Genomic DNA, 104,081 nt, shown 5'->3' on the forward strand with positions numbered 1-104,081 from the left:
TGCGCTTGGTGATATGAGGCTTGCTTGCAGCTGCTCGGCCATGGAAGCCCATTCCATGAAGCTCCCAGTGCAGTTGTTGGGGTTAATGCCAGAGGAAGTTTGGAACTCTGCAGTTATTGAGTCATCAGAGTTTTGGCGACTTTTACACACTATGCGCCTCAGCACTCGGTGACCCGCTCTGTTACTTTACACGGGCTGCCACTTTCTGGCTGAATTTCCGTTATTCCTACTGTATACTCTTCCACTTTGCAATAATACCACCTACAATTGTCCGTGGAATATCTCTCAGGGAAGCAATTTCACAAACTGATTGCAAAAGTGACATCCTAAGACAGTGCCATGCTTGAATTCACTGAGCTCTTCAGAATGACCCATTCTGTCACAAATGTTTGTAAACCTGACTGTATGACTTAGTGCTTGATATTATTCACCTGTTGCAATGGATCTGAATGAACCACCTGAATTCAATGATTACCAGGTGTGTCCCAATATTTTTGTCCATATAATACATCACTGGATTGGCTATTTGGAGGTGCATGTTGTTTGCATAACCAAGCAGGTGTATATAATAAACTGGCCACTGATTGTGTGTTTACAAATTAGAGGCCTGCCTCTAAAATCATGACTAAAGAGACAGCACCACTCCATTTAAATCAGAGACATGATAGCATACAGTGACTCTATATTTACACTTATGAGTGTCCATTTGACCCCCATGAGCAATATGCAGCACAGTAATTTTGCCTAATTAGCAACCGTTTGCGTGTGAGCCATGCTGAGGCAGAATCCGCAAATCTCACCGCAAAGGAAGACGCCCCGAAGCCACAGTACTGGCAAGGTGACGATACCCGTGTCATGTTAAAAAGGCCACCAGGTAGTTCAGAGAGGATAAAGGCTCCTGGCAGATGACCTTTGCATCCCGGCCTGGACGTGAAAGATGACCTATCGGCTTTGGTCGCTGCTGTTGCACTGAACTTTGAATATTTTATTATATAGCTGTGGGACATCTGGGCAAACTCAGACATGGACTAAAAACAAGAATGCTAGGCTTTAGACAGATCTCATCATTATTATGTTTTCTGCTTCAGTTTTGGCCCAAATGCACCAAATTATTTTCCTTACGGACAAGAGTTTAAATTGAATTCCCAAATGCACTCCATTGCTACAATGATTTCTATTACATACACAGTCCATTAGCTACATAGCTTTATTTATTTGGGTAGATAGTAACAGGCTAACATATGACTTCAAATTAATATAATTGACTTCAAACACTATTGCTTCCAGGAATAATGTAGTATGCTCCCCTAAAATAGCATTTTCAGCAAAGTGTTTTCCAGAAATGGAAGGAAGTGGGGAGGTCATGTGACCGTTGGGGTGATTTTACTGGTGACGTGTGCGATATCCATGTTGCTCATGTGCAGTGACATTTTGATCCTCTGAGGCCTTCCACAGCTTTTTACAATCCCAATATCAGCAGGTCAAAGGTGCGAGCAGAGTTAAATCTTGCATACATGACCATTTGCATGCCATCATAAAATCTAAGATGTTGTAGACACATAATATCTTATGGCATTCAAATGTACAAATGGGAGGACTGGATATTAGGAAGGGCATAGGCAAGAGGAAGGTACAACATCAATGACTGGATTGAGGACCACAGCACTGGGAAGCACATATATACGAGACTAATGAGGGAGCTGACGAGAGGCAGCTGGGAGTGATTAACACGAGGGTTAGGAATGAGAGGCAAGACAAATGAGTAACAGGCATGGCTTATTAGGGTCACGCTAGGGAGGAGACAGGAGGATCAGCTGAACGTGGCAGGCAGGATGTGATATCTAGTGCTGGGTGCACAGCACATTCAAGCCTTTGGAACGTTCTTCATTTTTTATTTTTTTGGTTGAGTCTAGGATGGTTGAATCTGCACATGCAGAAGCTGCAGATACGGAGGACAGACTGTACCTATAAATATGCTTGGGATTTGCATATTCTTTTTAAACAGCAAGTTGTCATGGACTTTGTACTTCATGAAAGATAACGGAATGATTCCTTTCAGAAATGCAGCAATGTTTTTATATCTTTATCTGACAAGACTGTAAACCTAGTTCTTCGATGTTCCCATTTAACAGTAACAGTCACTATAAAATCAATGACTGAAACCATTATAACTATCCTGGGAAACAATTCTGAGGCCTTTGTTTTGCTGAAAAGGGTATAAAAGGTACTTGATGTTCCATCATTCTTTCATCTTTTCAATGCTCCATTAAATATTCCTATTCTGACACCTGAAAAGCTTCCCAATTACAGAAACACATGTCGACAGCTCGGATATTTCAGTTGCTTTCACAGCAGTCCCTGATGGCCGTTCTTCTCAGGCTAGACTATGCCTGCTGAACCACAACGTCTATAAAACCGAGACAGGCAAATGGTTACACGTAGCTGTCACGATGACCGTGGCCGTTTCTAACATTGATTTTCTTTTCTGCAGCTGTGAGATTTGAAGCTTTCGTGGTCCGATACCTGATCCTGCTTCGGAGGACAAGTACCTGTTATTGTTCCCCAGAAATGTTGGCCTTCTAATAGAGAGAGAGGACACAGTAACCTGTTCAGAAGGGACAGTGGGGGGGCTTTGTTTTGGCATCGTGTTGATTTACAATCACAGAGCCACACTAGAACAACATACGCTATGCTAATCCCAAGATAACACAACAAGGGCAAGTAGGGAACTTTATGAAAATTCCCTTAGTTTCAGGGAAACCGAAATTACGAGCAAATATTGAATATGGTTCCAATACGAAGCTTAGAAAAGATTGAAAGATCAATAATTTAACGTAACTTGCACATGCAACTGTAACCTTTATTTCCTCTGCCATTGGTGGACATTATTTTCCAGTCTAGAGTATGTCCTTAGACAATGACAGCGTCACATTTTAATGTGTTACTTAAATAATGTAATACGTCCCTCTCTAGGCACTGTCCTCTGGAATGCATTAAAGTGAAAAATTGGTTCTTTAATAAAAGGAGGTAGATCGCAGTCATTTTGTCCCTTGCAGTGTCGCCGTATAGCTGCCCCCTGGGGGACAATACTGGTGCAGCAATATTGATATTGTGTTGTTTTGTAAACATGACCTTGAGCTCCCTGGATTGCTGTCTCTCCTCAGCTATGCTGTGACACAAAATAAATATCAGTAAACCTCAAACAAAAGCAGGGTTCCATTCCTTTTCGAGACCAGCTGGTGGAAAGTTAGACGCTGGACCCCAGAAACCATAAAAGGTGTGGATTTGGGCATCATGGGCGTTGCTAGACCCCTTTTACTGGGACACGTGTTCCAGTATTTATGGGCTGTGCCCCAGTAAAGTATCATGTTCAAATAATATGGGTAATGGAGGGGGGGGGGGGGGCTTGAGCCCCAGTAGGGCTTTATGTCTAATAACGCCCCTGTTGGGCGTTAAATCAAACAAACAAAAAAAATTCACCATCTACCCTGATAAATAAACCTATGTGGCTTAAGTTCCAGGTGGAGTTCTGATGCTCTTATTTTCAGGCAGGTACTTCAGCGGAACCTGCTCTGTACAAATGGAGGACAAAACCTCACATTATCTCAACCATGGATCAAAGTGTGAGGCGCGTATAGAAGAAAGTGCCAGGTAATCGAAAATTCGCGCACTGAATTACGTTACGTACCGCGGCTGACAGGCAGACTAGCAGAGCTGTCTGCCTCTGTAACGGGCAGGTGGGGGTGTTTTTTTTTTTTTTGTTCCTGCAGCGTAATCCCGCGCCGCAGTTGTGACATCTCCTCCGGGGGGGGGGGGGGGGGGCGCTGAGGTGGAGAGGCGGTGAAGAGGCGAGGGCTTGGGGGGGGAGGGGGGGCGTGTTGGTGCTCACAGGGTCATTCCAACCTCTCCGACACGAACCCCGCACTCAGCCACGTCACGACCGCCCCCCCCCCCCAGCAAGGTTTGTGTGTGTCGGGGGGGGGGGGGCACATGTCAATTTCCTGCTGGCTCATTATAAAAAATTATAGGAACAGAGGGACTGGCTGAGTGACATTGGATGCAGCTCGGATTTCACTGTAGTGATGAGAGGGAGCTCTTACTAAAGTCACATCAAAGCTTCACCAGCTACCAACCTTATCTTCAGCCCCGAAACATTCATATTGTAGGATCACCAGTTCATGATCCCCTACCTGGAACATTCTAGTTAGTCATATTTCGATATAAGTGACAGAAAACAGCAATGTGATTAAAATCTGTGCGATTTAGCTCATTACCTTAACAAAAATCACTGCGCTGTAGATAAAACTGCATAAGATCTCTTGTAGACATCCAACTCAACTTACAATCAGCTATTAAGCACAGCAACCAATGGTAGTAGGAAAAATTCATAGATTTTTCAGATAAAAAGCACAATTTTACACTACTGTATGTGACAAAACGACCCATGCCAGCAGCCTAATTAACAGTGCAATTGAATATAGTGAGTAATACTTGGAAACTGGCAATTCAGAGTTTCTGGTATTAATGAGCAAACAATGTGTCTGTTAGGGTCAATATTTGTGTAAAGTGAAGAATGACGAAGAAGGTGATTTGGAGGGGGGGTTGCCATAAATGCCAGTTTTAGCAACCTGTTTTATGAAGGATCAAAGATTTTTATTTATTATTGTGTAAGTGGGTTACACAGGTACACCGAAATTTAGTAGCTGCCTCAGTAATGACATAATACTAAATACCTATATGATACAACATTAAATGACTATTGTACACAGGAATATCTATTTGTGGGAGTTCACAGAGAAAAATGCTCAGTAAATATGCCCTGTACATATTGCACTGTGGTGAAGTAACTGTACACTTGTGGCCAAAATTGTGGAAACAGTTCCAGGTTTTAGAGATCGCAGAACTTTATTCCAGTTACTCTAGTTACTTATTTAATCATCCGATGTACATTTGTAACATTCTTTCATTGTTTATAAACATTACCGCCAATGTTCCTGTATTTTTAAAGCGTAATGCCAAAAAATGGTAGGTGTTTCCCCAAGTTTGGCCACTAGGGGTAAATGTATTTAAATGAATATAGAAACGTTTGCAGAATATTTCCTCGATTCGATAATCGATTTTCTCTTTTCTCTTATACTGAGCCCATTAATTCAACCGCAAATCAAAATGACTTCAACCACTTGTATCAAAGTCTTGAGGCAGATGGGTCAGGTCCCTCAGCAAGACGGCTGAAAGTAAGCTGAGACACGATGAGTTTATAGCAAGCGTGGGGGCGGCATGCGGCTCAGGATGCAGTGCCTGAGATCGGAAGGCCACCGGTTCAAAGTCTAGGGTCATTGGAGCGATTTCACCGCTGGGCCCAACACCCCCATTGCTCCGGGGGCTGCTTGACCCCTCTGTCTCAACTGTATGCAGCTTTGGATAAAAGTCTCGGCTAATTAAATAAAACGAAAGTGTAAATCAGTGATGTGCGCATTTTATTTAACTTTGATCTAAAAAGCCCATTCATTCAAATTCATTAAAGCTGGTGGTTTTTGGGTCATTGGTGTGTTTATTACCTGTTTGATGCAGCTAAATATGAACGGCTTTGGGTTAATTACAGAAAGGTAAGGAACTGGGGGGTGTGCGTGGGGGGGTGGATGCTGGGAACATTTGATGCGTGGCAGCCTGGTGGGTCCCCTTGAGGTGGGGGTGGGGTGGGGTGGGGGGGGGAGAGGTACCGTACGTCTTCCTCTCTCCTGCTGGCCGGGACAAAAGCCATCTGGAGCAGATGCCCTTCAGGGGCGCTCCGCTGGTGGCCTTCCTCTCAGCAAATACCCCCTTAAAATATTAATGAGCAGCCCCACGTCCACCACTGCCCCTCTGACAGACACTCCGGTCTGCACTGCTCCTCCGCACACAACAGGAGAAGCTGACGGCTAACCGCTAAATGAGCAGCTAGCAGAGACTCCAACCTATTTCCCAATAATAATAATAATAGTAATAATAATAATAATAGTAGTAGTAGTGAACAAAATGGCGTGTGTCCTGTGATGAGTTAACGCCACATCCTGGGTTATTCCCTGCCTTGCGCCCAGAGCTTCTGAGATAGGCTCTAGACCCCCATGATCCCACATAGGACAAGTGGGTATGGAAAATGGATGGATGGATGGATGGATTGATGGAAATATGAACAAATTACTCCTAAGTCACCACAGTATTTACTGATACCATATCATATACACAAACATTTCTTTCAACTGAACCACTAGTAACTCGATTGGTTAATCATTCCCAAATAAGTTAAATAACTGATTAAGTTAATTGAATGAGCTGGTGGCAAAATTAATAGAGTGAGCGGGCTTCCCTCAAGCAGAGATGTGCAAACAGAGATGTGTCCTTTCATCTATTAAGGTACTCTACTAACTTTTTGGAAAACAATAATTGTTACTTTAGCTATTATTTTGTTATGTATCGTTTATATTTCAGTGCATTCTATTGTTAAATAATGCTTTAATCTGAGCCAATCTACACTTACTGCCATCGTAAACAGCTTTGGCGATGTAAGGCTTTTGCAGTGCTGTAACTCTATAGATCTAAAAGCGGTTTCCTTCGTACAGCTATTTTTATCCGTTAATTAGCCGCACTTGTTGAACGAACAAGAAAAATGATTCTTGTGCGCATGACTTTTTAAGGACTATCCTGCCAAGGACAATACTTCTTAAATCCCTGCGTGTATTCCTAATGACCTTTGAAGCATCATTTTCTCTTTATTTTATACATATATATTTTTTAAAAGCCATTTAGCTCTTTTTTACAGCCAATATCATAGATTTCAATGTTCAAAACAGTATTGTGACGTGAATTGCTTTGAAGTTGATGATTTAACTGATATCAAGCTTAATAGGAATCTGACATGCAGCTACACGGAGGTTCTGCGATTATAGCTGCTGATTAAACATATTGTTATAATAACCAATACTGGGTGTTCGCTGAATGCTACATTGTATCACTATGAATAGGTACCTTTATTCAAGTCCGAGAGTCTTCCCCGACACAAGAAGACGTTATTGTTCTCCCGGGTATTACTGCGAAACTAAGAATATTGTATTGGATTGCAATGTCCTCTAATAATAATAATAATAAATATGGCAAGTTTGCTTGTATTATTTTAGAAGCAAACTAAATGCATACCTTTCCAGTGAAAACCATTTATTAAATTGTCTCATTACATAAACTTACATAAAATAATATATTGTAACATAATTCTTAAACACGGGAAAAAAAAAATTGGTTTTACAGGAAGTGTATAAATGGGCCTATATAAAGTCGGTTCAACTTGCAAGCCTGAGTTTATTATTGCTCTACATTTCCAGCACATAATCAAGTTGTATCGTATATACCAGGCGGCCTTTCCCTCCAGTCATCTTGCAAACGCAGCTGACCGAGATCAAAGATTGTGCAAAGGTGTGCTTACGACCCTAATATATTTCCAGGGATAAAAAGGCAACAACAGAGCGCTTTTTATTTATATGTTAATGTGTAAGCGTTTTATTTCTTTGGTTTATTTCTGTCTGACCGAAGGTGCCCTAGTTCCCATGAACACAATCCCCATGGCTCCGTACAGCCATCTCCGCTCCACCACATCACAACGTCCGCACCAAAGTATTCCACTTTTCACGCTCCTTATCCTCCACGAATGCCAAGATAACGTACTAAGAATGCCGTTTCTTATCGTCTGCAGCAACCCATCCGTCCCTTTGGATAGATAGCCTATTTCGAAAAAAAGTTGCGGCGTAAATACAGACAGGTGTCTCTAGTTCGTAAATGCAACATATAGCTTATTTCATCACACACTAAAATAATAATTCACTATGCAAGGATGTTTTATATGGAGAGCAGTGGGCGCGTCCGCCCGTCCGCGCCACCTTTTGCCTGTGACCAGCCCCCAAGCCCACGCGCCGGGGGGGGGGAAGCCCAGCTCATGTGGAATGATAGTAATGTTTTCTTTCTTCACTTCTGAAAGTGGAGTACTCGGCAGATACGGAATAAGAGACTATCGGCGATCGCTTTTGCTTTTTCCATCAAGGAATAACTTGCACAGAAGAGTTGTCAAGCTGGATGAAGATTCCCCCCCTGCCCAACCGTCTCCATTTTCTCCTTTTAATTATTTGCATTGCATTATTGTTCGTGTCTACTAATGTTGACTGATTTATGAGAATAGTTTTGTGTTTGGATCTGACTCCGGTACCATAAAGTCTTCCGGCTTATCGGCTGTTATATACCGTCGGAGCTTTTCAATTGTTGCCGAGAGATTAAATTCACATTATCAGTCATAAAATGAACAGCAACGCGATCGAAAAGGAGAACGACACTAATGAATTTACCACCCACGAAGAAGAGGTAATTGCAGTTTTGTTTTTATTAACTTTTGAATATTTTGTATTTTTCTTCACGTCTTGTAGTTGGTGGGTGCAGGTCAGAGCCTTTGTAGAGGCTGGAAACGCTCCGTGTGCTTATTAAGTCAAAAATCCCATTCAATCTGCAGATTTACGATGCTTTAATACTCGATCATGCTTTACTTGTACTTTCCAAATTGTGTAATAATCCACTGTCCATTTATTTTGACTGTATGTTACCTGGAACGTGTTTTGCTTTAGATGATCGTTCTTTCGAATTGCCGGCTTTTCCCTGATTGATTTAATTTGGAATTTTGGATTCATTAATCACTGTATGATAATGCAGGAAAAAAACAATGGTTCATCTCGTCTGTTTTCAGTCATATAACTACAAAATTCAGTGCTTGTCGAATAGTATATTGAAGCAGCTTTAAAAAGAAAGTTTAACTCAGATCTATTTGTTATCATTTAAACGACTTCAACCTATTATTTGCATCATGCATGTGTTATAGGCTGTATGTGTGTAAACATAAATAATTAGAGATTTTTTTGAGAAGTTGCTTATGCATGATATTGTGTGTTATTTACCTTCCTTAATCTAACACAGAATATCTTCAGCGATGTTGTCCCCAAAGCAAGGGCATGGGCCAGTGTTTTTAAAGAGGGTTTCTGGGTAGTTGTATGCGTGTGATGCGTGCATTAGGCAGCATGTCTCGCGTGTGTGTGTGTGCGCGCGCGCGTGTGTGTGTGTCCGTCCGTCCGTCCTTTTGGATCCAAGTTATGGGTAATAATTGAATTTAACATTAAAACCTACAGTTCACTGGAGAAGTAAATACTACAAGCCGCAAATAAATTCCCAGTATATGACAATTTTTGCGTGCGCGCGCACCTGTGTAAATCATACAGATATACTGTTTGCAGCTAAAGAAAAAAATAATAATTCAGCACAGTTGTCGACCTGCTTCTCAGCACCAAACACAAGACCATTTCCTATACCTTTTTAGCACGAAATTCCCTATGTACGGTAGTGCAATTAGTCTGGTGTTTTTCAATATATATACAGTATGTGGGTTATTCAGCACCGAGTTACGCAATGTGCTCAGAATCAGGCGTAGCTCCAGTTCATTCGGAGGGTGAGAGATGTATCTTTTCACTAATCCCTCATAGCCATGTGATGTAAAAGGGGTCAAATACTCTGATTCCGTTTTAATGTTGTTCTTTTGTTTGACAACTTGCACCGAAAAAGAGGCCTAGCATATGATGGATGGATTTATTAGGGTTTGGTGTTTTGAAAAAGAAGCAAACTAATAATTGGGGGCTACTATAGTGCTCTAACGATAATGGCTGATTTGGTGCTGGAAAGACAGCTGAGCTGAAATGGCTATTAATTGTTTCAGTCCCAATTTCTGTAAACACGAATGGCTAATTTAAACAGTATTCCAATTGTATTCCTACTGTTGTTTTTACTGTCTAGCCAAGCAAATGTTGGGATCTTGCATTATGTTCATTTCAAAGTAAACAATGGCCATCTTACTACATAATCCTTTTCATACGGTATTATAAAATATTTTAATTAGTCATTCAGGGCCTCGGAGAATATTATAGCCAACCAGACAGTTGGTCTAATTACTTTTGGTTCATTATATGATCTTAAATAGCCTATTCCCGTCTCAGATGGAGATTTTCTTATACAGGTGGACCGATGTCATTTGGCTTCTCCCAGCGAATCGTTCACATCCGCTAGTCACTAATAGTCAGGAGTTGAGGATGATCAGACATGAACAAGACTAGTGAAGTTAATAGCTTCGGTGCCGAGCCAGAAATTCCCGCTGTATTAATAGAAACATTCTTGTTGTTTTAAGTGATTATATCATCTTAAGAACACTGAAAAACATTTACGGAGAATTACCATCAATAATTAATATTGGTTTGTGTTTAGACCAGCTGTGGGGGACTATGTCTTATGCTGGTTGCCACCAGCCCCTTAATTAGCAAGACTTAATTATTATAAATCCCAGTAATTATAAGATACTTATAATTTACGGAAAGTGAACGGTACAGTCGTGCAAATTGCTTGTAATTGCTGCTGTGTCATGACACTAACAATAGCTGCATCATTTTAACATTCTTACCAATACAAATACCGCCTCCTACTAATTCACTTTGTTTCCCCCCAAGATTATTTGACTAGATGTATATGTGTCACTTGCAGCTGAAGTGTAAACTCCTTATCAGGAGGAATACAAGTCGACACTGGTTATGCAATGAGTTTTGCTGTGTTTTCCATAAGTAATTTTGCATACTGTTATTAGTCCATAATTTGTCCACAAAAGGCAGTCCAACAAATCGTAACTGCACGTGACTTTAAGACACCGTGCTTTTCACCTTTATTTGGAACCTAATTGCAAATGCAGCCCTGGTCCTGTATGCAATGGTAGCGGTAACTGCAGAAATGCATGCACAGTGTGTCCAAACTTGCCTTTAAACCTTAACTTAATCTTTCACCATGAAAACAGATCATTTGGACGATCTGTTCTTTTCCCCTGCCATGCTAATACATTGTTGCTAATACAATCGTTTTAATTGACTGAAATGTTGATAGTTGCATAATGAAAGGTATAATCCCTAATGTTGCATGCAAAATGAGTTCCATGAGCATCTAACTGAACTAGTGTCCTTTGAAACACCATGACTGCTGTTGGGTGTTTTTGTATTAGAAAACATTGGATGGACTGAATGAAAAGGTTCTGCCCTGTTCCTTTTTGAGTCGATTTTATCGGTGGTATCTTAGCATCTTGGATAGCAGGGCACGAATTACCCAAAAAAATCACTGGTGTTAAACCCTAGCCTTAGTCAACCATATGCATTCTGGGTAATATTCCAGCTCATTCCCCAGGTTTAATTGGTTCATCGTGTAATTCACATGCAAAATTTCTGCCATCATTTTTCCCTAAATGAAGTGTAAAAACAGGCATTTCCTGAGTACGTGATGAAATAGATCATGAAACATCCTTAAATCTCAAAAACGGCTGAAAGATTAACTAAATGAGAATAAATATAGTGTCCTGAATAACTGATTATTTTTCACTATGTACTTAACAGTGGCTCTACACGGCAGTTAAAAAAATATATATATATGAAATTTGCAAGCTGTAGAACTTTCTGGATTGACAGTCCGTGGTGCAGCCTTATGCTGGATATCTGCTGCACGTCCCTGGAGTGGGAGTATGGTAAGGAAGTGGAGGAAACAGAGCCGTTGCCATGATCTGCCCCCCACCCACAACATGGCCGGGATTATTTATAAAACCGTTGGGGACATGTCATCTTATCTTGGCCGGTTGTCACCCGTAAGACAAGGAGTGTTTTCAGGCAACAAACCATGTGATTAAAAAAACACCCGGAACACTGAACTGAGGGAGGTTAGGTGTTAATTATTGACCAGTGGGATGAGAGCTATGCTGCAGGCTGAAAGATGGCTGCCATACGCACCAGCGTTCCACCTTGTGGCACCAAGAAGTTTGCTCCTAGGGCTTTGCTGTCAGGTCAGTGTCGCTTTGTCGTTCCCCAAAAGAGAATGAATCTTGTTGTTGTTAGGGGATGAACGAGCATTAGGTGATGATGCACATGAAAGCGAAGTGGTCAGGTCTGCGGGGGGGTCTAGTCCCGACGTTTCCTGCAGTCTAGGTCACATCGCTGACACCGGCTGCCGCTCTCGTGAGACGTCTTGTATTTATGAGCCCTGTTTTCTTGTTGGAGTTTGTCTCTTGCCCGGTCTCACTGGGAGACCACTATTATCGTGCGTCTGCGAAGTGTGACCCCGCCCCCAAACCCAAAAACTGCCCATTTATGGGCAGGACAATCTAAACACTATGTAGCAAGGCTGCCAGAGGTCTGATGTAGTTTGGGCTGGTCCTGTGCAGTCCCCGGCCGTGAGGAGTCGTGCCAGGAGAGTCTTCAGCTACTCGTTAATTCTCCTTCCCTCCAGCAAACGAGGCCTGCGGCCTGAGCATTGACTCGGGACACCTGGACCTCCTTCAGCAGCTCCTCAGTGACGAGGAGAAGACCAGAAGCAGAGATTCCGCTTATGTCGACGAGTGTAATGCAACTGCTCGTTCTGTGATTCTTTGGAGCTGGATAAACTATGTTTATTGAGCGCTGTCATGCTCTGTGTGCGTTTTATCCGGAAACTTCCACTGTGTTTTTTTTCCAAGCGATTCAGGAGCTTGATGTTTCACAGACTTCACCAACATAATACTGAGAATGACAAATTTAAATTAAGAATCACTCCTAGGACATTGTTGAGGTTCTAATGAGCTTTGTAATGGTGCACTAACATGAAATCAAAATGCATGTGTTTGGATTGAGATTATTTGTTTTCTTGCACTTTTTGAGCATCATCCGCTATGAAAATCGACAGAAAGTGCTGCAACATAATTGCTGCTTTCCCATTAATCATCCAAGGACTTAAACTGAGAAATAAATATTAATGTTTTTTCTAACATCCTGTCCAGAAAACCGATACCAAGGAATTTATCACGTGTGTCTCTAAACATAACATTACATAACTTCGAACTGCTAGCTAAGCTCATTTGTCGTCCACCAAACCACTGCATCACTAAACAAAACATCACATCCATCCACATTCAATTCTTAATTTGTATTGGAAGTCTGAAGACAGGCCACACCCACTAAAAGCATGAACTTTTTCTCCTTAATGATACTGGACACGGAGTCCCTGTGTTGTGATTTTCATTAACCCCTTACGTGTTTTTGTGCATCCATGGTAACGAGAGAAGGCAAAGAGCCTTGTGCCAATCAAATTTCATGTGGCACCTTAGGGAAGGTTTGCTGCTGGTTCCCCGTCTGAGACAAAGCGAAATTAGCATGCTATGTCACCACCCCCCCACCCCCTCAGAAGATGGAGCCCTAGGTGGCCGCTTGTGTCACCTAACGGGTTGACCGGGACTGTCATTCTCTTCAAAGATAAATAGTAATTAGGGAATTCTACGGGTGGTGAGGCGAAAATACTTATTTGGTTGTTAAAAAGTACAAAGCGTGCATTGTTTTCTGAAGGCGATTCATGTAGTTGCCCTGAGAAACAACTTATGATGGTGTCAAATTTCACTGGTTTTCTCTTAGTACGGGTTGCAGTGATCGATACCGGCGTCATGGTTTGGGTATTTTCCAGTGGTGGATCTGCTTGCGGATTCCTGCAAATTTTGTGTGCCAAGATGCTGGTGTTATTTTGATGTTCCCCTCCGTTTGATTGCCCATGCTTTGCCCCTGTTCCTGCCACACTCATAGCCCCTACACTGAAGTCGCACAGATGAACCCCCCTCCCCAAGTCTGCAAATATCCCCATTTTTACCTCGCACTGTGGCGTTGGACAGCACAGCGGACCTACAGTTCTGCAACACTAGCCGCCGTTGCTTTGAGTCCTCTGGGTCCGAGACATACTCGAGGTCGCCCGCTTTTCGCGAGTGTGTGAGATCACGCATCACTGAGACGATACCTGCAGTCTCGGGCGATGGCGTCATACGCGGCTGACTGAACCAGCCCGTGGCAGGAGCACTGGAAAGTTTTTCCTTAATAGGATTTCAGAACTCTTAACTCGCAGCGCTGAAAGTTTGCGGACTGTTGCCAGGTAACTGTGCTGTGGATCTTGAAACTTTCAGCTGACTCGTGAGGTGCCTGTTTAGCACCGATTCCTCAGAGACCGAGGCCATAACAGGGCCATAAATGGTAAATGATTAATAGAGGCTTGTAGAAGCAGGTAACTAGAAGGAGAAAATGTGTATTTATTCTGATTTTTATGTGACCACGTATTTTTGCAATGTTAATTTGATAATAGGCAATAATGTCTTTACTTTGGTCTTTTGCTTCATTTTCTTTTTTGTAGCTTTTGGTTTATAATGTTTACATTGCAATTATGTTTCTGCATCATGCCACTGAAACGTAATTTATTCATCATACGAAGTCTTTCCATTGGATGTTAGGTTCAGCGTATAGGCCGAGATTTGACTAAGCAATCCGACATTGGAAGCCACAACGGTCTTTACAGGGTGCAGTTTGTGTTTTTATTTACTTTCATGACCATTTACATATGTTCTTCTGTGTCTGGAATTTACCCTCTTAATCGCAAACCAAATGACATCCAAGGTTTCCATTCTCCCCCCAGGGACGAGACGGCAGCCTCGCCTTGGTGTTTGAGGAGCCGTGGCGTCAGAGTTCATGTAGCAAAGACGTAGATCATCGTGTAGCCGAAGAACAGGCTCTAAGTACCAAAGCTCATTCTGAGGAAGAGTGGGAGAATACTTCATCTTTGACGACGATCCGCTTATTTCAACACTTGTAATTGTGTCCATGAGTGTATTTGTAACCCTTTCAGTCTCGCAGTGAACAGTTGCTGACTGAATAATAGAGAAGCCTAGTGTAGCTAGATAAATAATGCTCTGTGATGTGCAGTAAGTATCTGTGAGCGCACGCCCAGTGCTGTCACCCATACTGTATATCTCACAGATACAATAAATCTCCAGTATTTAAACACGCCATTTACCCAAGTCTGTTCATGGTGGATTTTTCTTATACCTGGCTTTTTGTCAGTGGTATGGAATGAACTCTCAACATTTACCAGAATATCAGCATCACTCGGATGTTTACGAGTCGGATGGTGCGCTGCTGTTTGTATTTCTTCTTTAAGATGCACTTGTTGGTGATTAGCAGACCTCTGCGAGCTATTATGCTGGTGCATTGACATGCGATGAAGGAGACGTCTTTAGGCTTACTGGGGGTGACAATTACAGTGAAGCAGCTCTTCATCACTTCCTGCTCCTGAGTTTCAGGTTCAGTCAAAAAAGCTGTTGCAATACAATACTCAGGTGTGAAAATGGCCAGATCTCCAATACTACTCTGTCTGGTGCATAGTAAGGCAAGTCTTAAGTGGTGAGGTGCCTGTGATTTTATCCTTGTTTTATTTTTTGAGGGAATGAATGTGGAGGAACATATTCCAGAAAACAGAGAAGCAACATTGTTTTCCAGAGTTGCAAAAGGATGTCACCGCAACTCTAATTGGATAAATGTTTATGGGAAATGGATGAATGCTTATTGTGAACAAGAAACCCATGCAAGTGCTCACAGATTTGTGTAAGCGATAGAAGTACAGCTTTTGTGTTAGTGCTGTTTACTGAGATTGAGGCCTCGCAGTACTGTTGTCTCCCCCAGTCAAAGTATCACTGACGTGCTGAGTACTCTGCTGAGTACCAACTGAGTACTGATGGATTACCTTTGTGGGTAACTTCCCCAACACAGCTGACGTGCTGGGATGTAGATGACGATACTGAGGTGAGCTGAGGCCCTAATAGGGAACCTATACCATAGAAAGGTCCATTGTTCTGGGGTAGTTAACAGTATCAGTTACGTTGGCATTCCATTGCTATTGAATAATATTTCTCTGAATACTCTCTGAGATCACTCGGCGCTCGCATGAAGAAGGGATCTTGGAGATGAAAATGAAACATGACGACTTGTCTGTTCAGTCACCACCGCAGGATTACACTCTTTTGCGCAGAATGTTTTTTTCCAGTGTCCACCCTGGCATACCGATACCTTTCAGTACTATTGAGCTGTCTAGACCTCTAAGATAGTGGCTTATGGTGTTTCCATAGGATCTCCATCCCATAGGATCTTGGTATCTCCATCCCATGTTTCAAAACACTCTTTTTGTTTTCTCCTTCTAGGTCAAAACGCTGTTTGTCAGTGGCTTGCCACTTGACATCAAACCTCGAGAGCTTTATCTCCTCTTCCGACCATTTAAGGTAGGCCTTCCGTCTGCAGGACTCATCCACACACCGTCGTCTTTTTATTTTTGGAGTTGGACCAGGTCGGTCACATTGAAGCGATCAGAGGTGGACACATCAGGTCCACAAAGTACAAGCCCAGACCAAGATTTTGTTTCAACCAATCACTTGAGTTCTCTGTGACTCTGACACTTTATACTCAACTGGTCACAGTTGCAGAGAACTCAAATGGTTGGTTGAAATAAAATCTCGGACTGGATTTTTACTTTCTGGACCTGAACTATCCACCTCTGGAAGCAATTAAAAGATTCAGCGCTGCGGCCCTAATGAATTGCAGAACTAGATCAATATAAAAATTCCTATGTTTTAAAAGTGAAGTAAAGTTTTTTTAATTGCATATTCGGTTAGTACAGCCAAGTATTTGTTATAAATGTCTTTCATTAGTGCTAGTTGGCTGTGCAAGTAAATGTAACTGCTAGTGAAATGGTGAATACAGGAACAGTATTGCTTCTGGCAATGAGTATGCCTCATTTAGAACCTTGGGTTGCTTTCTGGACACATAGTAACAGTTTTCTATTATTATCCCTTATAAATGAACAATAAATGTTTTCAGTTTACAGATGGCACTGGGACTTATGAAAATCAGAGTTGACAGCTTGCTTAATTTTATTTAGATAAGTCTTCCTATCTGCTACTGAATTCTGTCACTGAACTCTGTGTTTACTGCTGAATCTCCTCCAGGGATATGAAGGTTCCCTGATCAAACTCACTTCTAAGCAGGTAAGCACAATACCATGGGTGTTGTCTGTCCTGACCACAATGTCAAAGGAGCACGCAGAGGACCTACAACTGAGAGCTACTTCTTGCCGTCACACAGCAAACGAATTAATCTGCGCGATCCTGAGATGCTTAAACAATCGATAACCAGACAGGAGTGTAGTTAATCAATTCTTGTAATTTGAGGAAAAGAAATGATAGGTGGGATGTAACGGGTCGACAAGAAACTGACCAAAAATAGACGACAGACGAATGCGCTGACAGACCTGATATGTCAGTGAAGCTAATGAGAAGGTAAGATGAGCCAACACTCCCGAAACGGATTGTTCTGGAAAACGAAGGCACAGGCTGCGTAATTCAAATAATGTCCTACCTTCATGCGTTAAAGTAAATATTTTTGTAAAAGAAAATGTTTGTTGCACAATTTCTGTGCCGGACTAGATTGCAACGTTTTATAAGTAACAGTTAAAGTCCGTTTGTGACACAGATGGCGAAACCCAGCAGTAATTAGACAAGGCGACTCCACAGCGTACTTATGAAGGAGGGATTTGGCGTTTCCGTGGCCTTTAGTGTACTGACGGCCAGAGCTACTCCACCCCCCCCCCCAGCCACCGTGTCCCCCTTGAGTGTGACACGTGCTGCTCTGAGGAGAAGCGTAACCATGAAGGTCAGGAGATGACCGGGTGAATGAACCACACAGACCTGCCCCGTGGGAACTGGACCTCAATGTTCCTCCAAGTTATGCAGGTTCTGGAAGGGAGCTGGAGCCTGAGCTGTCAAGAATGCATCCATAGGGATGTTTTATGTTACTTAAAAAAAAAAAAAATATATATATATATATATATATATATACATGTAAATTTATGAATCATAAATGTAATATTTACATTTATTTCACAGATGGTTTTATATAGCGAGTTTAGGGTCAGCCAGTCCCTGTATATGTAATATTTAATATATTTTCCTGCATAGTTTTATGATGAACGTTGCTCTTCTGATTGGATCTGTGTATCAAACGTTGCAGCTGCTGCTGTGAGAGTCGAGTTAGGTCTCCTAATTAACGCAGCCTCTCGGAGGGAATTCGGCAGTGAAATCCTCCCTCGACGGCACACCGGGGTCGTCCAGGGGTAATGAGATTAGCTCCAGAGAAGAGGCGGTTCACTTGGGTGCCTCTCTCCCGTGCAGATTTGGGCCGCAGCCCTCGGATAGTTTTCTAGAAGATACCACAATACAGTACATGAAACACAAAAGTTAAGTTACGCAGAAGGAAACTAGATGCGTTCCGGCTGCTATCATTCTGAGTTATACAAATCCGGCATAGCACTAATTAAACTGCATTCGATTTCGGAAAGGATTTTTTAACCGTGTTTAACCATGTTTTTAACCTTTATGAATTCCAGAGATTCTTCCTTTGGCACTTCCTGATCATTTCCAGCCAGCTAACCCTCTCTTCACGTGGATCATTTGTTTTCCTTCTGAAATTGCTTTCATGCCACAAATGCCTCCTGTCGGCATGTAGGGTCATCTTGGGGGGGGGCTGTATCCCAGCCTGTATCCCTGGGAACCACACACAACAAGGGGGCGTCTACAGTAATTTTCTGGTCGCTCATATCTACACCCTACCAGTAAGTGCTCACCCCCTGTAATGCCCAGAATGGTCGTAGAGTCACTGTGTGCCCTAACATTGCGTAATCGTCATTGCCTCATACATTTTCTCTGACGTGGATCTTTTTTTGCTCAGTTCTCTCAAAATTTTATATTTTCAAATGTTTCAGGGGTTTTTTTTCCATGTTATTAAACCCCATTCCTTGTCACTATTTTCTATTTTTGAACAATGGAACCAGTGACTCCTCACAGTTGTTAAAAATAAAATGAAACCCAACACTGCTTGTTCTGGTCAGGGTCACAAGGGGTCTGGAGAATATCCCAGAATGCACAGGGTGCAAAGCTGAGATGCACCTGGGCCCACACCACAGGCAACTGAGAGATGTAAATTAGTGTAACTGCATGTCTTTGAGAACCAGAGTACCCACAGGAAACCGGCATGACATGAGGAAAACGTGCAAACTCCGCACACCTTGAGGGGATTTGGGATTCGAACCCCCACTACTTTAATTTTGTTCTCTCCCTCCCTCTCTCTAGCCTGTTGGATTCGTCAGCTTTGACAGCCGATCCGAGGCCGAAGCGGCGAAGAATGCTCTGAACGTGAGTCCGCTCTCCTCCATCGCTGTCACGAAGCCCGCTGGGGTGCTCAGCTCCGACAGCCCGGGGGGGGGGGGGACGGTGTTTGTCTGGCTGCAAAGGACGTCATTGAACATGTGGGGGGGGCTCATGTCAGCTGACACGACATCACTAAGAGCGTCAAACCCAGTAAATGGAAAAATATGATTTTAAAACACTGCCCAGCAGGAATCTAAACAACTGCGTCACAGACGCGATTTTGTTCCGCTGTGTTTGTGAGATGCCATTGTCACGTCGCACTGGGGAGACCGAAAGAGTTTGTATTTGCCGTCACCTGGGCCGGCTGTTGGCTCATCAGCCCTCCGCATCACTGAAGCGCTTCGCTTAGCGTCGCGGTATGTCCAGCGCAGGCTCGGGCAGGAACGGGAGCTGCCAGGCACTGGCGTAGTGCGGTACAGACGTACCCACATCCCCCGATCGTGTTTAAATATATTACTGTCATACACAAAAGGCATGTTCCTTGATGGACAGCCCCTGTTTAATGCAATGCAGCTTTTAATAACCCGCAATGCTGATTAACCAACAATCAAGAATTCTGCTACTTTAAGAAGGTTATCCACCAGAAAGTGACTCTCTCTTAAATCTAAAGGCAGACTTTTTTTTTTATTATTTATTTAAAACTACATAATTCTACATAAGGTGAGAAATGGCTTTGTTTTACTGTGCAGCTTTAGATGTTATTTTTAAGCACTTATTTTTGGCATATCAAATATCCTAGTTCAAAAACGAACATTTAAGGTTTATTGTAGGATATTGATAGCAACTGCCTTTAACACGAGTAGCTGTTTATTTTCCACGTTCATCCTTCACGTACTGTTCGCGGCGAGTAAATCCAGTGCATTTGAGTTATCTTCATAATGCCGTTGTTGTCCATCACTAAAGGCGACAGACCCTGCATTCATTTAGCATGGATTTGAAAAGCATTCTTTCCGAGGAGTCGAGGCTGAGATGCTAATCAGCACTTCCACCGCACGTAACTGGCACAAACCGCACCTCCCCAGGGAGGGTTCTAGACAGATTATTACCTATGCCTGGGATGACATTTTGGATACGAAACATTGCAAAAATGATATGCTTACCTAAACTGTGGTTTGTGTTTATCTGTGGGCAAACTCTTTGGCACCGTGTCCTTCAGTACCGGGGGGGGGGGGGGGGGGGGGGGAAGTGAATTCTTGGGGCAAATCTGTTTGGTGAGCATCAAATGCTGAACGTCGATTGTCCTTATTATTGAACCGGCTCGTCTATTATGGTATTTTTCCCAGCTAATTTCGGTTTGAGGTTCTTGATGGTTATCACCATAGATGCTTTTGGCTGAATGGGCATTTTAAGATGTTCTAAAGCTCGTAGATTCAGAGAAACACGGCCTTTCAGGACTGGTCTGAGGTCCCTGTGAGTTCTAGCACTCCAGGTGAGAAGGAACTCCACACCCATAGATCTGCGGAAGGATTCATGGGCCCAGCCCCAAAAGCATTTGGTGGGAATGGCATGCTGTCATCCTGATGTGATCAAAGTGAGCTCTGAAGTTCAGTCCCCGGTTGAGATTCCCAGTCCCGCCTCTTGTTTAGGAGTCAGTCGGCCCTTTTGGGTTGACCCTTCAGTGACCTCCAGCGGTACATCAGTGCGCCGTTTTTTTTGTTTGAGGGCATGAGTGTCATATTACACCCAAGTGCAGGGAGGAAATGCTCAGGGATTGCCTGATCTGAAGAGCTGCAAGATGTTGAGACCTAACCTCCTCCCCCCCCACCCCCCAAAAGCAAAGCTCCAGTTTTTGCCCCTCCCAGATCCACACTCGCTGCTGCCATTTCCCGCTTCACGAAATCTCTCAGGTTCTTGAGTGATAATGTTCAAATGGGTTTAACATGAATTCCTATTCATGTACGACAATTGGGTGACGGGAATCGCCTTTTCAAAACTCCTAACTTCCCCACACAGCAGCCAGCTTTTGTGCTTGCCTCCAGATCCACTTTCCTGGCTACGATTTTCGAAAAGGGAAGTAGGACAAGTTGTTGTTCACTGGGCTTGATCAGAAGAGCGATATAGTTCAGTAAAGAATATCATTTTTATAGCATCTTTGTATACTACACCTGTGACATGTTTTGTACAAATCTCATACAGTCGACACACTTCATCTTTGAATCTGTATAGAGATATTTATATTATAAACATGTATATATTAATTACATATGGATTTTCAGGAAGGTGTTTTTTTAAAGTAATACAGCGGTATTTTGGTTGACTTTGTAGATAGAAGTATTTTCTGATTTTGTGTTGCTCTTAAATCACTCTGGGGATGTGTGTGTGTGTGGGGGGTCCCTTAGACCTAAATAGGGAGTTGGGGAGATACTCTCCAAGCTGTGTTGACAGGGGTACATTTCCTGTTAAAATTAAAAAGGGGCATCTTGCGTAATCATGACAAATGTTTTTGGGATTCTGTTGCATTTCCATGTTTGCAAACAAGTGGTAGGATGCTTCCACTCCAGACAAGCACGTCAAAATGTAAATAAATCGAGAGGCTGCATTCCAGCAGCGGATCGCTCGTGTAGAAGCACAAGGAAGAACCCCGGAGATCTTAGGGAAACAGCCCCTGCCAGCCGCCGACAGATAATGTAAACCAACGGAAAGAGACGCAGCTGTTTCGCTAAGCCCTGGCTGCTCTCTATTCATTTGCTTGCCCAAGCTTTTAACGGCTAATAAGTAACTTATATCAGCCTGAAGTGTCATAAGCAAAGGCTTATATCACGTGATTAATTAAGGAAAGGAAATTTAGCCTGGAAAATATAGTAGCGTTTGTTTATTTCTCTTAATATTCCATAATCTGTTTTTCAGGTTTATATTTATTTACTGTGTACTTTATTTGTACTATGTATAATGTCTTTGCACTTTATATTGCGTCATTTTCACGCTCGTCTGTGCTATGCGTATCCTTCCTGCTGTATGCGCAAGAATATACCCCTATGCTCAAATCTCATTTATTATTTGTACATTTGTGGGGTTATGGTTTGTGGAGTTGTGGTTTAACATCTACCAGTGTGTTATAGCAGGATACATTGTGGCCTGTTGGCCCTAAGATATGGATTAAAGTCTAACCTAAGGGTATCTTTGCGTAAATTTAGCGTGTGGAGTTTGCGCGCTGTTGGCTTTTTCCGGGTTATTCTCGCAATCTTGAGAAATGCCATTCATGTGAATCAGGGACTGAGTTGCCCCTGGAGACAGCGTGCCGGGAATGATCCACCTAATCCCATGCACTTTGGAGATAAGGTCACCCTGACCGCGAATGATTATCAAAGAAGGGCAGAGTCATACGGCTGACTGCCGCTGCCTTCATCTATCCCTCTTGCCTGCAGGGTGTCCGGTTCGACCCAGAAATCCCCCAGACCTTGAGGCTGGAGTTTGCTAAGGCCAACACCAAGATGGCCAAGAACAAGTTGGTGGGCACGCCCAATCCCCCCCTGTCCCAGCAGAGCACTGGGCCCCCGTTCATCAGCAGAGACCCCTGTGAGTACCAGCATCAAGGTTCCAGAACCACCTCTGCTGGTGGGGTGACCCTTCTCTTCGGGGGGTGGGATGGGGTGAGATGGGGTGAGCTGTTGGATCCTAGAAAGTCTTAAGCGTGCAGGTGTTTGATGAAGGTGAATTAAATTTGATGTGAATGGAATGCTTGGTAAATAGCTGAAACTGAAATGTCTCTGCCCACATTAACATCAATTTATAAAATACACCTGAAACATATATAAAAAAAAAAAGGCTTGTGGGAGTTTTACGTTCACAAAAATGTTCTGAGGGCAGAACGAAAAAAGAGAGAACCAATTAGATTGTAGAGGTGGTGGGTCCAAGCAACTAGAAGAGGCAGGATCAAGACATCTGATTGGTTGGTCCGGCCTCCTCTAGATGCTTGGACCCACTTGCTCTACAATCTAATTGGTTCTCTCTCAGAACCACTATTTCATTCTGCCCTCAGAATATTTTTGTGCAAGTAAAACTCCCACGAGCATAGAAAGGACATAGATCATTTCTAGAGGATCAACATGGTTTAAATCTTAATCTGGCAAATATGTAGCAAATCCCCAATGTTATAAAAGAATTAAAAACTGCTGGAAGTTCTAATTTGTTATTCAATATGGAGAAAAATACCTTAGGATATGGCAAAATCATAGCTTCCTGCAGATATACTGAGGCAGCACATGTAACTTTGTTACTCAGCTACTACTCAAGTGCATGATGGATGATGAGCAAAGTACAGGGTGCATGATGAGCAAACATTAATGTAAATAACACATAGCTTCTGGATAATTAATGCTTTAAGTAAGAGTGTACTGCTACATTTTGTACCCCCCTCTAGTAAAGTATTACCTGTGATTTTTATTTATTTATTTTTGTAGCAGATATTTACTTACCTAAACCAAAAAGAAATGTTGTCATTTCGGGGTTGAGAGAATTGATTTAGCTTGGTTAGGAAAGAGTGAATATAATGGTAAACGCTATTATGCTTCTGATTTTACACCGATGTTCATTTCAGCCTGTTCAAGCCAGGAGTAATCCTTCTTTTCGGCAGGGTATTAAATGTCTCTGATTAGGCTCTTTCTCTCATTATCATACATTTGATCCTTTGATATTTGATAAAGGAAGATTGTGTGTATGCTTCTATTTATGGAGCCCTGCCACAGTTAGTGAGTAAGGCCTTGACTTTATCCAACGCCGTACTGTAGCCAAGGCATGTAAAAACAGATGAAGTTATTATTAAACAGAAAATAGTGAAATTAAATACAGGGAGTGCCCAGGCTAAAAACACCCAACTTACTGTTAACGAACTGACTGCCGTAAATCACGTTATATTAAAAATTCTGATGAAATACGATAGTTCGTAATAACGAACACTAACACGACATTGTGACACTCGGCTCCAGCTGTTCAGTACAGTACCGTATGTACTTACTTTTATTATAATTACATTATTATTGTTATTATTATGTATTGTGTTATTGTTCTGACTGATCTACGAATTTGCATTAAGACAGACTTAAGGAAACGGATCTTGTTCGTAACCTGGGGACAACCTGTATGAGAAATGATTTTAACAACTTTCAAACCTTTCAAACATTTATTGATTAAGAAGAAGCTTTAATTTTTAGTGACCCTGGTAGTTTTTTAACATTAGTTTTAGTGGATTTGTATTGACATGAAATCAATGTTGACTACAGAAAAACAAAAGCAATAAATTACAAATTGCTTCTGTCCTATAGCAGCTGGTTTTATGAAATATCTGTTTGGGTAGCATTTTGAGGGTGCAAATAATATAGTAGTACACTATTACTTAATGTATTAATTAACATGTAACTAAGTGTTAGTTATGTACTGATCCCTCATTTGTTCATTATTAATTAATAATGTATTTCATGCAGGATCTATGTTAGTTCATGATTTGTTCTTGAGTAGTAACTGAGTAACTATGTTATTTGTGTCCCCTTAAGTGAAGTGTTACCATTGTTTGTCTCTACCGATGAATATCACTGGATGTCAGGAGAAACATCTGGAAGTTATTTTGGGCTAAAATATTTTATTCCCAGGAGAAGACAGCTTGGTTTTTTAAATATAGATGCACTTTTCCCCAGGAAATTCTCTTCCAGCTCGCTGAGCCGCCGGTGTGACATCCAGTTTCAGGGGGCAAAAGCCACGTTCATGTGCTTGTATATTATTCATATTATTCACGATTTTCCTGCGAACTGAGGCTTGGATTTCATTACATTTTCTCTTTGCTTTTCACGAACATCCCAATTTTAATGCAAAAATCAGTTTTAAATGTATTCTTGTTCCTGATACCGATTGTTAGTGATTGTAAACCCAGCTTAACAATACCTTAATTAACTGTGGTATCCTAATTAACAGTTTTGGCACTTTTATTTCATAAAATAGACATGAAAGTTGTAAGAGTAAAATGATGATTTTCTGAGAATGGCCCTGTGTGAGGAGTGACCATATTTACTGGGCTGTTTTCTCAAAGTTTCTCTGCACTGACTCTGTTTCCCAAAATGTCGAGTAAATCAAGTATTTATTTCAGTATGTTTATGAGACAAACCTGGAGCGTGTTAGTATGGGATCTGCCTGCCCCACACTGTGCCATGTTTACCTTGCAGATAAATATTATAGTAAGTGTTGAGTAAACAGTGTAAAGCTGATTATAGATAGGCACAGGATATTCTGCGGTGGAAGCACATAGTTGTGTACTTGTGCGCTACGTAATGAGCTTCTGGCAGGAGGCTCTCACCAAGCTCAGGACCTTCTTCAGATGGATGTAAGGAAGTAATTAACCAGAGCCATGATGACATGATGGCAGCTTCGCGTCGAGGAATGGCAATTTTCTGATAGCGCGGCTGTTCAAACGTAATAAAATGCTTGTCCCTGATAAGCATAATGCATAATCCCGATGCTGGTAGCATGCTATCCTGTTCCTTTCTGGGTACTACATGTTTTGGTGATGTGTTACAGGCCTGGTGATAGTGGGCCATATGGTCACATGCATTTGGCTAACGCTAGCATTCGATTCATTCTTGGTGTAGCCGTGATTGGACTGTAGGCGGTAACCCCAACCAAAATGGTGTACCTGGGCAGGAAGTGGAGATCCCGGGCAGGAAGTTAGCATGAGATAGCAGCCATGCTATGGGGCACGTTAATGGAGAACGCGGACACAGCACAGATGCCCCCCTTTCGCATCTGGTGTCGAGATGCGTCCATCTGCTGCTTTTCTGAAGGTTATTTCGACGATGTCGAGTTGTCGATGAAAAGCACCGGGAAGGGGATGTGACAAAAGGCAGCCAGCGGGCGTCGGGGGGCTCACATCTCCACTCACGCCTCGGCTCGCCCTAGCGTGCCTCCTTCCCCGGAGGTCTCAGTCGGCCTCCAGCTCTCAGATCACGCTTTTCCGCCGAGCCGTAACGGGAGTGGATAATTGGGAAATGTGCGGATTCCTAATTAAGCGGCTCGCCGGTGCGTCGAGACGTCGGCTGCGCGTTTTATACGAACGAGCCCCGGGACGGTTGGCCGTCCGTCAGCGTGCCGTGAGGGAACCCCCATGGAGACGTTTGTCCCGATAATTAATTTCTTCACTGGCTTCTTGAAGACTTCAGAGCCTCTTCAGCTGCTTTATGCCCATCTACTCTGTTCACCGAGAATCTTACATTTCTTACATGGCAATTTTATCCAAAGCGACAGGGTCAGATAGTAATTGCATGTTAAGGCCCTCGCTCAAGGGCCCAACAGTGAAATCACTACGCCAACCTGGGATTCGAACCAGTGACCCTCTGATTTACGGCCCAGCGTCCTAACCCACTGAGCGACACGCCATTCCCATGAGGAAGGTCTCTCTCCATTCAGGCCTCTGAAGTGCTGGCCTGACTGTCCCCAGGCGAGCAGAAAGGTGACGCTGTCCCGGGGTCCTGCCCCCTCCTCTACTTGTTTTGCAGACGAACTCACGGTCCCTGCGCTTTACCCCGGCAGCCCTGACGTGTGGACCCCCTACCCCCTGTACCCCGGAGAGCTGTCACCCGCCCTTCCTCCTGCTTTCACCTACCCCTCTTCTCTGCACGCTCAGGTAACCCCCCCCCCACGCCCTGCCAAACACCCACCGGCACCCCAACAGGTCCTCTCCGCCATGCCCTGCTGCCACCTCCTTCCCTGTCAGCTCCACCACGCCACCTGTAGGATGTCCTGTGACTAGCACCTAGATCCCCCCCCTCTTTTTTGGGTGTTTACAGAAATTACATGTTAAAATATGTCTCCCCTTTTCATAAGACACTTCATAGAAAACTCGGCTTTCTCTGAGACAAACTTTCGTGGACTGAAGCCATGTTCTCTTCTGTAAGCCCCACGAGTCTCTGAAGCTCCTCGTTCGGCATTCTGCTAAGGTCAGACGAAGGCTGCTTCACCAGGCCCGTCTCCCCGAAGGGGGAGGGGCTGGGTCAGCCGGACCCACCCAATCAAAAGCTTAGCTCACCCTAAGGCTTTTTTATTTAACTTTTTTTTTTGTTGTAAATGGGCCAAATAGGACAGATTTTTTTTTTTTGAACATTTACAGTTAAAGCCCCATCCTTCAGGGAATGTTGAGGCCCAACTCCGTATCACAGCACTGGACCCCATCTGTGCTGCCAAATTCAAATTTTTTCCTGGTCCGTGCGTCACGGCTGGTGTAAGCTACGCACGTTTAGCCGCCAGCCCTAGAGCAGCACACCGCCAGACCCACCGCGTTTGCTGCTACAGGGCCGTTTCGTCTTTAGTCACCGTTTATTCAGGTGCTTCGGGTTCATTTTAACGCTAAGCCACACACGCCGAGGATTCTGGGTAAAGCACTGCCCGTCACGTACAGTTATGCTCTTAAGTTAATTTAATGTGACACTTCCACAGGGGGAATCAGTGGCAAACTTGATAAGATGGCAGAGGTTTTGCCTTTAAATGGAAGCGTGATTTGTGTTAGCCCCTGGACTACCATTGAATAAACAGTGTGTGGATCGACACAGGTGACTGAATGTCCCTTTGTTCACTTGTGTAGTGCGGGGTGGGGGCAAGCCTCTTGTTTGACTGTGTGGGTTGTTTCAAGAGGTGTTTTGGCTTGCTGGGCACCCCCCCCCCCCTTCCCAGACACAGCTGGGGGGACAGGACCACAAGGATCACTGGTCCTCAGCCAGGTGACTCAGTGGCTGTTTCCCCCCCCCACCACCTTCTGTTTGTGTCTTTCCGCGCTCGTGTAGATTCGCTGGATCCCTCCCGCCGATGCCGCCCCCCAGGGATGGAAATCGAGGCAGTTCTGCTGAAATTGGGGTGAGTGTTCGGTGCCAGATCGCTCCGCAGAAAATAAACACTCCGCTTGTCAATTCTGCGCCCTTAACAAGCCGACACTTTCTAAAACACCCCTTACCATTTTGTCCTTTTTTTTTTACGTAGTTTTACTGTGGTTCGTACAACAACACTGAACAGGTTTCTAACAAAACAAGCAACAATAAATATAATGTGATTGTACGTCGTTAGCTTCTTGCTAATACTCTAACTCCAGCCAACAAACGTGACACATTTTACATTTGTTAAACTCTTTCACAATTTTTGCTGTTACTAGACATGTGCTAGATGGTGCAGAGCTTTTCAAGTGTCTCTCCCAATTACAAACCCGATTTCTCACGTGTAGGCCTGCACAAGCTAGCTTTTTATTATTTTGTTATATTTCTTGTATAGAGAGACAGCTATCTGTTGGACTGGATAACGGGAATCTTGAATTAGATTTTTTAGGCATATACCCTCATTAGCAGTTCAGCTTGACGCGGTCCTTGCATGGTGTTTGCATTTTAGCTACCTTTGCTCCTTTGCCCACACTCTGCCTTATCCATTTGTTGACCCTGTATCACAGAATATCTCTTCTCCATGATCAGGGCTTTGCTGGTAATTTCTGCAGCTCTCTGAGTGTCATAGCGTCAAGGATTGGCGGGACTGGGATTCCACGGGCGAGCATCCCAGATGGGGAAGATTAGCCAAATTGTTAAGAGTTCCTCTGTAGCTCTGGGACGGGCTATTCTCATCAGGGAAGGAGTGAAGGAAATGGACATTAAGGGTTAACAACAAATGGGTCTCCGTTTCGGTCTGATTAAAAGTCCCACGGGGGCGGCAAGGAAGCCGTTTTTGGATGAGAGCAGAAAGCTGTGGAGGCTTTACCAAATAATCACATTTCTTTCAAGAATGCGGGGGTCTTTCCTGTGGTCATCCTCGCCCCTCCCCGCCCCACTACCATCTCATGATCAAAGCTGTTTTTCATGCATCTCTCCTGAGAGATAACAGCACATTACCACATGGTCGGACCAATTGTTTAGGGCCGCCGCGCTCTTCGGTTAAGTCACGGCAAACGAGGGTGCCAAGTCGGCAGTGAACGTGGTGCGATAGCAGGCTCGTCTTCGCTGACCATCGTTATTGGTATTTCTTTTTTGCCATCAATCATTGCACTTTAAAGCCCATAAGCCTCAGCTAGCTAACTTAACCAACAGAAGTAGACTTTATTAGCACTGACAGATGTACAGATGTACTGACGATGGCTGCGCCATGAGCTTTTGTCATCGGCTAGCTAAAACTTGGAGATACCCGTTAACGAGATGAGGGGATATTCGGCCGGGGGTTTGTGGCTGGCTTCGGTGACACATCGAGTGCCCGCGAGGTGCGACTCCATTACAGGGTGTGAATTGCAGTTATAGCAACTGTTGTTTGCATCCCGGCAGGCAGGCAGATGTGCATTGTGGAAAGATTCATCCGCTACCTAGCTTATTGCAGCTAACGCAGGAATGATTTATTTTCTCAGCGCATTATTTTTTACTAAAACTGTTAAAAAGAAAGTACAGATTCATCGTTTTTTGTAATTAACATAACTGGATGTTTTGCGGTTAATGTCGGGTAATTTGTTTGAATAAACAATTTTAGCTGTTCTCTTCAGATGTTAATATTTCCCTGGTTCTGTTATCTTCAATTCCGTCATTTACCTACAAAACTCTACTGGGCAGCACGTGCTGAAACTTAATAGCCTCAAAGCATTGTTTGCCAGTAGCTGTTTTTCACCTCTTGTGTCCTGGGCTGCTTTTCTGACCAAGTGACATACGCCAAGGGACTCCCCACACTCACAATCTCCCAGGATCCCTGTCCCTTCCAAAATTAAGAATTGAGAATGGAAGGCGTGACCTCATAGTTATGAGGCATATCTACATTTGTGATGCCTCGTCCTTTATTAAAGGAACATTCTGTTGAGGGTATGAATGACCATATTGCTATTGATCTCAAAAAGAGGAACGACTGGTCGGATTTATCCTGCAGAAGACGCCAGGTCATCAAAATGGTTAGAGATGAGATTTAAGTATCTTAGTTATATTAAATGTTAAATTAATTTATAAAAATTATGTGCATAATGATGGTACCTCTATGACTGATTATAGTAATATTATTTACTATATATATTAGTACCTGCTGCTGGAATTAATTCATCCCCAAAGTAACCACCGTTTCTGACCATAGAGCTGCACACTGTCAGTTGGGATGAAATCTCCTAATGTTCTGGCAGCGAGAGAATCTCTTGTGGGGGTGAATATTGAACAGGAGAAGCCTACCCAGCATGCTCTGGCTTGCCCCTCCCTGAGAGGCCCTCTGGGCTCCACCGAAATCCCTCACCGCCATCGATAACCACTGATGTTGTGAAATCGGACACGTCGGTAGCGGTTGGGCCGACCCCGGAGGGGAGCAGGGGGTGTGGCCGGCTTCTGAGCGTATCGCCCCACGGCTACTCTCTAGGGTCCTGATGTGTGATGGTGACAGCAGCTGGTCTTGATGGTGTTGATCTGAAGCCAAACTGGGAGGATATCTGACCCAGCTGACAATACTGTTGGTAAGTTTGCGCGTCTGGCATCTCGTTCTTTTGGTTCCAGTACGAGGCTACGGTTTTTAGTCTGATCAGTCTGTCACTACAGGACCTGAGTCAACCATGGATGAGAGTCACGCATGCGTCAGCGTTGAAAGCCGAATTCAAAAACAAACTAAAAACTTATTGACAAGTAAAAAAATAAACTGAAGGCTAACTAAAAGCAAGCTGAGTACAAAAAAAAGTATATGTTCAGTTCTTTTTATAAATACATGAGATGAGACTTTACTGTCTATAATTAAGGGTACAGGGTTAGAAGATGCTTTAAAGTCCTTTGTTAACTGAATCATGTAATACTTTAATAGGTTAACACAGTTGGCTCAAATTCATGGTTGATCCTGTAGTGACACTGTAATAGTCATTGCTGTCCAATATATGACACTCATAACTGAGTTATGTATCCAGATGCATGATTCTGAATTTTTATAATCATTCTAACTGAAAAACAAGTACCAGATAACAGGAAGAATGTGCTCGTGTCACATTCGATCTCGTAAACTGGGTTCTTACATGCCTTTGCTGAGCCACGGAAAGAGGCAAAGGCAGGCAGCCACCAGCCGACTCGAAGCGCGCAGCCGTCTGCGGCTGCAGAACCTGTTACCTCGTGCCCCCGGCGTGTCGATTAGCTGCGACAGGGCCCAGGTGCGGTTTCCATGGTAACCTCTCTGCATGGTTCTTGCAGGCAACGGGTCGCTCTCTGGAGTTCAGGACCTTCAAGACCTCTATCACACATCTCCCCCCCCTCCCCCTCCCCCTCCCCCAGAGAATGCCTGTACCCCCTGCCCCTTTTATACCGTTACATGCTGAAAGATCATTATTGTTATTATAACTATTGTTGTTGTTATTAGAACTACTATTAAAATATCACTCGAAGCATAATTTTGCCAAAACAATGCTGTACATTTTAGGACATTTTGAAGAGAACAAACAAAAGCAAAAGGTATTTTTGTATGAAACTGAGATTTTCGTCGTGTTGTAATCGACCCCATATTTAAACGTCCCCTACAACGGGAGAGCAGTTACTGAGTCACGTTAACGTCAGTGGAAAGGGGATCGACTCGCACGCACGAGACTGACGGGCATCCTGATCCAGCGTTATTCAGCTACGCCCGGGTGCGGATCCCGTACCGCAAACCTGGAAATGACTACCCAGGGTGTCCAGGGGTCGCTTGGGAAGCCAGCAGGCAAATGGCAGGAGGTACGTTTCCAGAAGAACGGACTGGGACGACGTTCGGGAACATGTCTGCGAGATGGGAGCCACGGCCAGTGACCACCTGTACAATTTTACGATACGGGACTTTCATTGTGTTATTGGAGGATCGAGGACCCCATCTTGGGCGGGCGAGGACCGGACAGGACTGGGTCCACAACCTGTCAACTCACAAGCCATTTAAACTGTTCCCCCCCAAGAGTAACCTGATTTGGAAACATCAAGTCATTGGCATGGTGGATCTCCTTTTGGCTGACAGATTTATGGATGCCGGAATTATCCATCTTATCTGCAGGTGGTTAGTTGAGGCGGTCTGCGCCTGTGGAGGTTTTGGCCGGCCCCGGTGAGCATGTGGCCCGGTGCGGTCCTTCTGGTCAAACGGGCATCACCAGACGAAAGCCTTGCAGTCTCTACACAGCCAGATAGCCCTTTAGTGGAAATCATTGTTTTACCATCACGGGGGGCAAAATATTCAATTCCTTCATGAGGCGTGCCTTTCCCATCTCTCTTAAGTCGCTGTACCTCACACGTCGGTGTGCGCAGACCTTAAAATAACTTGTGTATTTTTAGACTTGAACTCCCAAGCAAATCTTCATTTTATTTGTTCCATAATTAATAAGGACTCAGATCAGCTGCCAAAACAAACTCCCGTGAAGCTGCTCTGACTCCTCACACGGACTCGAGGCAGTCGCAGCACATGCGTTTCGTGGAGCGCCATCAAACAACTTTGCCGGAATAAGAAAGCTATTATAAACTGCATATGAATTAGATCTGCCAACTTAAAACCTTTTACTACAGCTATAATGATCAAGTCAAGAAATCTGTACATAGAGCTGTTAGAACTGAATCCTAATTTGTTACTGATGGGGCTCATTGGGGCTGTGACCAAAAGGTGGATGGATGGAACAGTTTCCTGTAAATTAAGAGACGATCGTTTGTCATGTGTATGTCCAGATTTTTTTTTTAAGCAGTAAAGTTTCCAGCTACTCAAAGCAGCCAAATTAGAGAGGTCATGATTGGGTCTGTATAACATGGGCGTGTTTTTTAATCATCTAAACCAAATAAAGATGCCAGTTGCAGTAGCTTATAAGGGGTCGTCGTGGTTACTGGTGTCCTTTGGCCTCGAGTGTTTTCTTCTTCCTGAGGAAAGGGGACTGTTCTGGCAATCAGGCTTGGCCCTCCATAGCTGGGGATGGAGGACATATTGTAACAGGTTCGATTGAAAACTATCTCAGAGGGAAGGTGCTTCAAAAATCACTCCAGTTTAATTGCAGATGAATTTTCTCTTTTTTTGGGGTCATGTATGCCCCCCCCCAAAGGGCGTTGGCCCACCCAGCGACAGCTGCCTATGCGGATGACCCTAGGGCGCATATCCAGGGTTTCCTGTAGCTTCTCTCTCCAAAGAGCCCACCCACTACGTGCTGTAGGAGAGTAAATCTGATCTGATGCACTTCTCCCAGCCCACCCCTGGAGGCACAGAAAGCTGCCATCTTAATTTGGTGCACTGGACTCTGCTAGTCGCAGTGACATCAGCTGTCCACTAGGGGCAGCGCCAGACGATCAGAAAAGTCTCGCCCTATATTAAGGCTTCTCCGTGCGTTCTGTTGTTCCGTCTCATCTGGGGACTGCAAGCCCTCGTTATATTCCAAGGATGTAGCTACTGTCATGTCATGGAATCAGGACTCACAGAGGTGCAAAAAAAAAAAAAAAAAACCACTGATTTCTGTCCGGCACAGTAAAACCCCGCCAGGCACGTTTTATTGATCGTCATGGCGACCTTGCAGGGAATCGAGGTCATGGCAACTGCCCTGACAACTGGGGCACCGGCGTGCATTCAGCCAGCCGTATCGTGTGACCGCGACCCCAGGGTCTGGGGCTTTCAGCGCCAACGCACCGTGGGTGGGGGGAGCGGATCATGTTGCACAGAGGCTCCTCTGGTCATTATCTGGATGGGACTTACAGCAGGCCCCGCCCCATCTCTCCCCCCCCCCTCCCCATCCTGTAAATTGTGCTGGGGTGTTCCCAAATCGCCACGGCAACCGGCTTGTCGGAGAAAGGTACGTATCACGGACCTCCCGCCTTCGTACGTATCACGGAGCCTCCCTGCTCGTCTGGGCAGGGAGAAAAGAGTGGAGCAGCAAGCGGTGGGAGAGGCCAAGATCGGACGGAGGAAGGCACACCGGACACCAGCACAGCAGGCCAGCGGGAAAATCCACTCACCGACTACTGCTATCGGCCACAGACGCAGGGATAAGAAGGGCACAGTGTGTCCAATCAGAGATTAAAGCTTTACCCCTTTGCTGTTTTTTAACCTCTCGCTAGGACCTCAAGGACACTGAGGATTTATGTATCTAGAAATCAATAATATTTGCTTCTGAATCCCAGGTAAATTCAGAGGTCAGGAATTTTATTTATGAAAAGCTAAAAAAAAAAAAAAAAAAAATCAATTCACCATATTCCTGATCTTTATCTTTAAAAGATGATCAAACAGTCCAGCTTGCATTTATACTCCTGAACTAAAAGCTCAAAAGCTGTTGCAAAAAAATTAACCTTGACGCCTCTATAAAAGCCTGGCGTCTAAGGAACACGCATGAAGGAAAAAATACATTTACACGTATAAACATTCTGTGTGTCTGATAATTGGCACTGCCGGTTTACTGTGTGGAAATAATAAATTCCTGGATAAATTTCGCTTAGACAAACTGTCCTTGGCTCTGTTAAAGACAAGTCCATTATTGAGACACAGCGCCCCCTGCTGCTTGTCGTTGGCTCTGCAGGGTCATTTCTTGGGCACCCCTTCAGAGTAGTCCTCCAGCACCCCGGAGAGGTGGTCGTTGTGCGTCTTGAAGCGCCTCTTCTGACTGCCTGGCTTCTTTCTTTTCTGTATCGGCATCTGCGATGAGGAATCGGGGTGTTTACAAGTCGCTCGAAGGGAGCAGATCTGGGGCAATCGCATTTAATACTCATGAATCCTTTTGTGCCAGAGAGCCCAGTCGTTGCACAAACCGGTTTCTTTGGTCCAGTGTCCTGCATGGAGGAGATGCCCTGTCTCTTCAGGTAATCCTCGATGTTCTCCTCGTCCATGCAGTCCACGGGAATGCTACGCCACAGTTTCTGGAATTCTGTCAGGGAAAATGCAGCTCCGCCGTGAATCTACACCCTGCACACCACACCAAGGGCTCTTCCGGCAGACAAACATGCATCAGGCACCTGAGCAGACCTATCCTGCTCCTCACAACCGAGACCGCCTTGCTTTACAGATAGGCCGCCTTGCTTTACAGAGAGGCCGCCTTGCTTTACAGATAGGCCGCCTTGCTTTACAGATAGGCCGCCTTGCTTTACAGATAGGCCGCCTTGCTTTACAGATAGGCCGCCTTGCTTTACAGATAGGCCGCCTTGCTTTGCAATACCAGAAGCTTTTAATTTTTTTACAGCCTAATCCTTACAACAGACACCTATAGTCCGGCACTCTTACAAGAGAAATTGTTCTGTAGAAAGTATTATTCTTCTGTTATGCTGCATCTGGGGTCAGAAGGTCGCCGGTTCAAATCCCAGGGTTTGCAGAATGATGTCACCATTGTGCCCTTGAGGAAGACCTTTAACCCCTATGTCTCCAGTGACTTGTCTGACCCCGCTTTGGATAAAAGCGTATGTAAAATAAGTTTAATGCCGGCCGCTCACCTTCATCCACGACAAACTGGCAGTGCTTGTCATTGTAGAACAGGATCTTCTTTTTGTCGGGCCGCGTCACAAATATGATCTGGTCACCGAGGGCCTGGGGGGGGGACCGAAAGCACGGCCTTAGCTCAGGGCAGCGGGAGGGGCGCGGCCCCGGCCGCCGTCAATCGCGCACGCACCTTGATGGCCTTGTGCGCATTGGGCAGCCCCTCCTCCACGTCCTCCAGCAGCAGCCCCCCCAGGCCCAGCTGGTCGTGCTTGTCCAGCAGACGCAGCAGCGCCTTCTTGTCCTTCAGCGGGTGCTTGGGCTTGAAGCCGTACTTCCCATCACGCACCTCGATCTTGGGGTTGCAGGCCAGGGCCTGCGTCGAGAAGCAGACACGGAGGGCCGGGGGGGGGGGGGGGGGGAAAGGGGGTGAACTAACCAGCTGTCTCCGCACTGAGAGACACTGCTAACTTAGCTCGGTTAGCACAATAACTGGGCCTAATGCACCTTGAATAAAAGCATCTTTGAATAAAATGCAATTTCCCGTTCATTTCCTTGACGTTTGAACAACACGAAACTAACTTGTGGCAAAGTAAACAAAAAAAACCTTCTCAGGAAAAAAAAAATCCGCATTAACGACTCTAAAATAAAAAGCAGTGAATTCAGCCATGCCCCCCCCCCCATTGCAGTGACATGGATCACAAACAAAGCATTTTAGCCCCCCCTAGTGGAGATATCATGCATTTAAAAATATGCTAGATTTACATTCCCTTGCTCAGATCGGGCCAGTGTTTCAAAGCAGTTGTTATCCATGCATATGGTTGGATATGATAATGAAGAAATTTAGGTCAAGCGCTTGGAAGAGGGCCCTTCCATCAGCACCAATAACCTCTGGGGTACGAGTTCCACATTTGGATACTATCCTATTAGCATGGACACTGACAGCCGCATACAGAATGTTTACAAGCTAAGTGTCTTTGGTATACAGCCTACGAGAAAAAAAAAAGAAAGAAAGCATTACGGCCAAACAATCAATTGCTTGGATTACGCATCAGCTACACATGCGTCATTGGAAGGCAGCACTGGGGGGGGGGCGGCGCGGGGGGGGGGGGTGGGGGGGTTAAATTTAGGCCAGCCCACCTCGATCACGAGCCACTGTTTCTGCTTCACACTGATATCCAGCAGCTTAGTCTCGTCCAGTATCTCCTCCAGGGTCAGATGGTGCGTGTCGCCGTGCTGGTGCCGTGTCTGTGCAGGTGGCAGGCGGGGGTGTTAGGAGGGCCAGCCGGGGGTCGGGGCCCAAGGTGGGGGGGGAGAAAATCACACTTGCTGCCAAATACGATTTTTACTTTCAGGCAAATTTGCAGGCCGGGCCAGCGATGGTCACAGTGTGACCTACCAATAAGATTGGAACTCCAAGGTTTGACAGCCGAAAGGACCACAGATACACAAATGGGACCCGGCCTTTCACTGACCTTCATGTAGTTGACGATTTTTGCCAGCACTCCGAATTTGTACCCCGAACTCCCAGATAAGGCTTTCAGGTTGAATGATCCATTGCTCTTGTCTGAAATAAAAGCACAAGCCAAAAACGCAGTTCGGTGACTTATGCAGCGAATGGTAATTATTAATGCAATACAGGCATACAAAACAGATTTTGGGGTTGGAAGAGCAATCTGTGGAAATTCAATATCGAAATAATTCGGGGATTTGAAATGGCTGGATTTCAAGCAAAGCCCATTTTATGAGTTGTGACCCCCCAGTGCAGGGGCGGGGCAAGGGTTCGACTGAAGGTACCGGCGTATTGATGCTGTGTGACTGATAGGGGCTGTCATACACCAGTCGCCATCAGAGCCGGGCTCATCCAGTCAGGCCTTTTCCGCATCAAACAGCCCGCTGGCTCGCAGACGAGCAGCAGACCGCGATAGCGCTCGCAGACGAGCGGCGGACCGCTATAGCGCTCGCAGACGAGCGGCGGACCGCGACAGCGCTCGCAGACACCTCCACGTTTGTTTATGAGGGCCTTTCCGGAGAGGTAACTGCTGAGTCCATGTGATCCGGCCCTTTAAGGCAGAGGAGGAGCTGGGGGGGGGGGGGAGGTGTCGTGGCGCTGTCAGAGTGCAGCACACTCTCAGAGCCCCCAGCTGAACCCAGGAGCAGACTGCACACCACAAGTTGAATCTGTCTGCCTGCCTGTACCCTCCCCCACCTCACAGCAGTCTACTCCTCACCAATGCTCCCCCACTCCACCTACCCCAACCCCCGCCCCACTCCGTGCAGAAAACAGATGCGCGTAGAGCGGTTTATTCCTCAAGCCAGTCCCTCCAGGACCACCAGACGATAGGGAGCTGGGAGGGAGCAAAGACGTGGGCCGTCTGGGAGTCCCCACGGACCGGGCTGAGAGACACCGATGTAAAGGATGGGCTGTAAAAATGGCTCAGCGAGGGAAAGCTAATCACAGGTAGGGGAGCCGCTGGATGTAACTGTGTCGCTCACTGCCAGGGCGGATCGGCACTTAACTATGGATAAGCAGGAACGTACTGAGACGGCAATGTCCGCGGATCCAGTCCTCAGAGGCTACGTCTGATTCGCGGGTTGCTGAGGGAGGTACACCACAGCATGGTCCCCCAGCCGACCCCCACCACCAGCGAGAACAACGCACACAGCCAGTGAACTCATGAATTATTCAGGTTGTGGGAGGGTGCTGCTGTTTTATGCTGATGAGCGCGGAGGGGGGGGGGGGGCGGGGGGTTGGGGGAGGTTCAGCAGAGGATGGGCGGTCCGTCTGTTGCGCGTGAGGTGGGCCAATCGCGGCTCTGTGCCGTCTGAGAGGAGCCCGACATCCAGGCCGCTGGGGAGGGGGGAAGAGAGACAGCCTTCTTTTCCTCCAGCATCCCGGCCGACGAAGACACAGGTACGTCTGCACGCTCCCTCCTGAGGTTGGCCAGTCGCTGCACGCCGCCGTCCGCCACGTCGCTCACACACGGAGCCGCGCTCGCTCGCTCGCCCCTGCTGTTTATTTACTCCTTTGTTTATTTATTTATTTATCGCAGAAGGCATGACGTCATAGTTTCATACTAGTTACCCTGGAAGTTTGTCTTGCTTGTCACACCACCAGTCTATATCGCTGCTTATTTTAATAATATTTACTGAAGGGAGGATAAAGAAAGAATATAAGCCGAAGCATATAGCTGGGTAGGAAAGAGGCTGGTATGTAGAATAGTCAGGTGCAGGCGAGCGTCGGAGGCGTGGCGAAAGTCAGACGGGGACAGCAGCGTCCTGAGGGGCGCGTCCGTGTAGAAATGAGCGAGCTGCCGTGGCCAGGCAAGGCGATGCGGCGTTTGGGGGAGGGGGACTCCTACTGCCATCTGCCCACGTGTGGCAGGCAAAGTGGGTGGGGGGTGGTTCTGAGAACCGGAGCCGGAAGGCGTGGCTAGCCAGGGATGCGGCGGCACGCGTCTAAGACGTCCCGGTCGGAGGCTCGCGGGCACTGAAGGCCTTTCCCAGAATGCCCGTCCGTGACTCACATCCGCTTGTTTACCAGGGTGTCCTGGCACCGGGCTGCATGTTCAGCCTGCCGCCCCTCCCCGCTTCGTGCTCCTCGCACGGACATCCCCGGCTTTCCGGTGGGGATGCCATGCCAGGCCGGTCCGGATCACGTTTCCGAGGCGCGACCGCCGCAGTGCCAGACCGGAATCCCGATAGGGGGTCCAGATGGAGAGGTGAATCGTGAAGCCGTGCGCCCATCGGAGCGTGTGCACGCGCGCGACGCTTGGCGTGATCGCTTCATTAACGGTTGATGGTTTCGGGCCGCGGTCAGCAGATTAAGGGAAACACAAAAAGCCCGACTCTCACTGCGCCTCCGTGAGGGTGCCAGAGCCAGGACACCAAGAAGATCCCAAAGCAGAGCTGAACCCACATGTAAGCTGAAAACTGCTAAACAGACACTTATTTATGCATCCCTTCGTTGTTGAAACTAATGACGATGCCTCCGAAATGCTTTGTAAAATTCGTAAACATTGGACTGTTTATTTTCACATATAAATCCAAAATGCTCATCCTAAATGCAGTGGGGAAAAAAATTACAATTCCTGTACCATTGCAACATTCTAGTTCAGGGGTCACTGACATGGCGCCCGCGGGCACCAGGACGCCCCCTAGGACCACAAGTCGCCCGCGGACCTGTTCTAAAAATAGCACAACTCACCAGCGAGCAGCATCTAAAATTTAATTGTATCCTGTTGCTATTCTTCTTTAATCATAATTTGCATTTATATAGATTTGAAAATTACAATATCTAAAAAAAAAAAAAAGCATCTAAAACATGTTTATTATACATGAAGTATAGAAGAGCGTTTCAAACTGGCAGCCCTTCGTATGGCTCAGTACCCGTGACGTAGCTCTCAGTTTCAAAAAAGTTGGTGACCCCTGTTCTAGTTGGTATCTAGAGCGTTGCCCGTCATGTGGTGCCGCCCGTCATGTGGTGCCCGTCACGTGGTGCCTCATTACGAAGCTGTCCCAGTAAGGGACGGGGACACCACCAACAGAATCCAGATTACACCCACAAATGGCTATTCTCATTACAGTCAAGCTACTATACTTTACAATTTTCATTCTACTCCTTAAAAAGCATGAACAGAAGGCCGTGTTAACTGGAAAAAAAAAAATCAGGTGAGGTGCCTCAGGTAGCAAACACTTGATGAGAATTTAATTTACACAGATCATTTTAACAAGGCGCTGTACAGAACAATTAGGGAGCAAAAAACAGCCAAAACCCAAATCGCAGAGTTTAATTCCAGGCTGCTTCTTTAGGATCTAAACACTTATAACAATATGATACAAGGAGCGTATATCACCGTCAGTAACCTACTGTAAGTGGTTAATTCATCTGTCCACCCCCACACCCCAGGGACACCAAGGAGACCCTAGAAGCGATGACTGGTCACAACGCCAGCCAAGCCTTGCACCCAGCAGTGCCCCCTGCTGGCGCAGCACTGCAGGTGCAGGAGGCGTACCCCTTCCATGACAGCTGGAACGTAGCCTGCTTCGTCATCCTGCTGCTCTTCGCATTAACAGTCGTGTCACTGGCGGTCCTGGCCGCACTCTATGAGCTGCTGGACTGCGGCTGCTGTGCAAAGGGCAAGACGGCACGCCAGCTACGGGAAGAGCCCGGCCCCTTCCGCACCGTGGTGGAGAGTATGCACAAGCGCCATGTGGAGGTAGTCTAAAGGTTGGGTCCTCCCACCAGCAGGGGGAGCCCTCCTGTGCAGACTGTTCCCCTCCCACACGTGGCTGGAGTCGCGGTCATTTCTGTTAAAAGCACATCTCTCAATGAGGAATCTGTGTGGATGGAATACAGAACATTCCCTCCTGTGGACCAGGGTCTCCTTCTGGGATAATCGACACAGACTGCATAAATCATCATCTACCAAAAGCGAATTACCATCCCCTCTAATCTCCCAAAGATGAAATAACACTAATTATTATATTTTTGCGATGAACTAAACCGTCATGCAGATTTGAAGCCTGGATACCTAAAAACAAAACAATTACAGTCTTGCATGTTCCTTCCTCACCATCCAGCCTTAAATGCTGCATTTACATAAAGGCATGATGCCCGAAAAAATTTAACATTCACCTGCGAGAGGATGCTGTCACAGCGGCCCAGAAATCAGAGACACCACCCCATGCCTCAGATTTTCAGCATTTTGTCATAAAAACGAGGGTTACACAGCTATCATTTATGTCTACATTTCAAAGGACATTTCAGAGAGGCAACTGCAATGAAAAGATGAATATCACGGATGATCATCATTACATTTACCGGACCTAGATTGTTGCTGAAACATTTAAGCCTAAACCATTACTGGTACCATCTGTTGTAGAACTGATTACACATTCTATTTGCTATTTTGCCTTTGTAGATACCAAACTTCACTTTATTTGTTTAATTTTTTTTTTTTACACAAAACAGAAAAATTTCCCCGCCCCTGTTGTGGTACATATCTGCATTTAATTTAGTCTTAAAGTATAGTACGACATTCTTATATTTGCCTTAATACCTTGTAAACGTCATTAAAATACCAACAGTGTTGACTTGCGACTCAAATCGTGCCTGATCATTTGAATCTATGACTAAAGTTACACTGCAGTCCTTCAGCTTTAAATCATTCTTTCAGTACCTGAGAACAAATAAACAAAGAATCCACTTCAAAACACTCAGCACTTGACACGTCTATCATGCCAAGCTGGCTTACAGTACTAAAGATGCACTTAAGTGGCATTCGTATCCGGGAGGATGTTGTTATTGTGGATACACTGGGTCAGGAATACATCTGTCACATGCTTCTCAGAGGATGTTTGTGAGGAAATGCATGGCTCTATTTGAAATAAATTAGATTATTCATTTTCTGCAGGACAAAATTCAGAAATCACAAAGCCCATAACAGCATGAAACATTAAGAATCATTACTGATGCTTGACTGGTGTTACGTCGTTCTTCTATATAGACCTGAGTCAGTCATGGTCTAATTATGTTACAATGCACTGCACTGATTCATTCCATGGTACAGTCAGTGGTCTATTCTCCGTCAAAACAAAAAAAGTGTGTGTCATTCCTTCCAAATTCTTTTATCTAAAAGTGCGGGGAAACTGTCTTGTATCGCCCCAAGTGGCCTTCTAAAGGACTTACCGGTTATCAGAATGAATACGTTTTAGAAATACATTGTCAATCAGTATTCCATAACGGCTTATGTAATGGAAAAATGTGACATATGAGAGGGTAACATTTGGACAGACATCAGATGGACGCAATAATCCCATAATGAATATCAAACATATCTGTACAACACAGCACGAGTGAAGCAATTAAGCATCAAAACTCATAAGACAGCATTCAGCATCATCAAGCTGGACCAGGACAAGGGGGTATACTTATACACGGCAAACCATACACCTATATCATCATCAGACATCCCAACTTAGGAAACTAATTTCAGGGAGGTAGCGGAGGGACAAACGGGTGGGCTGCTGGCTAAGCTTGGGCCCTATGACGGTAATATTTTCGGTCGAAATTACCGCAACACTCCCATCGAACTTTACTGGGAAATACTGGAACAGCTGTGCTTCTTAAAATATCACGAAAATACTGTATAGTGTAGTATAGTGTCTGGATGGTATTAAAAAGTTGATACTGCCCAACCCTAGTGCTGGCGGGGGCCATGGGGGGGTGCCAGCAGGAAAACATGCCAACCGGATGGTGTGGGTTTGTGGCGATACTATTTATTGCAGGGTAGTTTTAGTGCTGCTGAATAGCGGAGCGATAGATTTCCAGGACACTGGTCGTCATTTGAGGGTGTCAGGGAGCAGCTGTGAATTTCTGGGTGTCCCGGAACTTCCAGAAGAGGCAGGGTCATCATACACATACATTCCAGTAGTTAGAATAATAACATAAAGGAAATTCATCCAAGCTATTTCATGATCATTACGATTTGTCAAACTCAAGGGAGCTGCATTTCTCAAGAGTTACCAGAAAGGACGAGGAATGTGTTGCCTTTCATGATAGCAGTGATTCAATGGTACAACAGTTGGAACACTATCCAGGTATAAGGGGTAATTACCATGCAGCGACTAACCTGAACTGTGCTTAGACCCCGTGGACCCCTCGCGGTCTACTTTGGCCTTCTTCTTCTTCGAGGACGAGGACTCAGAAGAAGCCGGCCTCTTCTCCACCGTGGGTGTGGATAAGGCTTTCTTCTTGAAGAGCTCTCGCTCTCTCAGTAGGGCTGGATCCATTCTGCCCACCAGAAAGTCAATACTTTACATTCCGGTACACTTCATAGAGGAACTCTGTCCTGAACAAGAATACTTACTACTACTTCTTCTTTTCACTAGACAACAAAATGTTTTGGCCTGGGTTCTACATCTCAGTCCATAGAAGTCTGAGTATTATTTTAACCCATTCATCTGGCCCAACCAAAGCACCGTTAATTGTCAATGTGTGTCTTTTAAAGTCATGCTTGGATGCATTTTAAAATGCTTAAAGCTGCGGACACTGGGCCCGAATATACATCTATTTACAACTGATTAAAATTTAACTTTAAGATTATTACAGTTAGGTGTAACTAAACAGAAGTTGTAAAAAAGTTACATCGGCACCAACAATGAAAAGCGCTTAATTAGACGTTACAATGTATGGAAAGAACGGAGGATATTTATTATTATTATTTATTGCATAGTTTCATAGCTTAACATAAAGCAGTAATTTGCAGAGTGCCAGTTTAAAGGTGTGGGGACTTCACGTCTGACCATGCGGGTAGACACCCTCACTACAACCAGACAGAAACTTTTAAACTACGTCCATCTTATTTCATTTAGTCCTTCCAGCTGCACGTTTTCGCCCCCATCACTTCGACTCGGACGTGCGCTTCCCCCGAGGCTGGAATACAGTCTCAGCCTGGCCGGCCGCGGGCCAGACACTGCTCCACACCCATGTACCTTGTTTTTCGTTCGTGGGAGAGAAACAGCTTCTCTGTCTTCCAGCAAACTTAGTTTTCACGAACAGGACCGCTCGGCTTCGCTTCGCCCCGCCGCTCCGTCGCCCAACTCATCCTTAACCCGCGTTAGCTTCGTTAGCCACTCAGCTAACGATGACCCATAATCCACCGCTCTCACTTCCGCCGCTAGGCGAGTGCCTCGAACCTGACTTTTTCTTTGAGTGTCATGATTAGAGCTGGCATTTGCTAATTTTGGTTAATTCGCTTTTGTGTCAGAAAAACCCGCTAGCCTGCAGCGCTATATGGATGTAAATAACTATCTGCACGCCAGTAACTCCAGCTTACATTGCCCGTTAGTAGCTCCGTGTGGACCGTGTTGTTTAGCTAACTAGCCAACCACATTTGCTAGGTGTCAATGGGGTGTTATAAAACATTTGTCACTGCTCACATCTATCAGGAATCCAAAAGCTCTATAAGGGATACAGTCCCCTGTAATGTCTTGTCTGTCAGAAAATAGCGTTCATAAGGTGAAAATGCTCTGTTTTGATCAGTGTTTGAAGTGGGAAAAAATAAGTGCAGGAACTCTAATTTTCCGACATTTGACATTTGTGCGATGAAAAAAAAATAAAGTCTTTAGGATGTGTTGGTTCAAAAACTACTTTAATTTAATCATTCTTCCAAGCAATAACCTATAGGCATAGGCTACTTTTTTCTAATTCACAAATGGAATACTGAAAAACCATTAAAACAACATGAACCAGACCAGTGTGATACTTGTAGGCCTAAAAATAGACTAGGGCTAAAGCTGATGCGATTGGTTGGGACTCAGTGGATGCATATGATAGGGCACTGTCGTGGCTTGTGGGTAATGTAGTCTTTTATCGGTCTTGTGATATTGTCTATTCTCGGGCCACTGTCGCTGCGTCAGATCAGTTTCAGTAAGTACCGGAACGCAGAAAAAAGTGGCGGAACCCAAAAGACAAAAATACAGAAGTTCCGGAACTGCGTTCCGCTGCTAACACCTGTTAACTTCAAGCACTGGTTTTGACTGAATATCCTGTTAAAACTATTCCAGCCAATTAGTGTCGTGGTCTCATAAATATTAACTAGCTTCATTATCATATTCGTTTTGGTTTTTCTAAGTAGAGAAGGGTAATTAGAATCGATCGCCAGGTCTTGTGTGCTATATACAGAATCTTACACAAATGTTGACATTTGCATCAGGTTGTGATTGTTCACACCATCCGTCAAATGACATACAGTTAAACCACATCTGCTTTGGGATCCAAACGCGGGAAAGCGGCGCGTGTCCGCGTGGAGGCCTCGGGTCCGCGCCGCTTCCACGTACTTTGTCCCTTCTCTCTCTCCCTCGCGTGTCAAAACAGAAAGGAGGGGTCGGAAGTCTCCGTCATGAGGAGAGAGAAAGGAAAAAGGAAAGGCGAGCGCAGAGCCGACGCTGGCGACAGCAAGGGGAAGGGGGACTCGGCGGAGATGCGCGGGTGTGAGGGGCGGCATGCGGCGGCTTTGCGGGCGCTGATCGCGGCCGTGCTCGCAGTCTGCGCGCTGCCCTTGGCAGCTCAGATGTCCGGTAAGCAGCACACGAGGCAATCCAGGCTGCGATCCGCCGCGAAGCTTATAGTACATGGCAACAGTGATGTCGGGTCGTGTATGAGCTAAGCGACGGTATGACTCTCTGTTTATAGACGTTTTAATAAAGTCAAATTAAAACAAGGTCCCTTGTGACCGCGCCTCATCGGGGATTTTTGTATAGGTAGATGGGGAAATGTTGTAATCTTGGTGTTTATTTGCGCTGTGCTGTGTTGTATACATGAAACTTCATCATTTGTGCTGCAGTATTTTACTCACTTTAAAGCTGTAAAAAATACAGTTTCATTCGGCTGTTTTTCAGTACGTGTGACTGGAGGGAGGAACTAACAGCGGAATCCCCCGTACTTTCAGTTTCTCAATCTAATAGGTTTTTATAATATGATAGTGGTGGGTTACTTTCGTTGGTGTTGGTTAAATCTATTTTTAATTTGCTCACTCTGAACGATGATATTAAAAGGAAACAGGGAGGAGATTTAATTTGAGCTGCTACATATTTGCATAAATATGACGTCGGTTACTTTTTGACAAGCAGATACAAATAAAACCGATTGCTACTCGAAGAAATACGGCACTCCAGTCGATGTGGTCAGATCAGCCGGCTACCTGGGCAGACCCCAGGCTCTGGTCTGGTTTAAACTTCCCTCCAAAAGCTCCACAGCTGAGCTTGCTGAAATGAGATTTGACCCAGTCTGGCAAGTGAGAGTGTGGCATGTGACAACAGTGTGAGCGATCAGTCTTTCCCCTGCTGGTCCAGTGCGCTTCCCACAGGGGTGGAATAGTGATTCTCGGGCTGAGAGACAGCCGATCTCATTACGAGAGAAGCACATAGATTTTTGTTCTGAAAAAGGGAATTGCCTGAAGTACACAGTTTAATATTCGCTCAGATGACTTTTTCATTCAATTTGATGCCCCTCCCCAGTTTCTCACCCTGGCCGAAAGTCTACGGCGCTCAAGATGGATGAGGCTTCTCTGATCGTTAACAGCGAGCTACAGCAAGACGTCCTGGTGTCTTGGCTGTCAGATCACTGCTTTCAGGTGAGCAGGCGGACGGGAGACTGCGTTGCAGAGTAAGCTGACTGGTTTTATGTTGATTTCATCTGGTTTTTAGGGAAGTTTTCTGTTTGTGTGTGTGTGTGTGTGTGTGTTTGTAATTATTACATTGTGGGGACCAGTGTGATATAAATCTGTACTTTGTACCTTTTGGGGACATTTTTTTCAGATCCCACAACGATAACCTGAGTTTTATAAAAATCTGTGAATGCAATTAAAAAGTAAAAATGCTATTTAGCTTGGTTACTTATGTTTAACGTTAGGGCTGGATAGGGGTTAAGGTCGTTATATTGGGATTAGAGTTTTCCCCATAGAAATCAATGGAGAGTCCCTATAAAGATATAATTACAATCCTGTGTATGTGTGTGTGTGTGTGTGTGTGTGTGTGCGTGCGTGCGTGCAGGGCCACAGCTAGAAATTCTGGGTCTCCTGAAAAGCCGCTCACTTTCAATCTGGAGAAATATGGGACGATTTAAGGGGGGGAAGTCCCCACGATTAAAACATGAATCTCGTGTTTTATGAGTGCTGGGCCCCCTGAATCTGCCAGGGTAACCACGCCCCCCACTTCACCACAGTGAGTGTCATAGGGTTAGAGAGACTGTGACTGAGGTGAGGTCACCATCCTTGGCATGTCTACAGTGCTGTACCAATGACGCACTGATTCTCCCGTCTCTCAGTGCCTGTTCCAGCCCCTTGGATTGGTCCCTGCACAGCCAATCCCTGGGACTCCCAGTTCGGCAGCGTTCGTTCTCAGTTCCCAGCATCCTCTAACCCTGCAGCTCAATAGCAGCACAGGCAACCAGGAGCTATGCAGGTAAACACACCTCTATGACACATTCCTCACCGTAAAGCTGTCCAGCTGCCCCGTTCTATACTATCTGTCCATCTTCTTCCATTGTTACAAGTAAATTTCTGTTAAATATTGTAATCCATTCACTCAAGAGGGTAGGCGTGTATTTTTGCAAGTATCGGCATTAAACTGTGCCAAACATTGTGAAAAGACGTTTACTCTTGTCCTCTAGGGTTGCCTTCCACTTTGGAGAGCAGGGTAACTACTCTCTGTGGGTGAAGAATGACAACGAGTCCGTGAGAGCCAGCTGCAGCATAGTCACCGACAAGGAGCCTGTCAACAGTTACCTGCGTGAGCTACCTGTCCGATTTCGCTCCCTGTCCGATTTCGCTCCCTCTGATTGCATTCTGCGTGGATGGTTCTACGCTCGATTACCGCTTGATTGGCACAGCGTGTGGCTCAGCGGGCTCAGTCTTCCTGTGATCGGAAGGTCGCCAGTTCGAGCCCAGCCTCGGCAGAATAGTCGCTATGGGCCCTTCAACGAGACCCTTAACCCCCAGCTCCATGGGCTCCACTGCAGGTGGCTGCCCTTCACTGCCCTTCACTGCCAAACTTGGTCTCACCTATATATGTGGCATAGGGAGCCAGATGGGGCTTATTCAACCAGTAGCTGAATCTCATCTCCCTATCTGTGCGCTGCATGCATTCCACTGCAGGCAGATGATTGGCTGTTTGGGGGAGCAGGCCGTTAGCATTAAAGAGCAGGTGTAGCTAATGAACTGGCCACTGAGTGCATTTTGCAGTGAGTTCTGTGCTTTCCCTCTTCTAGCCATCCTGGTCGCTGTACTGGTGTATGCCGGATTGTGCATTCTGGTCGCTGCTGGACGAACTGTCATGGGGTGAGGTTTTTTTTCTCCTTTCCCCCTTGATAACCCCCCACACTTAAAGTCTTCATGACGCAGTTGATTCGCTAAGCGAGTAGAAGCCGCCTACATCCACTTCACTCCCTTCCCAACTAATTTGTTCTTATTTCCAGGTTGGATGTGGTAAGAAATCTGTGTTGCCTGGGAAACACCATGGAAATGGACAGGCTCGTAAATTCAGTGAGTTTATTTTTTTTTATTATTAGTATTATTGCAGTCCTTCCACTTTTATCATATTAAAAATACTCCCCCACACATGAATTTCTCTGTTCGCCTACTGCCCACGCCCACACTGCAGGTGCTTAGCAGCACATCTGTACTGATCAGCAGGCCCCTAGAGGTCGTCCGCAGAGATGCCTGTCTGACATGGTTTAACCACCCTTCTGTTACTGTACTGATCAGCAGGCCCCTAGAGGTCGTCCGCAGAGATGCCTGTCTGACATGGTTTAACCACCCTTCTGTTACTGTACTGACCAGCAGGCCCCCAGAGGTCGTCCAGAGAGATGCCTGTCTGACATGGTTTAACCACCCTTCTGTTACTGTACTGATCAGCAGGCCCCTAGAGGTCGTCCGCAGAGATGCCTGTCTGACATGGTTTAACCACCCTTCTGTTACTGTACTGACCAGCAGGCCCCCAGAGGTCGTCCAGAGAGATGCCTGTCTGACATGGTTTAACCACCCTTCTGTTACTGTACTGACCAGCAGGCCCCCAGAGGTCGTCCAGAGAGATGCCTGTCTGACATGGTTTAACCACCCTTCTGTTACTGTACTGACCAGCAGGCCCCCAGAGGTCATCCAGAGAGATGCCTGTCTGACATGGTTTAACCACCCTTCTGTTACTGTACTGATAAGCAGGCCCCTAGAGGTCGTCCAGAGAGATGCCTGTCTGACATGGTTTAACCACCCTTCTGTTACAGGAGCTCGGCTCCCCCAGCAGAACCGTGGACTCCTCCTATGAGTTGCCCGCCACCCCCCCGACCCCCAGCACCCGGTTGCGTTCTCTGGACACCTTTCGAGGGTAAACTCCCCCACTGTCTCCCGTCTCCCGGATGGTGCTTACAGCGTATTTAATATCGCAGTCTAGATACTCACATTATCCAGATGCTCTGCAAGAACCGCATTCAGCTGTTCTGCCATTTAACCTTGTAGACGTTACTATCTCCTTGCACTTGGGGGTGAGATATTCCTACAGTGTCCACACGTGTATCTCTTATGCTGAAAGAGCTTACAGGACATGATGCTAATGTAGCGTTTGGAAGCTCTTAAATGCTAATGTGCGTAGAAATATCCCAGGAAGAGATGCGTATAGTGACAGTCTGTTTTCACATGCGAGGGGGGGGGGCTTCTCTTCTGCATCCACATGAAGGGAAACTGCTGACTCTGCCCCCGCAGGCTGGCTCTTGTCATAATGATCTTTGTGAACTACGGAGGAGGGAGATACTGGTTCTTCAGACACGAGAGCTGGAACGGTGAGCCCATCTCCCGGCAACCGTGACACATAGGTGGCTGGATTGATACGCTTTATTCCTGCACGGAGGGTTGGTAAAAGGTTCGAACAGCAATAGCACTGGGCACACTGCACACTTTAATGCAGCTGGGGGGCCAGAGGTTGGGCCGGAATGGAAGGAATTACACCTAATGTCGAAAGGGGAAGAAAAGGTGTACTTGGTGTACATATGAGAATTTACATTCCCACCGAGGGGCGGCGCAGTGGTGCAGTGGTTCGCACTGTCGCCTCACACCTCTGGGTTGGAGTCTCCGCCATATTCCTCCAGGCACTCCAGTTCCCCCCCCCCCCCCCCAGTTCAAAAACATGCTGAGATTAATTAGAGTTACGAAATGGTCCATATGTGTGAGCGAATGGTGTGTGAGCGAATGGTGTGTGAGCGAATGGTGTGTGAGCGTGCTGCGTGATGGGTTGGCGCCCCCTCCTGGCCTGCCTCCTGGATAGGCTCCGGACCCCACACGACAAGTGGTTACAGATGATGGATGGATGGATGGATCGAAATTCTCACGGGGGTTTCTATTCTTGTTCTTTAGTTTGTTTGATTGTTTGAACCGCATCTCTAATATACTGTATATCATCCTCAGTTAGAATTTTACTATTTAATAAATAGTTCAGGAAATGCTGACCTATAAAGATAGAATTTGATCCTGTTTTTGCCAGGCGAGTGTGGTTGTGGGTGTCCTGGGGTTAAAGTACATCTACGCTCTTGGTGTCTAATCATTAACCCATTAAATGGCCAAGTTTAGATAGATGTGGTTTGTACTTTGCAGTGTATTTAATTCAGTATCAGTATCCATAAGTACAGAAAAGCCGGCCGTGTATCTTGACATTTTCTCAGGCGAACGTGGTCATTTAAAACCAGAGGAAGTAACATGTTTGACTTCTTGTCTTTACAGGACTCACAGTGGCTGATCTGGTCTTCCCCTGGTAAGTTCACACGCATCCACGGAATGTGCAGTGAGGCGCGTGCATGTTTTGATTGGCGTCTGCCCTGCCTCGGACTCTGCCCTCAACAATCCCTCAGGCTGCTCTACACCTCTGTCGCAGGTTCGTCTTCATCATGGGAACGTCTATCGCGCTGTCGCTGAACTCTGCCCTGCGGCGGGGGTCAAGGCGCTCTGGGATTTTGGGCAAGGCCCTGTGGAGGAGCGTACAGCTGTTCGTACTGGGAGTGCTGGTCATCAACCCCAACTACTGCCAAGGACCCCGTGAGTGGCGTTGTGTAGAGTTACATCATCCGCACTATGCAAATTTCATACTCGTAGCCCCGCCCCCAATGTGATCATGTGTCCCACAGTGTCCTGGGACACCCTGCGAATCCCTGGAGTCCTACAGCGCCTGTCCATCTCCTACTTGGCCGTGGTTGCCCTCCACCTCATGAGATTTGGCACCAGGACAGACGGCCAGGACTCGGTGAGAATCCGGCCCGACCCCCTCAACCGACAGAAAACAGCCCAACGGACTTAGACCCTCAGACATAAGTGTGATGTGACATTGGCAGATGGGTCATGGCACATTGTCACCCCTCCCAGGATGGCCGCTGGTCCTCGCTGCAGGACATCCTGCCCTACTGGCCTGCGTGGCTTTGCGTGGTTGTCCTGGAAACCATCTGGCTGTGTCTCACCTTCCTGCTCCCTGTCCCCGATTGCCCGCTGTGAGTGACCCCGAGCCTGCCGGACCCTGGAGGCTCGTGTGCCGCATGTTACTGCATTGCATTAAGCGGAGGAAGGACACTGGCTTGTACCTGGAAGGGTGCCTGGTCAAGTCACCCAAAGGGTCCTGTGACAGTAGCCTTGAGTGCAATACTTGAATTTCCACAATTCAATATACAGCAATATAAATGGGTAAAATTATGCTTATTCGGGTGAAGACATCGGCTGTAAATGATTACTCAAATGATGATTAATAACCGTTTAATGCCTTATTTGGAAATCTTGCCAATAACATCAAGAGTACCCGAACACCAATGAATGTATCCATGGCAACTAGGGGTGTAACAGTTCATCAATTCTAATTGATACATTGATTGTCAATGGACTCTTAACAAAAATACATTCATATCATTAAACTTTGACAATATACCAAAACGCTGCTGCTGAGGAAAACATCTCTCAAACAAAGCAATCAAGAGACTCACCATGGGAGAGAACAGGGACCAATAGATTACAGTACATTTGATGTAGTTTAGTTCACCTGTGTTCCTCAGTTTTCAGAGAGTAAGCTATACATATCCAGAAATAGGTTTTCAGTTGTTCAAGTACAGATACGATACAGAATGTTTCTTTTGCAGACATTTTTTTTGTATTTTTGAGTAGGGTTGCAAAGGGACAGAAAACTTCCAGAAACTTTCCATGGGAAGATAAGCTAGGGAATTTTGGGAACATTCCAAATTGGAAACTTTCCAGGGGAGTTAACAGGAATATATAGGAAGTAACAGAAAACATTCCAAGGTTTTTGCAACCCTGTTTTTGAGACATGTATAGCTTTTTCAACAAATTCTGTTGTTAAAAATACAAAGTAGACATTTATTGATAAGTCTTTTTGAATTCAAAATCCACTAAAATCAGTTTGTTTAACTGTATTGAACATATGCATATTGATCGTGTATTACTGAATCGAATGCAGTACCATTTCAAATATTGCCAGATTTCAAATTGCTTTGCAAAAACCGAAATCAAATCGTATCGTGGCATAGCTTCCGAATTATACCCCTACTGGCAACCATATATAAATCAAATATAAATGTTGTTTAAATGCTGTTGTTCTGTCCCACCAGTGGTTACCTGGGCCCAGGGGGAATCGGTGACTTTGGCCAGTACCCAAACTGCACCGGAGGAGCGGCTGGTCTTATTGACCGCTGGCTTTTGGGGGAGAAGCATATCTACCAGACCCCATCGTCTCGGGTACGTGTCGGAGGGCAGGGGAGAGCAGGGAGACCCGCCCCCTCTTAGAAGCTCCTTCATTCCATACTCAGACATCATCTACCTATGTATAAGTGTCGTTAGAAATTAAAATTAAATGTTTTCAAAGGTTCTTTTATCGTCTCTAATAGCAGTCTGTCCATTGTTCTGCCTCTGACTGGAGGTGGACATTCCAGAATGAGGAAGTAGAAATCCAGACCAAGATTTTGTTTCAACCAACCAGTTGAGGATAAAGACTCACAATCCCAGAGAACTCAGTTGGTTGGTTGAAACAAAAAAAAATAAAAATCATGGTCTGGACTTTTCCTTTACGGAACTGGAATGTCCACCTCTGCCTCTGACAGCTTCCATCTCCTCTCCAGGTTCTGTACCAGTCCCAGATGCCGTACGACCCAGAGGGGGTGCTCGGAAGCATCAATTCTGTCGTGATGGCTTTCCTGGGCTTGCAGGTCCGTTCCGTGAACCTCGTCCCCGTCCTCAGCGAATGGGGACCTACGTCAAACAAGCATTTGCTTACTTTTGCATGGCTCAGTGAGTCGGGAACTTAGCATTTTCGGTGAATTCCCTCTTTTACTTCACTGCTAGGCTGGAAAGATCATTTTTCACTTCAAGGACCAGCACTCAAAAATCATGTCCAGGTTTGCCATATGGGGATTCATACTGGTATGTAAAACCGAGTGACGTTCTGGTCATCATGGGGTTTTGCCCCACATTGCAGTAGTCAGAAATAACCTCCACCCTCTCCCCCCCCCCCTTACAGGGAATCATTTCAGCCATTTTGACAAAGTGCTCAAAAGAATATGGATTCATTCCCGTCAATAAGAATCTATGGTAACATCAATTGTGTTATATTTGTTCATTGCTCTATTATTTATAACGCATTATTATTTATTTGTATTACCTTTTAAGAGATTGTATATGTAGCTATAAAGGACAAGTTAACCTAGTTAAAATCCCCATTGCACTGTGTATATTTACTGGTTGAAATTTTACCCAGAATGACATCAGTCTATATCAAGACCATTAAGTTGAATGACATCTTATCTCCCAAATTGCATGTTTTTGCTTAAGTGGTAATAACACTAATTATTTTAACCCCCCTTCCAAGTTTTGCATATAAAGTATAAAATCCTGTTAGTGATGGATTCTGGCGTTATCTGAACAGGCCTGTTGCTAGGCTACCGGAGAGCAAACACTTTGTACCGTGTTCCACTGTGTTCTGTCTTCCAGGTCTCTATCTTACATCACCACGCTCAGCTGCTTTGCCTTCGTGATTCTGTTCTTCGTCTATTACACGGTGGACGTGGTAAAGTTCTGGTCTGGGGCGCCCTTCTTTTACCCCGGTGAGGTCCGTTGCAGATCACATGTGATCTAAATCAGTGTTTCTCAACCGAATCATCAGGGATGCCCAGTCAGTCCACATTTTTGCTCCATCCCAGTTCCCTGCCAGACAGTGCACATTTTTGCTCCCTCCCAGTTCCCAACACACCTCAACCAAGTAATCAAGAACACTGGTACAGGTTTGCCAGGACCTAGGAGGGAGCAAAAATGTGCACTGTCTGAGGATGCCAGAGGACCGGGTTGAGGAACACTGATTGGATGTTTGAGCCACGGGGTCGTCTTTGTGCAGTTGCGGACTTGAGCAGTTGGTCTGTCCATTTGCAGGGATGAACTCCATCCTGGTGTATGTGGGCCACGAAGTCTTCCAGAGCTACTTCCCCTTCAGATGGAAAATGTGGAACAGTCAGTCACATGCAGAACATCTGACGCAGAACCTGGTGGCAACCTCCATATGGGTACTAATATCCTACCTGCTCTACAGGAAGAAAATCTTCTGGAAGATCTAGTCCACCATCCTGTGGAGTGGTAAAGGGGTGGGCCATGGGGTGAGTGGGTGTGACTTGGGCGGGGCTGTGAGGTGACTGGGGGCGGGGCTTGACCAAACTGCCAATGGTGCTGGCACTCAGAGCCAGCTATTGATCTTGGACACGTGGACATTTTGGATTATCTGGTTTAGTCATGGATTCCTACTGCATGCTATACATCTCAGCGGGACTGTTATTCCCACTGTGTTGTATTGCCTTATTGAGTTCCCCCTTAAGTGCTCTGTCAATAAGGGTTCACCACTGAGGTCCAGCCAGCCTTGTCACCTGTGGATCGCTTTACCACACGAATACGGACTGCTGCGATCTGTTTTGCAGTTTCTGAGAGGGTCCTGTTCTTCAGCTGGTTCACTGGAGAAGCAGAGGGGTTTGCCAAGGACCAAACCGACACATTTAAGTGCCTTTTTCCTTTGCTGTTGGAAGAGTTTAGGGCAGCTGTGAAAAATGTAATTACTGGTGCGCTGCCAAAATGGACTTTTCATAAGAAAATGCAGTCATCCCACGTGCATGGTTTACATAAGGGAAAAAAGAACAGTTTAATGTTAAAAAAAAAAAAAACGTCTGCTTGAACCGTCTAAAAATATTTCCTTGTGTACCAGCCTGGAACTGTATATTTGGCGGTATTGGGTGGAATTGTTTTCTTTTTAGGACTTTTCAATGTTATGCATAGTAATCATCTCGTTTGTCTCAGTCCTTCATAAAACCAATGAAATTTCGTGTCCTACAGATGCCAAAAAGGAGCGAATGTCCAGATGAGTCACGGTTTCATTACAAATGTATTTAATTGTAACTATACAGAAACGTTGTAATCATGTGGCTAGAAACTGTAGACGCTACATTTTAGTAATGTTCGTGTAAATAACTTGTATTGTTTTAACACTACACGTGCGTTTTCATGGATGAAACGCAATGATTAATTTTCTAGGGTCTCTTGAAATTTGGTATAATATAAAAATGTATTTCTGATGTTCTGTCGCATTATTTTGAATAATAAAATGTATTTCAAATTAGAAATGTAACTTTGGAATGACTGATGTCAGAGTCATTGTCATTGTATTTTTCGTCTTTTTATTCAAGATTATATAACATTTTTTGAAAGGTGGTTTTGAAAAATATCAGCAGGGTTGTAAAATGCGGTAAACTTGAGTGAGATTTTCTATTCCAGAGTATGCACACACATGCACATGCATCTACATATATGTAACAGTTTTATTACCTTGTAAAAAAGTCAGTGGGGTTCGCAAAGTACACCAACGTTTTGATATAGCCTAGCTGATTTTAGGTTTTTAACAGATTTGCCGTAAGATGTCTTGCGTGAATGTTAGTCTAAAAGCGCGAGTGTCACACCAGATGCGTGAAAGCTGGCAACCCCGTGTCTATAAGTTACAGAAAATAGACCACCTGTGACCACTTGCAAACCGAATTATGGAAGAAGTGTCCTCAATCAAATACTTAATCAGCAAGTGTAAATATATTACGTCGCCATATTCCACTTTTAATGTCATATTTAAAAAAATCATAACTAACCTTGAAAATGTTTGTGAAACTACACGTGAATGGGAATGAAATCTTGGGCCGATTTGGGGGCAAAGACCCCAGCTTTCGAGATTTGCTGTGATCTGGGAGAAAGGTGTTACGCTCCTTTTAAATTTGCCTAGCCCCCTAATCTGCGCGTGCGTGACAGAAAGCGGAAGTCGACTGTCACTAAAGGCACGCCTGCACACGTAACACTTCTACGGTGCTCTTGTGGACCGGGTCCGAAACGCAGGTGGTTAAAGTGATGGCGACGTGAAAGGGGGTGCGTTAGTGCGAGCACAGGACGTCGGAGCGCAACCAACCGCCCGCAGACATGATGGCAGAGTGCGATCCCAGCGAGAGCGGCTCGGGGGACAAGCCCAGCCCCAGCACCAGTCCGGGTCACATCCAGCCGGCGCTCTCTGACAGGACGGGGACCGGGGCCGTGCAGGCACCGAGGGGGAACCCGGGATGCGCCGTTCGTGTGTCGGACTCTACCGAGAGCGTCCTCGTCGAGCTGGATGGCGAAGGATCCGGCGAGGAGGAATTGCTGCTGCCTGGACCGGCGGGCAGCTTGTCGCCCAGGAGCGGCAAAGAGAAACGAGTGCGGCGCAGCCGCCGGAGCTCCTCCTCCGATAAGGACACTTTGGCTTCGCCAGGTAAGAACCTGAGAGATCGGCTTAAACACAGTGCGTGCCACGCCATTACTAATCTGCTGCTGTCTTTGTGCAGTAATCAGCATGCAGTTGTCACACTGGGAAAAGGTGCAAGCTTCCTAAAACGACCACATTGCTTCACCACCAGCTGTGCGGTTACTACTGAGTAGATGCTGTCCTAACTTTACATCTCAGTCAGCCCGGAGTCTCTCTGAAAAGCGAAATGTTTCGTACAGTAAAAGGGAGACGGCTGATGGTCTCTGTTGGTACCGCATGCAACCTCCCCCCCCCCCTCTCCAGTCCGCAGGCGATTTTAATGCTTCATGCAGAAAAATGCAGCGCGCGCCATGCATGCACACTGACGGAAGCTGACAGAAAGTTATTCCACATATCCGTAGGTAAACATAAGCTGTTCCCAGTTTGCACTGGCATAATACCACACACGTTATTAAATAACAATGTCAGGTTGCCCAACCAGTTTTTCAGGACCTATAAGGGGTCCACTCTTCAAATAACTTGATGCCTCTGTAACCTCAATGGCAATGCCTAGATGCCTTTAAGAGAGATTTCAAGGGCCACATAAACAAATCAGGCTTTCGTTACTTTATTGTGGGCTACAGGTAGACAAATCCTTTGGTCTTTCCCCCATGAACCATTCATAAATGCCAACTGAGCACCTGTGGTTCAATAGAGGTCCTATATAATTGTTATAATTTTATAGGAGTGGGGTGGTTTGACTTGTCTTTGCAAATGTGAGCATGAATCCTCTGAGAATTTTAAAATGATGCCTTCTGTTTAGTAGAAAATGGATTCTGCATCTCCTTAACAGTATTTTGGCCCATGTGATTCAAACTGTTAGCCAAGCTCTGTCCTTACTTTTGGTCTAATTTTATAAGTATGTAAATTACTCTTTGTGTGTGTCCTGTGATAGATGATGCCCCATCCAGGGTGTCCCCTACTTTGCCCTCTGTGCTACCTGTGATCCAGGCTTACTGTGACCCTGGATAAGTGGATGGAGATTGGATTGGATGTAGTTCACTTGAAATCCCCCCCCCCCTCAAACCCCCTTCTCATTTCTTCTCGGGTGCATTGTGAGATGTGGGGGTATTGAACTTTTTTTTCTGTTTTTGGGTTTTGAGGTCACCTACTTAAAAGGTGTGTGTCTGCAGATCGATGTGCTGTGAAAAACAGTGAATGTATGAGCCTTTAGGTGACTGCATAGCAGAGACGAGGAGGGGGAAAAGCATTAAAACATTGTTAAATGCAAACCTTGGAAAAGACTGGTGAAGGGACTGGCAGTACTGGGAGCTCTGGTACTGTCAGCCGGCACAGCTTTGTAAACGCGGTGTTCCTGGTGAGGCGTCGGTGGACAATCTCCGAGAGCCCGTCTCGCATGTGTTCCCGAACCGCGGCGCTTTCCAGAAACTGCTGTCGATTGAACCCGATCCGTTTGCCTGTTTATGTAACGCTCTCTCCTTTTCACGGAAGCGCCCAGTTTGAATTTCCGCCGCCGTGATCGGAGCCCGTCTCACTGGCCGGGATTTTTCCTCATCGCTGTTCTTTTAAGATCTGGGATTAAAGATTTAAGATTTGTAATCTGCCCGAGATCGTATTTCCGCTCTCGTAGCTACGCCTAATGTTGCCGGATGTTCAGTCATTGACCGCCGTGATGGACTGGTTACAAATCGGCCCCTGAACTGATATTAATGTTTAATGTCCATCTGATAAGGTCTCTCCTGCTAAAGTGCTAATGCACGGTCTGGCACCAGAGGCAGGATGAGGTTCTCCTGGCAAGAGAAGGTTCACGTTAGGTGTGGCAGCGATCACGTTGCGTTATGTGCGTAAGCTGTTTTGTATCGTCACCCAGGGATAGACATGTTCGTGTTTGTCATGCGGGTGTGAGCACAGCTTGCGCCTCAGGCCACTGTCTCCGGTAACCAGGGTTGCTTGTTGCTACTTGAAACACTGCAGTGCATTTCCTCTGCTCCCCCCCCCTCCCCCTTAATGTATGCCAGGCTCCCCAGTTCGTCCACAAACGTCAGGCCAGTCCGGCATTTTGTTTGTTTCCGTGAACCCAGAACATTTCCATTCTATCGCCTGTTCTGTTTGCCCTCCTCCTGAGGGACTTTGAGAAGCCTGACGCGTGAACTGTCGTGATCAGCATGGTGGCCTTGGCCCTAACCCCTGATAAATACCCTGGAAAACAAACACGGTGAACGCATTGTGTTCTTTCACCCGGCGGTAACGTTAAATGATTGAATCTCATTTTAATCTCTTAATCGTCGCAGAAGAACTTTGGTCGTCTGACGACTAATCGAGGTTGCTTGGTTTGAAAACAACGCTTTGTGCCGTCTCACGAAGTGACGCAATAAGTGCAGAGCGCACGGCCGCCGTAATCCAATCTAAAATCTCGCCGACGCAGGCAGCAGCACGGGAGAGTTCAACTTCTTTCCGGAGGACCCCGAGTTTGCGGCGATCGTGCAGAGGGCGGAGCAGGCCGTCGAGAATGGCGTCTTCCCCGAGAGGATCTCGCAGGGTTCCAGCGGCAGCTACTTTGTGAAGGATCCTAAAGGGGTGAGGAGATTTACAGGCCCGCACCGAATCCCTTATAGGTGCACGAGAACACACACACACACACAGGTCTGTGTGCTTCATCAATCAAAAGTTTGTTGATCCACTGGAACTTGAGATGATTCTTGTTCTTTTTATCCCAACATCTTCCTTGGTATCATTTGTAGTAGCTTTCCAACTCTCTCTACACCATAAGGCATCATATCTTCACCTTCCTTGGACTAATTATGAAGTAAAGCCATCTGTCCTGTTCCTGCTTGATTCGAAACAGGGAGCCAACGCATCTATCAGATGGGATCTGCCTGGGGAAATTAGTCATAAACATCTGCTAGATGGCTGCATCTCTTGTGATGTGTTCCATTTCGAAGCTCTTGTAATGACTTTACACCCTCCTGTGTTCACACAGAAGATAATCGGCGTGTTTAAACCAAAATCCGAAGAACCTTACGGACACCTGAACCCCAAATGGACCAAATATTTCCACAAGGTGTGCTGCCCTTGCTGTTTCGGGCGAGGCTGCCTCGTCCCCAATCAGGGCTACCTCTCTGAGGCCGCTGCCTCGCTGGTCGACCAAAAGCTGGGCTTGGACATCGTGCCCAAAACGAAGGTGAGTACCGCTGAGTGACAAGGTCACCGCAAGGCCACGGAATGGAAAACATTAGCTCACTCGCGATTAAAATAAACAGCGCTCTTTCAGATTTGGTACATTAAACACTTCCTCATTAAATTTGCAAGAGGTCTTTTGGTGTGTGTCATTCTGGCATTGAATTTTTGAAATATATATGTCCGCTTGGCCGTTTAGGTGGTGTCTCTCGTCAGTGAGACGTTTCACTACTCGGCGATCGACCGAGCAAAGTCCAGGGGGAAGAAATATGCTTTAGAGAAGGTTCCCAAAGTCGGCAAACGATTTCACAGGGTTGGTCTGCCTCCTAAGGTGAGGAAGTGGTGCTCAGCTGTTCCGCTATTTTTGGCTTCTGCGTTTTCTTTCGGAAGTAAAGGTGGTGGCAGTGTGTGGTTCAGTAGGATTGCAGTTTCCTCCTGTGATTTAAAAGGTTCCCAGGGTCAAATCCTAGGGTCAGCGGAATGGGGACCTTGAGCAAAGGCCTTTAGCCCCAAGTGACTGTCTGCTTTCTCCAGAAATGTATGTGTTTTTGGGTAAAACCATCTGTATCTCAATATAAAGAGAATAATTCTCAGCTGTACCCCTGCAGGTGGGCTCCTTCCAGCTGTTTGTGGAGGGCTACCAGGAAGCCGATTACTGGTTGAGGAAGTTTGAGGCAGACCCTCTACCTGAGAACATTAGGAAGCAGCTGCAGTCCCAGTTCGAGAGGCTGGTGGTCCTGGATTATGTCATACGGAACACCGGTATGTTGTGAGATCCGACCCCGACAGAGTAACCTGACACAACATCCCCAGCTCATCACTATTTTTATAGCCTCAATTTATCTGATGCTTCTTATCTCGTAATAGTTTATAGCAGTGTTCCCCAATCCGGTCCTCGGGGACCCACAGTCGGTCCACATTTTTGCTCCCTCCCAGCTCCCGGTAGCAAAAATGTGGACTGTCTGTGGGTCACTGAGGACAAAACAGATAAGTAGTATTATCATACTTTAATAGTGGTTTGGGAAGGGTGTGTGTTTTCAGGAGGTCAAATGATACTAAGTTGAAAATGCTTTTTTTTCTAGACAGAGGAAATGACAATTGGTTGATCAAGTACGAAAAGCCAGGTGATGAAGCTTCAGAGAAGGTGAGAGATTGCTATTATTTTTCTGTTACATATGTCTGCATATGTCCCACGGAGGTGTGCTGGAAGGGCATGGATACCCTGGCAGTTACAAGAGGCCAAGCACTATGAGAGAATTAAAGTCCCATCGGACAAATCGGCCGTTCAGCAGGTGTCGTGCCATTCTCACAGAGCTTGCTCATTGCGGCGATGCAAGACAAAACCATCTCTGCACGGAAGTCACTCGCCCAGCAGCGGGAAGAGGAAGACGCTGCTCGTCTGGCTGGAGGGGTGGTACAGCGACGGGTGTGTGAAGCTACTCTGACAGTGATTACCTATGATGCATTGCTGCAGCCCGCGGCCCGGGGAGCAGTGAGGTGAAACCTGCTATCAGAAGTGCCTCATACCTGTCGATACGCAGACTCTGGATTGTAATACAATTTCCGGAACATTCTCCTCAGACAGCCTTATTACACAGGATAAGGCTTCAGTAATTATTTTTGTAATGGAAGATCTGGACTGATGCCATATCTTAGAAATTACCGGATAGACTCATGAAGATGTAGTGATGGGAACAGAAGACGCTGGGGTCCCAGCGGGGTGTAAAGAGCAGGACGACCGACTACAGGAAAAGCGAAGGCTGCAGCCGGGCTGTCCTAGTCGCAGGTGATTGGTTGGATTATATCCGAGTTGCACGTGATTGGTTGGATTATATCCAAGTTGCACGTGATTGATTGGATTATAGTATAGCTTCGGGACAGACCGTGTTCCCGGTTCCCATTTTGCTCGTTTCTGTCCAGAACATGAGGATTTCAGATCCTCACATTACCGTGGCCCTACTTCACGAGCCATAGAGGAATGTTTCTCAACTGAACCGAGCAACCAGGAAGACCGAGAACCTGGTACAGGCTTGCCGAGAGCTGAGAGGGAGAATAGCCTGAGGGGTCCCGGAAGACTGTTGAGAAACGCTACCATAGAGTGTAATTTAGGCAGCAACTGGGTATAAACGCAGCCCAAAAGCAAAGCGAAGAGCAGTTTCACACCTTCTGAAGCTTGGATTTGAAGGGCTATTTCCTGGACCGAAGAGCAGCCAGAGAACAGGACACCACTGAGCACGAGCAGCTAATCACCTGAATGCTGAGTCAAGCCTCTGCCTACCCGCCCCCCCCCCCCCCCCCCCCAAGGAACCGTAGCCCCTCAGCCCCCTGTGTAATTCAGTCCACGCATGAAAATACACTCAATCTTCCAAGAACGCTGGATAAGACTAGTATTTTTCCCTTAGTCATGGTTTTCACAAGGACTAACGGTTACGCTTCCTGTTTACTGCCCCTCATCACCCCAACCGCCACAGAACGTCTGCCGCCAAACATGGGTCAATAATCACGTATCCTTTAGCGCTGCTTTGTTTGCCAAGTGACGGTGATAGCTATGGTCTTTGCCTGGCGCTTAAAAACGGTGACTGTTTCCGTGTGTGTCACCCCCCCCCCCCCGCAGGACTCAGAATGGACCGCTGTGAATGACTCTGCCATCAAGATAGCAGCAATAGACAATGGGCTTGCATTTCCTTTCAAGCACCCGGACGAATGGCGAGCGTGTAAGGACTCGCTCCTGTTTCCGTTTGAATGTGTGTTTTACGGACGCCGTTGTTGAAGGCGTCGGACGTCGTTATGCATTTTCTGCCTGTAAGCTGTACGGAGAGATTTTTTCGTTCTGATTTCTGCTGTCGTTCTCAGACTTGTTTAAATCGTTTTAATTGCATTTGTTAACGTTTCCGCTTGACACCTTGGATTGCACCACGCTGAAGGTCCATGTTGACCGTTGCTTGGACGCCCCCGTACGACGGTTTTGTTTTCTGTTTCAGATCCGTTTCACTGGGCCTGGCTGTCCCAGGCCAAAGTTCCCTTCTCTCAGGAGACCCGGGAGCTGGTGCTGTCCCGCATCTCCGACATGAACTTCGTGCAGGACCTCTGTGAGGACCTCCACGAGATGTTCAAGGTCAGCTAGCTGTCTGTTATTCAACGAAGGCGCGATGTCGGTATTCTAACGTAGACGATACATTTCGCTCAAACGTTGCCTGAGGGTTGTGGAGCTCACAGCCTCGGCGATCTTCGTTCCATCAGCAGTGTCAGCGTTTGAGGTGTTAAAAAAAACTCTTCCTGTGGGTGAAAAGCCATGAAACCGTAAAAGGAAGACCTCCTGTACAAGGCCTGCTTTGTTGCCCTTGAAAGTCGATGTCTCTCTAGATGCAGAAACGCGATTCCTCTGTTCACACAGAAGACAGAATCTAAAGACTCAATGAACATACGTCGGGCCTTGTTATTGCGCTGGAGTTGTTATACAGCAGTTGATCATTTTCACGCTGTTTCGCATTGTGTTCGCAGGGTGTAATTATATCAACCAGTTAAACGACTGTTTTCCCTCCACAGACCGACAAGGGATTTGACAGAGCCACGTTCGAGAAGCAGATGTCTGTCATGAGAGGACAAGTGGGTTCTCTCCCCCCCCCCCCTCACCACCCATGTCAAATCATTGAAGCATATCTTCAGTTTGCACAGTTCAAAATTCATTCATGCTTCTGAATTTCTGTCCTGGTTGCCTGAGAGATCGTAGGAGGTGGTAATGACTTTGACTCATTTCCGGCAGTCAGTCGCGTAGCTTATTCTTGATCTTTAAGAGCATTGCTTTCGGAGTAAATTATTAAATGGGAACAGTAGCCTGATTTTTGAACTGGAAAAAAACGGAACCTCTTTTTTTATATATTTCCAGTCTGCCTGACAGGTTAAATGAATCTCATTGCCCCTACCCATCCATCCACCCCCTGCCCCCCAAACCCCTCTGCAGATCCTGAATCTCACGCAGGCACTGAAGGATGGGAAGAGCCCCATCCAGCTTGTCCAGATGCCCCGTGTGGTGGTGGAGCGCAGTACCAGCGGCAATCAGGGCCGCGTGGTGCAGCTGGGCAGCGCTTTCACCCAGACGTTCCACTGCAAGAGGCCCTTTTTCTCGTCCTGGTAGAGCCCCCCCGCCGGGGCCCCCCGGTAAGCGGCAGGCTTCACCGGCCTCACGGGATACGCTTCTCTGGCTCAATGGCTCGACGAGGGATCCGCGCAGAAAAGCCAAAGTGTGTGTGTGTTGCCAGTGTTAGGCGTCAGCTTTCAACTGCCAAACTTTTTAGGAGAATTTTAAAAGTCAACAGGTTTAAAAAGACTTGAATATTTTGAAAATCGGTTGCCTGAATGTATCTGCGAGTTTACAGTTTTTGGATATTTCGGAGTAAAGGAATACTGCTGACCTAGTATTTTTTATTGCAATGAATGTATTTGATGAATACCTGCTGGCTGCACACAGCGCCCCCTGGTGCTGTGGCTGAATAATGACAATGGACTGTGATCGTTGGGTGGCATTTAGCCTACAAACCTCTGTAAATTGTCTTGGGCTTCATACTCTTTAAGGAAGATGATTGTAAAACTTTATGTAGTTTGCAATGTGTATTTAAAAGTATTGAATAAATTTGGGAATCGTTTAATATCAAAAATTGTCTGTCTTAGTTTTCGTGCATCCCAACATAGTTTTGACTTTTGTCACCGACTTTGAGAATCTGGTCACATGGGGGCGCCTTTCACTTTTGAAATGACTTTGTGAATTTGTCCACTAGGTGGCCCTGACATTCATAACATCTAAATCCCTTACAGGAGTTAATATTCACTTCAGTATTATTTCTGTTGTGAAAGTGAATGTCATTCACTTATTCTCCCTGAAATCCCATTACCGTACAGCTTTCTCTCATCAATAAAGTATCGATGATGATTATAATTATAATAATAATAATCTCCAGAACCCCCAGATGCATTGAAGCCTGAATGTGTAGCTCAGAGGATTATATTTCTGGAAATTTTATGTGTAAGTGATGAATCATGGTCATCCTTGCTGTCCTTTTTGTGCATTATGGGGGGAAAAAACAGCTTGCGTGTCTGTGATTTTAAGGAAAATATTTCATCGCTCTGCAGTTTGGCTCATGAAAGAAACTGGAAAGTCTGTAATGAAATGTGCATTGAAAAATGGCCATTCCACAAGCTGCACAGAATTCTCTGGTAAGTGCTGTTCCCAAACAGTGGAAATCCGCAACATGGCTGACAAGACTGATTATTAATGCCTGGTATAGGTGTTAAGTGGTGTCCAAGGCCTGAGGAAACGGCTGCGTCTGGATGTCCAGGGCCGTGAGGCTGGGTGATATACAGCTGGAAACAGCTGGCAGAGGTAGGGCACTGGAAACATTTGAGTTAGAACCCCCCCCCCCCCCCCACATGCGGGACCGTGTTTCTTTTCATTACTATGCAGACAAAAGATTTATGCGCTGTTGTTGGCAAACGTGCTAGTCATTTATCTACTTTAATATGTCATCATCTGCCACCACGAAGACGTGAGTAAACAATGGCTGTACCAAGTGTGAAGATCCGTTTCAGGGTAGTGCAGCTTTTAATTACATTTCCCTCCCATCTGTTATACCCTCTGTCCATCTGGATTTCATGAATTTAGTTTCCAGATTTGGAAAAGGCTCATTCCACAAGCGACCTGTAACATCTTAATGTGGCAAAAAGAGCTATGTCTGTCTGTCTCAGGTAGCTGTTTTCAACAGTGACCGTGACGAGGAGACAGGTGATGAAGCAAAGACAGAATACCGTGAGTTAAAAGCTCCTGTGAACAACTGGGAAATCCGGGTTCTCATTCTGCTTTGAGTACTGCCTGGTGGAATGGCAACAGAGAATGGAATCATGGGAGTTTTGCTCATCATCTCCTTACTGGTTCAAACATGGGTCTAAACCCAGGAGACAATGGAATGCAGGCCATTGACTGGTGTTTCAGGGTCCCAGAAAAAAGGACGGTTCCAGTCCTGTGTGGTCCTGAGGCAGGAAGTCCCAAGGGTACCACTGGACAGCTTGAGGTGGGCGTGTACCTCACAAGATTTTCTATCCTTGCTAAAATCATTGCTGAGGGGAAACTTAAACCCCCGCCACAGATGACCCATAGGCAAGAGTGCAGTAAGGGCATGGGTGTAAATTATAGGGGGGTTGTAGCCCCCCTCCCACAAACCAAAAGCATCAAATACAACCCAATGGACCCCCTTAGATAGGGGGAGACCGCAACACCCTCCGCCCCAAATGCTCAACGCATAGTTATGTCTTTGTGTAGGAACATGGATACCCAGGTAGATTTGGGCGGGGGGTGGGGGACAAGGTGACATCGGTTCCCCTATACCAGGCTTCGGTGGTCTTTCAGAAGCTGCAGTTTGAATAAAACCACTAACCTGAATATCTTCTTGAATCAGATGTTCACATCCCTGCATTTACTGGCTGCAGCATGAAAGATCTTCCATCGTGGAGAAGACCGACCACATCCACCGTGTCCCAGCCCTCCCAAATCCATTTACTGCTGCGGACGGCTCAGCGTCCGGGGTTTCGTGTTAAAGTCGGGTGACACTTCAGCCGCCACTGGGCCCCGGATGTATTTCACTTCATACATTTCAGGCCACATTATGTTATGAAACAGCGACTGCTTTGGAGACAGCATGAGGCAGTGAGGGGTGCTGAGGGCCTGGCTTTGTACTTCCTGCTTTGTTCCGCGTTCCTGGGCAGAGCGGGGGGGGGGGGTTTGCGTTATACTCCTTTATTATTGAAACTTGCCATCAGTGAGCAGGATGATGACACTTGGGTCGGCTCTTCCTGCCGCTGGCCCGTATTTATCAGCTGTTCAGCATTCATGGCCGGAGCATCCAAGACAAACAGGCCGCAAAATCTCACCTTCGCGCGTTTTCTTCAGTATAATACCTGCATGCTTTGTCTAACATGGCCGTGCTCCCAGTTTTTGAAACCAAAATCACAAATATCTGCATGGGTCTCCAAAAACACGCATGACACGCATGTTTGGTCTAAACTAACTGTTTCAATGTGCTTAGAGCCAGACAGATCATGTCATAAACCATGTCTGGACGTCAAAATACTTTGGTATTCATTCCTTCTCTCTTTTTAAGCCTGCAATTTCCTCTTATTGGTTGTGGTATATACATATATATATTACACATCATACCAAATAACCAAATAATAGCTACGGACGTTGATGAAAGCTTAAATAAAACTGGATCCCTGCCGTTTAAGAATGCGAAAACCCACGAATAATTAACAGGTCTGGGAAATAAACCAGGCAAAGCAAAGTAAACCCTCAGAGTCAGATATGGAGTGGGGGGGGGGGAAAGTCCCCATAGCTACATACAAGCCTCACAGCTTCCCGTCGTCACTCTATGAAATGCATCGTACGAAATGTCGCAACGGTTCTGCTTGTTTTTTTTCTTCTTTGCCACTGAGCGTTGTACTTTAACGCCCGGTAGCTTGACCTACAATGACCCGCAGACGACTGCAGAGATTGCATGAGGCCTGCACACTAGCAGATAAGTGCTAACGTAGCATTCATGAAGGGCATCGCATGGTGAGGCTCACACAGAGGGCAGTGCCCATGCCTGGCACTCACCCAAAATAGCAGGGCTCACGATATGTGGATCTACTGCCTTTTTAATTCTCAGAGCCAGGGATACTGGTGTCCAACTCAGGACAGTTTTAGGGAGATTTACCCACTCTATAATGTTCTTCACCCCCTCAAATAAATGAAGTTTTTTTTTATTTAGATTAAATAATGTGGAGCATTTCCATCAGACCCTGCCAGTAAAGCCCTCCCCCCTTTCGTAAAGTGACGCTCCAGGATCTGTTTGGATGGATAGTTATTGGTAAGATCGCTCGCTTATTTTTCTAGCACAGACTTTTCATGAAGGACAGCAGAAGCTCAATGGTGTGGCAACTTCGTGTTACATTCATTTATTTGTTTAAAAACCACTCAGTTGTAATATGATAACGCTTCTGGCCCCAGAAATAGGATTACTTGGATTGTTTGTTTATGACTCCAGAAGCCTTCTAAAGTATTATGACTGTAGCGTTTTTGGGTGTTGGTGTACCGAGAGAAACCACAGAGAAAGGCTCAGTACACTTGTAAAGCTCATCGCTGGGTTTGAACGCTCAAAATAGAAGGTTCATCGTACACAATGAAAACTTCAGGCATTAAGTTTTTGTTTGTGCTATTTTTAATTGTATCCCGTTTCACCTTGGCTGTCAATTCTATCTGTCAATTCGCGTTTACATAAACTCATAAACTTACATAATGTAAATAGTATTTTCTTGCTACCGTCACAACGAATGGCATTTTTCAGAAACGTTCCTTTTGAACGCGATTAACATCTAACCCACACAACGTTCAAAATATTCCTCTTTTATTATTTTTAGCCGCAATTGGCCCACGTCGATCGTTATCCACCCTTGGGATTTGGGTCGATCTGCATATAAACTTTGAGGACAATACTTTGTTTACCCCGGCGACTTAGAAATGCTGTTTGCGCTTAAATTGCAATGGGACCTCACTGGCAATTTCATACATAATTTTAAATCGTTCATTTCTTTATCTTTCGGTCAGATAAGCTTAATCCTTCTGCCTGTCAGCCAGCCGAAGAGAGAGATACAAACATATCCTAAGAGGATGCATGATAAAGCATATAAACAAAGCTTAATTTCCAACCATCTCTAGATGTAATGCTACAGAAAATGTATCGCAGCTAAAATGAGGGAAGGATATTATCCGCAGTTGCAAATATAATATGAAAACTCGAGACGAGTTCACTTTCTAGAGGTTTTAACGGCGGTTTGTGCAATGCAATGCGCGTATTCCGCACTTTGGAAAATGGACGCACTTTTAACGATCGTTCGAACCTGTAATTTTGTCAGAAACTTAAATATCGGGTTTGGACCAGCAAAACCGCAGCCTTGGGGGCGGGGGGAGGGGGGGGGTCTCCGGGAGGTGGTCCATACCCCCAGCCAGGGAGGAGGAGGCAGATCTCTACTATCCCACTAAAACCTTTAGGCTACTTTCAACCTTAAAACCTGCCGTCCGCATACATGAGCTCTTTGCACAAGAGCACCACCGACCTCTATAAAACAATGTAGCTTTTTTAGTCATTTATGCCATTTGTTGTTTTCTAAATAGCCTTTTCATTTCAAAACGCTTATTTTTTTATTTCTCATGTTACTGCTGTCAGTCATATTTTTTACTTTTATGAATCCATATACAGCAAACTAATTAACCAGTGAAATAGGGATTTACCTCTACGGAAAACAGATTCAGCACTTGGACGCATGCTGCCCAGGGAAACATTATGTTACCTATTTTAACATTTTAACTTTTGTATATAGTTCATTGCTGGTTTAAGGCACATTTTGGTTCCTGTTTTGCGGATCTGTTTCGAGGTGGAGAATGCAGACCTTAGTAATCGCTGCGGCTTTGCTTTCTATTGAGAACTTCATTGGCGCCGAGCCCAGGACCAGCTGCCCGTCCCGGTGCGACGTGAGCCGGTGCCCGAGCCCCAGCTGTCCGAGCGGCTACGTCCCGGACCGCTGCAACTGCTGCCTGGTGTGCGCCAGCGCGGAGGGCGACCCCTGCGGGCGGAAGGAGGACCTGCCGTGCGGGGACGGGCTGGAGTGCAGGCACCCGGCCGGCAAGCGGCTCTCGAAGGGCGTCTGCCAGTGCAAAATGGGCCACAAGGTGTGTGGCAGCGACGGCAAGACGTACGGCAACGTGTGCCAGCTAAAGGCTGTTAGCAGGAAGGCTCTGCAGCGGGGATTGCCCGCTGTCTCCCAGGCACATAAAGGATCGTGTGAAAAAGGCTCCGGCACAGGTTTGTCATTTGTGTTTCACCTCATGATACGCCCTCATGCACCATGTACAAATATAACAGCAAATACTATTCGGGATTTAAAGAAACCGAAATTTCCACCACCGTTTATTATAGGCCGCTAGCGCAAGAGCATAATAGCCTATATTGAATCGGTAACTGGGACTGGAAAAATCACCTGCCTTATGTTACTGTACCAGCTTATAATTTCATATACTGCAGCCCATGTGGTGCTGGTGTATGATGGATTCTGTGGGGATGGCGCCTATGTCCCCTCGTGCGTGAACCGGTCCTGAGCTTTGTGTAACATTCTGTGGATTCTGTGGAAACCATGGTAAGAATCCATTCTGCTGGGTTATACAATGGCCTGATTATAAGCCATTCAGTCAGAGGTGGATAGTTCAGGCCCAGAAAGTAAAAATCCAGGCCAAGTTTTCGTTTCAGGCAACCAGCTGAGTATAAAGAGTTACAGTGTCGCAGAGTTCAGTGTAATTGCTGGCGTAACTCACCTGCAGAGGTAATTAAGTCAACGAGCTGAATAAAGACCCTCAGATGCATGAACCCCCCTCCCCAACCCTCCATAGTGACCGAAACCTTTGGGGGGTGTGCAAGTAATGTCTTTAAATCCTAAACATTGAGTGTAAACATAGACGTGCCAAGCATTAGCAGTGTAGACAGAAGACTAAGATCAAAGGAAAAAATGCCAGAGGACACCACCTTCACCAGCTTCCATCTAGAGCAAACTCAGGAAAGGAAACACAATAGGTGTCGAGGAAGGGCATTGTCTTTATGGTGTGAATCCTGAGGGGGGGTCTTCGAGGAAGGCATTGTCTTTGTGGTGTGAATCCTGAGAGGGGGTCTATTCATCTGGCTCCACCTTTACAGACAGCAGAAGTTTGAGGTCTTTGGGAAGTCAGAGATATGGTTCTCGTTACGGGACCTGGGTGGCTTTGGCTCTGGGTCTGAAATCCAGCCACCCAGGAGCGTGAACCCCAAAAATGGTGGAGTTCCAATACGGTCCAGCCCTAAACCCCATAATTTCTCAGGTTCAAATCAGCTGGCATCTGCCACGGCTTTCTGAATTACAGAGGGAGGGTTAGGAGTAGTGGAAGCAGAGCTGTCATTACCGCCTTCGCCTGCTTCCTGCGCCTGCAAGCCGCTGGCCACAGTACAGAAGGTCGGGCGGGTTTGAGTGTTATTTAAAACAAGTAATGGGGACAGGCCTTTAAAAGTGCCGATGTAGGTTTATGTACTGGAGCAGACTATCTATGCGTCTGTTGGTTTGAATTCACCCACATTCCCGATTTTCTCAGACACGTCCGGAGCTTCTGTGATCTTCTGGTGGGGGGGTCATATTAAATCAGGGACAGCTTTGAGGCTGAAGTCCACAAATTTAAATTCGTGCCAGAAAGACCCTGTGAGCAATATTTGCCTGAAGGGCCACATTAAGTGGTTTTGTTTAAAAGCATAATCCAGGGTGAATAAGATATGAACCTAATATTAGGGAGACTGGATGCTGAAAGCTACAGATGCAGGCGGGTTTGTTCTTCCTGGGGTCCTACTCAAAAATCACCCCCCAGATGGTTCAAAATCTAAATAAATAGACAAGAGTCAGAATATGGTAGCTAGCTAGCTGGTTAGCAGAACATGCTCCTTCAGCATCTCCTGAATAAGGAATGGGTTTATTTTTACATTTAGTGTAGTGACAGTTTTTGTCCAGCAGGGGGCCTTGGGGACCCCATACGAATTTGTGGGTTGAGAGTCGGTAAACACCGCCATCGCTCACGGCCTCAAAATGAGACAGTCGCCACAACCTTGTTCAGAGCTGGTTGGTGAGGTGTGAAAGGGTGGGGTGGGGGGGGGTTGGGGGGCAAAACAAAGAGTCGCTTTCAGATTTGGGGGGAGTGGAGACAAAATAACGGCACCCGTCGGCCCGCAGGTCCCGTTGCCAGTCGTGTCACCCTAGTGGGGGGCCGGGTCACACTCATACAGCCTGAGCTAAAAGTCTCACTTGTGCAGAGTCGCCAGCTGCGTTCTGAGACAGCGCTGGTGGAGGGGGGATGTGAGGGGGGGATGTGGGGGGGGATGTGACTAGATGGTGACGAAGAGGCGCCTAGCAAAACATGGCCAAGAAGAGCGTCTGCTGACCTCGGCAGGTTCACAATGAGCCCAAGAGTCTTGTTTATGTATATTTGTGCGTGTGCGTGCGTGTGTGTGTGCGTGCGTGTGTGTGTGTTTCCGTTTGGCTTGAGGATAAGTGGACCGTCACTGCATTAATTACAGAAAATTACCTACAGCTAGGCTCTGTGGGCGCCAGGTAGTTCACAGGAAACGGGAGCTGGTGAAGCAGCGATCTGGATCCTTTATGGGAAGTTGCTGAGTGGAAATAATTGGCTGTTATTTCCGTTTCAGCCCTAAAAAAATCTAACCAGACTAGCCTATTTAGATAAACACAGAGCATAGTCCAAAAATGAACAGATGTTATTTCTGGACACAGAAATTCTTGTTATTGAGGAATATTGCATTAATTTCAAACGAAGGCCATGTACATTTTGAATAGCCAATGTTTTATGCTTGTCATGTTTAAAGTATTGTTCTTCAAAGGGTGTTCAGTGAAACTAATAACTGAAATTCTGGGGTCTGTAAGTGATACCCTGTTTGTCTTTATGTCTCGTGTACGATTGTGTGGGGAGCTGTTTAGTAACACCTAGTGATTCTTCCTGCTAGTATAGGTCGTTCACATCCAAACAGCCCGAGGTACAAGTTCAACTTCATTGCCGACGTGGTGGAGAAGATCACCCCAGCTGTGGTGCACATAGAGCTCTTCCTCAGGTAAATGACCTCTGTAGGCGTTGCTACTTAAGAAGAACCAACACCATACGTGGACCTGTCTGTTCTCCCTTGGGTCTCATTATTTCATTATTTTATTTTTGGGGTTTGCTACGTAGAATAGATTTACATGCTTCAATGTTCCAAAAACACATTATTTTTCTCATACTGTACATCTCTATTCACTCCATCTATAACTCTGTCTGAAATGCTCCATTAAGGTTTTAAGCCCCACCCCCCAGGAGGCCACTGTGCTCTGATTGGTCAAGTCAAGTCAAGTCAAGTAGGCTTTATTGTCACTTCAACCATATACAGGTAGTACACAGTGAAACGAAACAACGTTCCTCCAGGACCAAGGTGCTACACGCAACATAAATTTACAACATAAATTAACAGAAAAACTAAAACTAGCTAACTAAGAGGCCTAGTTAGCTGGCTAGCAGAGACAAGACAGATTGGCAACATAATTTTACATAATTTGGTCAGCTTGCCTTACCCGTTCCTCCCCTGTCTCACAGTTTGCAGACAGATCTTTGCAAGCACGTGGCCAATAAGGATTGTTTTAACTAGGTGACCTCACCATATCACGGGAGTAAGGGTTGGAATTTCAACGAGGCGTTTCAGGCAGATTAAAGAAGAGTGGTTTCTGTGGTGAGAGTTACTCTCTTTGGCATGTGCTTTGGGCCTTAAGACTTTATAGACCATTTACATGCACATAAAGCTGTGTGACAAACTAAAGAAAAGGGGTAAAACCGGAAAAACATAATGGTTCCCATCTGCCTATTACATTTTCGAACATTCAATAAAATTTATTTGTATATAGTGCATTTTTACAACATTACTTTGTCTCAAAGCGCTTTACATTGTCCCTGCCCAAAGCCCCCTGAAAGCAAGCCAGAGGCGACAGTGGCAAGGAAAAACTGTAGTAGGAAGAAACCTTGGGAGGAACCAGACGCAAAGGGGGAGCCCGTCCTCCAGGGGGCAGCAGAGGAAGTCCAAAACAGCAAAGTGCCAGTTTATAAAGTAAAAGTTGTGTATAGTTCCGGTAAAAATGCACAAGGTCCAGTGGAGCTATGGAAGCTGATGTTTGGATCGGCAGGTGTGGGGGCTACTTCTTTCGGGATGGAGGGGGGTGGGGGGGGGGGTGTCCAGCAGCAGATGTGTAGCCAGGCTGGGAACTGCCCGACATCCGGAGCTCCAGGACAGAATCCCTCATGGGGTAGAGAAGAAATGAACTGTGTATTAAAACAACTGTGTGAGAGATGGATGAAATTCTATATGTTCCCACTATAAGTTGTGTTGCTTTGCAATCACATCACCAAAACATTAGCTGGATGAGTGCAGGAGGTTTGCTAAAGTTTTGCTAAAACATTTTTACTCGGTCATAGGAAACAAACCTCAGCAAGCTTTGCAAATGTAATGATTGTTCCGTTTCAAGATCTAGTATATGTTTGAAATTCAGTTTACCGAAGCTGCTTTGCCTGTGCTCTCTGAGCCAGTCATAATTGTTTTCATCCTTTCTGTGTAAATCACTCTTTGAGGGGTTTGTGAGATATCTACTTTTTTGGTAACACTTTACTTGACAGGGCACGAATTATGGACAAATCATGAAGAAATATAGTTGCTACTTGAGATAAAAGATGTTACAAGTCATTAATCATGAACAAACATGAGATCAGTATTTAACTGTGTTATTCATGACTTGTTCCTTCACTAGTTCACAAAGGTTTACAGAATTAACAGATATAGTAACAAATACAGTAACTGATGGAGATAAAACATGCATCATGATTCATTAATGATGAATTAACATAAGATCAGTATGTAAGACTTAGTTTGTGTTTAATTAATACATGAGTAATAGTATAGTATAATAATATATTTGTGAGTAATAGTATAGTATAATAGTATATTTGTGAGTAATAGTATAGTATAATAGTATATTTGTGCCCAGTCAAGTAAAATGTGGCCATTTCTTTAGCTCCTTGTCTGCTTTATAACAGGCAAAAAAAAATCCTCTTTTTGGCAGATTTCCGCTTTTTCCTCCTCCCTTTAGGATGTTTATGAGAGTTTGGTGTAATTTTTCTCTCTTTTTTTTGGGGAGGGGGAGGGATGCGGGTTGACAGAATCGGAATATGTGACCAAAAATGGGTGTTTTTTTAAGACTGAAAGAACAAATAAAGGTACATAAGAAACACATCAGAGTTATTCCCACTCTTAAACACTAAAAGTATGTTTTTCAGGTATATTGCTTTATTTTTTTCATGAACTGAATACAGTGATTATGTACAATAGTTATCACTGTGAGATATCACATGACAGGCTGCTGTAAACACGCTTGACATCCTCCAGACCAGCACTGCACATTTATTTTATGCATTTTGAGTTACTAAACATCGCAAAACTCCTTAAAAAACTCCCACTTGATTTCTTATGCTGACCCTGCGATACATCGATAGTTGTAGCAGTGCAGAAGGGTGGACTGCACGCACCTTATATGTGTGAAATTACGGTATCGCATTGCAGTTACATTCACAGAGTTTGGCTTGTGTGAAAGAGATTGATTCAGGTTCGAAAAAAATATTCAGATGGGATTCGGTTATATTTTGTGGTTCCAGTTAAGATCGGAGATAGAAGGATGGACTGTGTGCTGGAGGAGTGCATCCGCAAGACTGAGGTTATAGGGAATGCTCTGTGCATATTTTGCAATGATAGGTTTAGTTAGGATTAGTGCAGCTTAAACCAATCCCAGAATGCAGACTGTGTTTTGTTGCTGAGGTGGGGTCTGAGTATGAGCTGGTGCAGGCAGTGAAACTTTCATTCAGTGTTGCAAAATAATAATAATTGATACTTTATTGTCCCTGTGGGGAAATTGTCTTTACGCCTCCCTCAACTTGCTCTTTGTAGAGTAAGTTGTCCGCGAAGGGCAGCCACCTGTAGCGGCGCCCAGGGAGCTGGGGGTTAAGGGCCTTGCTCAAGGAACCCGCAGACGTGCTGAGGCTGGGTTTGAACCGGCGACCTTGTGATTACAGGCACACAGGCTTAGCCCACCGAGCAACCCTCCCCCCTCTGCACCACAAATTGTGAAGGAGACCACTTAAGGACTACCCCCCTACAAATTTTGACGGACGCCATCTTACAGCACGACCCTACACTCCCACCCCCCTGTGCAACAGAAAAGTGTTGGTGCCGGTTTTCACCTTTTTTCATTACCGCGATATTTATCACAAACGATCGAATGGTGATATCAGAAAATTGCCAATACCGTACAGCCATTATGTGAATGGCAGTCGTCTTTCTTGACACCATGAATGGCTGCAATCATGGCAAAAAACAGCAGCTTAGCAACGAGCTAAACGTAGCTTCCCGCACACTAAAATCCCCCCAGCTGTAAACAAACAACAACAAAACTTTTGTGTGGGAGGAAGTGTGATGCTTAAAGCGGACCAATCACGGTTGTCGTATACTTCCACGTCCGGGGAGGTGTGCCTCGGTCTATGATGTAGGGTACACAGCTACATAGAAGTATAGATCATCCTTAAAGAGGTTTGGCATGGGGGGGGGGGGGTGCTGCTGAAAAAATGCAGCCATCATACTATTGTTGTACTTTTTTCTTTTGAATTATTGTTTGGTTATGGCATGTCCCCTCTGTCTGCGGAGATAAACAGACACTTAGTAATTCTATACTGCTACAGGGCAGATTGTTAACTCTTTCTTGCTTTTGGGCTTTGCTACAGGCACCCTCTTTTTGGCCGGAACGTGCCGCTCTCCAGCGGCTCGGGGTTCATCATGTCGGAGGCGGGGCTTATCGTGACCAACGCCCACGTGGTCTCCAGCACCAAGTCCCTGTCGGGCCGGCAGCAGCTCAAGGTGCGGCTGCACGACGGCGACACCTACGAGGCCGCCATCCGGGACATCGACAAGAAGTCCGACATCGCCACCATCAAGGTCAACCCCCAGGTGAGAGGCAGGGAGGGGGGGTTCTCCGTGCCTCCGCCTCCCAAGTTCTACACTTTGGTGGGCTGTAAAACAATAAAGAACTTTCCAGAATGATGCAATGTATGAGCTAAGGAAGAGTACATTTTGTAAAGAAAACGGCTCATACTTCTTACAATATCTGCCCCTTTATTCTTAAGGGCTTTAATAATTATGCCACCAGATTTATGTTCTGCAAAATGATTTTAACAAGTTTCACCAGCTGTTGGGTGGTGGCATGTTTTCCGTGTTGTCATGACGTATTCCCCCAAGCGTCTGTGTCACTGACTCTGGTAGTCACCGCCAGGCTGTCCCACGACCGGTTCACCGGGGGTCCGATTCTATGTCTTGGAAGTATGGCGGTTCTGGGAGGTATTAGGTGGACCCGCCAGGCATTATGGGAGAATGAAGTAATCAAAGGTTTGGCCGCAGAATTGTACTTGGACCTTCCAACCGCATGTGCGGCAGAGGAGTCGAAATCGCCCAGCTATTATACAGTAGTTCATCCGTCATATTTAATCCGCTTCAGATTATATGCTTCTGTTTTTACCCTTCATGGTAATTCACGGTGGTCTGTAGTGGCCCAGATGGTGACGCGGCGTCCGGATCGTTCCGCAGCTACGTGTGGCTGACATGGACGTCACCTCCGCCATCTGTCACAGGCAAACGCGTAATTAAGCGCCGAACGTTATCATTTTCTTCTACTCTTACATTATGCTTCTCCTGCGAACGAGCAGAGCGGTGCTACTAACGATTGTTTTAAACGCTTACAAATGACATTCCAAGGCTCCACTAAAATAGCCGCACTAAAATATTCTGTATTCAGCTAAATATGTTTCAATTAAAAAAGCAACAAAGGGGGATGCAGTAGACTAAATCAAGAGAGATATTCATCCATCCATCCATCCATCCATCCATCTATTTTCTGTAACCCCTTATCCTATTCATGGTTGTTGGTGCCTCAAAGAAACTGGGTGCAAGGCAGGGACCAACCCAGTATGGAGCACCAACCCATCACAGGATATTTATCTAGTTGTAGATATTTATCTGTTACCTGATATATGTTTAGGCACTCAGAAAAGACTGATCGTGAGATGACTGTGTGGACGTTTCCGGAAAGGGAAGAGTCAGTCCGCCAGGGTGATGAATGCACGGTGACATCACGGTTTATCATGTGGTCATATGTAATGAATTCTGGATCCAAAATGGTTTTATTCCCCCCTGTTTGTACAGTTGGGTGTTTTGCTGTGTCCAGTCAGACGTCCCAGGTCTCCTACTGCAAGCTCCCATCATTCCCGGGCCCTTGTCCGTCTTCTCACTGGTCCTTCTCTCTCTCCTCCTCTCTCTCGCTCTCCCCGTGCTCAGAAAAAGCTGCCGGTCTTGCGGCTGGGCCACTCGGCCGACCTGCGACCCGGGGAGTTCGTGGTGGCCATCGGAAGCCCCTTTGCCCTGCAGAACACAGTCACCACCGGCATCGTCAGCACCGCGCAGCGGGACGGCAAGGAGCTGGGCCTCCGTGACTCGGACATGGACTACGTCCAGACAGACGCCATCATCAATGTAAGGAGGACGTCTTTTATTAAACACCGGCCATATTTCACACCTAGAATGCCTTTGACAATCACATCAAAATCCAATATTAGCGATATACCTGTTATGTCATGTTTTTCCCTAATTGAAATCTTTTATTTATAGTACGGGAATTCTGGAGGTCCGCTGGTTAACTTGGTAAGGCACTTTGTACTGTTCAAATGAGTCTGTCTCTGCTATTTAATTTCAGTGCACTATAACTATGAATGAGACTGGTATTTGAGTTCAAGCGACAAATGAACGTTACTTTCTGTATTCCAGGATGGAGAAGTAATCGGAATCAATACCCTGAAGGTGACAGCAGGAATATCTTTTGCAATTCCCTCGGACAGGATCAAACTGTTCCTCAACGAATCTCTGGAGAGACACAGTAAAGGTAGAGTTTCATCACTGACAAGGATCTGTGTCCACTAGTATCTAACTGATACTGCCCAAAGATCATTTATCATGTCTGGTTTTAAATACATTGCATATCATTGTTCTCATAAAGGCACATTGATCTAAAAGGGTTCTTCAAATCTGGACCTCGAATCCAAATCCAGGCCTTGTTTTCAGTTCTCCCAGGTAGTTAGTTTAATAATTACTGATTCTGATTGGTCAGAGGCTTCACACCTGACTGACAGGTAAAGGAATGCTGGAAGACCAGCAGTGTTCGGACCTCAAGGACCGTGATTTGAATAACCCTGATCTAAAATAATGAGTGCACTGCATCAAAGGTGAGAGATCTAAATACTTATTTAAATTGTGATCATTACGACAATTCTGCAGTTATGAATCAAAGCCTGAATCAGTGTCTGTGATTCTGTTCCACGGTGATGGGTCTGGATGGCTTATATGGTTGAACGTTTGTTTTATCTTGGTTTTAGTCAAACAAAGACTATTAAGGAGACTTTACAGCTTCCCAAAGCTTCAGTCATTGGTCTCTGATGCAGGTGAGCTCCAAAGCTCCAGCTTCCAGATTACTATTAATCCAGTAGATTACTAGGCTGTTAAGACGAGGATCCACTGCCCAGGGATCTGCACACTTTCATTGTGCCCCAGCACTCACTGCTGGAATCATTTGCTGCTTGTGTTCGAAATAGACATGTGATGTAATTTTCCCTCCAAAAACTGGCTGAAATAAATTGCACGACAGCTTGGGTACAATGAATCTGACATACTTCCATCCTAAATTGAACAGATGTGTGGGATTCCTCTGACCTTAAGGGAAGAAACGCACTTTCAATCTAAAGTTAAACCAATAAGAGATCCTGTTTCTTATTGACAGTGCCACTATGGGTATTTCTCATTAACAGTACCGTCATGGATATTAGCATAACATTTAGACATCGGTTAGGTAACTGTTGATTGGTTTAAGACCCAGATCACATTGTTTGGGCGACACCTTAATGGTCATAGACTCCTCTTGATAACACAATAACCACCTTCTGCTGGCCGACATTCATTAGCTTATGGCAAGTAGCTAACAAGAAGAACTTCAGGATTTTCAGATGCAAATCTGACAGTGTCTTCTGGAGGCTCATTAAGCTCCACAGCTGACTGAGCATCTGGCAAATTGCTAGACATGCATCATGTAGACAGATCGTCTCCGACTGATTAGCCAATTGCTTCTGCCCAAGTATTAGAAACAGGATTACTAACCTAGGGCTATGCTAATGATGATTCTTATCTGTGGCCCGCACTACGAAGCGGGATTACTGACTTATCGGGGTAACTTGTCGGATTTAAGGTAGTCCGGGCAAAATGTAAGTGCATGAAGGAATATGGAGTCGATTTAAACTGTGGTACCTTAAATCCGACAAGTTACCCACGATAAGCCAGTAACCCCACGATTGGTAAGCCAGGTTTTGTTTTGAGCTGTGACGCTGACGACCCTTTGTGTTTTTCAGAGATGAAGGGCTTGAAGAAGCGTTTTATTGGAATCCGAATGCTCACTATCACTCCGGGGTATGAGACCTTTCTGGATGTCTGTCGTATGATGGAATTTGCATGTGGTTGTCAGTTTCACATGTTGCCAAGTCCTTCCTTTACAAATGTGTACTGTGTCAGCTTTTATTTTAAGGTTCTTTGGATGCTAATACGCATACATCCACATCCCATAATTATGAATGATTAAATGTTATGTTGTCTGTATATATATAATATATATAAAACTATATATATATATAACTAAAACATCTGTACACCCTTTTGATTTATGAGCTGATTCACTGCATGAGGAGCACATCCTTTAGGTCTGTGTTGGTTACATTCAGAGCATGCTAACATGAACAGTGTGAAGAAAGTCAGCTATGTGTCAATCTTGCCAGCTTGGTGGAGGACCTGAAAAAGCAGAACGTGGACTTCCCAGGCATCAGTAGTGGCATCTACGTCCACGAGGTTCTGCCCAACTCCCCGGCTCAGAAGTAGGTTACCGTCAAACCACACGCTGCTATCGTTTCTGAATTTTCTGCTACACTTTGTCTTCCGTTGACTCAAGTTCTGCGTATTTAAATGGCTAGATAATTTACTGGCCTGATTCAGTAGATTTCACTGGGAATGTTGGAGGAACCAATATACCTTCCTCAAGGGTACAACAGACAGTGCTGGAACACATCTGGCATTACATTTCCATAACTGCCACGTCCCTGTTGAAAGTTACAAGTCAGCACTATTCTGTGAGACGTCTCTTAAAGTAACAAAATGATTTAAAGTCATATTAGAGTTACATGCAAACAAAGCCACTTCCTTTGCCTGAATCTGTCCTTAATATGAAGCAGATTCTGCATCAAATTTAACACGTGGACAGAAAAAGCCTAAAGTCAGGGCTGTTTTCCTTGACTGTTTCCTGTCTGCGGGTTTCTGCAGTCCTTTGAGTCGTCCTGTTCTTTCCTGCCCTAGAAAATATATGGTTAGTTTCTTTTTCCAAAAGAAAAGTGCAGACACTCTGTTCTTCTGCACATCCCCATAAGGCCTCTGATCATTGGAGGAGAAATGTAGAGAGCATGCAGTTCAGGGGCCCGCGTTCAGTACTCTGCAAATGTCTTAGGAAGTCGAATAAAAGTATACAGCTATTTATCTGGGTAGTAAAAGTATATTTGCTTAACAAAAATTAAAAAAAACTATTTAGCGTTAGAACATGTACTGTACGACATCCTCAGGGGCATCTCAAGCCATTTCATGTGTTTGTTCAATTTCACCACCAGCTCTATGAATTGATTATTAATTTAATTAACTTAACTTGGTGAGCTATTCGTTTGCCATATGAGGTGTGCTAGTGGTCGAGTCAAAAACTACATAGGTGTATTGGATGAAACGTGTGAATTTTGGGGTGATTTTAGTAGAGGTTTTGAAATGTCTAAGCTGACACACTTTGACAAATATAATATCATAGTTTTACACCAGCATAAAGATCATTGAAACATCATTTTCTTTGACTGACTTTTTCACAAAACTAAATGTTTGCTTTGTTTTTTTTATTTTTTATTTTTTTGGAATGCATATTTAAAAATCTAGTAATCAGGCAGCTTTTGTGTATCCAGTGTGGCTCCATTCCGATTTCCCGATCGCTCCGTGTTTTCCGACAGGGGCGGGATCAAGGACGGCGACGTCATCGTCAAGCTGAACGGCCGCGCCCTGACCAGCACCGGCGAGCTGCAGGAGGCCCTGGCGGAGGAGACCGCGTTGCTACTGGAGGTGCGTCGCAGCAACGACGACCTGCTGTTCAACATCCAGCCTGACATGATCATGCAGTGAGCTTCGAAGGCCCCTCCCCCCATGCACCACAGGACTCCGGCGCTTGGACGGTTTTGCCACGAACGAGGACTTGCCAGCCGCCCCACATGGGCAGGCCACCACATGAGGGGAGGGTCACAGTGCGACAATCAAAGCCACACCCCAGTTAGTCCTCTAGACTGACTCTGACTGGCTCACATTGAGAGTCACATTGCACAAATATATCACATACTTCAAGAAGCGGCTCGTAGACACTTACACAGTAGTATGACTGTATCTGTCACAATGAAGTCATTTATATTGAAGGAATCTGCTGAATACCGTGTACATAGTGAGTAAATCCCAATGACGTTGGTTCTGGGAACCTAAGCTTCTTTCTGTCAAAGGCAGCCCAAGATGTGAAATCATGTGCTGCCAGTCAGCTTCTGATGTTTCAGAAGCGACCCGCGGTGCCACCGTGTCCCTAAGCGGCGCGTCATCAGCGGCAAATACAGGTTTACAGTGTCAGACCTGCCTTTGCAACCAAAGTTATGTGAGGGAGAATTTAAATGTTTCTCTTTTCTTGTTTATCTATGAATAAAGTGTATATAACAGCTGCTGAATGGCCTGCGTGTAAAACTATTGTGTCTTAAGATCTTAACCTGCTTTGTTCCATTTTTAGATTGGAAACCCCCCACAGTTAAAGTAAATCAAACCCAAAAGTTCTCTTTGTGTTTGTCTGAGTTGAGTTTATGAGTGTAATAACCTCTGCAAGAGGTTCAGCAGAATACAAAGCATGTTTACAAAGGGTCAGTGGATCAGAGTTAAGGCAGGAAAATCTCTCACGGAGGTCTATGAAATCAGCCCATATAAGGTGACCTAAAAAGGTCACTGACACGGTAAATCTACCATAAAACTGAATAGAAAATGTTTCCATTGCTCCCACTAAGTATGCAAATATTTACAAAGTTACAGGGTGTAAGTAGACTGAAATAGAAAAATGAGAGCCACTCGAGTTTGATTTAGTGGAATGTCTGATGACCTAAATTCCAGGCTGACACAGGAGCTGCACTGGTTCCTCTCACTGGTTCTTGTCACTGCTGACTGTGGTACTGTGATGTGCAAACCAGCTTCAAGCCAGTGATTAATGTTTTTTTTTCCTGTTACCAGTGAATTGTAATGCCAGTGAATTGAATTTTTAAACCACCAACTATATCCATCCATCCATCCATCCACCTTCTAACTCCTTATCTATGCTGGGCAGAGGGACACATGGAGCCTCTACCATACAGTACAGATCAAAATATCACTGCAAGATTAGAGATGGGTATATTTCTGAACTCAAGCCAACCTCCTTATTATATAACTTACGCAGTGAGATGATTATCAAATTTCAAAGTAGCTTCATAAATACAAATAATCTACCAATGAAAATTAGACTTTTATTCATCAGTGAAAAGCACACGGTGGCATTACCTCTTAAAACACTGGAAAGTTTGTTAACACAGCCGTAACACTATAGGCCAGTCGTTGGGCTCTGTACAGAAACAGTAATTTGCTTAAATAATGTTTAACTTGTTACCACCTCAATAGACCTTCCACACACACGTTAGGGTGTGTTTTATTAGTCCCTGCTGTGTTTAATCCTCGACTGTGGACTCCACCTAGAGAGAGAACAGGGCTGTGGTCTCTCCTGTACGCTGTCCTCCCAACGGTCTTAAAGCTGTTTTTAACATGGAATTTTGTAGGGTTTCCTTAAGGGAGCCACATAAGTTCATGTAGTAAGAAGAACCTGCAGACTGAAGTTATTCCAACACAGTGTGACTAGCCAGCATAACATAAACCCCAGTGTGACTGCATGCTGTCTGTCAGTCTGCTTAAGTCTGATAGTCTGCTTATAAATAAGCCAGCGACTGACTGAATAATGCAAGGTTTTGTGTGGTTTGGGTGACATGGTTTCTCTCGTTGCCCTTAGTGTGTGATTGGATGTGTGCCCTGTGATGGACTGGCATTCCGTACAGGATGTCCCCTTGTGCCCTGTGACAGACTGGTGTCCAATCCAGGGCGTCCCCTGCCTTGTGCCCTGTGACAGACTGGTTTCCCATCCAGGGCGTCCCCCACCTTGTGCCCTGAGACAGACTGGTTTTCCTATCCAGGGTGTCCCCTGCCTTGTACACTGTGATGCCCTAAAGTCCCAATCAGAGACCACTGCAGTACTAAACCTGTAGGACTTACCTGTGCCTCACAACCCCATTCAGGATAAATGGACAGATACACAGGGAGAATGAAATGTCCATTGTTCAAGACATTTCTAATGTAAATAGTCCAGCTGCAGTGAGAACGGCCATGTTCATGCAGGCAAATGTTAGGGTTAAAGTCTTTAAAAATCTGTTTAGTTCCCCTGAAAGAGGAAGAGCAGAGTGACAATGGGGCCAGAAGACAAAACACAGACAGCATAGCTGAGAATCAACATCCTATGCTGACTTTAATAAAATCATCCGGCGGGGCTGTGCAGAGAGCCCCCAACCTACCCCCGACCCGACCGTGTTTCAAGGAACTCATGCCGACTTTATAAACATGCACCTCACCAACAGGATTAAAAACTGGGGGAAATAAGTCTTAAAGTCACCGTGTCAGCACATTCAGCCACGAGACAATAAACACACAGATAACATTAAATACTGATGACATTTAATCACTTTTATACTTTTCTGGATGAATAAAAATATATTACAGGGCAATAAAAATAAATTACAACAAAAACAACAAGTTCAAAAACGATAAAAATAAAATGCATTACTTCAAACCCGCATTCAGCTGTGCAGGTTTGGCCAAAAGTAATAAAAAGATGGACTTTAAAAGTTATTTCTTGTCAGAAATTGGAAAAGTGCAGAAAAAGTACAAGTGCTGACCCGGATTTCAGGACAAGGGCTGCCGAGCTTGGCGGAGAGTCTGAGAAGGTCTAAGGTCTCCAGGCGCAGAGCCAAGCGGTCCTGGTTGGGGTCAGCAGATGATGAGGGCTTCAGAGAGAGGACCGCCGGTACTCATCTGCCAGGAGTTCCATATGCCATCCATTCCAGGGGTCAAGGTCCAGAACCTTCAAGTTCCTTCCTTAATATTCCCTTTCACCACTCTAATACTCTGCGGTCTAAAAACTGTGATGAGACCAAAACAGCCTTAAGGTATGAATATGTAACTGAATTGAGGATTTATTCAGAACATCTTATCTAATATATACTTATCTAATATACATACAAGTTCAGGTACTGCCTTAGTCTCCATCATCCGCTCCACTGTAGTAGTACCACCGAAATGGGGAGATCGAAATCTATCAGCTATTTCTATACAGAGACCCATGGCCCCCCTTAGGTTCTGGGGTAGGTGGAGATAAATATCCCTGACCTTCCGCTGCCCATCCTGCTCTTGAGAGAGGGTCGCACCCAAGCCCTGATGGATAGGATCCATTTCAAGTACAAAGGGTTTAGAAAAGTCTGCATAACCATGAACCAGGGCATTGAACAGCATTGACTTCAGTGTAAGGAAGCTCTGCTCAGAGGCATCACCCTGCCATTCCCTAAGGGCCACACTGGAATGGTGCCCCCTAGTGTTGCTTTGAACCTTGCAGTTCTCGCATCAGTTGATGCAAGGGTGCTGCTAACGGGGCAAAGCCCTCAACAAGCCTATGATACTGTAACAGCATGGAAACCTCTTTAGCTTCAACCTATGCTACAGAAAGCAGTCTTCGCAAGTGCTCTGTGAACAAAGGTGAATATATGACAATGTTGTCCAGAAGAGGGACTGAAACCTCCCTTCTACACAGATCCTTTCCATCAAGCCCTGAAAGGTCCCTGGAACATCACACAACCCAAATGGCATTGTGTTGTCGTCAAAAAAGCCAAACAGTTTGCAAAATCCAACTGGAACCTGGTTATAGTCACTCTCTAGGTCTAAGGTGCTGCACTGTTTGGCTCCTATTAGAGCATCCAGAGACTCATCGATCCATGGCACGGGAAATGCTTCCTTCTGTGCTTTGGCATTCAATTGCTGACAATCTATGCAAAGACGAATGTTCCCATCCATATTTAGCACATTGACAGCTTTAAGATGCCACCATTTATTTGATTTTCATGTTCTTGAATGTGGGGACGTAAATGTTTAACAAAGAATGTTTCAGTAACTGTAGTTACCACAGAGCCAGTATCCAGTAGGTTGGGGGTTACTACTCCAGCAGATCAGACATGCAATACAGGACATTCCCAACAAGATAGGGTGGGGCGGGGGGCGAGAGAGCCGATGAAACCCTTCCTGATTCCAGGCTCACAAAACTGGGGGACTCTAGTTTCCCTGCTGCTCCCCACCCGAGGAAGCCATTTGTGTGGCAACTCATAATGATGGGCTACTAAAATCACCGGGCAATGTAACAAAAGGCACAGCAAGGGCCACACGACAAAGCCTAGCAATATGGCTATGCTATTACATCGATTACAGATAGCTTTCCCATATGATTCAAAGTGGAACCGTCATGTAGCTGCGCTTATCTCACGTCCTGGATGCCGGGGGAGTGCGATGGTCCCATAGACTTCAAGAGGATATCTAGCTGTGCCTGTTGTTTACAAAGAAGATCTTTCAGCTCACCAGTCACCTCAGAGTGGGTACGACAGGAGTAGGCTCGTGTTCTCAGGTTAAGATGGTCCTCATCCTCTGGCCAACGGATGGCCTCGCTACAGATGCCCTAAACCAGATATGGGCATCCAGCCTAACTAAGTCAAATTAGCTGCATGCAAGCTCCTCACGCGGTACGTGATCACGTACATATTCAGTGAACTAGTAGTCATACCCTGCGGGTCACGACTGCCATCATGGATGTAAGAGCATGTGAATATTCACCATCAAGTGACTTGCCCTCAAGCTGTCATTTTTGAATGAACTGCTTTCGGAAACAAAAGACTGTGAGCAACCAAAAACATCAATCAATATTTTCGAGATTTAGATATCTGAACCATCCCTGTCACTGGGAGGCGGAAATCTGACCTCTGACTTAGCTTCTCCATCTAAAAGATCATAAACAAACAAAGCTTGTTCACTCCTGGGCATGTGCCAAACAAGCGAAGACCTTCGGACCTCCTCAACGCAATCCTCCACAGGCTTATTGTGTATCGACGCTTTAACAGAGCATTTCCGTTTCCCAGGAGCATAGACATAACACTCAGAAACAGATCGGAAGAGCTGAAGCAGATGAAGTGGAAGCAGAGTGATCAGCAGCTTCACTCGATCAACGACTCATCACATAACTGCCTGTTATCTGCCTGTAATTGTTTTACTAGAGTCAATGCCCCTATTCTTCACCCATAAGTGACCTATACAATAGCAAGATTAGACGTATGGAAGGGGTTGGTCCTCATGGCTGCTGTTGGATTCCAACTGGAGAGGTCTTCCAGGGTCATGGAACAACCACTGTTTTCCTCACTAAATCAAGGTGCCTTACAATCCAACCTTTATTGAACCAGCCCCATAAATAGCAAATCCTGCCGACTGTGCCAAATGAGGTGGGGGGGGGGGCGCTAATTATGTTGACTTAAGTGCTTATCTCCCCACTAGGGCTGTTCAGCCGAGGCTAAGAATAAATATTTATTTATTTCCTTGTTACATAAAAGATATATTTGTGCCTACATTGCATCTGAAGAGACACAATTATAACAATGAACATAAGAATAACAAATAATAATAATAATAATAATAATAATAATAATAATAAAACAATCAAGTTAGGGCACACAGTACTTAACAACTCTGACCAAATGTATCTGCTTAAGTCACACGGAGAAGCAAAAAACAAACAAATTAATTCCAACCCAAGAATAAAAAGATACAGAAATCCCACAATACTCTGCAAGGCAATTGAATTACACTCCAAAAGATATGGCCAAATTCACAAAGCACACACAAAACACAGCTTAAGCAAAACATTGCCCACAGGTATAAGCAGAGACCCAGCAACACAAATAATAACCAGTCCAAGCCCAAACAAAACATCTGTACATACTAAATTAAAGAGAGAACACACAAAAAACTCCTTATATGAATCAATTTCTCTTCAGCCTCATAAACTGCCAGCCCCATAGGCACTGCTCCCAATTGTAAATTGTAACAATTCATAATAGAAAAACAGTGGTTACCATGGTTACAATGAATGCAGTCCTCCCTTAATCCATTTAGGAGCAAGACTAAATGACTTTCAATGCATTCCCATTCGCTACTCCAAAAACATTACCCTCAGCAGAGGCTGCATCCCAGTAATGCCGCTTATGAAAGAGCCATGATGTCTCACAATGCTGGTATGGATGCTGGAAGCAAACAAGAGCTGGAAAAGAGTTGTGAGATTTTGTTGGATTTCCTGATTCTACAATGTTCCACCCTCTCATCCATAAACACGCACAGTAAAGTCAGACCCATTACACGTGTATATGTGCTCATAAGAAATACACAATTCAACATCAGAACAAATGCAAATTAATCTTAGAAGAATTTCTTTTCTTCTCCAGAAAGTTACTGATATCTTGTTGGATGGCTAGATGAACAGCGCTTCAGTTCCCAAACCTCTCCTCAGGGGCACCTCAGCCGTTCCATGTGTTTGTTACATTTCACCACCGGCTCACTTAATTAAGCGATTAATTAAGTAAACTAGCTTAGAAATCAATGAGCTATTGATTAGCCGTATGTGCAAATGTGCAGGCCGTCTGTCACGCTCGCGGGTAGAGCAGGCAGGAAGCAGGCGAGCGTAGCCAGGTAGTCAGGGTAACGGGGTTTATTTGGAGGGACGGACATCCAACGGACACTACACAATGACAGATCTGGGGAATACAGACTGAGACTCGGACTAAATACACAAGACTAGGTAACAGAGAACGAGCTACAGGTGGGAACACTTAGGGCGAAACAGGAGGTAATGAGGTGGGCGTGGCACACATCGGGAGCGGACGGAGCGGGGCGTGACATAACCCCCCCCCAAAGGCGCGCACACCGGGCGCGCCAGGGAGGAGGCGACGGACGGGACGAGGGAACAGGACCTGAAAGACAAAACAGAACGTCAACCAAACCCAGGGAACAGGACGGAGACGCAAAAGACGAACAGGGACGAAACGAAGGACAGGACCTGACAGAGAACAGGGAAGGCGGAGAGACAGACCCAGAAGGGAGACACAGGGGGAACACCCACAGGCGACACGAAAGGGCCAGGGGTGCCAAAAGGAGGGACAAAGGGACCAGAAGGAGAAACAGGCGGGACGAACGGAAAGGGAGGAGGAACAAGGGGAGCACGAAAAGGCCCAGGCGGGCAACGGGCAGCGGCCGGAGGGGCCGCAGGGGAGAGGGAGAAGGGAGCAGGAGGGGACCACCCAGGGACCAAGGGGACGGGACGAGGGAGTGACGGAGGGGACCAGGAGGGAGCAGGAGGGAACACCAGGGAAGGCAGGCAGGAGGGGGAAGCCGCGGCAGGCGGAGGCGCAGCCGCAGCCGGCGAAGGCGCCGTCCGACGCCAAGCCGGAGCAGGGGGGCCCGGAGGCGGCCGACCGGGAGCCGGAGGCGGGACCGAGGACCGGCACCCAGGGACCAGGGGGGGACCCGGCGGCGACCGCCGACCCCGAGGCGCAGGACCCGCAGGCAGCCACCGAGCCACAGCCAGGGGCCGAACGGGCGAGCCAGGGGGCAGGGCGGGCGGGACCCGGGCCCGACGCCTGTGTCCCCGTCCCTTACGGGACACTGACAGGCGGGGTCCTGGGGGGCGTCGGCCTTGCTGGGGTAAGGGCGAGGGAGTCATGACCTCTAATGAGGCAACAGGCGTGGCAGTCAGAGCCGCGGGCGTGGCCGCAGGCGGGGCAGCCAGAGCCGCGGGCGTGGCCGCAGGCGGGGCATCCCGAGCCGCGGGCGGGACCGGAACGGCGGCCTCAGGCGGGGCCGCGGGCGGGACCGGAACGGCGGCCTCAGGCAGGGCCGCGGGCATGAGTCCAGCAGAGGCCGCTTGGGCGGGCGCCTCGGGTGTCCGGTCAGCAGGGGGCGCCTTGGCGGGCGCCACCAGCACGCGACCGGGAGGGAGTGCCACGGCGGGCGCCGCCATCACACGGCCAGCAGGGGGCGTAACTGTGGCCACCTCAGGCCGTTCAGGTGCCGGCAGGACAGGCAAAACAGGTAGTTCAGATGCCGGCAGGACAGGCAACACAGGTAGTTCAGGTGCCGGCAGGACAGGCAACACAGGTAGTTCAGGTGCCGGCAGGACAGGCAACACAGGTAGTTCAGGTGCCGGCAGGACCGGCAAAACGGCCAGCAGGGGGCGCCTCGGCGGGCGCAGCCTCCACGCAGCCAGCAGGGGGCGCCTCGGCGGGCGCAGCCTCCACGCAGCCAGCAGGGGGCGCCTCGGCGGGCGTAGCCTCCACGCAGCCAGCAGGGGGCGCCTCGGCGGGCGCAGCCTCCACGCGGCCAGCAACCGGGACTGCAGGCAAGCCAGGCGGGTCAGGCGGGTCAAGCAGGACAGGCGAGTCGGGCTGGACAGGCGAGTCGGGCTGGACAGGCGAGTCGGGCTGGACAGGCGGGCAAAGGGGTGCTGCAGGCGGATCGGCGGCGGCAGCAGGCAGTGCAGCCGCGGGCAGATCGGCGGCGGCAGCAGGCAGCGCAGCCGCGGGCGGATCGGCGGAGGTAGCAGGCAGTGCAGCCGCGGGCAGATCGGCGGCGGCAGCAGGCAGCGCAGCCGCGGGCAGATCGGCGGCAGCTGCGGCAGGCGGTGCCGCGGGCAGAGAGGCGGCAGCGGCAGGCAGTGCAGCCGTGAGCAGATCGGCGACAGCAACCGCAGCAGCAGGCGGTGCCGCGGGCAGAGCGGCGGCATCAGCAGCAAGCGGTGCCGCGGGCAGAGCGGCGGATGCTACAGCAGGCGGTGCCGCAGGCAGAGCGGCGGCAGCTGCAGCAGGGTCCGGACCATGCAGGTCCGGAGGCGGCAGGAGGGGTGCCGAGCGCGCAGGCGCCTTCCCTTTAAGGGCTCTCGGGACCCGGGGAATAGCGTCTCTTACGGCGCGGATACCTCCGACGCCCAGACGCTCCAGCCGGTAATAGTACGCCTCCATCGGAGGTGGCTTCTCCGGATGGAGGCGGGCCAGGCTGGTAGTGGCGGTGTCATCCCAGGCGGGGAGGAGAGTGCAGGCTCCCAGGTAGAGCGTGGGAGTCGCCTCCGGCTCTTCCTCTCCTCGCTCGGTGAGCCGGCGCTGTAGCCGACGGAGGCATTTCCGGGCTTTCGTCAGCGGGTAATGCTGTCCGGGCGGGCGCTCCTCTTGAAGCAGGTCCCGGCCCCGGCTAGCCAGCTCCATGGCTACCGGGTCCTCCAGGACCTCTGGCTGGGATTGCCAATACACGAAAGTTTGCAGCAGTCCGAGCCGGTGGTGCTCGGACTGCTGCTTCGTGCTTTCGGGGAGATCTGTCATTCTGTCACGCTCGCGGGTAGAGCAGGCAGGAAGCAGGCGAGCGTAGCCAGGTAGTCAGGGTAACGGGGTTTATTTGGAGGGACGGACATCCAACGGACACTACACAATGACAGATCTGGGGAATACAGACTGAGACTCGGACTAAATACACAAGACTAGGTAACAGAGAACGAGCTACAGGTGGGAACACTTAGGGCGAAACAGGAGGTAATGAGGTGGGCGTGGCACACATCGGGAGCGGACGGAGCGGGGCGTGACACCGTCACACAAAATTCATGGGTGTTGTGGATGGTTTCTGCCAAAAGTCTTTGAGAGATTTTGAAATGGCTAAGTTGACACACTTTGTCAGATATATCATAGTTTTACACCAACATGAAGGCCATTAAAACATCATTTTCTTAGACTGCCTAAGACCATTGCACAGTACTGTGTGTGTGTGTGTGTATACACACACATATATACACATATGTTATTTTTTCTTACCTGTTACATTTATTAAGTATTTGTTATCTAAATTACACCCTTCCCACAGTAACCCGTGACAACCTGTAAATTCACTTTCACAACAGTTTTTTTTTTTTCTGAAATTCCTATAGAAAGTTTCCCAGCTGTGTGTGAATAATGTGCTTCCACTGCAAACACTGTAATTCATCAGCGAAAGGCCTTGGGTCATCATTTAAAAAATCTCCCAGCATTCCCTTGACTGAGCACGTATCTTTATAACTTAATAACAACAACATCTGCTGTTCGAATTACTTTAGGTAAACATGTTTACGCCACAAACTTACGTGCTGGACGATTTGCGAGCCCTGATTTGAAAGATTAATCATCTTCCTCAATCCAATAAAACAAATTAAAAAATAATGTAAACGTGTATGTTCAGAATGTTTACTGTGTGTTATTTAGCGCTGTTATGGTGCAAACAAAAAAACGAGCAAGTATTTATCCTGGTTCTTAGGTGCGTCAAACACTGCAGACAGATTCAGTAAATGCAGTAGTTCAGTTACATCTCACCCGTGCTCTTACTGTCCCCAAACAGCCCAAAAGCCCGAAGAATACAGCATGTTCTCGTGAAAGATGCCAGCTTAGAAGAGCTGCTCTCATGCGGGCAGAAACCAGTGTAATCAGTACAAGCCAGTGTCGTTTCCAAACACCAGCATACGTCCTTACAGGGGCAGGTTTGTCATCCCTCGGACCACTCAAAAAGTCACTTAAGAGCCTCCTGCCCTCCCCCCCCCACATCCCCCCTCAGATGTTTCAAAAAGAATAGCTAAAAAGTAGAGTCTGAAGATCGTAGGCAGCTTGCTTGTTAGCAAAACACGCGGTCTCAGCATCTCATAAATAAGGAACAGGGTTGATTAGTATTTGTTGTAGTTTCTGCTTGCAAATGCACAGTTTGTGTGGCATTAAAAACCGCGCTGTGTCCTCATTTCTGCACAGCTGGAGCCCACCCTGCGGTTCATTGGCTGTTTACAGACTCGATGCGTGACGAGATGTCAGCTGTCACAGGGTCACGGCTGCTCAGAGCCAGGTGTCTGCCCATGACAGCCCACACACTACGACATTAATATTAAATTCACTAATTTTAAATGTACTTCAGAACCACCGTCATGTTTATGTCTGTTCAGCAGACATTCCTTCTGAGACATTTTTCTCTAGTACTTATTAAAGCCTAGTACTTTATTTTTCAAAGGTAATATAGTACCAGTCAAGAGTTTGGACACACCAAGCCATTTACTGTACAAGGAGAGTGACAGTGTCACAACACATGATCTGGCCACCTGACCTAAAATGGTTTTGGAGGAGTTTGATCAGAGAGTGAAGGAAAAGTGGCCAATGAGGGCTCAGCATATGTGGGACCTCCTTCAGGACAGCTGGAAAAGCATCCCAGGAGGCCACCTCATGGAACTGGTGTAGAGGGGACAGTAGGGGCAGCCAGTCCCTGGGGTTAAGGGCCTCGCTCAAGGGCCCAATGGTGGGATCACTCTGCCGACCCGGGATCTGAACCGGCAACCTTCTGTGTCCCAACCAAAATTGCTGCTTTCCCCCCCCCCACCCTTCAACAGATTTTTCTGTGGTCAGTGCATAATTCTGAATGTCATTTTATAGTTTAGTTATGTCTTAAGTACTCTAAAATACAGAGAATAGAACAAGTAAAGCTTTCTATGTGTAGGTGTGTCCAAACATTTGACTTGTAGTTTACTTGACCACATATATTTAGGATACAGTTGTAAGCAGGAGGGAACATTTCCTTCGACCAAAGATCAGATGACTTGCCTTCCCGGCAATCCACTCTCTAGAGGCCAGCTGCTCTTCTGGCTACATTTCAGATATTTGCCACTCTGCTTATTCAGTAGTGGAGGATGGCAGGTCTATGGCGTTCAAAAATCCCCAAGCTGCAGACCTCATTCAAGGTTCAGGGCAGTGGAGCTAGAATCGGTTCCTGGCCGTCATAAGTTAATGTCATTTTAATCCTTTTGGGGCCTAGCATGTCAAACCACGGAGTCGTTCATTATCCCACCAGGACGCAGAAAAAAACACCCACTAAACCGGTGATTTGGAAACTTTTAAATAGACGACATCTATAATTCTTAATTGTAGGATAACGTATGATACACTCCAACACTGTTTTTTTAACTTTCCATTTTGCTTAAGGATGCTTCAGGCAGTCAATCTTCGAGGATGAAAAACACAGTGAGGAATGTGAGTTATTTAACACAGACCAAGGAAGAGATGAATAGAAATGGGTTAATGAAGTGGCAGCCTGCCGTGGTTTATCACACAAGTTAGCCCTCATACTTTAGCACTTTTCTCCATAATCATTGACTCGATTCCAGACCAAAATTCCAACACCCAGCGTAACTAAACAGAGATACTGATTTAAGAGGCCACTAAGGAAATTGTGCTATGCTATTACCATCACTTTTGAAATATTAGAATATTTGCAGTTCCATTTTAAATGTGATTAACATTTAGTTTTTTTCCCCCTAGCTTTGCCAATATATGAGTTAATGATTTAGTAATAGAAAGAGAGGAATCACATCCACCCTAACAATGGCCTAATCTTGCAAATATTTCAAAAAGAGAGACTGACTAAAACATTTAAGACACTAAAGAGTTATGTAATGTCAGAAAAAGTACCAATTTGTAACTACTTGACACTGGGGCTGTACCCTCAAGGGTCTGGCAAATGTACCCTTAGCTGTAGGTAAATGTACTTTTTAAGGTACAGAAATAGACTCTGTGGAACATTTTTGTACCATTAGGGTACATTAAAGTTGTTTGTACCTTGGGGTACAAAACTGTACCGGGGCTGAACACTTTTTCTGACAGTCTACTGTCATATACAGGTCTTTGTCATGGTTTGGCTTCAAATAACCTATATCCAGCTGTTTTAGCATCCTATATCTGTCGTTAATTACCTGTGTCTGCAGGGTAAACACTGCCTATCAATTAAGGTGCCATTAGTGTATAATTCGGACTTCGAAAGCACAGATCCGGAAGTCAGCGTGTAATTCAATTAAAGGTACTTCAGCATCTGATTCATTTTAAGGCTTCTATCACTAGGAAGTCTCTAGCTTATTTGTGAAAGGTCAACGATCTCTCTAATTCTCCTGAAAGACAATTAGAAATGGCAATTAAGAAGAGGACAGGGCTTCTTAGTCAGAGTAAAGCATGGATGGTGAACTTGTTTACATCTTACCTCATTTTCTTCTTTGATTGTGATGGAAATGTTACTTCACACCTGTAGACATAGCAGCCCGTAATCCCCGAACTCCAAACTTCTGCCGGATAAGAACGTTTTTTTTTTTTTCTTCATGGAGGCTGAGAGACATTGAGGGGAGGCTTCAGAAGACAGAAGAGCAATGAGATGAGGAAGCTGTCCAAAATCTCTGAAGCTGAGAATCTGAGATGCTCCTTCTCCTTTCATCCCCTTCCAGCTTCTATGTGACTTCCTGATGACATATTCTAGCATATTCTAACATTCTGGCAGTCGTGTCAGTTCCACGGAGCTTTTAACCAGTAAAAATACCACATAGAAACAAGAAAAACACCACTTTTATTTCTCATCATCTCTTATCAGTCACAACCAGTATGAGCAGCAAGACGATGGACAGTTTGATGGATGGATGGTTTCTTATAGCGTCTGATATTTGTTTTGCCACTTGGTGAAATGTATTAATTACAGGAGTCTACTCAAGTTTATGTGGAATCAATTCACTTCCAAATGATTATGTCTAATAACTATCTTATCCTCTAGAGTGAGGAGTTAGGTAATCCGGTTGCTACAGTACATGTCATACTCTGAAATCCATCCCAGATACACTGTAGCTGAGGTAGATTCCAAGAGTCTGTATGCAAGTGAAGGCATCAGTGATTTCAGGGGTGGTTTGCTGCTTTTGTGATGTCTGCGTGAGCCACGTTCATTGCCTAGGGGATGGTCAGGAAGCAACAAACCCACCCTCGAATGGATCCCAGAGCCCCAACTTGTGTAGAGAGAGTTAACAACCTTAAACAAACAGAGTCTGTGCTAGTAGATCCTTTGAGCTTGACTGGATTGTCTCACATCCCCTTCCCGATGGCAGGACCTCTCTCTTGGTAATAAAGTAGACCGCAAACATAACCTCAGAAATTTACACACAAAAAAAGAATTGCTCAGGCTTGTTTACTCTGAAATAAAGTTCCCGTCTGTGATTTCTTACTTCTGCACTGATCTGTGCTTTTGCATCAGGGCCCGAGCCAAATGAACCCTCCCATCGATCCGGCATCACACATCTGGCTCTTGCGAAAAACAGAGTGAGTCACGGTCGCTTGACAGCACAATATAAACCACATGTCGGCCTTCGCATGCTGGGTGGATATTCTGCAGCGTGTGCAACATCACAATGTCCCACAGACAAACGCCTCGGGCTGACCGGCCCTGGAGCGGCACTAGACTGAATGCCGGGTCGCAGAGGACATTTTGGATCCGGTTGTTCAGAGTATCTCACTGTTTGTCTGTATATTTCAGGAGGTAACTGTGGGTTCACAGTAGCACTTCTTCGAACATTAGCATTTAGGCTAATCCGGATATGTTCTGCGTCAACAGAAGGAAAAAGATTCCAGAACGAAACGCGGCGATGCACCAATTCCCGAAAGTGACGTCATTCCACGTTCCTGTCATGTGACCTATTTGGTCTGTTTTTCAGCAGTAATTAGTGAAAGTGCCAATCTTAGACTGGATAGTAGCAGATGTTCCATCAGTGGCTGTTTGGAGCATTACTAACATGCATCTGTCTTTAAAAGGCAGAATTACTACAGACACTGATGGCTAAAGGGAAGGAGAACAACTGCCCAGTATAAAATGGACCCGATAGCCTTAAGCACATTCGGAGCCTCAGGAATTCCCAAGTTGCCTTTTCCTCATTATATTACTGTAACCGATATTACTCGGTTACATTCCTGACATTCATAATGTCAAACAGAAACAGAAAAAAAAGATTTTACCATTGTAAGGAAACAGCTATGAACTAAGAAATTATCATTAGTTAATGTATCACGTAGCAGACTATCCAGCTAATTGTACATTGTAGGAAAATAAACTTCTTACAGCAATGTTTTTATTACGTACCAAAGATTTATCATTTGTTGAAAACATAATGATTCTCATTTGTAAAGAGAAAACTAATGTTGTAATGTTGTTTTTGATCTCTGGCTTCAGGCTAAGTGTAATGATCTGTCCCCGTAACTCCTGCCATGTTCCTTTGTGGCCAGCAGGGGTCTCTGCTGGCCATTCCATTTCCTCCCCTCTTGCTCCAAATCACCCACACCTGTCCCTCGTCTAACCTTCATTACCTTTGGGTGTAAGTATCCGCCTGTGTGCTGTTCCCTAGTTCGGTCACTGTTAGTGCCTGTAGTGTTGGTGTTGCATGTCTGTTCCCATCAGTGGTTGGTCAGTGTTCCTGTTACCTTCTCACCAGACCTAGTCCCCACGATGTGGATTGTCACTCCTTCCCAGCTTACTGTTGTGGCACCAAGAGCTGGAAACTTTCTTCAGAATTACTGCATGTTCCTGAGTACATCGAAAACAAGGACATATACTACAGAAACGCTCAGGAAATGTTGAGTTCTTAGGCTATGGCGTCTTGGACATGATGCATGTCAGCGAGTCAGTGTTTCAGGTCTGCATATGAGGTTTTTACGCCTTTAGCAAATGCCATCTTTGCCCGACAGAATGCCTTCCATTTCTCTTTTCCAATGAACACGGCACGTGGGTGTGATTAGTGACAAAAATGAACAAATTTATCTACAGTGGATTCATACGTAGGAATTATTTTGTGATGCATCAGTGACAAACAATGGCATTTCATCAAAAGGTGTTTGTGCAGATGTGGCAGTGATAGCCTAATGGTTAGGGAAGCGCACTGGTAATCGAAAGATTGCTGGTGTGAATCCCCCAGCAGCAAAGCACCACTGAGGTACCCTGACTAAAAAACACTACCCCTAAGCACTGATCCCCAGGTACTAAATTAGCTGCCCCCTGCAATGTCATAATGTAACATATTGGTTATGTGCAAAGGACACATTTTGTTGTGCTAGTGTAATAGTATAACAACTCATTGTCCCCTTTCCCGCATGCACTGATTGATAATTGTTTCAGGAAAATGTTTTATTGGGCTGTATAAATCAACATATCCGCTGCTAAATTAATGTCTTTAAGCTACTACCAGCTGTATTTAGATACTGTTAAAAAGTAAGGAAACCATGAATTCCTGTCACATTTATGCATCCCACTGGATGCATATATATATATATATATATATATATATATATATATATATATATATATATATATCCTGTCGTGAAGTAATTTGTTTCCCAGTTGTAAACTCTGTGATGAAGTGTAACAAGAATGCCATAAACTGGGAATGTTCTAATAATGGCCAGGAAAAGATTATAGATGATTGTTGTACCTGGTTGTTATTTTGCCACCTCCAGGGCTAATACCAGTGGCTAATATTAGTAGTCAGGAAATACCACCGAATTTCTGGTAAACAGTGAATAAATGAATATCAATTCATTTAGCTAGAACGTTGTTCATGGGAAGCAAAGTAAAATATTTTCCAAATAACGACAAGGACTAAGTGATTCTTTATTAATAAACAGGCCAGTGATGAATGAGGAATGATTTGTTTAGGCAAACAACATTTGAGATCATTTATGTTCTTATACTTGGTTTGCTTTGTACAGATCAAAACAAGCCAAATATATTATTATGAATCATACCTTTTTCACCTTGACAGAAAAAAACATAAATTACGAATCATACCTTTTTTTACCTTGACGGAAAAAGCATAATACTGGAGAATATGTGATACATTATTGAATGCTCACAGACTGCCGACAGGGAGTGACATGCAGCAAGGCAAGACTCTGCTGTAGAACTAAATTGCGTCTTTCAGTTCCAGGCCAGAAGACATAAAGCGAGTAAGGAAACATAAAACGTTCTAAAACACTTGAAGGCCGTATTAAGTCACTATATTATCATTACAGTCACCTGAATGTGACACATAAACATAACATGTATTCCACAAGGAGTCTGAAGGAATTCAAATTCAGCTCATTTTTATATGCCCCTCCCCCCCCCCACCACCAAAAAAAAAATAGCTGCCCCAAAGCAGTTAACAGGAAGCGTATGAGAGACGTCGTAACAACATCTGGTACTTTCAAAATCACTGGCGTGCGGCTGGATATTAAAGGAAATATGAAAATAAACAATGAATACGTGGCTTCAAGGTCCTGAAATCCTCTCTTGGACCTCGTTTGTAGGAAGGGAACAGGCGCCTGCATTTCCAGCAGAGTGTCTACAACTTGGGTGCTGTGGTGCAGAAGTGGAGATTTCAGGTCCAGATTGTAAAAATCCAGTCCAAGATTTTGTTTCAACCAACCATTTGAGCATAAAGAGTCACAGACACAGAGTACTCAGCTGCTTGGTTGAAGCAAAATCTTGGACTGGATTTTTACTTTCTGGACCTGAAATTTCCACCCCTGCTGTGCTGCCGAATTGTTTGCCTTTCTGGTATACAGGGTTAGATACTCTCTAGTCCAGAAGCCCTTTCTGGTGCCCTTGTGCTTGGAATCAGTCCAGCAGCTTCATTTAAATGCAAGACAAGACGTGTTTATTTCGGTAACACTTTACTTGAAGCTGTCATCTGTAATGGATTAAAGATACCTTCATAATGCATGATAATGGTTGGTATAATGCCTTACAGCATCTTCTATTGACAGTCATAAGTGTTGATTATAATACTTCATAAGCTCCAATGAAGCTCTCATCTATAATGCACTATAGATACCTTTATTTTTATGGTCGGTATAAGCATTAAGGATGCTTTGTACTGCATTATGAAGGTATGTATACCTTTAAAAAGCATTCATAATGCTTTATGAATGCATTATAGTGCATTTTGATGGTGTTCATAGATTCCTATAGACATGGCATTCACAGACAGTGTTACCTTTAATTTTTTTAATTGGCCGTGACACGTCCACTAGCCCAGGGATTGTCAGACTTTCCAAGCAAAAGGTCTCTCTGTTGACTATTACATTGGGTGGGGGTGTCCCTCTGTAATTTTTGCCGATTGGGGAAGGCGAGTTTCCCCCAGGTAGCTCTTTAGAGCTGGTGATCGGATCCCTGTGGCAGTTCAATACAGACCAAATCAAATTAGCCTATTACAGATCTGCGGCCGGCTAGACGGCCGGATATGGGGCCGTGGGCCGCCGGTTGGAAAACCCCTCACTAGACCTGCACCTCAGCGCAGAGCCAAGTCACAGGACAGGTGAAATGGCTTCTCATCACAGCTGGACGCTGTGGCCGCACTCCGGACCAGTGGGACATGCTAGAGGCAGACTGCCTCTCCTTCCTCGCTAGGCAACCTGGATGAGTCACCGCCGGAGGAATGAGGTCAGCGAACGGAGCAGATGTTTCCCATCTGCGGGCGGGAGGCATCCAAGGTTTACGCTTCTCCGTTCGGGCTTCTCTTTATCTTGGAAGGGCCTTTCCCAGGGGGGGAAACAAACGCAACGCCTCACGTCGTGCCCCCACCCTGCCGATTTTACCGGAATCGCTGTTTATCTGTTTCAGCACGACTGGCTTCACTCTGTGCAATCCTTCAGAGATTAGCGGGCCGGTTTTATCCATACCGAGTATTAAATTCCTCTTACACAAACAAAAAGCACTTTTGACCTTCTTCCCGATCGTTTCACACTTTGACTTTTAAAAACACGGTCCCTGGCTGATATCATCACACCATTTAAAACGGTCGGTAACATTCAGAGAGTCCCTGTGATCTAGAAGTCAGCAGAGTCTGTTATGATGTGTCCTGTTTCACGTTATGGACATTATGGGGCAATAACAATATTATAGTCAAATGTATCACATGACATCAACAATATAAGATGGATTATGGATTTGGGGGGAGGGGGGCGGAACTATGGAGACTGATGAAGGGCAAGACAACATAAGGTATGTTTCTGTGAAACTTCCCCTTTCGTCACAAAGGAAATGAATGAAGGGCTCACTGTTTCCCATTGTGTACGAATGAACGTTTATATGATACCCGGTGATGGACTGGTGTCCTGTCGCTGCACCTCTCCTGCTTCCTGGAATAAACTCTGAATCACCATGACCTAGATTTGATGAACTTCACTGAAAAAAAATGAGAGGATGCGAGGTGCATTGTTCAAATCAATCTCATTTTCATAAATCTTTTAACAGGTAACTCCTACAAAAATAAATACTGAGATTTTGTAATACTCCCTTGGCTCAGCTTGTTTAAAATAATAAAAAAAAATTAAAAAGAGAGGATTTTTTCCGTTGAATTCAGGACATGGATCTTTGACAGAGATGGTTTGATTTTGGCCTCCCTGCTGTTTCCAACACAATCGAGAAACATTGACTAAATGCTTCTTTACTCGTCTGGAATGACAGGAACAACTCAGCGTGGAATTTTCAGCTTAGTCGTGGGAGAATCTCCAGGGAATTCAAGCATTATTCGATATTTAATAGCATTTTTAAAACAGTATTATTCAGACAAATATGAGGACATCAAATAAGCTTAAAATAGGTATTCCTATTTGCCATCAAATCACAAAAACACTGTTGTAGGGATAGGGGAGATCTTTTATAGACCAGTTATAACAATCATACCAAAAACAAACCCTTAATTATTTATTCCCAAGCCAGCTAGAATATTACCCCTCTGATTATCTACAGAATAACCAATGACACTCTAAGTCACTTAGGGAAGATCTTATGTCAAAGGATACCGTCACCTAATTTATTAACATTCAAATCAGGCATCCAATTAGAAATTACCAACTGTGATGCGAACCATTTCCTGGTCCGTGTCTGATGGGTACCGTGCATACTGATCTGCCCTGTTCCAGACAGACCGATTATAGCCAGAGAGACTGCCGGCAAACACGGCTGGGATACCTGATGCTCTGCCATCCAAGTTCCCACTCTGACAGGTATAATAAATTTATTTAACAGGATTTCACAGACCCCATTAAACGGTTATCTGGTGACCTTCACCGCAAAGAGCTTTCACTAAACGATATCAGTGTAGGTTAATATTTCATACTCAAATTTAAATACTTAGATCAAAGAAAACAAGACATTTATGGGTAGCTTCGTCGTACGCAGTGGCTCATAAAATATTAAGGCAGAACCTCCTGGCTGGAACAGATGCAGTACGGACCCCGCGATCTGCCAGGCAAGGGTCTCCAGGTTTGCTCGCTCGTTCCGCCCCAGCAGCGGGGTCGTTCGAGAGAGCCTTAGGTATTCCTTATGTCTGTCAGGGCAAATTCTTTTGAGCTCCTCCAGGTTTGCTTTGGAGGGATGGCTGTGAGTGTTGGACGATCGCAATGCATCGCACGGTGCTGCAAGTATCATCCTGGGGTGGCGGGTAGTGTGGGGTGGGCAAAAAGCATTCCTTTCCCTCTGCATTTCCTTTGTCTAAACCTTCCCCAATGGATCGACCAGCACATTGGTTACAATGGGGAGTTAAATCATAATTAGAGAGACTGTGCTTGCGATGGTTGTGCGGTGGGGTGGGGGGTCTTGAATGAACCGCTCAGTTTATTTGTTGTCATATGTTTCTGATCAGTCTTAAAGATGCAGAATGTTCATTTGTCGTTGTTTTATCACTTTGAAGCAATACGAAAAACTAAAAAATGTCAAACATGCTTTTATTTGATATGCGTATTATACATATAGTGCAGTTAGATAGTACTTGACATTTGTTAAGCAGCATGTAAATCCTTCTCACACATCCGTTTTCTGTCACTGTTTAGCCTGTTTTGGGTCGCAGGGGGGTCCAGAGCCCGTCCTGGAGGCTATGGGCACAAGACACGGAACCACCCAGGACGGAGGACCAACCCATAACAGCGCTCACTCACACACCATTCACGACATGTAAATGAAACTTAAAAATGCATTAAAATGGCTTACGACCACAAGCAGGACTCTTGCTTATTCATGCGTAATGTCCAGGTGAAAATGCATCTCACCCCCAGCAGACTTCAGCTAGAACGTGAAGTTTGGGCAGGAGTACGGCAAGTGCAATAAGTAAAGAAAAAACAAGAACATGGGACAGAAACAGAAACCAAGGCATATGTCACCCACTCTAGAAATGAAAAACAAATTTTTAGCGCAAAACTTCTATGAAACCATTGACTTTGGGTCTTTTACAAAATTTTGGGACATTAGCTTTTTTCTTAATGTTGGAGGAGGCGGAGCTGGGCTTCTCTATGTCTGTATTTACAACCTTTTTGTTACATTTGACCTATATTTGCAGAACATTGCATGTTGCTATTCAACACCCTGTCCAGCAGGGGGTGCAATGGGGCAATCAGAATTAGTAATAGAATCAGAATGCTTTTGTACAATTGTTACAATGTTTTGTATGTATAATGCATGAATATGGTAGGGCCTCTGGCACTAGGGTGCCTGTTCTCCCTGTGTCGTCATGGGGTTTCTTCTGGGCACTCTGCCCCCCCAGTCCAAAAAGATGCTGAAGTTAATTGGAGTTACCAAATTGCATGCAGGCGTCCATGTGTGAGTGTGCCCTTCGATAGTCTGGCACCCCATCCTGGGTTGTTCCCTGCCTTGTTCCCATACCCTCCGGGATAGGCCCCCCCGTGACCCCGAATAAGACGTGCAGTTTCAGAAACTGGATGGATAGATATGAAAATGGTAATAAATAGGCAGGTGAGTTTAAAAATAGGTGCAGAACTGTGGTGAAACATATATCGTTTTTTTGCTGGTAAAATAAAATAGTGCATGCAAAAGATAAATAAATAGATATCAATAAAAATTGGTAGTATTCATAGCACATGTGCCGTGAGTGATTTACCGGGCATTCAGATATCAATCATTCAACTTCCAGCCATGACCGTAGCGTAGTGAGACTGAAAGTCAGCCCAGGCCTTGGGGGAGAATGTCCATCCATCCATATTCTAAACACATAACTTCATCAGAGTCATGTGGTGCATAGTAAATTTAAGGACGTGTTTATTAATAAACATTTGATTTACCCCAGAACAATATTAACAATACATTGAGATGTCGGCCTTAATCTGTGCAAT

At 45.6% G+C, this 104,081-nt stretch overlaps 6 protein-coding genes across 12 annotated transcripts; 5 read left to right on the forward strand and 1 right to left on the reverse strand.

Annotated features, from left to right (window-relative positions):
• Positions 1–7,921: 7,921 nt before the first annotated feature.
• Positions 7,922–32,920, forward strand: LOC111853076 (RNA-binding protein with multiple splicing). Of its 4 annotated transcripts, XR_002840378.2 has the most exons (9): positions 11,799–11,920; positions 16,115–16,192; positions 16,916–16,954; positions 19,094–19,156; positions 22,537–22,687; positions 26,650–26,777; positions 27,931–28,000; positions 30,494–30,587; positions 31,303–31,343. XR_002840378.2 is itself a non-coding variant. In XM_023829602.2 (8 exons), the coding sequence occupies exons 1-7, from the start codon at positions 8,320–8,322 to the stop codon at positions 27,991–27,993; spliced, it is 585 nt and encodes a 194-aa protein (XP_023685370.2). In that variant the 5' UTR covers positions 7,922–8,319; the 3' UTR covers positions 27,994–28,000; positions 30,494–31,294. The 4 variants fall into 4 exon arrangements, 2 of the variants coding, with proteins under 2 accessions (XP_023685370.2, XP_023685369.2); XM_023829602.2 differs by lacking the exons at positions 11,799–11,920; positions 31,303–31,343 and adding an exon at positions 7,922–8,382 and having other exon boundaries at positions 30,494–31,294; XR_002840379.2 differs by lacking the exon at positions 26,650–26,777 and having other exon boundaries at positions 11,792–11,920; positions 31,303–32,920.
• Positions 32,921–34,216: 1,296 nt separating this feature from the next.
• LOC111853074 (general transcription factor IIE subunit 2-like) lies at positions 34,217–44,177 on the reverse strand. The gene is made up of 8 exons (XM_023829600.2): positions 43,991–44,177; positions 43,129–43,289; positions 36,970–37,061; positions 36,635–36,742; positions 35,688–35,870; positions 35,512–35,605; positions 34,837–34,952; positions 34,217–34,723 (listed from the first exon to the last, which is right to left on the reverse strand). The coding sequence occupies exons 2-8, from the start codon at positions 43,286–43,288 to the stop codon at positions 34,610–34,612; spliced, it is 867 nt and encodes a 288-aa protein (XP_023685368.2). The 5' UTR covers position 43,289; positions 43,991–44,177; the 3' UTR covers positions 34,217–34,609.
• On the forward strand, positions 37,595–41,603 carry smim18 (small integral membrane protein 18). Of its 3 annotated transcripts, none has more exons than XM_023829603.2 (2): positions 37,595–37,955; positions 40,404–41,603. In XM_023829603.2, exons 1-2 carry the CDS (start codon positions 37,927–37,929, stop codon positions 40,720–40,722), a joined length of 348 nt encoding a protein of 115 aa, XP_023685371.1. In that variant the 5' UTR covers positions 37,595–37,926; the 3' UTR covers positions 40,723–41,603. The 3 variants fall into 3 exon arrangements, with proteins under 3 accessions (XP_023685371.1, XP_023685374.1, XP_023685373.1); XM_023829606.2 differs by lacking the exon at positions 37,595–37,955 and adding an exon at positions 38,254–38,408; XM_023829605.2 differs by lacking the exon at positions 37,595–37,955 and adding an exon at positions 38,421–39,415.
• Positions 44,178–45,347: 1,170 nt separating the features above from the next.
• Positions 45,348–55,690, forward strand: hgsnat (heparan-alpha-glucosaminide N-acetyltransferase). Its single transcript, XM_023829771.2, has 19 exons — positions 45,348–45,577; positions 46,517–46,632; positions 47,325–47,461; positions 47,670–47,788; positions 48,267–48,336; positions 48,474–48,540; positions 49,278–49,378; positions 49,753–49,829; positions 50,764–50,794; positions 50,915–51,075; positions 51,165–51,280; positions 51,400–51,521; positions 52,644–52,770; positions 53,151–53,237; positions 53,374–53,451; positions 53,549–53,619; positions 54,019–54,131; positions 54,454–54,674; positions 54,990–55,690. Exons 1-18 carry the CDS (start codon positions 45,400–45,402, stop codon positions 54,633–54,635), a joined length of 1,953 nt encoding a protein of 650 aa, XP_023685539.2. The 5' UTR covers positions 45,348–45,399; the 3' UTR covers positions 54,636–54,674; positions 54,990–55,690.
• Positions 55,691–56,337: 647 nt separating this feature from the next.
• Positions 56,338–64,671, forward strand: pi4k2b (phosphatidylinositol 4-kinase type 2 beta). Its single transcript, XM_023829797.2, has 10 exons — positions 56,338–56,845; positions 59,265–59,416; positions 59,820–60,020; positions 60,216–60,347; positions 60,625–60,778; positions 61,099–61,160; positions 62,631–62,730; positions 62,998–63,131; positions 63,563–63,622; positions 63,978–64,671. The coding sequence occupies exons 1-10, from the start codon at positions 56,521–56,523 to the stop codon at positions 64,149–64,151; spliced, it is 1,494 nt and encodes a 497-aa protein (XP_023685565.1). The 5' UTR covers positions 56,338–56,520; the 3' UTR covers positions 64,152–64,671.
• Positions 64,672–69,086: 4,415 nt separating this feature from the next.
• Positions 69,087–82,610, forward strand: LOC111853125 (serine protease HTRA3-like). Of its 2 annotated transcripts, XM_023829748.2 has the most exons (10): positions 69,087–69,903; positions 72,633–72,732; positions 76,467–76,689; positions 78,070–78,264; positions 78,400–78,432; positions 78,556–78,670; positions 79,161–79,226; positions 80,184–80,241; positions 80,604–80,699; positions 81,861–82,610. In XM_023829748.2, exons 1-10 carry the CDS (start codon positions 69,483–69,485, stop codon positions 82,027–82,029), a joined length of 1,476 nt encoding a protein of 491 aa, XP_023685516.2. In that variant the 5' UTR covers positions 69,087–69,482; the 3' UTR covers positions 82,030–82,610. The 2 variants fall into 2 exon arrangements, with proteins under 2 accessions (XP_023685516.2, XP_023685518.2); XM_023829750.2 differs by lacking the exon at positions 79,161–79,226.
• The last annotated feature ends 21,471 nt before the right edge of the window (positions 82,611–104,081 follow it).

This window comes from Paramormyrops kingsleyae, chromosome 25 (genome assembly GCF_048594095.1).
Source record: "Paramormyrops kingsleyae isolate MSU_618 chromosome 25, PKINGS_0.4, whole genome shotgun sequence".
Taxonomy (NCBI): Eukaryota; Metazoa; Chordata; class Actinopteri; order Osteoglossiformes; family Mormyridae; genus Paramormyrops; species Paramormyrops kingsleyae.

Excerpts from the sequence above, each read along its gene's own strand:
- LOC111853076 (XM_023829601.2), top strand. The coding sequence starts at position 11,825 with ATGAGAGCTATGCTGCAGGCTGAAAGATGGCTGCCATACGCACCAGCG. Across the intron at positions 16,955-19,093 it reads TCAAACTCACTTCTAAGCAG|CCTGTTGGATTCGTCAGCTT; the intron begins GTAAGCACAATA and ends CCCTCTCTCTAG. Across the intron at positions 26,778-27,930 it reads CCTCTTCTCTGCACGCTCAG|ATTCGCTGGATCCCTCCCGC; the intron begins GTAACCCCCCCC and ends GCGCTCGTGTAG.
- smim18 (XM_023829603.2), top strand. The coding sequence starts at position 37,927 with ATGGCTCAGCGAGGGAAAGCTAATCACAG. Across the intron at positions 37,956-40,403 it reads CGAGGGAAAGCTAATCACAG|GGACACCAAGGAGACCCTAG; the intron begins GTAGGGGAGCCG and ends CCCACACCCCAG.
- LOC111853074 (XM_023829600.2), bottom strand. The coding sequence starts at position 43,288 with ATGGATCCAGCCCTACTGAGAGAGCGAGAGCTCTTCAAGAAGAAAGCC. Across the intron at positions 35,871-36,634 it reads AACAGTGGCTCGTGATCGAG|GCCCTGGCCTGCAACCCCAA; the intron begins GTGGGCTGGCCT and ends TTCTCGACGCAG. Across the intron at positions 34,724-34,836 it reads ACACTGGACCAAAGAAACCG|ATGCCGATACAGAAAAGAAA; the intron begins GTTTGTGCAACG and ends TCCTCATCGCAG.
- hgsnat (XM_023829771.2), top strand. The coding sequence starts at position 45,400 with ATGAGGAGAGAGAAAGGAAAAAGGAAAGGCGAGCGCAGAGCCGACGCT. Across the intron at positions 51,076-51,164 it reads CAACTACTGCCAAGGACCCC|TGTCCTGGGACACCCTGCGA; the intron begins GTGAGTGGCGTT and ends TGTGTCCCACAG. Across the intron at positions 52,771-53,150 it reads ACCAGACCCCATCGTCTCGG|GTTCTGTACCAGTCCCAGAT; the intron begins GTACGTGTCGGA and ends TCTCCTCTCCAG.
- pi4k2b (XM_023829797.2), top strand. The coding sequence starts at position 56,521 with ATGATGGCAGAGTGCGATCCCAGCGAGAGCGGCTCGGGGGACAAGCCC. Across the intron at positions 56,846-59,264 it reads GGACACTTTGGCTTCGCCAG|GCAGCAGCACGGGAGAGTTC; the intron begins GTAAGAACCTGA and ends TCGCCGACGCAG. Across the intron at positions 60,348-60,624 it reads GGGTTGGTCTGCCTCCTAAG|GTGGGCTCCTTCCAGCTGTT; the intron begins GTGAGGAAGTGG and ends GTACCCCTGCAG.
- LOC111853125 (XM_023829748.2), top strand. The coding sequence starts at position 69,483 with ATGCAGACCTTAGTAATCGCTGCGGCTTTGCTTTCTATTGAGAACTTC. Across the intron at positions 69,904-72,632 it reads TGAAAAAGGCTCCGGCACAG|GTCGTTCACATCCAAACAGC; the intron begins GTTTGTCATTTG and ends CTGCTAGTATAG. Across the intron at positions 78,265-78,399 it reads AGACAGACGCCATCATCAAT|TACGGGAATTCTGGAGGTCC; the intron begins GTAAGGAGGACG and ends TTTTATTTATAG.